Raw genomic sequence first — 111,317 nt, forward strand, 5'->3', positions numbered from 1 at the left:
TCTTTGTTAGAAGGTGGTCTTTTAAAAGAGGTGACCACTAATTGAAATTACCTAAGTACCGTTCCATTCCATTCCACTATTCCATTCCATTCCACCATTCCAGTCCATTCCACCATTCCATTCCACTGAATCCAGACATCCAAGGTTGGGTCTGTGAATCAGATGCCAACGAGAATGGGTGTGTTCTATCTGATTTGTGGTGTGGGGCGACACCCGAGGGCCGCGGGAGTGTATAAACAGTGGAATGGACTACTGGAATGGTGGAATACTGGAATGGTGGAATGGAATTTTTTAAAGTTCAATATCAGTTTTTACATCCAAATAAGTACAACTCCTCCCCTTATGTAAGCAAATAAATAGGATTTCCCTTGAAGTCAGCTCTTTTAGCATAATTCACCTCACCATAGGCAAAGTTTACCAATGTAATGTACTGTAAAGTCAGTTATGAACATGCACAATAGCAGTTTATTGGGAATACCAAGAAGACCCCTTGTTCTCAAATGATAAAAAGTTAGCTAGCCAGCTGATTAGTACATGTATGCATTGTAAAAGTACACTCAATGTATAATGAAGTATTCATTTATTTATTATCAACTTTACCAGTTAGGCACTGGAAAGCGAAAACAAAACAGAAGGCAGAGCCTGTGCAAGGTGTTTACCACTAACCTAGGAACCTAAGCGAAAATCTTTGGGTAAAGTAAACGGGACTATCTTGTAAACGTTTACAATGAGCCTTTCCCACTATTGTGTCAGAAAACAAAATTTAAGCCAAATTAAAGTTCATTGTGACAGTGCCATGCTGCACACTGAACTGAACCCCCATTAAGACAGTTAGTTTCAGACAAGTAGTAAAGTATTGAGTTATAAGTCATACAAGTGTTGCACATTTTGTAACATTTAGTCTAAGCTGCCATATTTTGACCCAATGTGAGATTTGATCTAGGTCTTGTTGGAGAATGATGGTGTCTTCTGGAGAGTTAATAACTCTGTACAAAAGACAGTCGTCTGCAAATATTCGTAAAGGCGACTTTATGTTGGTGGTGATGTCATTTATGTACAACAGGAACATAAGAGGACCGAGGACTGTGCCCTGAGGGACACCAGATGTCACAGCTACTGAGCTAGATGTTATACCATCAAGAAGGATTTGCTGGGTGCGGTTGGAAAGCCATGCCTTAATCCAGTTATAAGTGTCATTCTGAATTCCATAAAAATGAAGTTTGGTAAGGAGTCGTTGATGGGTAACAGTATCGAAAGCTTTAGCAAAGTCGAGAAGGATTACATCAACTTGCTTCCGGTGATCGAGGGCATATGATATGTCTTCTGTTAGTGTTAGTAACTGGGTGACACAGGAATGATTTGCTCGGAACCCATGTTGATTCTCTATGAGAATATTGTTGTTTAAGTGATTCATGATGTTGTGATATATGATGTGCTCAAGGACTTTGGAGCAAATAGATGTCAGAGAGATGGGCCTATAGTTAGAAGCATCATCACGTCTTCCTTTTTTGTGAACTGGACATATGTTAGCTGTAAGCCAGTCTTTAGGTAAAATACCTGTTGTGAATGATTTGGTGAATATCACTTTTAGCACTGGAGAGATTTCTTCAGCACAGTTTTTAAGAATATAGGGAGGAATACGATCAGGACCACTTGCTTTATTTACTTGAAGATTACAGAGTGCTTGCTGTATTCCATTTAAGGAGAATGTGATATCAGACATGATGGGAAATGAATTTCCAGTATCAGAAGATGTGGCCATTGTTGGAATATTGTCGATATCTTCATGAGTAAAAACTGACTTAAACTGTTTGTTGAGTGCTTCAGCCTTGCTTAAGGTATCTGTGTGGGGAGACCCATCAATCATGATTGTGGAGATTGCATTAGTGTCTTTTCTTTTTGCTTTTATATACTTCCAGAATTGTCTTTTGTTCCCACCAAAGGAGTTGTCAAATAGTCTTCTATAGTAATTATTGTGGGCATCTTTTAACTTTACATTAATCAAATTCTTCATTCTTTTATAAACATTGGTAGCGCATTTGTTATGCACAAGCGCGAGGTGCCATCACAGTCGATGCCAATCACTCCTACCATTGTACAGCTTCCGCACCATTTAGATGGGTGTAGCTGAAGTGTCTGATATTCATTGTTGAGTGGTGCAGCGCTGTAATAGCCTCGGTTAGCATAATTTATTGGCGAACGAGTGTGTGGTAGATTACCGGGCTCAGCCCAGCGGTTGTATACTGCTTCCCATTCATTCAGACGAGTGCAGTGTTGTGTGTTTATTCGTCCCAGAGCGATTTACCTCCTTGTCAGTCCTTGACATTATTAGCCTTGCATTGTGACTTCCTGTGTTGGTCTGGTGTACTCGCTGGTGTATGGTTTCGTTTGAAGTCTTTGAACTATTATATCTAAAGAGTGTGAGTGCACAACACAAGTTACAATGATGCAGTGCATGGTGAGTGCAAAAATACAAAAGTGTGGTGTGTGATTACTTAAAATACAATTACAGTGCATGATTATGTAGTGTAATCTTAAACTGTTGTAAGGAAGATTTATTAACTAATTCATGATCTAAGCTGTTCCAAAGTCGAATTGTTGATGGAAAAAATGAGCACAGATGGCTGTTTATTCTGAAGTAGGGTAGTTGGTAGGTGAAATTGTGATGTCGTGTATTTGAGTTACTTGGGACGAGGTAATGGCTGGGAATAGATACTAAGTTATGAATTATTCAACTAATTAGTGGCCAGACTGTGTGGCCAAAAGGAGGTACTTAGCTATGCTACAATTATTTGTAAACCGGTTTACAACTGATTTGTAACAGTGGCGGCAGCCTTTTATCTGCCCACACACCATACTACAACATGTATTTGTCATTGTGCGTAATATGATCATTGAATTTTAATATTCTGTTTTGGATTGAATTGATTGTATACAAAGTTTGTTAACATTATGGGTGAGGTCTATTCTATGGAACGGAATGATGGACTAAACTACGGAACGGAATGCTTTCTCAAAGTGAAGCTCGCAGCTTACCATTGCTGTACAAGTTATCGGTGGCACTTCCAGCAGGTAATCAAATGCACCCCAAGAAAGATAAAACGAATTTAAGGATCGATTGTGGGTTCTTGTTGGTTGTCATTAGTAATGAGGTACTAATTGTGGGAATAGCTGACTCAATGTGTTCATCTTCGGATGTATCAAGTAGGAACTTAATGCATGACTTGTTTTTACTAGTATGTGAGTTGTTTTTGCTTACTTTGACTTTAGAATGTACAATCTGGGGTCCAGCCTTTCTAATCGGCATAAATCAGTATGTAGCTACACTAGTACAAAGGAAACAAGTATAGTGACAAGCTGAACCAACTCAGTCTAAGCAGAATCTAAAGGAATTTTGTGCAGTGTGTGAGGAGCAAACATTTAGATACCTCAAGGAGGCTATATTGCGTGAACATCAATGATCCATTAACAGAGTAGTGGACTAAATGCCAGATATCTCAGCCTGAGTAGTGAGTTGAATACAGGATGGAGTCTATTTTACAGAATGGAATGCTTTCTAAATCAAAACTTGCAGCTTGGCTAGCCGCTATCATTGCTGAAATTGCATTTTATCAGTGGAGTCTCCAGGAAATGGAATAGGATAATAATAAAATATTAATAGCTGTCTCATGCAGTGATTGTTCTACTACCTGATATATCAAGCAGGTCTCTTCAATTCATTTATTACATGACCAAGGCAAGTTTTGTTACTACAATACAGTAGCCGATTGGATGTCAGTTGTTTCTGCTGATCTTGACAAGATAGTTTAGAAGACCACTCAATTTCTTCAGTTTCAGAGCATAATATCCACAGAGAAATTAACTAGAAAGTTACTGGTGACAGGAAAAGGCTAGGTGATCATGACTTTATTCAGTCTAATAAACAGAATATATGGTTGATTGAGTGAGGTATCACTTTCAGAATGTTCAGACGACCAGCAATGAGATGCATGGATTCATCGAATTTTTGTTGCAGTTGGAGACATTAAATATCCAAAAGCAAACTGACTGTATAATATTAATTCACTTTCTTTATATTTTCTCAATTTGAGCCTGTATACAAATAATTACTAGTAAGTTTTTCTTAGTCAATAGAAATCCTAGAATAAGATGGGAGAGAAAATTTATCTTTGTTTACCTATACTGTACAACTCAGTTCAAAGGAAAATGAAGAAAACATACAGACAAATCAATAAAATTAGTACAACTACAATAACTTGAATTACAGATTTAAATACTTTATGAATTAGAGCTTTTAGATAATTATTGTTCCAAAGCAAAATTGTAGACGGAACAAAGATTGGTGAGTTCTTGGTTAATTAACGACAGTGGTTGGAGATTAAAAGGGTGGTAACTTCTTGTTCTTGAATATGTTGCAAAGTGGAGGTACAAATCAAAATAAGATAACAATTTCATTATGAAAAATTTGTATACATAAATAATCTAGCATTACTGTATTCATTTGTCCTCCACTTAAATATGCTACAACAGTGTCGGTACATTGGCAGTCTACCTTGAAATCTCAACTCTAGAGTAGATCCAACACAGAGGAACCCATCACTGTAACAAAAACATGTGATCCCACTGTAGTTTCATTGACCAGCTGGACTGGGAATCACTTGAAATTAGACAAACAAATTTAGCCTATTTTGTTTGAAGTGAAGCATGTGAAATGTTACACTTAAGAAATCCTAGGATTCATAGGTGGTATGTAATTAATGTAGTGTTCCATTTCAGGCTAGGTCTGACTAGATACATTGAAATAACACACACATCTTGGTCCAAATCATGCATGTTTGCCTGGTGGCTATGGACATAGTTTCACATGCATAGAAGGCTTATAATTGAGATTTGGTTGATCTTGGAGTTTTGGCATTTAGCCTGATTCAAGGCTAACAGTCAGACACATCCTTGAATTTGTGCAACAGAAAAAATCAGCTCACTATTGAACACAGCATTAGTCCACTGCACCGGCTGTTAATAACTCCATGCATACACTTCAGTGATGTTTGCAGAATATAGCCTCCTTGTGGTCTGCTAAAATATTTGCTCTTCACACACTGCACAAAATCCTTCAAGTTTTAATTCAGCTGGCTCTTTCTGTTACCAGTGTCTTCCTGCTTGCTTTATTTGTACACTGACTTATGACTTGAAAAGCCTGCCCAGACTGTTTTTTAAGGTCAAAATAAGCAAAACAGCCCACATAAAGTGCCCTTCTTGATATATCCATAGATGAACCATGGATGAACATCACTGATACAGCTCATCCCACAATTAATACTTCGTTACTAATGACAACCAACAAGAAACCACAATCGATCCTTTAATTATTAAACCAGGCGCACGCCCTGCGCCTGGTTTACTGAAATTGTTTTCGTAAAAGTGTGTGTACACAGCTTCTAATAGTTCTTGCGCGACAACAAAAACAAGCGAAATCACGTGCATAGAATTTCGACCAATCAAATCGATTTATTTTTGAACTTCAAACTATAATTACCACACGTGACTTCCGCTTTAAATTTGTCGACGCGCAAGAACTATTAGAACCTGTGTACCTATCTACCTACAGAAAATTGCATTGTCTTTGCAACTACCGGCCATGCGCGGTTTGAACATGCGCGTGTTTTGAATAATAAAATGCGTACAATACAGGGTTTTGGTATTTGCTAACTAGTGATGATCCTACCATTCCTGGTATACTTGCCGTAAAGGTGTGTATAATTCTGTTTGTGCAATGATTTAACTGACGCGGAATTGAACGGCTTCGATACCTGCGTACTGTTATACCCGGTATTGCGCGCGTTTTATTATTCAAAACACGCGCATGCTCAAATCGCGCATGGCCGGTTGTTGCAAAGACAATGCAATTTTCTGTATCTATGTTTGTCCGTACGCACCCACGTGAGCAAAATCGTTTAATAACGGTAAAAGCAGCTTTTACGTAAGAAGTAAAAGTGAAATGAAGTCTGTATTAAACTTCTGCTTGAACTTCTGCACAGGTGAACTTTGCTCTGAGGTGGTTTCTTTTCGGCGGACTGAAATATGGGTGTGGTGACTTTCCTCAGACTACCTTCCCCTTGAGGTTTTCAGGCATTTAGCAACTGAAAAACAACGGTGCAGGCCTCGTACACTACTAGGAATAGCTTATCGCTTCGAGTTGAAAGGGGGCGTATCCCTTACGTACGCGAACGAAAATGAAGAGCAGCTTTGAGGCTTTGTCGAGAAAATTTGTGGGAAAAAACACGTTAGTCACACTATAAAACAGTTTAGAAGATAGTTTTGTACGTAATATGTTGGTAAAAGCGGTTTGTGTAACAAACGCTTCCTTAGCAGTGCATAGCAACGTAATTGAACGAATTACGAATATTTCATGAATTACGAAATACAATAATTAGCTAATAATATTATTGCACAACCCAAAACTACCGTATTGTAAAGTAGTAATACATAGTTGGTTAATTCATAGTAGTATATACTGTCAAGACTGTCTATAGTTAATTCCAGGTGAGTTAGCTAGCTGCATGGCGCCTGGTTTTTAGAAGTAGCACAACATCAACTTGTTTTTACTGATCTTATGTTTAATGACCTACTGGAGGTGCCACTGATAACTTGTAAGGGCAGTTTCAGCAATGGTAAGTTGCAAGCTTCAATTTGAGAAAGCGTTCCTTTCCGTGGTTTAGTCCATCATTCCGTTCCGTTCCGTTCCGTTCCGTTCCGTAGAATAGACCCCACCAACATTATGAGAGAAAACCATCCGGCAGTTCTATTGATGAAATACACAGTAGCTAACAGTATAATTATATCGTCGGACACATGCTACTACAAATAGGGCAATATAAGCTCCACAAGTGGGAATGGCAAGGGTAACAAAAAAAACAGCATAACATATACACTCAATTAAAAAGAAAAATTAATTATATTATACAAATACAACGTTCACACACCATTCTTGACAGTCTTTTGCCATATTTACTTACTTGTTACAAGATAAAGAGCAGCCTTCTGGATCGTCCTTACACTCAGAAAACCTTCCATCTCACCTTCTACAGTATTATTGAGCTTTTTACAGCTAGTTTCGTAGCTAGCTGTAGCTGGATATCTGGATTCCGGAATTTTGCTTGGAATCTTGGGTTGGAATCCGGAATCTTGCCTGAAATTTCGTGGGATTCGGAATCTCGTACAGGGTTCTAGGGTCGTGACGGACCCCTCGTTATGAACCAACCTTTCTCTTATTGCCATCATGTACTTGACGAAGTACTTAATGTGAACTAATTAGTTATTTTTTCTTGCCATGCCTGCATTGGCTTTTGCCTTATGTAGCTACAAGAGTCGCATATAATAATATAATAATATAGATTTAGGCCACTACAATGAGATTACTTGTTTCTCATCAACCGCCCGCACCAAAATTTTCTTTTGCCCATGCGCACTCATTATTGCACGAGATGGCAGCATGGCTTTTTTGAGTGTTGTGGTAGTGGGTTTATCACGTAGAAAAGTACTATTTCCATGAAAAACTGCAATCCCATTGAGATACAGACACCATTTATGAGTGTTTTTTACTTCTGTGTTGATTAGAGAGCTTTCTGGAGCATCAACAACCACCAAGGCATCAACAGTGAGTGCTACAGTGTACATTAGACCCTACACTAGCATTGGTTTCGTGACCTGCATGCCCTATGTGCAGGGCCATCATATCTAAGAGACATAGTAGCTTTAGTCTTGCTACTTCTGCCACAAGCTTACACAGCCCCTCCCCCTAATAAGACTGACCAGCCTACATGTGCTAAGACTGCTGCTGTCTGCTGCTGCATGGTACATGACTCCAAGACTGTTGGAACTTTCGCAAAGGACTTGAATGCTATGTTACTGAAGTTGAAGTTTGTGTGCACTTGGAATTTTACCCTCAGTGTGCACCAGTGCTTGGTGTGCATCCTGCCAATAGCCTAAAAATAAAGGATTATTATACTGGTTTTGTACAAATATGCTATGGCTTGTGTAATAATGAGATAATGAGATAACCCGCCCGCCCGCATGTGTTACTCTATGAGAAGTTGATGAGAAACAAGTTATCTCATTGTAGTGGCCTTAATGTACATACCTCCATAAGTGGAGTATAATCGTACATATCTGAATCACAATTATGATTGTGTGTGAATGTATATTAACATTATTTGTTGTCAGTTAATTACAAGTGTGTGCATGTGTGTGTGTGCAAGTTGGCTTGAAAATTTTCCACTGAGTTTTGATTGATAACATCTCCTGGCAAAGTATTCCAAAGTTTAATCAATGATGGCATATATGAATATTTGTATGTGTCCACTCTTGTGTACGGCTGCATGAGGTGACCACGTGTATAGTGACATGTTACTGGTACTAGTATATTGTCATCAATATCAACATCAACAATATCGTTAATTATTTTGTAAAACATTATCAGTTTTGCATTTGTTCTTCTGCTTTGCAAACTAGGCCATCCCAAAGATTCCATCATTTTAGTCACACTAGCATATCTGTCTTTCTTATTTAAAACAAATCTTGCTGATCGTCTTTGCACCATCTCTAGTCTGTCGATGTCTGTCTGGTAATGTGGAGACCATACCACTGATGCATACTCTAAAACTGGTCGTAGATAAGTTTGATAGCATGATGATTTTACAGCGATTGGACAGTTTGTTAAGTTACGTCGCAAAAAACCAAGCACAGAATTTCCCTTCTTGACAACGTTGTTGTGTTCATGCCAGTTCAGTTTTTGGTCTATGGTGACTCCAAGGTATTTAGCGTGTTCAATTTGTTGGATATTAGTATAGTCTATGTGATATGTAAGGTTAGGTAAGTTAGACTTGTTTGATATTCTTAAACACTCGCATTTACTTGGATTAAAGTTCATTTGCCATTTCTTGGCCCACTGAGATAATGAATTTAGATCTTGTTGTAAAATAGTAATGTCTTCCTCTGAATTAATATTCCTGTATAATAAAGCATCATCAGCATATAACTTGATCTTAGATTAACTACTGTTGGGATATCATTAATGTAACACAAAAAGAGTAGCGGTCCCAGGACAGAACCCTGTGGGACTCCTGATATTACTGATTGTGGTTGACTGGTTTCTCCATTTAGTACAACTTGCTGCTTTCTATCAGTTAGAAAGGCATTGATCCAATTTAACAATTGGCCACGTATACCATATGAGGACATGTGACCGAGGTCACTATAAAAAAAAAAAAAACAGTTTTGACGACGAAAGTAATGACAAACTGATAATGAAAGGATTGCTACACCATAATCATCATGAATGGTTACAGGTACTCTGGTACACAACTATCCAACGTTTTGGGGAACCGCGACTTTAACTGTGTTTTAATTTAACGCGCAGTGTTTAAAATATGACTGGAAGGGCGTGGTAAGCTACTGCATATGGTGGAGCACTCGGACATTTGTACTCATAATATACGTAGTCTACGTGCAGTGAACTACTAAAGATGACTCGTAAGTTATTTCATGACATCAATGTGAGTAGCCATTGTGTAGCCTATCAGTGCCGGGCCGTGTTGTAGCTACTGACATGGTATAAATCGGAATCGGAATGCCATGATTTTTGTGGCTCCCTGCATCGTGTCAGTGTATATATCGACACTGGCTGTGAGGCGTAATTACCTCGGTAATTGCGTACAGACGCGCTGTTTCATGAAGCTAATTCGCAAAGCAAACTGGTGGCAAGATCGGATCATAGTTACAGATATTATATCTATGCTCTAATGGAGCAATCAACTATAATTATATTGTAATTAAACAGTCACTAACTGCTATGTAGTTAAACAAGTGTGTTGAAGATGTCATACAGCAACTGTCTGCCTGACTGCCAATGTAATCAGGCACATCTTCCATTACTGAGATTACATGCATGGTTGTTGTGCTGTAGCTATAATTATGTGTAATTTGCGTGTGTGTGTGTGTGTGTGTGTGTGTGTGTGTGTGTGTGTGTGTGTGTGTGTGTGTGTGTGTGTGTGTGTGTGTGTGTGTGTGTGTGTGTGTGTGTGTGTGTGTGTGTGTGTGTGTGTGTGTGTGTGTGTGTGTGTGTGTGTGTGTGTGTGCACGGGTGTGTGTGTGTGTGCACGGGTGTGTGTGTGTGTGCACGGGTGTGTGTGTGTGTGCACGGGTGTGTGTGTGTGTGTGCACGGGTGTGTGTGTGTGTGCACGGGTGTGTGTGTGTGTGCACGGGTGTGTGTGTGTGTGTGTGTGTGTGAGAGAGAGAGAGAGCATAGTCAAGTGATTAGAGCATCGGTCTGGTAATCAAAAGGTTCCAGGTTCGATGCCCGGTTATGCCAGTTTGGTGCTGTTGAGAATGAAACTTTACTCACATTGCTCCAGTCTGCCCAGCTATATAATAGGAACCTGGTGGTCTGGGGAAGCAGCTCACCAGCTGTAACATCAATGCGTACCTGATGTTTACTGGGTAAGCAAATGCCCAACTGTCCTTACCTGCATGGCTTACCAGAATTGGAACTGTTGTGAAACTTTGGGTTCCGCGACCCCTCTCTGTGAGACCTGAACAGTCCTCCTGAAGCTTACTAGTCCTGCCCCAAGAGGATTAGCCTGCACAAGACTTAAGTGCCTGAGTGCCCCTGCATGAACATCCCAGTGCTTGTTTGCTGAGTGGCAATAGCTGTGTTTCACATGGCTGCCATAGGCTTTGCTTACTTGCTTTGTATGTGTGTGCATTGCTGTTGTTGTTTCCTCATGCAAGAAGCATTGCTCCATGGCAGTCTACCCAGCTGTTTAAATGAGGGCCTGTAATTAACTGGAGAATCAATCCACCCAGCTGTGCCATTATGGCAGGAGAAAGTAAATGCCAATTGTCGTGTAATGGGAGAGGTTCAGGTGGGTCTCACCTTTACCCTGTGAGACATATATTTACTACCACTGACTCTTAGTCTTTACACTCTTAGGCACCTAAAGAGTACAGGGATTACCTAGTCAACTGAGTGGGTGTGACTGTTTGTATGGCAGCCCGAGGTTTAGGCTTGTGTGTGTGCATGTGTGCATGCGTGTGCGTGTACACTTGACCATTCATATTTCTATAGCTGTTATTACTGTCTACCTTCTGGCACTGTTATTGTCAGCTGATTATGTTGAATTGCAGCCAGTAACAGGTTAGCACATGACTAGACACTACATATAACCATACGTATTCACCATAATGCTGATATGATACCTATTACCTAGAAGGTATATACTGTATCTTGAAAATGAATTATGTCGTGTCTGTGACACTCACCAAGTAATTCAGCATTTAGTTACTATTTAGTATGAGTACAAATCATTGTAGTTATGAAACTTTACCCTTAGAGTTATTTGCAAAAAAATTCTGGACTGCTTGCAGCTTGACTGCTCTATTAGAGTATTTTGAGTATTTGTAGTGGAATGATTCAACAATGCAGCAAATAAGTATTTGGTCTAAAATCGCGTACATTGACATGATGGCCTGTATAAGGAACATTCCTGTTCTGCCCATCTCCACTAGACTTCTGCTTACCCTATATACATAATTCTAATGCCTTGGTTAGTATTACATGTATACTTATACTAGAAAAGCAACAAACTACAATAAGCTTTGTCCTTTGGTTAAAGACTGTTGCTATTATACTTAGTAGATATTGGAAGAGTCTGACGTTTCCAAGTATGTTAAATTTAGTGAAGGCAAACATTAAACTGTAAGATTCAACAGCTCATTGAGAATGAAACAGTCAAACAATGATTTCATATTATCTCATCCTACAACTAACTAATCTTCAAAAACTATGAAAGTGCAGTATTTTTTCATATAGACCAGAATTTGTGAAAGGGGTCTTCCACACATACCCAATTATATAAATTTGAAAGACAACAACTTTGTTTCAATGTAACAAACAAATTTTAAAGTTTTCTGCATCCATTAAGCAGCTTGTACTCACAGTTTCAAGTCAATAGCCTAAATTAAATCTAATCAAAAACAGCCAAGCTGTAAAAAAAAGGAGTGCAGCCCTTGAAAAGACTATGGTGAAAAAAGATGTGAAATCCAAGGTGGCGGCCAAGAAATGGCTGTGATGGTAGGTTAATGGTAAAAATTTTAATAACAACAATCCAGGTGAATTTGGTGCCGCTTGGTCAATTGGCACAAAATTCACCTGAATTGTCGTTATTAAAATTTTTACCATTAACCTACCATCACAGCCATTTCTTGGATGCCACCTTGGATTTCACATCTTTTTTCACCATAGCCTTTTCAAGGGCCGCACTCCTTTTTTTACAGCTTGGCTGTTTTTGATTAGATTTCACTTCTTTTTGTATTTGTATACCCCAAAGCCGGCCTATGGCCAGCTTTGGGGCTTTTTAACCTATATATTTTTCTTTACCACAGGAAAAAGAAAAAAAATGAAGCAGATTTTATAAATACTTTAACTCATTCTGATTTTATCAGTAAATGTACAAATTATATATATAATGCATATATCAAGAGTTCATAATATAAAAAGAGAGCATATCAAGACACACGGTAGTGTGTCGTGCGGCCCAAGAAGCCGGCGCGCCACACCATGAGTATATTGACAGGAAGAACGAAAACGTCATTTTCACACCTTTGTATCTCGGTGATCACTTATCTGATTGGAACCAAATTTGCTACACAGTTGCCCGCCAGCCAAGGGAGTCTACATTCCAAATGTGAAGGAAATCGCTCCAGCCATTTCCGAGATACGAGCTGCCAAAGTTTCGTTTTTTTTTCTTCGTTTTTTTTTTCTTCGTCTTTTCGCACACTTACAAAAATTGCTGTAACAAGCAAACGCGTACTCCGATCGCCTTGAAATTTGGCACACAGAAAGGGAGTCCAAAGGCGAATCCTAGCATCAAATTTGGTACAAATCCGATGAATGGTTCAGGAGTTATGACCGATTATTCGCGTAAAACAAGATCGATTTGTTGTCACGCCTACAGGGTAAACCGCTTCATGGAATGAGTTGAAAATTTTTTTAAGGCTTCTAAACACTAAATCAATAGTCTCAAATCAAAAAAAACAAACTACAACATACTACTACTTATTACCTAACTGTATACTTATTACTACCTATACGTACTTAACTTAACCAATGTCAAAGTCAGGAAATTCGTCCTCAGCAGTAAGCGAATACTGGCGGAGTATCATTTTTGCATTGTACCTCCACAAAGTCACAGACAGTTGCTGGAGAAGTTGGCGCCTAGCAAACTTTCGTGGTAAACCGTTTCTAACAGTTGTTCTGTCAGCTATGGAAGAACAACTGAGTTGAAATTTGCTATGTAGTTGAAATTTGCTATGTAGATGGAGTAACCATCGTAGGAGTGCCTTTTGGTGGTTTGAAAGGAATCGAGATAAAGACCACGGAAATATGACACAAAACCCAACCTGTGTCACAATTACGCGATCGATTTTTATGAATAAAAAAGTATTACTTTTCACGCCTACTAGGCAAACCGCTTAGAGCAATGAGCTGAAAATCGGTGTATAGCTGGAATAATCTTCATTGAAAGTCCTTGCAGTAGTACAGAAGAATCGGATTACAAACCACTGAGTTCTGATTCGAAAGCCAACTCCGTGTAGCAAATGCGAGATCGAGATACTCTAATAGAACAGTCACCCTAATAGAGCATTCGGCTAATTTATTTATTCCATTATAGAATTTTATTACATCAAAAGTTATTCTGTAGGGAGTTCAGCTGCAAACAGTTAATCTTATAGACAGTTCAGCAAGAAGACAGTCACCATGTGGAGAGTTAAGCAAATATATCACTATAGAGATTCAGAACATTATAAGTCACACTGAAGAAAGTTCAGCTATAAACAAGTCATGCACTGTGTAAAGAATTCAGCTACAATTAAGTCACTCTCTAGAGAATTCAGTTACACAGAATTCAGCTACACACAAGTCACTGTGGAGAGAGTTCAGCTACAAACAAATTACCCTTTAGAGTGATCAGCTACAAACAAAACACTTTGCAGGGTGTTCAGCTGCAACAAATCAACCTTTAGAGCGATCAGCAATGAACAAATCAACACAAATCTACCTGTAGAGAGATAAGCTAGAAACAAATCACCCTGTAGAGAGTTCAGCTGCAAACAAATCACCTTATAGAGAGTTCAGCTACAAACAAATCACCCTGTAGAGAGATCAGCTAGAAACTAGACACAAAGTAAGGAGTTCAGCTACAAGCAAGTTACCCTGTAGAGAGTTCATCTACAAGCAAATCAACCTACAGAGCAATCAGCTAGAAACAAATCACCCTGAAGAGAGGTCAGCTACAAAAAATCACCCTGTAGAGAGATCAGCTAGAAACAAATCACCCTGAAGAGAGGTCAGCTACAAACAAAACACTTTGCAGAGAATTCAGCTACAAACAAATCAGCTTGTAGAGAGATCAGTTACACACAAATCAACCTGTAGAGAGATAAGCTAGAAACAAATCACCCTGTAGAGAGTTCAGCTACAAGCAAAACACCCTGTAGAGAGTTCAGCAACAAAGAAACCACCATGTAGAGAGTTCAGCTGCAAACAAATCACCTTATAGAGAGTTCAGCTACAAACAAATCACCCTGTAGAGAGATCAGCTAGAAACTAGACACAATGTAAGGAGTTCAGCTACAAGCAAATCACCCTTTAGTGAGTTCAGCTACAAACAAATCAACCTGCAGTGAGATCACCTACAAAAAAGCACCTTATACAGAGTTCAGCTACAAACAAATTACCCTGTAGAGAGATCGGCTACAAACAAATCAACCTGTAGAAAGATCAGCTACACACAAATCAACTTGTAGCAAGATCAGCTACAAACAAATCACCCTGTAGAGAGATCAGCTAGAAACTAGACACAATGTAAGGAATTCAGCTACAAGTAAATCACCCTGTAGAGAGTTCAGCTAAAACAAATCAACCTGCAGAGAGATCAGCTACAAATAAATCACTTTATAGACAGTTCAGCTACAAACAAATTACCTTGTAGAGAGATCGGCTGCAAATTAATCAACCTGCAGAGAGATCAGCTACACACAAATCAACTTGTAGAGAGATCAGCTACAAACAAATCACCCTGTAGAGAGATCAGCTAGAAACTAGATACAATGCAAGGAGTTCAGCTACAAGCAAAATCACCCTTTAGTGAGTTCAGCTACAAACAAATTACCCTGTAGAGAGATCAGGTAGAAGAATTCACCTTGTAGAGAGTTCAGCAACTAGGGACCCGCCGATTATGCTCATAATTTTACCTATTATGCTATGCTGCACTGCTCAAAAATTTACCTATTATGCTTAAATTTATGCTCAATACTTACCCATTATACTCAAATTATGCCCAATTATTTATGCCTCAGTTCTCATGCTCTGCTAATAATTTCCAATTTATGGATAAATAATAAGTGGCTGAAGCACACACTTACTTGTCAAAATGCATATCACAGAAAAGATCGATATACTCTAATAGAACAGTCAGTTATGTGATTGTTCTATTAGAGTTACTGACTGTTCTATTAGAGTATATCGATCTTTCTGTGATAGCTATTTTGATAAGCAAGAATTCATACTATTACACAAATATTCTACCTATTATGCTAGCATTATGCTCAATGCTTTCAGACACCTATTATGCTCATAATTATGCCAGCATAATCGGCGGATCCCTATCAGCAACAAAGAAACCACCATGTAGAGAGTTCAGCTGCAAACAAATCACCCAGTAGAAAGATCAGCTAGAAGAAGTTACCTTGTAGAGAGATCAGTTACAAAGAAACCATCATATAGAGAGTTCAGCTACAAAGAAATTACCCCGTAGAGAGTTCAGCTAGAAGAAGTCACCTTGTAAAGAGTTTAGCTACAAAGAAACCATCATGTACAGAGTTCAGCTACAAAGAAACCACCTGTACAGAATTCAACTACAAACAAATCACCCTGTATAGAGATCAGCTAGAAGAAGTTACCTTGTAGATAGTTCAGCTACAACAATTCACCCTGTAGAAAGATCAGCTAGAAGAAGTCACCTTGTAGAGTGTTCAGTTACAAAGAAACCATCATGTAGAGAGTTCAGCTGCAAACAAATCACTCTGTAGAGAATTCAGCTACAATGAAACCGCCATGTAGAGAGTTCAGCCTCATACAAACCACCTTGTAGAGAATTCAACTACAACAAATCACCCTGTAGAGAAGAAGTTACCTTGTAGAGAGTTCAGCTACAAAGAAACCATCATGTAGGGAGTTCAGCTACAAAGAAATCACCATGTAGAGAGTTTAGCTGCAAACAAATCACCTGTAGAGAGTTCAGCTAGAAACAAATCACCCCGTAGAGAGATCAGCTGGACGAAGTCACCTTGTAGAGAGTTCAGCTACAAAGAAACCATCATGTAGACAGTTCAGCTGCAAACAAATCACCCTGCAGAGAGTTCAGCTACAAAAAAATCACCCTGTAGAGAGTTCAGCTAGACGAAGTCACCTTATAGAAAGTTCAGCTACAAAGAAACCATCATGTAGAGAGTTCGGCTACAAAGACACCACCATGTAGAGAGTTTAGCTGCAAACAAATCACCTGTAGAGAGTTCAGCTAGAAACAAAATACCCTGTAGAGAGACCAGCTAGAAGAGGTTACCTTGTAGAGAGTTCAGCTACAAAGAAACCATCCTGTATATAGTTCAGCTACATTTCAAGTCACCCAGTAGAGAGATCAGCTGCAAAAAAATATCCTGTGGGGCATAATGGGCATGTAATAAATATATGTATATAATTTGTATAATTACTAATAAAATCAAAAATAATTGAAGTACTAAAATTCTTTTTTAAGTTCTTTTCTTCTTCCTGTAGTAAAGAAAAAAACACATGGGTTAAAAAAGCCCCAAAGCCAGCCATAGGCCGGCTTTGCAGTATACAAATACAAAAAGAAGTGATATCTAATCAAAAACAGCCAAGCTGTAAAAAAAGGTGCGGCCCCCAAAAAGGCCATGGTGAAAAAAGATGTGAAATCCAAGGTGGCGGCCAAGAAATGGCTGTGATGGTAGGTTAATGGTTACATTTTAATAACGACAATCCAGGTGAATTTTGTGCCGCTTGGTCTTGGCACCAAATTCACCTGAATTGTTGTTATTAAAATGTAACCATTAACCTACCATCACAGCCATTTCTTGGCCGCCACCTTGGATTTCACATCTTTTTTCACCATGGCCTTTTTGGGGGTCGCACCTTTTTTTACAGCTTGGCTGTTTTTGATTAGATATTTATTACATGTCAATTAATCCCCACAGGATAATTTGCAGCTGATCTCTCTACTGGGTGACTTGAAATGTAGCTGAACTCTCTACAGGGTGATCTGCTTGTACGTAGATGAACTCTTTACAGGATTCTCTCTACAGGGTGACTTGACTCTAGCTGAACTCTCTGCAGGGTTATCTGTTTGTAGTTGAATTCTCTACAGGGTGATTTGTTTGCAGCTGAACTCTCTACATGGTGGTTTCTTTGTAGCTGAACTCTCTACAAGGTAACTTCTTCTAGCTGATCTTTCTACAGGGTGATTTGTTTGTAGCTGAATTCTCTACAGGGTGATTTATTTGCAGCTGAACTCTCTACAAGGTGACTTTTTCTAGCTGAACTCTCTACAGAGTGATTGATTTTTTTGCTGCTGAACTCTCTACATTGTGGTTTCTTTGTAGCTGAACTCTCTACAGGTTGATCTGTTCGTAGCTGAACTCCCTTCAAGGTAACTTCTTCTAGCTGATCTTTCTACAGGGCGATTTGTTTGTAGCTGAGTTCTCTACAGTGTGATTTGTTTGCAGCTGAACTCTCTACATGGTAGTTTCTTTGTAGCTGAACTCTCTACAATGTGACTTCTTCTAGCTGAACTCTCTAAAGGGTGACTTGTTTCTAGCTGATCTCTCTACAGGGTGACTTGTTTCTAGCTGAATTCTCTACAGGGTGATTTATTTGCAGCTGAACTCACTACATTGTGGTTTCTTTGTAACTGAACTCTCTACAGTGTGATTTGTTTGTAGCTGAACTCTCTACAGGGTGATCTGTTCGTAGCTGAACTCCCTACAAGGTAACTTCTTCTAGCTGATCTTTCTACAGGGCGATTTGTTTGTAGCTGAGTTCTCTACAGGGTGATTTGTTTGCAGCTGAACTCTCTACATGGTAGTTTCTTTGTAGCTGAACTCTCTACAATGTGACTTCTTCTAGCTGAACTCTCTACAGGGTGACTTGTTTCTAGCTGATCTCTCTACAGGGTGACTTGTTTGTAGCTGAATTCTCTACAGGGTGATTTATTTGCAGCTGAACTCACTACATTGTGGTTTCTTTGTAACTGAACTCTCTACAGTGTGATTTGTTTGTAGCTGAACTCTCTACAGGGTGATCTGTTCGTATCTGAACTCCCTACAAGGTAACTTCTTCTAGCTGATCTTTCTACAGGGCGATTTGTTTGTAGCTGAGTTCTCTACAGGGTGATTTGTTTGCAGCTGAACTCTCTACATGGTAGTTTCTTTGTAGCTGAACTCTCTACAATGTGACTTCTTCTAGCTGAACTCTCTACAGGGTGACTTGTTTCTAGCTGATCTCTCTACAGGGTGACTTGTTTCTAGCTGAACTCTCTACAGGGGATTTGTTTGCAGCTGAACTCTCTACAAGGTAACTTCTTCTACCTGATCTTTCTACAGGGTGATTTGTTTGTAGCTGAATTCTCTATAGGGTGACTTGTTTCTAGCTGATCTCTGTACAGGGTGACTTGTTCCTGCTGAACTCTCTACAGGTGATTTGTTTGCAGCTGAACTCTCTTACATGGTGGTTTCTTTGTAGCTGAACTCTCTACAAGGTTACTTGATCTCTCTACAACATGACTTGTTTCTAACTGAACTCTCTACAGTGTGATCTGTTCATAGCGGAACTTTCTACTGGGTGATTTGTTTGTAGCTGAATACTTTGCATGATTGTTTCTTTGTAACTGAACTCTCTACAAGGTAACTTCTTCTAGCTGATCTCTCTACAGGGCAATTTGTTTGAGCTGAACTCTCTACATGATGGTTTCTTTGTAGCTAAACTCTCTATTAGATACCTTCTTCTGGCTGATCTGACTACAGGGTGACTTGTTTGTAACTGAATTCCCTACAGAATAATTGCAATGTAATATAATTGAGTAAATTATAAATGCAGCTGAATGCTTTATTAGGGTGACTGTTCTATTAGAGTATCTCGATCTCGCATTTGCTACACGTAGTTGTCTTTCGAATCATAACTCAGTGGTTTGTAATCCAATTCTTCTGTACTACTGCAAGGACTTTCTATGATGATTATTCCAGCTACATACTGATTTTCAGCTCATTGCTCTAAGCGGTTTGCCTGATAGACACGAAAACTAATAGATTTTTATTCATAAAAATCGATCGCGTAATTTTGACACAGGTCGGGTTTTGTGTCATATCTCCGTGGTCTTTATCCCGATTCCTTTCAAACCACAAAAAGGCACTCCTACGATGGTTGCTCCATCTACATTGCAATTTTCAACTGATTCCTCAAAGGAGTTTACCCTGTAGGCGTGACAGACCTTCGACCTTATTTTACGCAAATTATCGGTCATAACTCCGTGAATGTTCATCGGATTCCTACCAAAGTTGGTACACAGATCCGCCTTAATGAGCCCTTTAAGTGTGCCAAATTTCAGTCCGATCCGAGCACGCATTCGTGTTTTATGGCGGATTTTGCGAAGTGTGCGTAATGAAGAAGTAGAAGAAGAAAAAAACGAAGAAATTAAAACGAAATTTTGTTCACTCGTATCTCAGAAATGGCTGGAGCGATTTTCTTCAAATTTAGTGTGTAGACTCCCCTTACTGGCCGGCACCTCTCTAGCAAATTTGGTTCCAATCGGGTAAGGGATCACAGAGCTACATAGGTGTGAATATTGCGTTTTCTTTCTTCCTGTTAATATACTCACGGGTGGCACGCCGGCTTCTTGGGTCGCACGACACACTACTGTGTGTCTTGATATGAATCATCAAAGTTGGACCATTTTCACAAATCTGGTCAAGTAATTATAGTTTACGTATACCCATTTTGTATGTATTTGTTCTTGTTTTGCAATTGTATACTGTAATTGTTTTTTTTCTTTTTTTTTCACCTATAATGTTGGATTTGTTATCTTCATGTACTGGTAACTATCAAAATTCTGCTGTACCATTCCAATATTGTCAGTATTGCATACAGGTTATTGTTGTAGGAGAGACTACTCTGGGATTCTTTACTATCAGTAACTCATCTCGGCAGTATTTAGATAATGAATTGGATGCTGTGTCGGATCCTGTCTACATCCCATATGGATTTCCATTTGGAAATGAAACACATACAAAAGCTTATGTGAGTAACATACATATAGTATATACAAGTTTAAGGAAAAATTAAAATTTTTAAGTTCGATTAGGGATCATAGAAAAAAAGTATGGGAATAGACTGAATTAGGGATTAAATGTTCACTATTATATCTGCAGGTGTGGGCTTGTTTCCCTACTTTTTTTTTCTATGATCCCTAATCGAACTTAAAATTTCTAATGTTTCCTTAAACTTGTTTGTTAACTTTTTTTGTAACATTATTATGACTGGTGAACCCACGCATACCACATCAAAAGAAAGGATGGTGCCAGAATTAACTTTTTCATCTGAACGCATACCCCAGCTATCAAATACTGCTTTGAAAGTGCAGTGGCCATTATGCTTCGCTTTCAACTCTGTTCAGCCCGTTACACAGCGCTACAGATGAAAAACAGTAGAAGTAGTGCCTCTGCAACAATCCAGTCACCACGAAAATATGACGATTCGCGTGCCCCCAACTATCAATTACTGCCTCGAAAGTGCAGCGGCCATTACACTTTGCTTTCAGCTATGTTCAGCCCGTTACACAGCATTACAAACGAAGAGCAGTGTTAGAATCGTCTCTGAAATCAGTCCAGTCATCATGGAAAATACAGACGATTCCCATTTACAAATTTGCCAAAAGGCACATCTCGGGACGAAGCAATGTCAAACAGTGAAAAAATCAAGCCCATAGCCTTAGCCGTTATCGAGTTACGCTTGCCTGAAAGGATCAGGCAGGCAGGCAGGCAGGCAGGCAGGCAGGCAGGCAGGCAGGCAGGCAGGCAGGCAGGCAGGCAGGCAGGCAGGCAGGCAGGCAGGCAGGCAGGCAGGCAGGCAGGCAGGCAGGCAGGCAGGCAGGCAGGCAGGCAGGCAGGCAGGCAGGCAGGCAGGCAGGCAGGCAGGCAGGCAGGCAGGCAGGCAGGCAGGCAGGCAGGCAGGCAGGCAGGCAGGCAGGCAGGCAGGCAGGCAGGCAGGCAGGCAGGCAGGCAGGCAGGCAGGCAGGCAGGCAGGCAGGCAGGCAGGCAGGCAGGCAGGCAGGCAGGCAGGCAGGCAGGCAGGCAGGCAGGCAGGCAGGCAGGCAGGCAGGCAGGCAGGCAGGCAGGCAGGCAGGCAGTAGAAAATTCCATTGAATAATTTTTTTTTTAATTTTGTAACAATTCATTGGAAGTCTTTAGGATCATACTGAAGGCACTTTTGGGCTTGGTTATACCTAACCAATACTGCCAAGGTGCCAGGATGGAGTTGTGAAGCTGGTTTTTGGGTGAATTGTTTTGCTAGGAAAACCCAAATCTCCATGATCCCTAATATACAGTACTACCGAACTGTATGATGAGCTGAGCCCTCAAGCATTTTTTTCAATAACTCAAGGATGGAGTTGCATGAAATTTGGCTACTCTTTGTCCCACTGCAAAATTGCAAATTCGACAGTCTGACATACAAATCAAAATTTTCTTAATGCTTAATTGGAAGCCATAAAGTGCACAGCCTGTTATGGTCCTTTCTTGAACTTGTAATGGAGCCAAACCACACATGTCTGTTCTGAACACTTTTACTGTCACCATTACTCATCAGGTAGCTAGGCAGCCTAGGCTGAAATGTTAATTTTCTTGAAAAACGTACTTTTCATTTTTAACTGCTTTCTCAATGCTCAGCTCAACTTGTACGTACTATAGTTATATGCACATTACACCAAAGTTTATTAAAATACCTTATGTACAACCTTGTATTCAATTGTCACAAGCAATATATGTAACATTGTGTAAATGTGAAATACTCCAAATACCTTTAACAAAAGCAATTCTAGGAAAGATTTTAGAACCCAGGCAACATTAAAGACAAACTAATTAATTCCAATGGAACAGGATACTAGTGTCAATGGCAGATCCTGGATGGGGCATTTGTCCCAAATGCCCCCTGCCCCCTCTCTGCCTTTTCCTTTTTGGACAAATTATAACTAATTACTTTGATATGCCAGTTAGGCCAATATCAGGTGAAGGAAAATAAATACTTTTAGCTTGAAAGGCAGACATATCACCTCTCTTTACCATACATTTAACCTGAAATCAAACTCAAACTGTCACCCAGCACCTTCTAAACGCCTCTATGAATAATTATTGTATGGCAGGTGTTTAAGCCATTGTGTATAGATCCTTTTAAGACCTTACAATGACCCAATTCAACAATGAAACACTACTGAGAGGTAATTATTTGCTGCTATGTGTAGCTATACATATTTCAACTACAACAGATTGCAGCTAGCTATATAGCTAGCAACTAGGGGCTCAGTATGGATTCCCCTTTTTAATGGTGTGAATCTGAACTTTAGTATAGCAGCACAATGCAACAATGTTATAAGTGGGCCGGATCATCCGGATTATCCGGGTCATTTGGGTCACATTTTGTCCAGGTCAAGTGGGTCTTATCCACTTCACTAAATATCTGGGTCTGACCCGGATGAGATCACGTGTGACTATAAGTTAGCAAGCTCGATTGTATTGATGGAAATGCATTTGCAAACACTCAGGAAACTTACTTGGAGCCACACCCACCATTCAGGAATATGCTTTGCTGTCTGTGTGGGGTATGTAGAGCCATGCCCACTTATCGGAGTTGTACCAGCTGTGCTCTGTGGGCATGCATGCATGCATCACCAGGTCCATTTTGCTACTTGAAATGTAGGTAACTAGCTTCTGGAAATTCTGTAGCTGCATGTAAACTTACGTGGAGCCACCCCACTTGATAATACTTATGTGGAGCCACACCCACTTGATAATACATAGCTACTCGATTCTTGCAGACAATTTTTTATAGTGTAAAAAAATGTAGGGCTGACTAGTGGAACTTGTGGACTTTTAATCTAGCTCTTGGAGCATGCCTCTATTTTAATTAAACTGGGTCACATGCGGGTCAGATCCGGGTCCCATCCGGATTACTATTCGGGTCAGTGGGTAAAACAGGTCAACAGTACTGACCCACTTACAACGCTGCAATGCAAAATCATGCACTTTTTCATAAAAGCGTGAAAACAAGCAAGTTATGATCATTTATATTACCCATGAATTTTGAGATATTTTATCTCTCCGTATGTAATTTACACCCCAAGGGTAGGTAAACTCAGAGAATTTTGCAGCTAACTTTAAAACAGAATTACCGATTAACTTCAAATCAAAACCAAATTGTTTCATTCAACAAGATCTTTGCTTTGGTACCATGTTTTAACATGTCAATTGATGCCTCAGGGAGATAATGACAGAAACGATAAAATTTCAGGAAAAAATGGCTGTAAATGTCACCAAATTAAAGGTGAAACTGTGATGGCACTATACCATAAACAAATGTCATGAGGAATACTATTTATGTGGAAGTTTCATGCTTTTATGAAAAAGTGCATGATTTGGCTAATTTTGCTAATGCTGCTAAACTACTTGTTTGCCAGTTCCTGGATCATGGATCTGCCCCTGACTGTGACATGTACATACAAGCACACAGCAAGATAATAAATCACAAACTAAAACAGCTATTTAGCATTACTCTTGTAAATTTCATATTACAATTTTTTTAAATATTAACAGACCACTATTGTGTTGAACTGTTTTCTAATAAGAGACCAATCCTGCAAAAACTACTGTACTAAATTTCCCAAATAGAAATAGCATAGCCTTAGTATTAACCATAATTCTTTATAAGAATATGTACCACTCTGCGTGGGCAGTTCAAAGGCACCGCCAGTGCCATAATTTGTATATTGCACAGCTGCAGACCGCAGCGAGTGCATTATAACTTATAGCGCACTGATTGCGGTTTTGTAGACCACAATGAGTGCATTATAAGTTATAATGCGCCGACCGCAGTGCAATATACAGATATTGCACTGGCTGCGGTTTTGTGCAGCATAGCACAAGTGCCGGTGGCAAAGACCACTACGACACCTCACCTAATAGGTGGAAAGACAATTCACAGATCACTCGAATTCTTTTATAGCCTGACATGTAAAGGTCGATTGTGGGCCATTACGTCACCAATACGTACAATGTTTACAAGCAGCCAATGGCAATCGAAAAAGCCAACGCGGGTGGCCACAACTCTAGTCTACATATATATAAACGTACTTATACACCTTACTAGTCTGGTGCCATCTTAGCCCAGATTAAACTGTAGTCCACTTCGACAATGACTCAATAAAACAAATATATTCTAAATAATACTAACCTTTACGTTCGATTGTGGTAACCAGTTTTGTCATGCCACCAGATTCGAGTTTAGCCAGTGTGAATAGTAAGAATTAGACTAGTATCGTTAAGTAGTTAGGTATTGTTTACTTAAACGTATATTTAGCTGCTTTTTTTCGCTCGAGAGAATCACTATGGCGATTAGTCTGGTGCTTAGTCTGTATGGCATGCTGAGCACTACATGATGAGAGTCGAACAGCGAATGCAGGTTAGTGATATAACCCATAGCGCACTAGCTTTCAATATCTCAGGTGGCTGCAGTACTGCAGGGGGAACGTCACTGCAACGTCCGGCTTGGTTACCCACTATCGATGTTAGAAACCTGGCCTTTATAAGTGTTACAGCTGTCTTGTGAGACTCTCCCCACCTATTAGGTGAGTGGTACATAACAGTTATACAACGTGCACTCATGCTCTGCCTGTATAAACGCACTTGCCTTTGGGCCTGACGGCCCTCAGGCTCATGCGTTTATATCAGGCAGAGCACTCGTGGCCGTTGTATAACTATATAATAAATCATAGAGAAAAGCAACTAAGTGATCCACAACCTTCAGGATTATGCATATAATTACCGTCTTGTTGAATTAAACTTGCCATCACTAAAATACTGGAGGTGTTGTGGGGATATGATAATGATTTATCATTTTCTACATAATAATCTTAACATAGATCCATCAGAATTACTAACCAGCAATATTTCATCAATAACTAAGGTGTCATAAATTTAAGCCACAATCATCTACAAAAGTGAGATCTTCATTTTTTACTGTGAGAGCCATTAATGATTGGAATAACCTACCTCATCACGTAGTTAGCACACCCTTGTTGAATGACTTTTAAAATTTACTTGACTGTACTTTTTTGTATGATTACTAATTAGTTAATTCTTGTTGTATAACCTGTACGTTGTAATTATTAATAGACAATAATTTTTGTAAAGATCAGGCTTTACAGGCTCCTTGAGCCTTCTTACCTGTACACTTAATACTAATACTAATATGAGCATTCGTAAGTGTGAAATTTCCTACATCACCAAATAATTATCTAGTCAAGTTTTTATTTGATACATAAGAGATGTTGTGTAGACTTGACATAATTATGTCATAATGCAATTATCTAGGTTGAAGCCAATGGAGTGATTTCATTTGGTAGACAATTTCGTCTCTGTTATCCACACCAATTTCCTTCAGATGATCCAGCCATCAGTTCTGCTAATGTGCTTGCACCTTATTGGAGTAACAATGACATCAGGAACACTGGTGAAGTTGCGTATGCATCATTTCAGTATGGAGATACCACTGAAGGCAATGTCTTGCTGGACATTTATAGAGATTACATCAGAACAAATTATCCCAATGCAACACAGTTTCAAGGCAACTTCATAATACTAGCTGAATGGAAACAGGTGCATTCGTTTCCTCATGGCTCCCCTAATTTATCTAGTGTACTGAATTATAATCCGTCGGTTGCTGACTTCATTGTTAAGGTATCCATGCATAAGTACTATTATTATTATTAATCTGCATACACAAGTACATACAGTGCAAGAAGCCTCTTTTATAAAGAGCTAATAATTATAATGTATGTGATGAAAACCAATGGTGATAAATGCTTTGCAACAGTAAAGTGAAGTGCATTTATGTGTACATACCAGTAGATATAATAAGAAATAGTTACAAAACTAGACTAACATTGATACCAGGGCCCAGTGCTAGACTCTCTAGTTTGGTAAACTGAAGAGCAAATAGAAAGGGTCACTACCTGCTGGCAATGGCTGCCCCCTATTTATTGCTGATAATCAAAATCCTTATTTTTATAACTACATAGTTGGCCACACACTGCTTCTCTGAATACTGTGACTGCTTTATTAGAATCATTGACTGCTCTATTAGAGTATCTCAATCTTTTTAGTAATATAGTACAGTGTGCTGACACCTGGGCCCAGGCCTGGGTAAGCATGGGCAGTGGCAGGGAGCTGAAACCCCCTTGGTCTGATGAGGGGGGCTTATACCCCCTCGGAATGATATCTCACCTAAATTTATATCCTTCAGGGAGTGGAGCTGAAAACCGTGAAAAGTCTTCAAATACCCTAATAGAGCAGTCAAAACACTTCATTAAAACTTGTTCCTAAAAGTAGTAAATTTCTTTGCCTAATACAGGAATTGAACCACTGACCTCTTACTTGAGAGATTTGGTGTACTACTACTGTCCAAGTGTTTCCTGGTGTCTAAAGGCTATTTTGTACTGCTTGTAAATCCTGTATGTTTATTAACCCTAGTCAACATTGCCAAAGGGTTTTTATAAACTGCAAATAGTATAGCCTGTTTAAATACTTTTGACTTATAAAGTTTTTTTTTTTTTAAGTTGATATGCTTCAAACTGTACCTATAAATTAATTCTGGTAAACTTTGGGACATTGTAAAACCTAAAATGGCTACAGCTTGACACCAGAGATTCTATACTCTGGTCATCCCCCCCTCACATCATCTATTTCCTCCACCACTGTGGGTAAGCCTGGGTTTAGTTATTAAGGAGAATGCTATTGCAGGAATGTTAGAATCACATTTTGAATACTTATATTTGTGCTTGCACACAGGAGAACAGTTATCAGGCAGTTGCAATCACAGATGGGGCAGACTCTTACGCAATTTTTACCTACAATTGTAACATGTTGCAATGGACTGGTTTATGGAGATATCCTGTTGTCGGATTTAATGCAGCAGGTCACATGTATTCTAATCATCCCTATTCCTTCAGTAGTGATGCTAGTGACATAGCTTGTTTGTCTGCTGATCAGTCCAATTATACCCATATCATTTTTAAAATAAGCTCTGAACCAAGTTTGGCTCAACTAAGCCGGCGAGCCTGCTGGAGGTGGTATTTAAGTGATGTAAGCTTCTATGGATCAATTAAAGTGAATTTTCAACAATCACCATCATGCCCATGTACAAGATTTCAGGCTCTATATGATCCACGGTGGATATTTTATTATCTTTGGTCTACTAATACCACTGATTGTTTTCTTAACCGTATTCCAGCTCCAGTTGGTCAGTTATGTTGCTATTATATAAACAGTGGTGCAGCAATACTGCAAGGAAGTGATAGTGGGGGATTTTTGTTGCTTTATCCATACAGTTATGCACGATTTCACTATGAATTTATGCCTAAGCAAGATTGTTGTTCAGGTTCTGTTGGGTTGTGTCACTTATTTAAACAAAGAAGGCCTCTACAAACTTGTGGAAACTATGAAACCCAAACATCTGGTAAGTACATATTTGTCATGCTGGCAAATATCATCTTTATCACATAGGTTGGGCTTGGGGTGATCCACATTTTGCCACACTTGATGGACAAGTTTACACTTTCAATGGCTTGGGAGAATATGTGTTGTTGAGAATCTACAATTTTGATATACAAGGAAGAGCAGCCAAAGTAGTGGACCATACAGATGCCACATTTTTTACTTCATTTGCATTGGGCATTGCAAATACCAGTGATATTGTACAGGTATGCATGCATATTCGGACATGTTAAAACGGAGTCTTTACAGATTAGTGTACTGAATGAAACTGCTATTGATGTTGTGGTACGGAATGAATCAGTTGCACCAAACTTTAGAATAATACACTCAGTACCATATTTTGCCCAAGTGTTGCTTGGAAATGGTATTGCAGTAGAGGTGCTGTTAAATTCAACATTACAATACCAGTATTTGAATATCAAAGTGTTTCTTCCATCACCTCTTGTTGGGTTAACTTCAGGCCTGCTTGGAAATTTTAACAGCAATACATCTGATGAGTTTATCTTCAGGAATGGAACATTGTTAGATGATCAAGCTTCAGATTCAGACATTCATGAATTCTCTCAATCTTGTAAGTATTGTGTAGTTAGCGTGATATCTCAACAGCATATCTGGGGAGAGAAACTTATTATTGAAACTTATCGAAATATATTATAGGTTTTTCAGTATTGCACAGCCCTGCTTGCATGTTATCTGTTTACAAGGTATATATACATGTTAACTTGTCATATTTATTAGGGCAAGTCACTGATCAAGAGAGCCTTTTCTTTTATGAAGATAATGAAAACTCTTCTACATATTCAGTTGTAGACCATGATCCTCCTTTCCTGAATGAGATAGTTGATGAGTTGCTTGCCAATCCCCAGCTAACGTCTGTGTGTGGAGATGATTTATTGTGCCTATTTGACTATAATCAAACTGGAGATCCTGCTGTTGGAACAGATACTACCAATTTTCACTGGCTATCCACATTTCAAAAGGAATTAAATTGTAAGTATATATACCCAAAAGTTGGCTTTAGGCTTTAACTTTAATGATGAATATGGAAGTTAGAAGTTACAATTTTGAATTGTATTGCATAATTTATTTGACTATGATATTTTTGCATTAGAGTGCACTTTTTAAGGATTTCTAGTACATCACACATGGAACTCTCTAGATTTTCAACCGGTAGATCATTATTAGAAGTTGTATATATCACATTGAAAGTTGGTAGAAGCCAATTGTTTGGTCGCTTAATTCATAATTGAAAGTTGGTTGTAATAGACTGAAGCTAGCAGATTATTAGCCTATATTCGGCTACAGTACTGTCAGAGAGCTGGTGTCAAAGTCTGTGGGCCATGGCATGTACTTAGTTTTATTTTTAGTGCATTATGCATATTGTAGAGATATCAGTAAAATGAGTTAACAAAATATTGGCTAAGCCTTAAAAAGTGGGAATTCATACAATTCTAATCTAAATATTATTAGTTTAGGGATCCAAGTTATAAAAAGTAGTAAAACAAAAGGTGAATGATGATATTACAGCATAGCTCTGTGAGAAAATCCCTACATTGGAATGTTATAACAATTATTTTGTTCAGTGCCAAAGTAGAAATTTCCTATTGAGCTATACTGTAATACTATCATTCATCTCTAGTTTCACTACTGTTTATCACTTGGATCCCTACTTCATTTAAAAATTAATCTTTAAATTAATATACTAGTTTTTGTTATAGCATACAGCTATGCACGTGTGACTATTCTATTAGGGTGACTCCTGTAACAGAGTATTCAAGTCAGCCTCAAGAGCACAGTGGCGAATGCAGGGGGGTTGCAATGGTTTCAGCTGAAACCCCCTCTGAGAATAGCGCGCGCCTCAAATTTATTGACGACTTGTCATGCGGCTGATAAAATCACCACAAGTTATACATAGTGTGTTATAGTAGGACTTTCTACTGGCAAAACTTCATACTTTTGCCTTTAATATCACAATTACAGTGTTCAGCAGCAGGATGTGACCTTTTTTTTTGGTTTCGACTTACAGCTAGGCTGAAGTTGAGTGGAATCTGAAATCTGAAATCCCCTCTGAAAATTTCTAGATCTGCCACTGGGTCACTATTCCTTTTTTATATTGTGCTATCATTACTGTAGGTTCATCACAATTTTTATTTGATTGTTGTGTTATAGGTGACTGCTCTATTAGGGTATCTCGATCTGATACCTCGGACTTTGAAGTTTATATAGTGTACAATTGTTGATGTACCAGGGTTTCCAGCTACCCTCCTGCTGAACTATTTTGTATAGCCTGTACAGCAGCTCTGCACAGTACACACCTATGTGCACTTAAATAGTTAGGATCTTCTCAACCTTGAAAATGCTGACATCAAACTCTGAATGTTGGTGTGTACAGCTATGTGGCTATTTAGATGACAATCAAAGGAACGTTACTGTTTGTGTTAAAAATTTTTGTTTGACATGCACTATATACGCAGAGCTAGCTGTGTACTTTCATACAACACTGAAATATATTTAATTGTGGGTTTTAATTAGCATGTTGGCTGGCTGTGGGGAGTCTTGGGAGTACAACATTTATATGATAGATACTGGCCAGGTGGTAGCTATTTGCAGCTAAAAGAAAGATAAAACTCCACTGGATGAGATTTTCATGACATATAGCACAATTGACATGTATACTAAAAAATTTTGAGGGGGGCCAATAGTCTCCCTTGACCCACCCCTAAATCCTCCACTGCCTGAAACTATACTCCTGGCTATTGTGCATGTAATCATCATACTATGACATTATTGGGCATGGTCTTGAACCTATCACGAAGTTACATGTATCTACCGGGTGTCCAGTACCTTTTACAGTAGCGTAAGCACTTTAAATAATTTATTTTCATCTTAATATTATGCTGCTCAAGGAATGTGTTAATGTGAACAAGGATGTGGTTTTGTTGCATGAAGAAGAAGGTGACAACAGGATAAAAGGAAAGACAAGGCACAGAAGGCACATACTTGTCAGAACCCCAAAAGGCACATGCCACTGGTGAGTTTGTTGTTGTTGCATAAAATGGTGACCATGTGCTGTTTCTCCAGCCTTGTAACTGTGATCAGGCTGGCAAACAGGCAGGGAGACTAATTTGAGTTTCGGCAGTTTTCTTTAAAATTCTATATCCGGCTGCCTGTAAATGTTTTCTTGTTTTTAATTAAAATACCACCATTAAAAAAGTCCTAGAGACTTCTTTTCTTACATGGCAAAAATCACCATTATGGAATAAAATTAGTCCATCTAACATCAAATACAGTATGCAGCACATGTAATTTTAGGGGCAAGACCTACTTAACCAGTGCCATACCATACTGTTTGATATCATGACAAGTATACATTTAAAGTAGAAGTTTTGTAAATTAAATGACATGAAAAACTGGCAGCAGTGGTTAAATGTTTAAAGGTGTTAGATCGGTTCAAAGCCTGAACAACTTTGTTTGATATTTTTATGCACTTCTTACTCCATAGCAACTGCTTTGGCCCTCAGGGGCCTTGTAACTTTGTTGCTGCAACTCTAATTTCTTACATAAAGCACTGTTATTTTAACCCATAGCAAGCTAGCTATTGATATAACCATGATTTCGAGCACATTTTTCATGAAGGTATCTGTAATGCAAGCATATGTCGTGATGAGTGATGGTGGGGGTGATGGGCAGGCAATTGGTATATAAACAGAAAATGGCCAAGTAGGTCAGAAGGTGTCTCCAGCCATAATATTATGCTCTCAAAACCACCTGTTCCACTGAAAATGAAAGAAATTTACATAGAAAACATCTGGGCAACTATCCATGTCTCTAGCCTTGTGTTTCAGCAAGCCAGTGGCAGTTCAAGGTGCCAGAGTGCTCACAGTGGCTGGCACATGTCTCTAGAAATCCACTCATGAAAAGATAGTAGGTGTATTTTTATTTGCAAAAACTTAATTGCACAATTGTTACACACTTTTGGTTTTGCTTTATATGTGCATGGTCTTTTTCTCGATTTCTTTCAAACCACCAAAATGCACTCCTACTATGGTTAATCTATATTCAAACCAAATTTTCAGCTTATTCCATGAAGTGGTTCACCATGTAGACGAGACAACAAATCATTTTATCTTTACAAGAATAATCAGTCATCATATTTGCATCAAACTTGATACTAGAATTTGCTTTAGGATCCCCTTTAGGTATGCCAAATTTCATAGCCAGTGACATGGCTGTGGTGTAAATGTGTAGTGTATTGGTGTGGCTATCCATTCATGTTGAAAAGTGAACTGGCTTCACAAGTGTCTGTGTAGATCGATTATTATCAAAATTTTTGTCACATACTTATTTATTAGGTTTGCAGTGAACTTAGTAAATGAATTCACCTTTATGTGCATATATTCCTTGTCTTGTGCAAATTTTATGGCAATCAAGTGAAGGATTATAGCTTTTTCTGTGAAATGCAGTAAATTAATGTCTGAAGTATTTACCACATGATATCTATATCTAGCGTATTGTTATTGTAGCCATTTTTCCACCCATAATTTCTGCTCCTGAAGTTTTTGTTGCCACTGTGGGCACTGAATCAAATTATACTGTTTCAATCATTAGCCAAACTGGGTTTGTTGATTTATTTGTTAATGGAAATTTATCACTTCCAAACAATGTGAGAAAAATACAAGTTGATCCCTCTACTGTTTCACTCTTGTGGACACCACTGAATGATGAAATGTTTCTGTTAGATGTGTATGGGTTCATGTTGTACAGAGATCAGCCAACTGCCTGGTCTGTGTTCAGACCACAAATTCAGTTGTGTAACTGTCAAAATGGTGGAACATGTACAACTGATGGTGTACTACAGTATGATTCATCATTTGTACTACTCCAGTGCTTGTGTTCACCAGGTAAATATTCACAATTAAAAGACTAGTGACCAGCCATTTGTTTGCTTTCCTGTACTTATTTAGGCTATGGTGGTGATTTCTGTGAAGATGAAATTGATGACTGCTTATTTATGTCTTGTCTTGATGGAGCAGAATGCATTAAAGATGAGACAACAATGTCTGTGGGATGTCCTTGTCCTAGTGGCTATGTTGAAGTTGACTCAAAATGTGTTGATATTGACGAGTGTACTAATACTTATCATGGCTGTCATCATCAATGTCAGAATGCACCAGGGTCTTATATGTGTACATGTAATGAAGGATTTGAACTTGTAGAAGATGAAAGATCCTGTGAAGGTTAAGTGATGATGCATGCCTTATTTATGAATGTAGATAAAATGTATTATACTGTATAATATGTATGCATGTATGAACTCTCCCTAGTTGCATTAATGATAACCTAGAGTTAACTGTCCGTGTCTCTCCAAGTCTTAGCCGTGTACACTTTCATTCAGAAGATCTGGCCCATTGTAACAATTATATATAGCTACTTATGCATGCATGTGTGTCAAGTATACCGAAGTTTGTGTGTTTGTGTGCAGTTTCAGGAAATTATTCATGTGGACCTAGTGAGTGCGATCAAATCTGTGTCAATATAACTTCAGAATTAAGTTGCAGTTGCTTTCCAGGATTTGAACTTGAGCCTAATGAGCTAAACTGCACAGGTAAGCTACACACTACATATTAAATATGCTTCTAGACTGCTGTTTACTTTTCCAAGATATTGATGAGTGTAATAGTCAACCACCTCCATGCAACCAAGAATGCAACAATACAATTGGATCATTTGAATGTGGTTGTAGGGTTGGCTACTCCTTGGGTGATGATATGCTAGCTTGTTATGGTAAGACATATTTACTGCTACAGTCATAGTGGTATAACTAAAAATTAGAATCAAATTTCCACTATTCTATGTACTTACATTCTCAAGCACACAAAAAAACCTCTAGAAGATATGGCATTATGGCTGAAAGAGTTGGTTTATGCCTAGCACAGCTGGATATACTATAGCTGTACTGGGATGGCCCTTAATAGGCCTAAGACAAAAATACAAAGATTATCTAAAATTGACCTTATGATGTGTTCAAATTTAACTTTTCAGTATTACATACAAAATCAAGGCACACGTAATGATGTGTTGTGTGGCTGAGAAAAGCTGATGTGGTGCATGACAGACAACTCTGTATTGCACAGAAGCATTTTGTATAACTTAGTCATAAACAGTTGCATGGGCAGTAACTCGGTATTATCATAATGTATAATTATGACCACACAATAACAGCCAAGCTGTGAAAAGTGGTGCGGCCTTAAAAAGCCTGGGTGAAAAAGTTGTGAAATCAAAAGTGGTGGCCACGAAATGGCTGCAATGATGTTAATGCTCATAAACATTAACAATGCACACAGCCATTGCTAAAATTTTTATCATAACATCATTGCAGCCATTTCTTGGCCGCCACCTTCGATTTCACAACTTTTTCACCCAGGCTTTTAAGGCTGCATCATTTTTTCACAGCTTAGCTGTTTTTGTGTGGATTTCACTTCTTTTTGTACAGGCCCTGAAACCAGCCTATGGCTGACTTTGAGGTTTGTTTTTACTCACATTTCTTCTTTTCTATATACAGATACAATAATGATTATTTAAGACAGACTTATAAATGTATTTCACTACATGATTTAATTCAATATTTGATAATACTCTAATAGAGTGCACATTTTTTGAGGATTTCTAATAGAACATACATAGAATGTTCTAGAACAATCTAGTACTTCTATTGGTAGATCTAGAAATTGCAAACGTTTGATTATAAGCAGATTTCACCTAGAAATTTCATTTATAAAGGTGAGGTGATCAGCCAAGGTAGCAGTGGTTCAGTGGTTAAGGATGCGGGTGTTAGGTATGGAGGTCCCTGGTTCGAACTCTGGCAAAGTTTGTTTTGACATTTTTTGTACACCTTTTTTACCCCATGGTGGCAGCTCTATTAGAGTATCTCGATCCTGAGATTTTATGTTTGTTCGATTTTTGCTTTATACCTTTGTCGCTGTAACTCTTTTGCTGTCAAAAGGCACTGCTACGATGATCAGTATATCTACACACCAATTCTCTATGCTCAGTTCACCCTGTAGCTGTGACAGAAGTTTGATTTTTTTGTACATGAATAAACACTCATAACTCCTTGGATATTCCTCAGATTCACAGCAAACTTGGTAATTGAAGCCTCATACAGCATAGGAAGAAGAAAACATGAAGAAATCTCCCAAAAGCTGTTGCAAATTAATCAAATTTGCTGTGTGGCCTACCCTACCTGGTGGACAGCTATAATGCAAAAATGGTGTGCTTTGGAAAAGGGGCCATGAAGCTATGCACGCGTGAAAAAACTGTTTTCTTTCTTCCTGTCTATATACTCACAGTATGGTGTGCCAACTTTCTTGGCTGCACAACACACTACTGTGTGTCTTGAACTCACAGTGTGGTGCGCTGGCTTTCTTGGCCGAACAACACTACCATGTGTCTTGAACTTTTATTATCATAGTATATATATTTTCGTAGATATTGATGAATGCAGCACCCTACTAGCTCCATGTAGTCAAGAGTGCAACAATACAATTGGATCATTTGTGTGTTACTGTACAGAGGGATACTATTTGGGTGATGATATGAGGACATGTCATGGTAAAGTATTGTATACATATAATGTACACATGTGCTATTAGAAAATTATTAACTGGTTAGTCTATACAGTTGTTGATAAGTATACATACATAATAAGTACCTAATGCATATTGCTAGAATAATAGGTAGAATAATTGTGCCATGCTATAAATCCTTGCCTGCATGTGATAATGTACATAGGGTTGACAAACTGACAATGTCATTGGACAGTCAGTAACTCTAACAGAGCAGTCAAGTAGCTACTTGATACTTGACTTGGCTGTTTTATTTATTAATCAGATATTTCACAAAGCAGCAAAATTGAATAGTTGAGGTTATGTCTTAAATTACAAGCTAAAAGTTAATAATTATTATCTATTCAAAGTGCAAATTTATTAGCAAAACATGAAGCATATTATGTGTAGTTACAAACATAACAAGCGAGCATTACAGTATAGCATAATAGGTAAATTAAAAATTGGGGCCTATATGGTGTCCACTAACTCCACTCATATAATGATACATAGCTTGAAGATAGCAAAACAGTTTTATAAATGATCAATGGAGTACTGTATATGCACCAATTCAAAACCCACACTTTAAACAATTGTTTTATGTGACACATAATGTTTGTTAAGCTCTATGCTTAGATAACAAAAGTTGCATATATATGATGCTGACCAGCAACAGTTCCTGCCTTACTATGTGAGTTATGTAGCTTCATTTTCTACTTAAATTTGGTAGCAACCATCTTCCTATTGAAAGAATGATTATACCTTCTCCCCATCATCCTGCATACAACCACCACTGTAAAAACAATAACGCCTACAAGGTTTGCACATATTCATGTTCATGCCAAACAGATAGCTCATTGTAGGAAGTTTTAGCACAGTGAACACCAATATAGTTACAGTACAGTATTTCAGTGGTATATATTGTTGGTTTTTGCAAGTCCAATCCACATATTGAACTATCATGCAGTTTTGGGTTTGGCCAACAATGTTGCCCCAAAACCAGCCTCACAATACCTTCATCTGGCAGTACTGGTGAGGTTTTATAAACAAGCCCAAAAAGTGTCTACAGAGCAGCCAAAAACACTTCCAATAAGTTGCTATGGAATTTAATTATTTTTATTTAGCAAAATTTTCTACTGATTGACTAACTAACTAACTGGCCTGCCTGATGCGTTCAGACAAGCAAAACTCAACAACTGCTAAGGCTACGGAGTTGATTTTTTTACTGTTAGATGTCACTTCAGCTACTGGTGCCATTTGGCATATCGCAGTACATACAATGCATGCTTCATGGGCTTACCTGTGTCCTCCTCTGTGCCTAATTGATCGTTGCTGACAGTGCAAGGTGTTGATTCATGGTAGCACAATGTGATGGATTTCCTATGTTTGTAATGGGAATCATCCGGGTTTTCCATTGTGACTGGATTGATTGCAGAGATCCTTCTTGTGGTGTTCTTCGTTAGTAACACTGCATATATAATGGGCTGAAAATAACTGAAAACAAAGTGTAATGGCACTTCACTTTTCAGTAATAATTGATAGTTATGGCATGCATCCAGATGCAAAATTAATTTACTGCATGCTTGACATCATTCTTCCTTTTGATGCGGTATGCACAAGTTCTTTAGTCATAATTATATTCTTAAAAATAAACAAACAAGTATAAGGAAAAATTAGAGATCAAAGCAAAAAAAGTAGTGATACAAGGGAATAGCTAAAAGTAGTGAGGTTACCTACATCTGATGCAGATACGAAATTTAATCTCTAATACAGTTATGGTTATAGCCAGAGTAAAGTGTAAGGATTAAATGTCCACTAGTATATCTGCAGGTATAGAACAACCTCTCTTATTTCACTACTTTTTTCTTTGATCCCTAATCCACCTTAAAATTCCTAATTTTTCCTTCTACTGTACAAGCTGTGAACATTTTTGAAGAAACAACTGTAAGAATTTATGTTGAATATATATGTCCATGGACCATGCAAGATTCTCTCCTTGAATGTGGTGACAATTGTTTCATATAGATATTGATGAGTGCAGCACCCTACCAGCTCCATGTAGTCAAGAATGCAACAATACAAATGGATCATTTGTGTGTTATTGTACAGAGGGATACTATTTGGGTGATGGCATGAGGACCTGTCATGGTAAAGATTAGTGTGTATGTTCTATTAGAATATTTTACTTTTTACTATTTGAAATTTCTGTAAGAGGCTACTCATTCACCGTAATAACCTGGCAAATTATTTTAAATTGTGGGGTTGCATTCATTGAGTTTCTTCACTGATCATGTGTGGTTGACTTATTGACATGTGTAGGATTCAAAATGGACATGTCGGTAATTTTATTTAAAATGCTAAAGGTATTGAAGCTCAACAACTAACTATAAATTTTCTACATAAAAGTTTAATGCACATGCACATAAGATATTATGGCAGGCGCTACATATGTATAAAGTCTTAACTGGTGATGCTATTTTCATGAAATAGTAGCATATGTAAAACAGGCAGTGTGAGCATACAAAATTTGTATATAGTATAGTATTCAAACTTTCATTTTATACCATGATCATACAATTATATCACTTTTCAGAAGGTACAGAATACAGAAATTCTTATTCCGGTGACAATGTGAATAGGTAGCTATATGGACATGTGTCCAGTTTTCACAGATCTGGCCTCCCATATTGTGATGGGCAAGTTACTAGACTATATAAAAGAACTTCAGCAAAAGTATAGTGGATAGAATTTTGCTTATATTAGTCTCACTCAAGTAGTAAACTGGTAGCTAATGTCAACCCAATAGTATGCTTCACTTGAGTTATAATTACTAAATATAGCTTTGTGATGTGCTCTTTGTGATGTGCTCTATGGAATGTTACTTTTGGGAGTAAGAGGTGGTCAATATTACACTGATATGTGTTAGATACATCATCCAATGTAAGAAGAGACATAACAGATAAAATTATCTTCCATTCATACCTTATTACATCATTGGGAGGTGTAAGAGGCTTAACAAAAATCACTTAATATGTTATTATAACATTTCCTGTCAAAACTAAACGTATTCTCCCACGATATCCTTAAATGTTTACTTTGAACATGAGTAATGTACACTGTCTGCAAGAGTTGTATAGCATTACATTGTTACTGCCAATGAGAGTAGGTAGCATTTGTATTTGTGCTACTACTACTAAATTAAAAATAGTTTGACTATGTGGTGATAGTTTGATACATTGAACCTTGCCATTTAAATTTTTATGAGTGCATGGCACCACTAGAGTATTCCTGTATGGAAGGAAGAGTGTGTAGGAATGTTGATGGGAGCTAGTATGAATGTGATTGTCCACTTGGTACAGCTATGAATAACTTAACTGAATGTGTTGGTGAGTTATATTGCTAGCATTCATTGTCTCATAATCATACGGAGAGTCTATAATTTAAACTGGAGTTTCCTTAGTACATGCTCCTTAGGAAATCTATATCACAATACCAAAATATTGGGTTAGTTACACCTCTGTGCACGTGTATGTAGATCAGGGTCAAAACCGGGTAAAGTCGTCTGCATGGATTATGATTATTTGGGTCATCTGAGTCACATTTTGTCCACGTCAATTATGTCTTGTTCACTCTCTTGGTCCAACTCACACTAGTGTGATAATGAATAAATTATCCTTCATCATACAATAACCACTTGCAGTGATACACTTACAGTTATATCTAACTTAATTTTGTAATGTGTTGATTGCTTCTCTGTGTTGATGTGCAGCTCCTGGACAAATTACCCTACTGCAGTGTACTCCACTAGTATATCCCACACATAAAATGCTGTATCATTTAGTCATAGTTTCCATTGTTGTTCAGATATGTTTTGTTTCCTCATTGCTTTAAAATCATCAATGCCACATCTTTAAATGCTGAACTGAATTTTAGAGACACTCCACAGTCACATGATTACACAAATTGTACACTAATACTATGAATTTTAAATTTTCAGCTTATTTGATTTTGAGATAATCTAAATATCAGTAAATAGTTGCTGTACTAAAAAATACACTGCTTGGATCTTATCCACATTATTTGATGAAATCTCATGTCATAATATTATTGACAAAATAGCTGTAATAGTGTGGAGGCTTCATCATGGCATCACACTGTAATCAAACTGAACTATTGTTTGCAGCTTTAATGACCTGGAACGTATTGTGGCAATGCAAAATAGGCCAACCTTGTAAAAGCAGACCGATACCTAACTTCTGAGAATTGATTGCATTTGTATTGGAGAATAATATATATGTCTCACCTAAGTCACCTTCACCTTCATGTCTTTTGTTTGAATATATAAACGTTATCATAGTGAAACACCAGTCCCAATACCTCTCTATATGTATATTCATTTCTATAAATGTTGTGATGTAATTGCAGATAAGGTTGATTAAGCTCTTATTTTTCAAAAGTTTCACGTTATAACCATGTCTGCATGCATGACATTTGTTTATGCCTTTCATTGGTAAATTTATAATCAAAATAGCTTCAGATTTAATATAAAAGGAATTAACTTGAACTAATCAGCTACTAACGATATCACAAAATTCTCAGAATGTATTCTTGATGCTACCTAAAAGCAGAAAGAGACTTTGTATGCAAAATAGCCATCAGATCTAGATGCAACTACAGGGTATTAGTTTTCCTGGGGAAGCATGCCCCCGCTTTGCGTGTGAGGATACTATTAACAGCCTATATATATGAAAATCCTACGTATATATTCTTCCAAATTTGGCCTACCAATTTCTAGCACTAATGTCATATGCTTCCTCCTGATTACAAGGTGAATTTACTTACTGCATATATAACTGACTATTTTTGTAAACATCTAATTATTGGCATTAGTAGAAGTATATACGAATCTTACAATAACTTTTAGGAATAAAGCTAAGTAGAAATATAAGATAAACAGTGAATAATGCTTATTAAATAACCAGCTCATGGTGCTTTCACAAAATAATACCCCACATAAATGGGTGGCTATATATGGCAGTTGCTACTTATATGACATCAGTCACCATTTTTATGTGTAGATATTGATGAATGCAGCACCCTACCAGCTCCATGTAGTCAAGAATGCAACAATACAATTGGATCATTTGTGTGTTACTGTACAGAGGGATACTATTTGGGTGATGATATGAGGACCTGTCATGGTAAGGATCAGTGTGTATGTTCTATTAGGCTATTCTGTGACTCACATGAGTTCTATTAGTGGTTCTTCATCAGTCTGTAAATGTCTTGCATTGAGAATCAGTCATAATGGTCATGCTGGGAATTTAACTATTGAACTAATAACTACAGCCTAAAACTTTTTTGTACATTGTAGCCTGTAAAATTTAATGTCACATCTATATTACAAGTGCTAGCTACATAATATTATGTAATGTAGCTAACTGGTAATACTTTTTGTGACCGGATTACAAAAAGGTATACCATTTTTGCACTAAATACAAAAATTAATGTATCTTATGTCACAAACAGTTAGCCAGGTTATTACACTAATGGTTTCCACTGTTATCCTTCTGCCACTCTGCTGGGTATGCTTCTGTGGCCTTGTCTCTGGAGCTCTGTGAAACCACGGAGATGATCTGACACCCTGATATCACTCTGGCTTTGCTGGAGCAGCTCTCGTAGATTTGATCAGATAGCATCAATAGGCTGGATCGCTTTTGGGACTGCCGTAACAAGTGCTCTCAGTGGATACACAGCCTCCTCTGGGCCTGGTAGCTTCAGTCATTCCTTTCCTCCATTTCTTGCTCCTGTAATTTTCCCACCCACCTCTCCCCACCCAACTACTGCCTACACCAGATTGAAAAGACCTTCAAAAATGCCCCCCAAGTGTTAGGTATCATTGTACTTTATTATTACAATGAATAGCTCCACTTGTGGTAAATGTTTGGTGGTTACAACTTTATAGCCATTGGCAAGCTATGATCAATTGAATACTTCAAACTTCTCCATTTGCATGTTGTACAATGTGCAAAAAAGGCCGGGTACCTTATCACAAATCGGGACATATCGTGAAAGACACTCACTCAAGTAAACCAGTAAACTTCAATCTACTCAATATTCTTCACTTGAATTCTATGTAGCATTGTGATGTGATCTAAGTGTTGGGAGTCAGAGGTGGTCAATATTACATTAGATACATCATTCAATATAAGAAGATACATCATTCAATATAAGAAGATACATAACAAATAAAATATCTTCTATAAGTTCTATCACTTCATGTTATTCCATCATATCCTGTCACCGTACCACTAAAGCAATTTGCCCACCATCTGTATATCCTAAATGTTTGGCTTTGATCAAACTTCTATAGCATTATTGTCAGTAAGAGTTATCTGTTTTCACCTGTAATAATTTTGTGTTTATACAACAATAAAATAATACTTAACATAATTAATTTTAGATGTTGAGGAGTGCATGCCACAACTAGAGTACTGTAGGTTGGGGAAAGCTTCATGAATGACCCTCTTCTTTGCATACCAGTCTTGTGATGTTGGCTCTGTGTAGTATAGTGGGGTAGGTAGTTTTGTGATTGCCAAAACATTTCCCACACGTAATTTTCCCTCCTACTGTATTCTTGTATAGACAGAAGAGTGTTTAGGAATTAATGTTTAGAAAAGCCATTCATTGTCATAACTTCAATTTAACCATTAGTGGGTAGCTAAGGGTTCCTACATGCTTAAACTATTTAAGGATGAAGGATGGTTTACAGAGACAATCAGTCATGAATAATGTTAGTACCACAGTTTGAACAATGCAGAGAGGCTATAACGTAACTGGAATTTCCAAAACAAAGAAACAGGATGTTCTAGGTATATTGTATCCACCAAAGTTTTGCCTCAGTCTGAATTATTTGTTACTACACACTGGACTACTCTGTACCATCACCTTTATGTGGTGATTATGAACTCATACATTATATGCATCTATACCATGCAACACCAAGGATATTGTATGGCATTCAATTACCCCCCACATGGTGAACCTTATATAATTGTAGGTGTTTAGAAACTACTTATGGACTCAACTGTTTTGTAACTGTTTTAAATGTGTTATAATTTATAAGAGTCCAAACATCTGCTTTTTTGCAGTTCATAGTAACTTGACTTATAGAGGCGAATCGTATAGGGAGGAAGGTTATAAATCTAATGGCATTCATTTATTTATTCTGGACAAACAGCACTGCTGAGGCTATCAATACCCCCAAAACATTGTACATATGCAGCTAAAGTAAGGGTATCACAGTGAACCTCATGCATTGTTAATGTGTAAATTTGTTGTCTGGACTTTCAGCTTATTGGGTGACATAATGTTGTGTGTTGGTCCAATAGTTACGTAATTGTTACTATCACTTCAGTTCTTCTGGCTTCATTGCTCTTGGCTACAGCTCTATTGACTGTTGATATTCAAATGCTATTAGAAGTATGTACTGATATGGTACAGTGTAAAGGTGCCAAGCTGAAGCCGAATAAGCAGGACTACCTAAGTAGTTGATTGTAGTGCTATTCATGCAGCGTTCGAGTTAGAGTATTTCTAAGTAGGAATAGATTTTTTAAGCTATACAAAAACTCTGAATTTTGGCTTCATGTGTGCATGATGTGTGTGTAGTTGTGTTCATACAGTAGCTTGTGCTATAGACAGCATACTGAATTATCTGATATGATATGTTAATACAGTTATCATACCTTGACACAGAACATGAATCTGAAAGTGGTGAATCAAACAAGATTTCTACTGGAGCTATTGTAGGCATAAGTGTTGGTATTGTTCTAGTTGCTGCAGCTACACTAATAATTTTTCTTGGGTAAGTCAGTTATTGTATGCATGTATAATGAGGTATGTTAGTATGGTGTATCATATTACATAGACTGCATCATCATAGCCATGATTGTCATATAGCCATAATTGTCATATTCATTTACAGTGGGCTGATCCTTTACTACAAGTCAAGTTATTGTGGATCAGTCAAAGTAAATCCTGAGAAGCCATGTTCAAATTAACTTTTATCATTGTAACCTTGTATATAACTACACTCAGTTAAATTGTGGTGTTATTATATCAACATGTTTTATCATACTGTGTATGTTTTGTTTAGTGTATTAATTCTGTGTATATGCCTAAAACACAACAACGCCGGCCTGCATTACAATCTGAATGTATTGGGAAAGTGTATGATATATATAGGTATGGCTGAGAGAAACACACTTACCTTAACAATGACTCAGTCATCCCACATCATTTTATCATAATTGCGGGGCTTGTGAGAAGACTAAAGCAGAGAGTCATGTAGAATTCTGACCCATGTGGGAGGAAGAACTCAATTAGATACTTATTAAATTTGGGTATTAAATCAGTAATGTCATGTGATACCATGGTATTCCTTAACTATGTTATGTTCTCTGAAATATAGTTGAAAATTAATCTACATTCAACTCTCTCAGATATCTGCATGGCTCTGTTTAGTCATTACTTACACTCTGTGTAGATAGTGTACAAGTACACAGTATGCTAGAAGTAACAGCATCATGAAACAGAAGTATCTAGCTATGTGCAATAAAAGAAAAGGCTCTTAAGTGTTTATCTTAGTTCAGTAGCTAGTGAAGAAACCATCATGATTGATGAAACAAAAGTGTGAGCATGTAAATCCTCAGGCAACATGCGACCACAATCAGGACCACGAATGGAACAAATGTGGGCATGGCAAGGAAGAACAAAATACAAAAATAAATTATAAGCTACAATATATACATAAGTACTTAACCTAATTTATAGTGTGCCACTCTTGCTAGAAAAATTCTGCTTGCTATATTGCTAGTCTATTAGAAACTAACAATTTTGTGGTGAGGAAATGAGATGACACAAATAGCTAGCTAGCTATGTTGAAAACAATGTGGTTACCCAAACCATACATCCACCATGACCTGTGATAAACATAGATATATATGAATTCACTTGTGGTCGAGACTATTTCCAGGTGCATGGTCATCACCGATCAACAAATCTTTCATCTGACACACGTGCTTGCAACTCACGATTAGTTCATAGCTATATCGCATCAGAGAAGCTGCTACGTATTAAAAGGAAGTCAACTCGAATAGAAATCACGGGATCACGTGTCGTATCAATCTATTATTTCTATAATTATAGCAGATTTGAAGTGGAACGCTAAGAAAAGGAGAAAGTTATGAAGACTGTAGTCGGTTTACGGATAGTATTATGTAAGTAGTGTATGTTGTATCGGCTGTATATGATGCTAACTGCGTAGCTACGTGAGAAATTTCCCGGCTTGCAACTGTTAAAGTGACTCGTATCACCACATTGCTTTGTTTTCGTGAAGTCTTTCAGGCAGTTAGTCAGACTTTTTACCCTTTCCATGACAATGTAACGAACCCAATGTTGTGGACCGTCAAGTTTTGTCAGCTTTTATGGTCCGTATAGTTGACAAGGGCCAGTACGCGCATGCAATTCAGTAGTGACTCGCCCAGGTTCCTCAGTTGTATGACTGGGTAGCTACATGTATGTTAAAAAGTTATTACTATAATTATACTCTTGCATTGAGGCCGGATTGAGGTTGTATATACGTGCAAGAGGTCACCTTCCATTCATTTTCTAGTTGGCTACATATTAATAACAAGATGCTACTGATACAGTAATCTAGTTGCTATTTTTTGAATTGAGAACTTTGTATCATTGTACAGTTTAGCAACATTTAGCATGAGCCATCTGGGTTCACCCCGTGATATATTAGGCCCCTATTTGGTGATTATTAGTTTCTCATCCAGTCTTTCTAATTATTATGATGCAGGCGGGAGGGCATTACCATTAGGCCATTATAATATTAATACACTGATGTACAGACCTCGGCAAATTTTCGTTCTTCCTTCCACAAATTAACATTGGATTTTAGTTGCAATCGTGCTCTATCAACTTCATCATAGCAGAATTTCAGTTGACTGCTGAAAAACAGTCGAAAATAGAATCTAAAACAACAGTTCTCCTGGCGATGTGTAGTGCACTGTAGCGTTAATTTTAAGAATGACATCGTGTTTCAATACCAATTATGACGGTCTGGTATCACGTGTTCTTCTAAGCATGCACAGAGTAAATAATGGCTTACCATGCTGTAGCCTAAGAAGGGATGCGGGCAGTGGATGAGAAACTAATAATCACTGGCCTTATTGGTGAACCTTCCAGCATATGACGTAGCTGTGTTATTTAAATCCCACTTGATTTTGATGACTATATGTTATAGTTGCATAGCTACCCATGGAATGACATAGTTACTTACACAAAACACAGGACTATAAATAGAGCTGTCACAATTTGTAATTGCTGGTTCTATTGATAATTTACAATGTAACAATGGTAACCATGTGCTTACATTTTGTGAACTGAGTTCATTCATCATAGCTGTGCTGTCAGCTACATGTCAGAGCTATATAGATTGAAGCTAAAACCTAAGATAACAATAATTGGGTATATTTCTTGATATGAAATTGTAGTGCACTGTATTTATAGAAATGACTCATGTGATAAGCTATCGACTGTGACAAGATTATTATGTGCAGCGTAACTATTATAGTAGTAGTAGTACAGAGATGATCAATTCTGTTACAATAGTACAGTCGTGATCAATAAAAAATATCTCAGCCAAGTCCTGATGTACTGGAAGCCTTACATATGTGTTAATGAGAGTGCTGAGATCAAAGTAAGGGGGTGCAAAACAACAGCTTTGGGTTCAGCAGATAACAGAGCTTAGGTTTCTTAGCAACTGTCAATATTCATATCATGCACCTAAATAAGTTAATCTTTTGTTATAAAAACTTTAGACCTCTAAATTAGATTTACAGGAATGTCTAAAAATAACTGCAGTTACAACAGAGAGTAATTGAGAGAGATGTATAACAAATATTATGTACATTTATATAATGTTTAGTGCCTCTTGTAAGGAGCTATACCTTCAATACTATGGTTTCACTGCTAAATGGCAGCATAGACTAAGCGTACTATTCTGTTATTGTTTCTCCATATCAGGTACACTGACTGTCACAGTACTATTACTACTATTACAGGGAACTGCTGGTAAGTCATGATACACATTTATAGCACATGACTGATATTCAAGCTGTTTGTTTTTATCGTATTTCAAAATAGTGAATAATGGTTGTACATTTGATGGTCAAATAAATAGTCTTGTAGTAACAGTTTTTGACTGAATAGCTCCATTATGCTAAACACATGATAATTTGTTATTTTATCTTTAGCCATTGACATTACTGGGAGCGGACAACCTGGTAAGTGGAATATACACATTCATGGGGATTCACAATGGTGACAGCACTCCCATAGGAACAAATAGCTTTATGTATAGGCAATCCTTGTTGCGGGTCCAGACTTTGAGTGGTCATATGTCTTGCTTTCTCTACATTGTTTCTTCGTCAATTTTGCTAAACAGTCTCCTTTTCACTGTTACATTGGGTCAGTGCACCAGTATTATGCTAGTTTGTGTTGAACTGCATGGCACCAATAATATTTGTGGCGATATTACTAAGGTATTACTAAGAACCACAGACAAGGATAATGGGTTCTTTGATAATGGGTTCTTTGTAGTGATGTCACCAATATAAATCCCTTTTTACTAACAATTATCTATGATGCATATCTGTGTTGGCTGTGATGCTTAAGTGCATCCCTTTACATCAGTTTAATTATGAGATATACAAGGGCTTCAGTGTTGGCAAACATGAAATGAGCTGCTTTATTAGCAAGTCCATAACATTGACTTGGGGTACTTCCATTGAGACAGGATGACATTATCTGTACCTTACAGTGTATTTGTATGATTTTATCCTTAGGCAATGACAATACTGGGAGTGGACAATCTGGTGAGTGGAATATATGCATTACTGTAGACTATGTGTGTGTGTGGTCACTATGTGCATTCCTTTACATAAAATGAGGTCACGAAGTAAGCCTACAAGGGCTTCAGTGTGGGTGAAAAGGAATGAATTACCTTGTTGAAGTGTGAATTTCACTTGAACCATTTTAGATTGCCAATAACTCACCACACACCAGAGTTATGACACACCAAAACTGTGAATTTCACATTTGCACCATTAGGAAGCCTATGACGTATGTACAAATAGTGTAACAGGGCAAAAAGTTATAAAGCTATAAAAGTTCTCCTGTACATTGCTATTGGACATCCGGTTTGTCTTCGTGGTGCTGTGAAGAGAGAGAAACCATCATTATTTTGAAAATGAAAAACAAGTAATTTGTGGTAAACCCAAAGAAGTCTGATCATGTTCAACCATTACAAAGTCTTTTATTTCTTTTCAGCTATAGGAACTCCAAGTAAACACGTACATACAATAGCTAGGGTAATGTCATAATGGAAAAAGATTGACTAGACAAGATGACATTATCTGTACCGTACAGTAAAAATTACTGAGTTAGTGTGTGGTTGAGCATGGAATGAAATGCTAAATGTGTTTTGTAGTGTAAGCCATATACATGTTAAAATATTTGCTTCTGCAAAAAAAAATCTTTGCTAGTATTGAGAAATGATGGTATTAAGTGTTCAGACTGTTATAGCTTGCCCATGATTGAAGCTATGGGCATCAAATTTTTGCACTGCTACAACAATTTTCAGAGCATCTATTATACAAGTAGTCAATAGCCAAAACTCCATCAAGGAATCAGACCACTAATAAAGCTCACAACTGGCACTTTTAAAAGTCAAGCAGACTACCTGACTCTGACAGTGAAATTTAATAGCGTACTCAGGTAGCATTAAATTGCCAAATATTGACCCTTTTGTGCTTTTTTGTAATTTGCCAAAGAAATAATCTATTGACTTCAGGTCTTTGTGATTCTGTTTGCCAATCCTTGGTCCTCTTCTGTAAATTGGGAGTCCCCTACAGTCATTCATTTACCAACAGTGGCAATGTAATTGAGTAGGTATAACATCAATTGTCAGATGTCGTACACTTGTACATTTTTGATATCATTTGTTAACCACCACCACCATTCTTTTGGATGGGCATGTTATCTGTGTCACCATCTGAAGTATTCCATATGACACCTCTGATACTTAATAAAGTGCTCATGTGTTAAAATTCATTTAATTTGTGTGCATAGTGTTAGTTGGATAAACAATGAAAAAACTTAAATTTAACCAGGTGGTGCTAATACAATGCCTTGATACTACAGTCCAGTATTTTCACCAGATGGTTTTCTGTGTATTTTATTTTGGCATACAAGGGTACGGTACGTGTGATGGTTTCCAGCTTTGTCATTTGCACACAAGACTGAACTGGAATTCTTTATTTCAAATATTCTAATGCTTTTCATTACCACTTTAAATACAAGTGCAAGTTTGTGGCTGTAAAGTGTCTTCTTTACTTTCATCCTTTATGTTTAGCTATCATGGCATATGTACAGACACCTGAGGCTGTATGAACTGTTTAATATCACATGGGAATTATTTAGAATTGTTCTTTGATAAGTTTCGTTCATGTGTCACAGTGTTTTTGAGTGTAATAGAGCTTGAATAAGCAATGAAAATACTCTGGATATGATATCATAATTGATTCGGTTTAATACAGAAAATTTTTACTGATCAAAATTAGGTGCTCATCAGCAATTAATAACTTAAGTTAGCTTTACGTGTGTGGTGAAAATTAAACCTGCCATTATGGACAATAGGACTGGTTTTCCAGAGCTACGTTTGAGGACAATATTTTCTTGCAGTAGACATTTCCAACCATGAACCTGGTTGAAGTCTACTGCAAGAAGTCCTCGTGGATAAGGCCATAATTGGTACTATACATCTCATTAATCAGGTGGCTCTGTTACTGTGGCCCTGTTGTTGTATCCCATAGTCACTAAGTCAAGGTAGCTGGCTATAAGAGTATATAACTGAGTTTCCTAGAAAAGCACTTTCCACGTGTTATTTGTAAGGTGAAAAGTAAAGACTTTATGACTTTATCAAATAAAATGCCACCGGTATGTTTGTTAGTGCCTTGGGTAGTGAAATGGATTTACTAGACATTGTTTTACTAGAGCTGGAATATTAAGTAGCTTTAGTTTGTAGTTAATTGTTTACTAACAGCCAGTATCAACAGTTGTAATTGGTATGTTTATAAAAATTGGTCGTTTTAAAATGTTGTGTGGCAACAAGTGTTTGTTTCACCATCATATAATCATAATGAACCATTATCAGATTCTATCCTAGACAATTCCAGCTTGCTCAAAAGATCCCCAACTGCTATTACACAATGTTCCATATCGTTGATAGCAAAGCCATGCATACCACTTAATTCAATTGTTTTGCTTTGCTACATTTTGATTTAGAAAGACAATGCAACTGCATTCATGATAGGTAATGCACAATTCATTTAGTAAATGGTTTGTCTAGTTGCTATTCAGTACAAGTTCTTATGGGTGCTATTATTGTTATGTTTCGTTTAGTGGGGTTTAATTTTATTCAAAGGTACTCCAGTCTCCAAACTTGTGATTCTCTACAATGTTTTGTTCCTAAAAATATTTTTAATCCCTTGAGATAAGCTGTATAATTTTGAGGGAAAATACATAGGTTTTCATTTACTGTATAATAAAATATACATTCTATTTAAGAATGGATATTAATTTTATTTTCTTGCAGGTGCCTTGCAGTTTCTAGAATTTGGTGAAAATAGAAGATTTGTCATAAATCGTGTCAGTTCAGATGCAGCATCAGAACCAATTTCTATACCATTTGGATTTCCATTTGGTTCAGTAATTCATACTTTAGCATATGTAAGTAAATTAGCATTAAAGGGACAGTGCGTTGATATTGTTTACATGGCAAAGTTGTTTAAGTTTAATATCCAACATTACTTAATTGCATGACGTGGAATAATAAAGTAGTGGGCAAAGTTTGTAAAATGTGCTTTAATCTTGTACTCCTACTGCTATGAAAGCATAGCGAGACACAGCTGTATGAAATTAATGCTGCACAACCAATGGCGGATCCAGGATGGGGCATTTGGGGCAAATGCCCCCCCCCTTAAAGAAATTGCATACAAGATCGAGATACTCTAATAGAGCAGTCGATTACTCTAATAAAGCAGTTACAATGTTCATGAGGCAGTGTAGCTTACCTATGAAGCTATAAATAGGATTTTATTTTACATAACAGGCACGATATATTTGGTAAAGGATAACTAGCTATTATTGTTGTGACCTTTTTTTTTTTTTTTGGTCTTCAACTGTTTTTCAGCAAGGTGCCCCCCTTCTTTCCAAACTCTGGATCCGCCCCTGACAACAACCTATGTTTGTGTATACACACGTATCACAACCAGGCAAATGTTGTTGTTTTTTTTAAGAATAGATGAACTGACCCTAATGGCATTTCATCCACCACACTGTAACTCTGAGCTAAGACGTTCTATTTAAAAGGTTTTCCCTATACCTACAATAGTTGGACTGTTACTATCGTCATTGTTGAAGTGCTGCACAGTGATTGTCACGAGATGCCTGTTTATCATCTGTTACAGTTTTGTGTAGCTATAAAAACATATCATATTTCACTTGGCTAACTAGTGGTGTACAAGCATGGATCCTACCATTCCTGGTATACTTTCTGTAAAAGTGTGTATAATTACGGTTATTTAATGATTTCACTGGCAGTGAAATAACGTGGATCGAACTGTTTTGATACCAACGCACTGTCCCTTTAAGTCATACGCGTATCTTGAGGAAGTTTGTTCAGCAACAGAAATTAATTGAAATTATCTCTTATGATTAGGTTGGGACTAATGGAATTATCTCATTTAGCCGACCATTTTTACTATGGAATCCTGAGTCTTTTCCTGGTGGTGTATTCAGTAGTGTGAGAGATTTTCATGTGGTTGCCCCTTATTGGTCTGATAATGACATTCGCAGAGAAGGCACTGTTTCCTATGAAGTGTTTCAGCTACAAGCTACTGGTGAATATGGGGACAGATTGTTAGATGAAGTCAGCAGCTATATTAGAGCATGCACCAACACGTCTTCAAATTTCAAGGGAAGTTTTATGATATTGGCAGAGTGGAGAGGTGTACACCCGTATCCTCATGGTGCTGCTGGTGCACCTGAGAATGATCCATTTCTTACTCAGGTGTGTGTATATCCTTAATATAGTCTTGAATATTCATGCATACCTTTACAGACCAACACTTACCAAGCAGTCGTGATTACTAACTTGGTGGAATCCTACGTGATTTTTATATATGAATGTGGTTCAATTGAATGGGCCGGTGAATTTACATTTCCTACAATTGGGTTTAACTCACCTTCTACTGCCGATTTTTTTAACCATCCTTTTACTGGACAAAGTTTTGCCAACGAGATAGCATGTAGAGAGAGCAACCTGCTGTATCAAATCAGTGTTTCCCAAAGTTTTGTAGAAGAACAGAAGCAAATGTGCCTGGAGTGGTATTCTTCAGATATTGATCGGTTTAGAACAGCTTCATTATCGATAAGTGCTCTTGACTCTTTAACAGAGTCTTGTCCTTGCAGTCTATTCCAAGCTTTTTTTGACTTTAGATATTTTTTGTTTTCAATCACAGAAAATACATGGTGCTTTCTTTTAAGATTTCGTAGCTTTCAGTTTGGCACTGACAGGGAATGTTGTTACAGTTCAGATTTTGGAGCATTAATTGTTGGTCCTACAAATGGAGGTTCTCTACTAATAGTAGATGGTACATTTGAATCATATGAGCAGGACAATTTCTTGCCCAAGTCAAACTGCTGTTCTGACCTAGTTGGATTATGTGACTTATATTTTGAGCGACGCCCATCAGATACTTGTGCCAGATACAGACCACTAAGACGGAGTGAGTGAGCTTAATGGAATTAATAATACGTGTGCTATGTGTGCATAATTTCAATAGCATGGATGTGGGGAGACCCCCACTTTACCACCCTTGATGATTTCACATACACGTTCAATGGAGTTGGGGAATATGTGCTATTGAGATCTATGGGTGAATTCAATGTAGAGTTTCAGGGTAGAACTGCTGTAGTACCAGACTCTAATGCCACTGTGTTTTCTGCTTTTGGTATACAGCATGAAGATGATACAGTTCAGGTAAACCATACTGTAACTATTTGCTTATATGAATATACTTATAATTGAGTATGGCACTGTGGAAAATGTGTCAGAGCTTGCTGTCTTGTCACTTCATGACATGTTTTGTATATATGGTGTTATTATGTATGTATGTGTTGTGTCTTTTGTGTACTCCAGTACGGAAGAGCAGCTTTGCCTTTTAAATAAATAAATAATCAATCAATCAATGTTGCTATGTAGCTGCTCCTTGTTTGTGGTATGTTCTTCTGACAATACTACTCAATAGAACAGTCAGTCAACATTCACTAAAAAGGAATTATTTATATCGAACAATGTATTATTGGAATGCTTAGTTGAAAAAATCGCAAATTATTTTGCTTTACCACAAAATCACCTCTCCAGCCTTCAAGTATGTTACTGTAAGTGTCAAGTGCCTCTAAAAATAGGTAATTTGTTAGGCGTGGAATGGTAAGATTCAACTGTGAAACAATGCCATAGGACTCTAGACTGTATTTAGGTTATAGCTATTACCATGTCTCAGAATAGCATCAGAAATTTTACAGAACTGCTTGTGAAAAATCTAAAATTTTAAGGTGCAGCACAAATTAATATTTATAGATGGCTGATCAAAATGCTATTGATTATATTGGGTAATTGGTTTTTAAAAGTATCATGACATCATTGTTTTTGTTTCTTGTTTAGTTGAGTGTTATGGATGGAGACTTTGTTGCTTTATTAAATGGAAGTGATATTTCAAGTCAACTGGCTACAACTGGTGCCAACATTTCTAATACCACATATTACTTTGAGAGAAGTGCAAACAATTCCATGATGGTGCAATTTCCATCAGGATTAGGACTCACTGCAAACTACTCGAATGGAATACTCAGTTTTGTTCTAAATCTACCTCCAACATTTAACATCACTTCACAAGGATTACTTGGAACATTGAATGGTAACATTTCTGACGATCTGATCTTCCGAAATGGAACTGTGCTACCAACTAATTCCACTGATAGAGAAAAGCATTCATTTGGACAATCATGTATGGCAATTATATTACATTTTATAATAGTTGCAATAACTTTCTTTCAGGGCAAATCACTGCAGATGAAAGTATTTTTACATACGCTTCTGGTCAGAATGTGGACACATTTTCTGATCCTAATCATGAGCCACCATTCTTGGATGAGATTAGAGCCAATCTAGAAGGAAACAACACCCTTTTTCAAGTGTGTGGTGATAATCTTCAGTGTCTGTTTGATGTGGGACAAACTGGTGATGAAAATGTGGGAATGGATACCTTACAGTTTGAGGAACAAGTAGAAGAACAAGTCATTATGTCAGGTATGATATACTCAGACTATTATCTAGTAAACCTGTATATATGATACTCTCTGTAGACACCTTTCCACCAAATGTAACGGCTCCAGAAGTGTTTATGGCCACTGTTAACACCAGCTCTGTGTACCTATTCATGGTTACTGGAAGTACAAGTGTCAACGTTAGTGTCAATGGGCAGTTTGTCTTACCTTCAAACATAGACCTCACTAATACATCTGATGTTGATTATATGCTTACTTGGAATCCACAAGATGTGGAAGAAGAAGTTAACATCACAATTGTGGCTAGTGTAGGAAATGTATCATCAGTGTCCAATCCTCGTGTGCGGTTGTGTGGTTGTATGAATAATGGAAACTGCACTGAAGCTGGTGTCCTAAATCTTGAACAACCTTTCACAGTACTGAACTGTGAATGTCCTCCAGGTATACTATTATTGTATGAATACTTTTGTGTGTTATATTGCTGTGTATTTGTGTAGCGTATGATGGAAACTTTTGTGTGTTATATTGCTGTGTATTTGTGTAGCGTATGATGGAAACTTTTGTGAAGGTGATGCTAATGGTTGTGCTGAAACATCTTGCTTTGAAGGACAGATGTGTGTGGACAATACTGCACCACTGTCTGGTGCTGAATGTACTTGTCCCATTGGATATATGGCTGTTGACTCCAAATGTGCTGGTATGTGTAGTGTATTTGTATAGGTTGAAGGATGGGTGTATAAAAATCAGTATTATCTTTACAACACATAATAACAGCATACAGTATACATGTGTACTCTTCGTTTCCCATAAAAATAACATGATAAAACAAGGCAAATCTTTGTATGTATGTTGTGTACTTATAAATAACTCAGTACTCCATTTAGTCAACCTACCATTTACATACACACAGATATCAATGAGTGCAACACTCAGAATCACAGCTGCACTGAACTACAAATGTGCGAAAATACAGCTGGTAGCTTCACCTGTCCTTGTATGGCTGGTTATCGTCCATCATCTCCATTACTCTGTGAAGGTAAACACATACTGGCTATTAGTATAATATGTTTAAATTTGTGTGCTTTGTGTCTCTGTAGATATAAATGAATGTGCTGAGTTCAGTGATAACTGCCATCAACTGTGTAACAATAATAATGGATCCTTTAGCTGTAGCTGTAGGCCAGGATTTGAATTAAATCCTGATAATGTCACTTGCAATGGTAATTATAAAGTTTATAATAATCTGTTAGCCACTGAGCAATTATATTACAGTTACAAATGAATGTCCTACGAACCATAGCTGTAGCCAGTTGTGTAGTGTTGATCCTGATAGTGGAATGGAATTGTGTAGCTGTGAACGAGGGTATGTACTAGACAGTGACAACACAACTTGCAGTGGTAAATAGTTGTATTGTAATTTCTTCACATGTTAATGGTGTTGATTCTGTACAGATGTTGATGAGTGTGATATTGATGGGAGCTGCAGTCAAAATTGTAGCAATACTATTGGCAGCTTTACATGTTCCTGTAATAGTGGTTATACATTAAACATTGATAACAGAAATTGCGATGGTAAACATATTATAAATCCTACCATATTTTATTGACATGTACAACTATTGTTTTATTGCAGTACGTACCTTGTCTTGTCTTTTGTTTAGATATTAATGAATGTTCAAGCTTCCCATGTATGACAGGCTTGATGTGTCTCAATACTCTTGGTAGTTTTGAGTGTCAGTGTCCTAGTGGTACTGTAATGATGAACAACATGTGTAGAAGTAAGTTACAGTATAACAGTGCAAAATGTCACTGACATTTATAGCTAACATTTTGATAGTAACATAATTGATTATTGTGGAAATGAAAAGTCTTCACCTACTCTAATAAACTGTAAATTGGGTTGATATATTGTAAATGTCTGACTGCTTTATTAGAGTAATTTTATGCCTCAGGAATATACAATGTTGATGCAACCATCATAGAGTGAAGCCATCGAGTGACAGTCATCCTGTGACCAGGTTTTGCTCCATCCCATTGTAGATTCCTAGTTTTCAAGGCCTTAAATCCAAACTTCTCAACATACAATTGTTATTTTATTATTAATGCTTTATAGGACAAGTACTGAAGGTCTGTAGGACACCTGGTCCTACACCCTGTTTAAATATGTGTATAAAATTCTAAAAGGGGATTTCTGAAAACTCTCCCCACAGGGGTACAATATTGGCCACACGTGTGTCTTGATCCCTTAGACTTTGTATTACCTGTTATTTTATTGTAGTTGTGATCACTATGCCACCATCTCCATCAACCAGTTCAATTAGTATGACAAGTTCAACTGTGACAAGTTCAACTATGACAAGTTCAACTATGACAAGTTCAACTATGACAACCTCCACTGCAACACCAACGCCAACTAGAACTGTTGGTAACCAAGATGATGATGATGATGATGGATTATCTGGTGGAGCCATTGCTGGCATAGTAATCGGTTGTACAGTGGGTTTAGTACTGATAGTGATAGTAGTCATTGTTGTTGTAGTATGGTAAGTATGTTGATGATAATGTACAATACAAACAATGCATCTGACATCTTTTATAGCTTGGACCGACATCGTACTAAGACAGTGACAATCACACCGAGCCTTGTGTACAAAAATGTGAGAACTTCACCTGAAGTAACCGGCAATGTCTATACTGAGATGTCACAAACAACAACACACTCGCAAGAGAATGGTGGCGGGGAAGAAGAATTTTCTCATTTATAAAAAACATTTTGTTTCCGCGTATAATATAATATATATCGTAACATTAATTTTAGTAGTGAAATCATATTGCCATAGTCTGCTGGACTCTGCATTAATGGTGTTTAGGAAGTAATTGTGAGATGCTGTATATAATTTTGTACATAGTTTTACCATCATTCTATTGTTTATACTGTGATTTCCTGTGAACATACTAATTCCATGTACAGTATAATTATGTAAACTTAGAATCTGTGTAGTCCAGCTTGCGTAGACAACTGTGGGGCTTATGTAAACATGTAGTATATATTGTTTGGAGAATAATGGTATATAGCTATATGTTCAATTCTAATTGCAGTTGCATAGGGAATTACCAATAAAGTATATAGTGGCGCATAAACCATGTAACTTCCCACATTGGTAGTACTCATGACTAGATCCTTTACCTTTGGTGACCTTTTTGGCTATTTTTGCACAGAAATTTGATAATTAAATTTTTTATCTCCTTGAAGCATTAATTAAAGTAAAGGTCTTGTTGAACGAAGCAACTTGGTCTATATGGGCATTCTCATGTGACCATTTATAATTTTTGAGATAATTTACGTCCCAGCAGATAATTTACACCCCATGAGCAGGTACACTCAATGAATTTTGCAGCTAATAAAAGTGATTATAACTTCAAAATGGAATTACCAATAAACTTCAAGTTATTTCATTAAACAAGACCTTTACTTTGTACAAGTTATATGCTTCAGGGAGATAAAGACAGAAATGATCAAATTTCAGTACAATCACCAAAGGTCAAATCTACGATGGCACTATATTAAAAAAATACATGTCAAGAGCAGAAGAAGACCTAGGATTCCCAAAGAGGGAGGGGGGGGGGCTAAGCTTAGGGCATGATCTATATAAGGAAAGTGGCAACTGGTTGATACAACTAGTAGCACAGTGTGCAAAGCATACTCAGCATGTAATATCTAGGGACTAGGGAGGTTTGGCAGTCTGGGAGTATGTCCCTTCAGGAAATTTTTTGCAAATTTAGCTTTCTGATTGAGATCACAATTTTTAATAAACCTTATAAACTAAACATTGTGTGCTGTTAAAGTAAAATCATTATTTTCTAGCAGTGCATGCATGCATGGTAACTAGCTTTCATAATTTATACTGGACACAGTATAAATGCTGCATGCAGTATGATATTTTGAGTTTAAAGTTGAAGTTCAAGGGGTCTAGGGGTTGGTCTTTGATCTTATGATGGATGTTTTATTAGTGTAGTTGACTGTTCTATTAGAGTATTTCGATGTTTAGCAGTTTTTAAAAATCAGCCGGACCCCCTCTTGTTGATTCCTATTTCAGCCTCACTCTTTCCATCTTTTCATTGTTTTAGATGCAATTACACCTGTACTGTAGCTTCTACTACCTTTCTAGCTGGCACATAGTAAAATTTTGGATGGGGTACTTCGGCCCCATGCACCCCCACCTTAGGACAAAGATAGAGCCTACGGAAACGTAGGCTCTATAATATCTATGATGAGGAGTACTATTATGTGAAAAGTTTCATGGTTTTATGAAGAAGTGCACGATTACACCGCCTCTGTACAACCACAGATAATAGTGTACTCTAATATCTATGATACAACGAATACACTGTGACGGATTATAATATAGCGGCGCGCGCACAAAATTATGCTCGAATATTTTTAAATGCGCGAAACTCTGTAAGCACCTAGACAACCGGCCGGCTGTGGGGGTAACGAAGCAAGTCTGAACACTCAGTTAAAGGATTTAGAATGAATTTGAAATGACAAGTGACAGGTAAGTAGTTTTAATCTCGTACTTGTAGGGCGGGTGAGCTGGCTCGTGGTTTGTGAGGGGTAGAGGAACTCCCAATTAATTTCGCTGTGCTCAAGTAAACCTGTGTTTTCGCTAGTGATGTTTTCATCGAAGCCTTTTCGCGGTGCAAGAAAGTCAGAACATACGCTAAGCAGAGACCAGTTCGGATGAAAAAGGACTACATTGCCAAAGAAGCTGAATATGAAGATTTCTTTGGCAAAGGTGCATCAAGCAAGCTGTACTTGTGTGTTAAAACTGGTCTTGAATTTTTCAGATACCGAGCTCTCTACAAAGGTCACCAACAAAGAAACAGTTTTGTAAGTTCTTCTATGCCTTGCAGTTTGTAAACTTACAAATAAATGAACTGCATGGTTAGCCAATGCGTATGAAAAAATTTGCTTCCCTAAACCATAGATACAGTATACTTTCCAAAGGGATTGGAAAAGGAAGTCGTGCATGAAAACATTCGTGTTTCAGTTTGCATCATCATGCGGTTGCTAAGGACAAAATAGCGAGCAGGTGTGTCCATAGCTTATCTGTTTATGGCTAACCTCACTTCAGGATGAAGGAGTTAATTAAGTCTCCCAGGAGAGTAACAAAAGTTTGCAGTGTTTGCAAGAGCCATGTTTTGACAAATTTGTGGTAGTGACACATTGGACGCTGGCAATTTCTCCAGATTTATTAATGTTTGTTTACTGACTGATTTTCAGCTACATGTGGCCTTGTAGCTGTAGAAATGGAACTTAGATCTATTCCATACTGTACTGCAAGTGTGTCTGCAACTATTGAACACTTGGTCACCAGGCCACGTTCAATTCCAGGGTTATATGATTACATTTGAAGGAGGCATGTATGGAAGCCTTGCATTCCATCAGACTATGAAGTGGATAAACATATGATTGATTGGTCCCAGTTATGACTTATATCAGTGGTCACAATAAAGCAGAAAGCATTGTTACAGAGTTGGCTAAAGCTACAGGCAGTGTTGGGAGTAACGCGCTGCTTATGTAACGCGTTACGTAATATTATTACTTTTGTGGTAACAAAGTAATATAACGAAATACGCTATAAAAACAGGTAATATAACTCAAGTTACTTTACTTGCAAATGTAACGCGTTACCTAAGTAATATAGTTACTGTAACGAATCTAATATTACGTAATATTATTACTAAAAGTAACGAAGTTACTAATCTCGTTAGTAACCCACTGAGTAACGCCTAGCCACAATGAAGTAATGAAGCCTACTAAGTGAGGCGTATTCACCAGCTACTTACTTATATCAAGACTTGCACATCGTCCAACAATGCAATCGTGTCACGTGATAAGGTGGTAGTTTCACACGTGACAACTTAAGGCTGTGGACACAAAGTAATATAATATGTAATATTATTACAGTTACTTTATTTTATGGGTAATATGTAACTGTAACTAAATAGTTCAGCTGCAAGTAATATGTAATATGTAACTAGTTACTTTTAAAAAGTAACTTGCCCAACACTGGCTACAGGTACTGGGGTAGCCCCACCAGTACAAAATGCGTTAAGTCAGTGGTTTATTGACAATCTCTCACACCGTAACTAATGACGAAACCATACACTTTAAATATTTCAACTGTACAGTGCGAATTTGTGTACACTGATTATGAATTACACGTGTGCAGTGTAGCCATGTGTTTTACATCAGTTCTTTTGAAAAAAACACTGACTGTTTAAACGTATAATTTGGTAGTGCATCTTGAGCTCTTGCTTGTCGGTCATCAGTACACTGTCATTAGATGAATGTCTAATCATGTGGATTGGATAAATTTTGTGTCTTATCAGAACATTCTGTCTTTCATTCCCATACCATACAGCTTTGGTTTCAGAGCAATCCAACACACTCATTACACCCCCCTAGTGTGGTAGCAGTTAATGATATGGTAAATTGATATCTAGCATTGGTCATGAGTGTACTAAAAGTTCACAAGTGTAAGTAGTGAATTTATACAATATGACAATCAATACAATAAATTGAAGTTGCCTATTACACTACACACTTGGTGTAGATTTCAAAACAAAACTGCTTCCCATCACAGAGAATTTGTGGGACGTTCACAAAAATGAGAGGGTGTGGCCATAGCATAATTCACTTACCTCTTAACATACTGGTGGCTTGTTTATTACAAAGCGCAGTCTCTTGTGGTTGCACACACATTCCTGTTATTGCATACAAGGCTAGGTTAATCAATTTGTCATGTTAAAAGCTGACAAATTGCTACTAGTTGACAAATAAAACCATATCTCGTGCTTGTAACTATGCATAGTATCTATGACAACTAGCTAGCGAAAGCAAAACACATGTTTTTTGAGCTTATGTCACATTGGGAATTTGTACAGAGACGTCACATGAGTTACTTCCATTTCCAATCCCTTTGGTATACTGTACCTATGCTTAAACAACTGCCAACATTATGTTAGTAATTGGAAGTATTACTAAATGTTGCCTTTTATTACCACATAATTAACCTGAATACCGTAAGGCAAGAAAATTATGTGGTATTGATTTTCGTGGACTTAAATTTCATGAATAAGACATCCACAAAATTCATGAAAATCTTTTGTATCTGACAAAATTCCTTACCTTACGGTATGCATTATTTGGCAGTGTTGTGAAGAAGCATCTGCTCTGGAGTTTTTATTGATCAAGAGAAATTGGTTCTACGATTGGCACATTCTTTTCACTACAGTGGAGAGTCAATTATCTAAACTAATATGGGGTAGAGTATTTGTATAAATGAAAAGTGTGATATACCAAACAGCTGTTTGTTTCAATACAGAGCTTTGTCCAAATATTTGAATAGAGTATACACCTATCAACAAAGTACTCTGACTAAACAGTTGTTTTGGCATTCAGTTCACTCTAGTCACTAGACTAATGGATTGAAACCTGTCTAAATAGGTAGCTGGTAATCCTCTAATGTGTCATTTGTATACAAAGTGACCTGCCTAATGTAACCATCTACTTATCAAGGTCAGAAAATTACAGCCCAAAGGTGACTGGCTTCGTGATTAATCCTTTGTATATGACCAAGGTGTGACCACCTGAAGTCATGCTCCTGCTCACATGAGTACTGTTCTTCAGAGGCACAAATGTCATGGAATTTGTGTGTAATGTATTATGACTACAAAATCGGCAACTGTATGATGATAGTTCAGGCACTGTTTATGATTCTTTATGAAAATAACAGAATGTGTCTTGTATTCTATTTTTTTTTTCATGTGCAGAAAGAGACCAGTACTGAAAGAAATTACCAATGTTAAGAAGAAAGAAGACAAAGGTACAATGGGTCACTGGTGGTTGTATTAGATGCATAATATATATGTGTTCTTATCAGTTACAGTTAATCACCGCAAAAGGACAGCTAAGAGGTGAGCCTTTATTTGTATGCTACTAATGTATATGTGGTGTGTGCGTGTGCGTGTGTGCTTGCATGCATATGTTAGTGCTGGGCAGTATGCCAGGATACCGTGGTGTTGTCATCAAACCAGTATTCACTTTCAAATCTATACTGGTGATATTGGCATGAATGCCATTATGTGTATTATGTTACAAGGGAAGCCAGACATCAGGTCTTTGGCATGGTGTGGTACATTTATTGACGGTTCAGTGGTGACCACAAGTCATAAACTGTGAGGTTTCAGGTTACAGCTAGCCTACTTGTATCAACTGTATATATGCCAGTTAGCAAAATGCATTTATAACCTGTTAGCCATGAATACCTTTTACTTGTGGTATATATCCAACTTTGGAGATTAACAATTGACAAGTGTTTTTCTAGTATACTAGAACTAGAATTAAAAGTAGTTTTAGTACAGCCTTTTCTTTTTAGTTCTAGGAACTAGGTATAATTCCATTACAATCTATTTACAAAACTGGTCTAGGAAAGTGATGTTTTTAAGGTTTTGAACAAGAACTAAACTAAAATTAATAGCTTTATAGTACCAATACTAGAACTAAACTAAAAATGCAACTACTACTACAACTGTTGTTTGAGATTTAGCTGGAGCCTGGTTGGTAAACTGACTATCCGGCACATTAAAGCCTGACTTTGAAGTACATATTAACATATGTAGCAGCTGGCTAGAAGCCATCAGCCAATACATCATGACGAAGCCATGCTACATCATGAAGTGACAATAGACTATTAATTGCACACACCTTTTCTTGCCATAGGTAGTAAACAACACCTGTTCATTGTCTTCGCTTTTGTATAAATGCTTTACATGTTCACATTGTCATCAGTGGTTGTCAAAGTCATCATTAGAACACGCAACCTCAACCTGCAGCCGATCCTTCAAGGCCTCGACGCTTGTTACCTACACATATAAGATGCATGATTTAACCTTTTTAAGAACAAAGGCAACTTTCCATTACTATCTCAGTGGCTTGTGACATTGTAGCAACCACTGCTCTGGTGGAAAGAATAATTTCTTCTGGTGGAGAGGTGACAAGGAAGAGACAAAATTGTGCGACAGACAAAAACTAGATCTTCTTATGTAGAAACAAGAAGTATATTGTTTAGGTAGGATGTTTTTTAAATCTTTGATTAGGTTCTACTTCTCAAAGTGGTATAGGATGATAATTCTATTACACCTAGTTAGTAATCAATTTTTTGTAAAAGTAATGAATAAGTATGACAAAGTATATTTTCTTAGCATCAGTGCTGTACTATAACTAATACTTACTAAATGGTAGGTACTATAATACTAACTAAACTTGTTTCAGCCATGGATACTAGAACTAATACAAAATATTACTGTTTCTAACAAGGAACACTAGAACTAAAATTGTTTTTAAACAATGAATACTAGAACTAATACTAACTTCTGGCAACTGCTAGAACTGTACTAGAGCATTATACCTGTATTAGAAAAACACTCACTGAGTTGACTATTTTTAAACAAATAAACTTGATTAAAAATGTGTATTAGTTGATTTCCAGGATACCATGAAATACCAGATACTGGGGTATTTTCCCAATACCAGATACCAGAGCAAAAATGCAATACTGCCCAGCACTAGTGTATGTGTGTAAAAGAGTGAGTGAGTGTGTGTATTAGTGTGCACAATGTACACATGCGCGTGTGTGCATATATTTGTGTAGTATGTATAGCATGCGTGTGCATGATGATCTTATCATAAACACAGTACCGAAAACTATTCTAATACAACATTCACTATTCTAATAGAACAGTCACCAAGTGAACCAGCACTGGGATACCTGTGCACTACTCAGGTGCTAGGAGTCAGCACAGACAAATCTTCCTGGGGGTATGGGTACCATAGGTCCCGCCTGGACCCTAAACCGCTGTTAATACATGGACAGCTAGCATTCATTTGCTTCCCCAGTTAACACCAAGTATCTGTTGATGTTACAGCTGGATAGGCTGCTTCCCCAGTTGACACCAGGTCCTGCTGGGTATACTGGAGCAATGTGAGTAAAGTTTCTTGTTCAAGGAAACAAAACAATAGCAACTGGGTATAACTGGACATCAAACCTGAAACCTTTAAATTATCAGGCCAAATGCTCTAGCCACTTGACTATGCTGCCCACACACACACGCACGCACGCACGCACGCATGCACGCACGCACGCACGCACGCACGCACACACACACACACACACACACCCACCCACACACACCCACCCACACACACACACACACACACACACACACACACACACACACACACAGCTCGCAGATTGGTTTTGATCTCTCATCCAAGCATTTATGTTACTTCAAATTACAAGGTCTGCTGAAAGTTCTGTTACAAACAGCACACAAAATAGGTGGACTGGTAACTGCATTAATGGCCTGTGTGGGTCACTCAGTCACACTGCATTTGTGCAAAGCTAAGCCTCTTTTACTGTGAAACCAGCACTCACACCTCTGACACACGCACTTATCCTGAAGTATACCAATTTTATTATTAACAAAACAACATCACTTTATTACCCCAGTGATTGGCTTTTAATCACTTGAAATGACTTGTATGTGTGTCTTTGTTTGTGCAGGCGAAAAGCTGAGAAGAAACCAACATCAAAGAAAATCATGGTAAGCTATGTACGGTGATCAATGTGGTAAAATGAGACATGTTATATGCACTAAGGTTTTCATTATAGATATGATTATTTACTGTAGGTGCAAGTTCCAGAATGTAAAGTCACCACTCCAAAGTTCAAGAGTATTCCTCTGCAAGAAACCACAGAACTTCAAGACTTTCTTACTCGTAAACAAATTCCACCAGGAGATAGTGTCACCACACAAGAAAACTCACAAACTGAACATCAACAATTACCAAAGACTGCAGACCAGGATGATATATTCAAAAATTTATCAGACATACCACAAAGTTAGTTAACTACACTGTCCAGCTTATTCAGAAACCTGGGGTTATTTTTTTAATTCATAATTCCATGAGTTAAACATGCTTATGTTGCTTTCTTTACTACTCAGTTACTCAAGAAGATGTTTCTATGAAGGAGTCCCCTTCAGTGTTACATGACAAACAACAGAATATTGTTACACTTGAAGAAGTTAGTTGTGTGTATTGCATGTTTGTGTATATAGCGTGTATGACATAAGGTGTATGTCCACTTGTGTTAATAAGGACCTGGTGTCAACCAGGGAAGCAATTACTCATTGTCCCATGTCCCTCACAACATGTGAGGTTCAGGTGGGACTTTATGTATGTGTACATTTACATGTGAGACATGACACAGCCTCCTGTGATGTAGTCGTGCACTAGCTTTTTTGAACTAGATCAAGAGTAGTGCCATGACTATGTGATAGTCAGCTGAAAGCTTTGTGTTGTGGTTTAGTGCATGCGTGTGGTGTTTGTGTGTAGTGTGAGCATGCATGCCTGCCTGCCTGCATGTGTGTTTGTTTGTTTGTTTGTTTGTTTGTTTGTGCATGCATTTCACTTTGATTGTGCACATATTATGGATCTTGGAAAAACAGGTCTATATGTCTAATATGACTATTTGGCTTTTCAGTAGCACTGAAAATCTACATTAAAGAGCAATCGTTCTGCAATTAAGATACCACCTGAAAGCAATGTCTGTATGTAGTAAGGTATACTATGTAATGCTTTCCTAGGATATGTCTTCTCCACTTCCAAGTATTAATTTCACCTTGCCAGCAACAAGTACTCCAATACACGGGATAGCAAAGAGCAGAAAAACAATTAATTTTGACTTAGATTGTGTAAGTTTAGAATTTGAAAAAGTGAACAAAAATTATTTTATTTGTGTGACAACAGACTCCAATTAAATTCAAAACTGCAGTAGAGGATTCTTATCAAGGTATTACTGGAAATGGTCCTCATCCAAGTTCAAAGGTATTTTTTGATAGTCACACTGTATGTATTGCTTCAGCAATCATAAATACGTATGATTTGTAATACAGTAGTGTCTGTTTGACCAAAATTGTGTTTCTAAAATAGTTACTCTAGTATAGTATTTGTATGTTTTACTTTGGTTAGATGAGTAAAAAGTATCATATTTCCTTTTTGCAGTATTTAACACCTATTCGGGTGGTTCAAATGTTCAAATAATGGAGTTTTTGTTGTGGTTTTATGCCATTTGTAATATTTTTGAATATTGAGACTGCTGTAATAACAGAGGATTTGAAGCAAAGACTACCAATATGTTGTAACTCAGATAATATGTAATAGACACTGAACTACTCTAATAGAGCAATCGATTGATGTTAGTTAAAAGTAGAGGTGTACCGATATGGATTTTTGGCATGTACCGATATCCGATATTGATGCCACCAAAGAAGCCGATAACCGATAGTCGATCCGATAGTCGATCCGATATTTGCATTATAGTTAAAAGTGTACATTTACCTACCCTACAACAATATGTACGTATTCATTGCTATACTCTGCCTGTGGTTGTATACAGCTTGGGTTTCTATGCAATCCAGACAATTAGGTACCCACAAACATTTTTATGTATACTCCCATGAAGCCTTAAATGGATATTTCTATAGTACTCTGCATTCTAATGCTTGTGGGAAAGCTGGTACAGCAAGTTTCCTTGGTTATCCTGTGACCCTTCTTTTATTACAAGGTACTCCATAACTGCTTCATTTGTAAAGACTGTGATAAGCTTTGTAACAGCAAACACAAGAATCGTGTGTATTTATGTGGCTTCTCGTGGTGTAGCGCTTGTTTCAGAGTGAACAATAGGCTAAAGAGCCACATGAATAACATAGAAAACCAATGCATAATCCATATATGTACAAACTATTGCTACTGTATAAATATCGGTAGCAATATCGGTCCTGCTGTTCTGTACCGATACCGATATTGGTAAAAATTACCATATCGGTGGCCAATATTTTAGCTAATCCAATTATTGGTACACCTCTAGTTAAAAGAACCTCATGCTTGTATGACTGAGATTCTACTTTAACTATTGGGATTAACATAAGGATTTCACTTCATGCAGGTACAAATACAAACTATATCCAAGGAAGACTCTCATGTTTGTCCATTACTGGTCAATGTTTGTTCAGTGCCAGTGGCTAAACCAAATGTGATCTCACACATATTGAGAATAAAGAAATCACCTGGTGTTCCTGTTGATGTGCTAATATTGTAAAGTGAAATTTATTTTATTGTATAAATTATTAATGCAGCTCTAAGCTCATTTATTCACTATATTTTTAAAATTATATTGCAATGTATGGACTTGAAAATTTATGTTTAACAATATACACAAAACATGACAATTAATGTTAAAAGTGATTGTTGAAAGTGGAGGAAGCTCCTGATTCCAGCTGTCATTGTGCATGCATGACTACACTGCATGTTGCTAGAGGCATATAAACTCACCACTTTGTCTTCTGAATTTAGCATTTTTAGCTATCAAGATTCCCTGCTTTAGATTTCTCATGGTTACCTAGTAAGATACCAATTCCAGTAACATAAACATAGTGATCAGTAGCTGTTAACTGTAGACAGAGACTGACCCATTATAACCATGGTTTGTAAAATTGTGGAGAATGTACAAACAAAGAATAATATAACAACCATGAAACATGACCATGAAACATGCATATTGTCTCTACAAGAGGATGTGTTAAACTATGTGTATATCATCAACTCCAAAAGGATCATAGCATATTAAGGTAATGATGCAACTGTTAGTCTAGCATTTAAAATTAAGTAATAAAGTTGTATGTTTACATGCATAACTACTGAACAGTTTGGTTTGATGCTAATAAACACAGGCATAAACTTGGGAAATTGCTGTAATAGTGATTGTTGTATTAGAGTAGTTTGCAGTTGACAAATATCTGCAATCAGTTAGCTAGTGTATAGTAGTGTTTGCACGTTTCTGCCAAAAAATCTCTGCCTCATTTTCCTTTCACGACAGCATGACAGTATTGGTTTGGCATGATCAAGCCCAAACATGCCTTCAGAGCGACCCAACAAGAACGGAATTTTCTACTAACTGACTGATGCCTTTAGCCTAACCAAGAGTTCATGGTATAAAGAGGGAGGCCTGTTTCTCTATATTATGAACTCTTGGCCTAACATAACTTGACTATGGATAATGCTATGGGCTTGATTCTTCATTGTTTGACATTGCTAGCTACAGGTTGAATGTTATAATAACATTAAAGGATTTATACTGTTTAGGCCGGATCAAGATGTTCCTGGTACAATGCATCATTGTGGACTTCCTTTGTGTCTTATTTCTTTCACTTCTTCCATGTAAGCATTGATTTGCAGATTGCATGTCAATGGCTCCTTTTTCTAACTATTACATGTAATTTTTGTAGTGACCGGATTGATTGCAGAGGCACTTCTCATACTGTTCTTTGCTCGTATTGTTGTGAAATGCCCACTTCACTTCAGTCAAGGCACACTTTCAGACAAAATTATATTTTTAGTTTTGTTCAATGCGGTATGTGCATTTTCTCTAGTCATAATTATGTTGCAAAAAAAAGCACATGAATTGAAATTCAAGTAGGAATCATAGGAAAAGCAATGAAACAAGGGAGGTTACCCGTACCAACTTGCATCTATAGCTACTAGCGCACATTTAATTGCTACTTCATGTTATCAAGAGCCTCCACTATTATTAACTCTTAGCTAAAATGACTGAAATATGCTCACTAGTATATCTTTGGGTGTAGGTGACCTCCCTTGCTTCAATACATAGTTTATTTCTATGACCCCTAATTGAATTCCTAGCTTTTACTGTAATTTGCAATGCTGGTTGTGGCATTAAAATTAATTTAACTTGTGAGAGTTAGTCTAACAATATTATTTTGTGTTTGCTACCAAAGCCTACACTGGAGCTTGTCCATGAGTGCAATGTGCGTTCATAGCTAACTCTCTTTACTTTGAAATATACAGAGTTACATACATCCAGGTCCATATCCTAAACACGGCCTCCTTGAAGTAGCCATGTTCCTAGGAAGCTATTATCTCAAGTCAAGTCCACACCAACAACTGGACATGGTACCAGCACCACCACACTTTAATTTCATGTTACATATGGCCTGTATATCACAGTACAACTGCATACTTACAGGATTAGCATAATATTTGCAAGCAACAGATATTAAAGGAAAAGTTAATATAACCATTTACGATTAGGTCATTAATCTACACCTTTTACATAGTTGTCAGAGTACAAACACAAAATGTAAATTTGTGAACAGTGCAATTGTATATAACTTTGTGTACAATACTAAGTATATGTTGCAGTTAGAGTAGTTATGGGTGTCTACCATTTGACATATGTGTCATCTGGACAGCAGGCTGGACAACCAGGGGTCTTTTATCAGGAACTATTTTTGATACTTTTACTGTTCTACTAGTTTTCTTATGGTACCACCTGCAAGGAGAAAATAATGTCATGTGGTGATATTATTTAATGTTGTGAGGGAATGAGCAGTGTTTTCTGAAGTCGAAATACTCAAAACTTTCCAAATCTATGTAGCTATTTCAGCTAAAACTTTATCTACATCACAAATTCACAAAGGTTTATCCCACACCATTGCATTCCTTGCAATGCATGCACACATGCTTGTATATACATACATGTAGCAACTGGGTATATAACTGAGCATCAAACCTGGAACCTTTCGATTAACAGGTTGACGCTCTAACCACTTGTCTATATGCTGCCTCGCTCACTCACTCACTCACTCACTCACTCACTCACTCACTCACTCACTCACTCACTCACTCACTCACTCACTCACTCACTCACTCACTCACACACACACACTTACTCACAAACACACTTACTCACAAACACACGCACAAAACAAACCTTACCAAAGCAAAACCTCTAGAAAACACAACTATTGCCATGCAGTGAACCAGCACTGGGATGCATGTTCACCACTCAGGTACTTGTCTACTTGAGTCTAGAGCAGGACTACCAACCTGCAGAATGATTGCCCAGGTATCATGGAGAAAGGCTGAGGAGCCCAATGTTCCACAACTCCCCTGGACAGTTTGCATTTGCTTCCTCATTGATGTCACAGCTTTCCCCAGTTGATACTAGGCCATCACACATACACACACACAGCACACGCAGCACACACACAAAGCAAAGCCTTATATATGAAACACAACTATTGCTACCAGCACTGATATGCCTGTGCACTACTCAGACACTTAAGAGCCTTGTGCAGACAATGCAGGAGGACTGCCCAGGTATCACAGAGAGAGGTTGTGAAACATGAAGTTCCACAATGACCCCAACACCACTATAAATGATACTAGGACACATTTGCTTGGTACCCATTGATGTTACAGCTTGGTGGACCGTTATCAATATACAGCTGGGTAGACTGGAGCAATGTGATTAAAATTTCTTGCTCAAGCTAAGGAAACAGCAATGGCATACCCAGGCATTAAACCTGGAACCTTTAGATTATCAGGCTGATGTTCTAGCCACTTGGAAATACTACCTCACACAAACAACACACATGCACAATTTATACGATACACTTACCATAGTGACATACCACCAGCAAGTACTCCTGCCACTATCACAAAAAAGACAAGTATCCCAATTAAAATACCAGCTATTGCTCCCGCAGAAAGTTCATCATCATCTTTAGAGTTCCCCCCTGTCCCAACAGGTGGGGTGGTCATACTTGTGGTTGAGGTGGGTATATTCATACTCGTCGTTGAGGTGGGCATATTCATACTCGTCGTTGAGGTGGGCATATTCATACTCGTCGTTGAGGTGGGCATATTCATACTCGTCGTTGAGGTGGGCATACTCGTACTCGTGGTTGAGGTGGGCATATTCATTCTCGTCGTTGAGGTGGGCGTACTCGTACTTGTGGTTGAGGTGGGCATACTTGTACTCGTGGTTGAGGTGGGCATATTCATATCCATTGTTGAAATGAACATATTTATCATGGTCTGTTCAGAAGTTGTCAATGTTGCTGTTACAGCTGCAATGAATGAGTGAATAATTATTGCTACATGTACATAAAAGAAAACATAGCTAGTAACCACAATAACAATATTATGATGTGTAAACAAAACTCCTACACCACATAATCTGCAACTAGAATACCAACTAGTAACATTTCACTAGCGAAAATTTCATGAGCAGAACACATCAATTGCAATGATCATGAAAATTTTCCTTCTTAAAAATAACCCGTAATAATTATGGTAGTACATGGTATTATTACTAAGCAAGGCTTAGTTTATAATACATATAGCTACATAATATTATATGTATATATACGCTGGATTTCTCCCTCACCATTATTTACTGTTCCTCCCACCTGTCTTTTAGCAACAGTTGCACCTATGAATGTATGTACATAAACCTATTATGTAAGAAATTTATAACACTACATTCATTGTGACCCACTATGACTATAGCTATATAGACCTAGAGACTTTGGGGTCCACAGACTGAATATAAAGGTGATATAAAGGTGGGCGGCTTACAGTGTAGATAAAATACACTGACTGGGGAGCTCAGGACAAATTACTCCAATCACCCCCTCCCCTATGGGTGGCCCTGAGTGTGAGCATAGAACCAACAGTGACAAGATAAACAGTTTCTTGCAGAAAACTACCTTTGTATAAGTATTATATACATACCTTCCAAAATGGGACCAGTATACAATCCAATCCAAAATGTTGAATTATCTTTGACAACTGTGTACCTGCAATATATAGCAACTATTGAACATGAGTGTGCACATATTTATAGTTAAGTATATCATTATTACACATACATGAAATAGGTGACCATCTCTGTATAAGAAATTCATAAAGTCCTCCTGAATTTCCAAGTGGTAACAACTCACTATGAGTTCTTACAAGTATATGACCATCAATCTCAATCATAATGATTTGTGATGGCCATAACAACACCAAATGCAACTCTAATAACTACGTTACTCAGAAATCAAGTTATGAGTTGTCATATGTATGCAATTGGAAAGGCTGTAAAACTGGTTTTGTAGAGATGATCACATTATGAAGCTCATTGTGTAATAAACAATGCATTTGACATAGGACAAAGCAAGCGGTACCGCATAAAGATATGATATATACCCTTAAAAACCAATGCACTGTATGAACCTGTATCACATTAGATATTGTGTCACATATAGTCTTTCACTATATAGCTACTTCAACTCATAAAAATGATGATAGATTCAGTCAATAATGCTGTTTATTACCTAAATCTGACCGCACCAGTTCCAGGAGGTGGTGGTTCCCACATTAAACTAACTGACTTCTTCTCTTTGTCATTGTAATGAGTAGCTGCTGACTATATGGAGGTAGTTTATCATATTATCAAAGTGACTGCTTACGTGATCTTCACAATGTAGCTGATAATCAATGGGACTAGAGATAAATGTTCCTACAGGTTGATCATCAGCTAGTGATCTTCCTTGTATTCTAAATCCACTAAATTCAGCCATGTTGCTTGCATTTGAATACAGTTTGACTGCAAATATCACTAAGCAATGTAAACATGTATAGTTATTGTACTTACTAGTATAAACACTGCTGGGAATGTAAATTGCTGTACTATCATCAGTAAATGTAGAAATATCCACAACAAATGGACAGTCAATGCTTAGAGAATTATGAGACTGTTTTTGTAGTACAACATCAGGTACTTGTCCACATTCTAGAACACCAGGTGGGAGCTCAAGGCCGTGTACCACATATCCCAAGAAGCAAAAAAGCAATACTAACATCTTGAGACTGACCTGTATGTGTAATGCAAAAAGGGATCTTCCACACGCATCCAATTTACCAATAAGATTTGAAAAAGCTATTGACTTGAATTTTTTCAGTGGTGCGTATCAACATAACTTAATGGATGGAGAAAATTTCAGGTTTATATGTTAGCTGAACACTAAGTAAGTTATGGACTTCAAGTTTATAGTGTGTGGAAGACCCCTTTCGCAAATCCAGTCACATATACGACAACATAGCATGTGAACACTATAGAAATAACAATAGTATACATGCAAGCAGTGTCAATTAGTGTCTAATACATCTATGCGATACCATAAAGTACACGTAGTGAAGACCATGCAGTACACAGCAAAGCATCGGTCGCAGAAAGGTAAAGAGATTCATGGAACTCAACTGAGGAAGGCACAGTAAACTTACTTGGCCTTCCATTTACACGTGGCTCATCACCACATCATTGTTATTTTTGTATGACTTGATGCATCACCGAACTTCGATTAATTTTGATGATCACTTCAAATTTAATTGTAACAACACAAGATCTCATTCTAGGACACTTATGACTAAATCATCAGTGAAGAATGCATATTGTTACTCGTACATATAGCTTTCTTGTGGAATAAATTACCAGCTTCTGTGTTGTAATGTAAATTCAAATAAGGTTTCTTGTTCTGCTGTAGTTAATCATTTTGCATGCATATAACTTCTTGTTTGTTTTTGTTTTTTGCGTTATGTTAATATTTTTGTAGTTTGTGTTGTGTATCGTTATTATTTGTTTGGGGGTATTCTTATAGGCTCTTTAGCCTTTTACTCTCCCCTGTGAATTTTCACAAATAATTATTAATAAAAATCAAATCAATCAATCAGTGATTGTGGGTGTTATATTCAGAGAATAATAATATGGGGGCCACACTAATCATGTTTACATAGCTACAATGTAGCGCGGGCTGTGCAGCTAAAGTCTGCTCTCCCAGCAGCTACCAAACCTCTACATATGTAAAGACGTAAGGTAAAGTATGCTACCCAATAGACCAACAGGTTCGGTGTCTTCCGCTGCCACGCCCATAAATTTTAAACATAACAAAATTAATAACGCTTACCATCATAATCACGATGTGACGAAGACAAACTTGAATATTACTAAGTGGTGCACTGATCAGGCTTCTGTATTTCAGCTGACAGTCCACGTAGCCATGTCCTCTCAGGATGTTTACATCGCGCACTAATTCGATGGTTTTCCTGTTTGTATTTGTTGCTATGGAGATTGTTTAGATGAATCTTTAAAAATTGCGTGACGCATGCGTGCATGTATGCGTACACAAGAACTAAAATGTTTTGTTCTCTTCTCTTAATGCTGCTGTTATCAGGTCTGCTGCTTTGCGAACATCTGGTGCGGCTGGACCCTCTGGGATCGACGCTCGTGGTTGGCGTCGACTTTGTACCTCATTTCATTCTGCTTCAGGTGAATTGTGTTGCAATGTCCTCATTTGCTCGTCGTTTATGTACTGTTTTCCTCTCCCCAGATTTGCTTTCGCCTTTTTTGGTGTGTCGCCTCATTGCTTTGGATAAAAATCCTGGGGTGCGGCCTATTGGTGTGTGCGAGGTTATGAGACGTATTGTTGCTAAGGCTGTGCTGGTCATCCTGCGGGATGACATTCAGGAGGCAGCTGGTTCACACCAACTTTGTGCGGGGCAACTTTCTGGGGCGGAGGCTGCAGTTCATGCTGTCCGAAAGGTTTTTGAGGAAGGAAGCACTGAGGCTGTGTTGCTGGTGGACGCCTCCAATGCCTTTAACTCGCTGAACCGTTTGGTGGCTCTACACAACATCAGATAACTGTGCCCGCCACTTTCCACTATTCTGATCAATATTTATAGGTCTCCAGCCTCTTTGCTTGTTTTTGGGGAGGCTATTTTATCAGAGGAGGGTACTACACAAGGAGACCCACTAGCTATGCCTATGTATGCCCTTGCTACAGTGCCTTTAATCAATCAACTTCATGGGACAGTGGACCAGGTCTGGTATGCTGATGATGCTTGTGCTTGTGGCAGTATACAGGACTTGCTCATCTGGTGGAACCAGCTCTGTATTAAGGGACCTGCTTTTGGCTATTTTGTGAATGCTCCTAAAACTTGGTTAGTTTCTAAGGAAAGGTTCCATTCAATTGCTACTACTCTGTTCTGAGATACTGATGTTCAAATTACTTCTGCGGGCCGTTCCTACCTTGGGGCTGCCATTGGCTTATGTCCAGGAATTTGTGAGGGACAAGGTTGTTGGTTGGTCAGCAGAGATTACATGGCTTGCCAAGTTCGCACAAGTTCAGCCGCATGCTGCTTATTCCGCTCTCACTCATGGCTTGTCAAGCCATTGGCTCTACCTTTGTCGCACTACTCCAAACATATCAGAGGTTTTACAACCCCTTGAGGACAACATTCGGCTGGTACTTATCTCTACTTTGACGGGATGCTCTCCACCAAATGATACAATCCGTAAATTATTTGCCCTTCCACCTCGATATGGTGGTTTGGGTATCATTAACCCAACTCTTATTGCAGCTGAGGAGTATTCAGCCTCGTGTCACATTACTGAGCCTCTTTCACAATTCATTCTGGACCGGGGTACCAATTCGGCTATTGTTAAAACAGAACAGTTATCTCGCAAGTCCGCAATCCGCAATTCCAAATCTTTTAACTATTCGGATAGATCTTCCAGTTTGCGTACCCACTTGGATCCCTCCTCTCAACGCGCTTTAGATCTAGCCTCAGCCAAAGGGGCCTCCAACTGGCTTACCACCCGGCCCCTACAGGAACATGGCATTGCACTGCATAAGTCCGCGTTTCACGATGCCGTGGCACTACGTTATGGGTGGTCTCCTCAGCGGACTCCTGCTCACTGTGCATGTGGCCGGGACTTCCTTTTCAGTGGAGCATGCTTTATCCTGTCCCAAGGGTGGCTTGCCTTCTATCCGACACAGTGAGATCAGAGATCTAACTGCTACCCTGTTGACTGAAGTATGCTCTCAGGTAGCTGTTGAACCAGAGCTCCAGCCGGTTTCACAGCAGGACTACCCTGCTTCTGCCAATATCCAAGATGGTGCCCGTCTTGACATCGCCATGAATGGTTTTTGGGGTGGAAGAAGTGAAAGATGTTTTGTGGATGTGCGGGTGTTCAACCCTCTGGCTGCTTCTAATGCGTCCTCATCACTGGCCTCCTGTTATCGGAGGCACGAGAACATTAAGAAACGCGCGTATGCTCAGAGAATTCGTGAGGAGGAGCATGCCTCTTTTACCCCCCTGGTAATGTCTGCCTCTGGTGGTCTGGCTCATGAGGCTTCTGTTTTTTATCAACGCTTGGCTCGTCAACTTTCAAATAAGTGGGGTGATGATTACTCTGTTGTCATGGGGTGGTTAAGGTGCTGTCTATCTTTTTCTCTCTTGGGGTCCTCCATACAATGCATCCGCGGAGCCCGCTCATCCATCGGTCACTATGTTAAGACTCCCCCAATTGTGGAGCTGATTCGGGCAGAGTCTCAGTTTGCCGTGGACTAAGAAAGTCCCGGTTTGTCCAGCACAGGCCATTTATGTGCTGGGGGTGGTAGGCAAGGGCAGTCCATCAAGCCCGGAAAAAAATGTTTTGTTTCGCTTACGTTAGGAATCTCGACATAATGCAACCGGCAACCTATTCCGTGAAACAAAATGTTTTAAAATCTTGTGTGCGCACAAACGCATGCGTCATGCAATTTTTAAAGATTCGTGCAATCAGCATGCAGTAATAAATTTGATGCGTGTGACGGACGTTGCGGCTTGCTGAGAGCGCCGGTCAGCGCTCTCTATTATACAGACGCAGCTGAGTCCACAGTGCAGAATCAGGTTTCAAATTTCTGTAAGATCATGTAGCTAGTACATCTCTCGGAATGGGTGAAGTAGCCACAAGCGTTAAAATTAAAAGTTTGTAACTAGCCACACCCTTTTTGCAAAAGCTATTAGCTATGACTGGCATTTTTAAAAGGATTATGTAGCTAGTAGTTTAGCTACTTGTGAATTGGATCTATTAGTTGCACCGGTTCTCTGCACATGCGCCCACCTATGGCTACTCACAGTGCCCCTCCCTCACACACACACACACACACACACACACACACACACACACACACACACACACACACACACACACACACACACACTGAGCAAGTAAAACTACGCATGTGTCAAATGCTGTCATGTGCAATGGTAAGTAATTATAAGCAACTCTGTATTTGGCTGGTTTCCTTAGGACAAATTAGCTAGTTAATTGTCTAGAAGTCACTAATGCTTGTCAACAGCCCATTCTCACAAGAGAGAATACCAATTGGGTAGCTGTACAAATGAGCCATTTTAACATGCCTCATATTTGTTTGGTGTACATTTGCTGTTTGCCAGTACATACAAATATATCTATGTTGCTATCAGCAGCAGCACAGTTGTGTTGCTACCAGCAGAAACATGGTTTTAAACACAGAAACATCAATTTTTATTATTATAATGATTTCTCCATGCAGACGTTATTGCACAGTAATCATCTTTCATGAGAAATGACATAATGTTATAACACTAGCCCAATCACTAGATCATGATAGACCCCAGACACTAATACATAAGAGGTACATATATCTCAACAACATGTTAATACTCCTTAAGTTTTAAGAGCCTACAGCATGCATGTGCATCTGATAAAAATTCTTGTTTGTCCTGGATTAATGACTCTTTTCTATAATTGTAATAATAAAGTGCCACTGGGTTGGTATCAGAGGCTATCCGTGTTGAACCGTAAGTACTTTTTTCTGTAGGAAAAATATATATAGCTAGCAAACATATAAATTTCACAGAGTGCATTTGATGAATAGTAGTGTTTTGCAAGCAAAAAACAAAACTGAACCCATATATACACTCAAACTCTTCTTTCCTGTACAAGCCTATTGAAAATTTTTCAAAACATTTTTTTTAAACTGTAGAGACTTGCAAAAGTGTATTGCTGATGCCAACAATGTCAGATAACTGGTTATTATAAGAAAAGTATATACACCTTCAACCACACTTTGGTTACAAGTTAGAGAAATTAATTATTAACTAAGCTAAAAGAGTATTTGCTGTATGTACACAGATAAAGTTATGGAAGCATTAGCTACAAAACTAGTGAACACTGACATTATTATTTTACGGTAGCTACAGCAAATCATTTTCAACCTATATATATATACAATATTAATAAATGCATTACTGTAAGGCAATAAGATTTCCAAAATGTGGTATATAATTTTCTGTGGATTTTTTTTGTGGTTTTGGTTTATGAATTCGGCTTGTTCCATACAAATTTTAATTTTGTGGATAAGACACCTGCATGCAAAATCCACAAAAATCTTTATCCCATGAAAATTTTTTGCCTTACGGTAGCACAACAGATGTTAAATGGTCTAAAGGTTGACAGTTATAGAATGATATGGGAATTATATCCCAGTGAAGCCAAAGATTTACTTGGACAATATGGTAGTTGCTGGCCAGGCAATCAAAATCCAGTGTCAGCATAACTTGTTTGTGCAAACTGAATATGAAGCATAGTGCCCATCATCTTTTACTTGGATATAAGCCAGTTATATCACAGCAGTTGTAAAATGTCATAAATCATAGGCAGCGAAAAAGGAAGGGGGGAGGGGAATAGGGGGCAGAAGCTGAGGGGGTCTAGCCCCACTCAGAGTAATATCTCACCTAAACAATCCTTCTTAGAGTGAGGCTGAAAACTGTGAAATAGATCGGTATACTCTAATAGAATGCTCAAATACCCTAATAGAGAAGTCAAAGCGTATAAAACTTGTTCTTAAAAGTAGTCTGAAAATGGAAAAAAATTATACCTCCAGTGAGAAACAAATGACTGATTTCTTACTTTATGTCTTACCACTGTACCAAGTGTTTTCAGGCATCTAAAAACTGTTTTGTACTGCTTATAAATGCTGTATGTTTTATTTACCCTGTAGTCAGCAGCTAAAAACTTAGTTTTGATGGCTGCAAATAGCCTGTTTTAAATAGTTTTAAAGCTAATGTTGTTGAAATGCTTCAAACTGTGCCTATAATAATTATGGCGAACTTTGAAATATGTATCATGAAAACTAAAATGGCTACAGCTTCTGGCAGCCCCCCAGACCCCCTGCTGTCAGAGATTGTATATATACTCTGGTCAGCTCCCCTCACATCAACTACTTCCTCCACCACTGTCTTACATGTAGTTATTAACACTTGTCCTCGGATTTGCCTCAGACTCATGCCAGTAACTAAGATATTCTACTCCTGCTGTGATGTATATTACTTGTAGCAACAACGCATATATAGTATTGTATAGCTAGCACATAAATGCACACACACACACACACACAAACACACACACACACAAACACACACACACACAAACACACACACACACACAAAAGCCTTAAGCTGCCGCTACGTGGTCATGCTACCCAGTGGCCAGCACTGGCCATGGGGCACCTGTGCGCTACTCAGGTGCTATGAATCAGCACAGGCATGCCCTCCTGAGGCAGGACTAGTAACCCACAGGAGGCTGTACCATGTGTCACAGGTGAAGGTGTGGGCACCCGAAGTCCCACCTGGACCTTCAACTGCTGTATGAGACATGGACAATTGAGCATTTTCTTCCCCAGTTTACATCAGATATCCATTGATTTTACAGCTGAGTGAGCTGCTTTCCCAGTTGGCACCAGGCCACCAGGTACCCAGCTGGGTAGACTGGAGCAATGTGAGTAAAGAACAACACCACCAAAGTGGTCCAGCTGGGACTGGAACCTTTCGATTAACAGGCCAATGCCCTAACCGCTTGGCTATGCTGCCCCCCTCCCCACACACACACACACACATACATACACGCACAAACAAACAAAGTAGATGACACTCTCACTACAGTGAAGCACCAACAGCTAGCTAGTGCTCCTGAAACTTATCACTAAAACTGTGAATAGTCCAATAATAACACCAGCTAGGGCTCCACCAGAAAGTTCGTTGTCAGCCAATGTCAGGGTCAGAACTTTCATTAGACACAACTGTAGGAGGTTCAGAAGTGCTTGTAGGAAACATTGTCATTAATGAAGAAATAATATTTTCTACCAAGAATATAGTTGGTAAAGAGCAATTAGGACAACTACAGTATTAGTCAATGATTAATAAAATAAAGGAGTTTTATTATTGTTGTAGTTATGTTATATACATACAACTAGCATAAGAAATTATTTGACTAAACTACAAAAACAGAATTTTGTTTACCGTCACCTGATCCTTCAGATGAACCAGGTAACTGTCTCTTAATAACAGACCCACTTGCATGTTCATAATTGCATACAACCTTCACATTATATACATGGATGACAATAAGGAATTCGAAACAATATTATAGAATATTAAAACCTTCGCAATTACCGACCCACCTTCCAGCATGGACTGGTATACAATCCAGCCCAGAATGTTGAATTGTCCTTCACAAATATATACCTGTATGCAGAAATGGTGATGAATAGGTCAAATCAAAAGTATGCATAATTGCATACATACTACAAGAATTGTTAGTATGTATACAGTGGTTGAGTCGCATATGGATGTCAAAGCTATAGCCAAAATCTCAATAAGTGAGATGCACATGCATGACTGGTTTAATAGGGTCAACAGCAGTTTGGCTGCTCTATTAGAATAAGATCAAAGCTATCAAAATTTCATAATCAAATAAATCTTTGGTACTGCGTTTACATATACTTGCTCATGCACTTTATATGATCAAAGTATTAGACCAACATTTATTAATTCTTTGCTTCCTATCACTCACCTTCCTACCACTTTGCCTATCACATTGGTTATTATTGTTGTAATTACGATTTAAATTTTTGTATTGAAGGTCAAAATATTCTAATAGAGCAGTCTGCCACTCCAATATAACACTCAGTTATTCTACTGCAGCAATTAAAACCATTATTTATTTATTGGGATTTTATAGATACAAACTTAATTAACTACCCTCCTTCATTCTCTTAAGGTGACAGAAAACAAGAATCTAATTATTATTGGCCTTAAGGCAGTTGCCTCAGTTGTGCTTCAACAATAATGATGTTTAAAACTGTATAATGTACAGCAGAGAAATTTTAATGGAAGGGAACTTTGTGGTGAATTAGGGTTTGGTAAGAAAAGGTTTGGTGTAGCTAGTACAGATATACATTGGACAAATGATTTGGCAGATTTTTAGTTTGGTAAAACACCACTCACTTGCTAACTTTCCTCCTGCCATGTGTATGCATAATGTGTTGTGCATGTGGAATATCATATCAGTATTGCATGGTACTATCTACAGTAACACCTAAATCTGATAGTACCAGTTCCAGGGGGTGCACATTAGACTAACTGACTTCTTCCCTTTGCCATTGTAATGAGTAGCTGTTGACTCAGGGGCGGATCCGGGGGGGGGGGGGGGGGGGCTTTGGGGCTGAAGCCCCCCCCCCCCCCCTCCCCCCTTCATATTTAGGCTTCACTTGATAAATATGCTGAGTATTATATTGAAATTTTGTCTTAGCATAATTATATGATCACCAATAATACAAATACTCATAAAACCACCTTATAAACATCTTTCCAAGGCATTATTAGTGGATTTATGCTAAAGTTTATGCAACAAGGACCCGGATCAGCATTGGAGGTGTACAAGATCGAGATACTCTAATAGAGCAGTCAGCTAACTACTCTAATAGAACATTTACTGGAAACATGTAGTTGGTTCTGTTATGGAATTTTTCCAAATCTGCCCATACAATGAAGTGCATGGTCTGTTTAAAGGGCTATATTCATCTACTTGTGTAGTTAATATGTGTGGCAATACTTAATTCAGGTACACAATTTCCATTGAAAATGCTCTCAGATTTAATCTTGTATTGTTCAAATTTCAAAATTTTCCACTTTCAACATTATTATTCTAACATGCACCTATTCAGTGTTGTGCAATTGTGAGAGGGGACTTGGTTGTCTGTACCTACCCAAACTTTTCCATTAGTAAAATGCTTCAGCGAGCCATACCTATAATCTAAAGGCAGTATATAAAATATCTACATGCAGAAAATATTATGGATTTTATGTGGAAATGTCTCCAAATTGCAGTATTTTAGCATCTATTTTTCAAATTTTTCCTGGGGGGGCATGCCCCCAGACCCCCCTAGTTCCAGTATGCTTCGCACACCTCTACCCAAGAGATTAGTACCTTGAGTTAGCCCCCCCCCTTTTATAAATCCTAGATCCGCCCCTGTGACTATAGGGGTATGTTCACTCTACCATATTTTAATATCTGCTTACATGGTCTTTACACTTTAAGCGATAATCAGGACTAGAAGTAAATGCTCCTGCAGGTTGACCATCAGCTACTGATCTTCCTTGTACTATAAATTCACTAAATCCAGCTATGCTGGTTGCATTTATGTACAGTTTTACTGCAAAATAAATTTCCAACTGCAAGTATGTTCAGCTAGTTATTTACACAAAAACCAGACTTGTATAATGCTGTGCTGCCATCCATAAATGTGGAAATATCCACAACATATGGACAGTTATTGTTTGAGAGAGTATAGGACCCTTTCAGTAGTACAATTGAAAAGTTGAAGGGATATGGAATAGGTGACAGTCTATTGTTATGGTTGAAGAGTTTCCTACTTGGTAGATTCCAGAGGGTAGTACTGAATGGAAGTGTGTCTCAATGGTCTGGGGTAACTAGCGGAGTTCCTCAAGGATCAGTACTGGGGGTCACTGCTTTTTGTGTTATATATAAATGACATTGCCAAAGCTATCCAGTCTGAATTAGGTATTTTGCAGATGACACAAAGATATTTTCAATAATTAGAAGCATATGTGATGTGACGAAACTCCAAAGAGACTTGAATAACATGCAAGAATGGAATGGAATCTAGTTACTGAACCTTAACTTAGAGAAGTGTAAAGTGATGCATATAGGTAAAAGCACAGGTGCAAATTATACAATGGAAATTTTGGGGTCTACTGAGGAGTTGACAAAAACAGATTTTGAGAAAGATCTAGGTATATGGATAACATCTTCTCTTAAACCTTTCCTGCACTGTGACAAAGCTGCAGCTGCTGCAACCAGGATCCTGGGAATGCTTAAAAGAACATTTACAAAATTCTCTAAAGAATTTTTTTATCTTCCTGAAACTTATGTTAGACCACAGCTAGAATATTGCATCCAGCTTTGGTGTCCATATCTAGCCCGGGACATTGATACTCTAGAAAATGTACAAAGGCAAGCCACTAAACTTGTGAATGGACTAGTCAAACTACCGTATGAGTCAAGGTTAAGAGAACTTGAACTCTATTCTCTTTATTGTCGATGGCAACGAGGGGATCTCATTGCAGCTTACAGGCTTTTACATGGGTACTATGATGTTGACTAGTCAAGGTACTTTACTGTAAGCTCTGTGCATCACACAAGAGGATACCACATGAAACTTTTCAAAAAACTATCACGTCCACTTTTAAGGTCGAACTTTTTCACCCAGAGAGTGATAAATACATGGAACTCCCTGCCAGCAGAAGTTGTTTCCGCACCAACAATCTCTACTTTTAAAGCAAGTCTTGATAATTATTGGAATGACATAGGATATGGATATGAACAAAGGCCTAGAGACTAAACTTTATTTTTGATCCATCCATTAATAATAATAATAATAACTTGTCCAGCAGAATTCCAGATGGGAAAGCCCATTTACCAGATATTTCAAATAGCATAAAAGTAATAGCAATGTCTTGAGACTGCATTTGAAGTTCTTTGTAAACAGATGGACTGGTTCCGCTGCATAGAGGTGTTCCCTCTGTAGTCCATGGTGACTCCTCAATTCTGGGTTCTTAATTGAATCCATGGTAAGGAGTACTGAGCTAGCTAACTCTCCTGGATGCTTCAGTAAAGTATCTCTGTGACATGCATAGGACTTCAAAGGTTGTGTCTTTAATTACACATGTATATACCATATAGGCAGAAAATTTGGCAAGAGGAAACTTTAGTAGAGGAAACTTTTGTTACGATAGGATTTTGGCAAGAAAAGTTTGGTTAGTAGCTAATGCCGATTTGTATTGGACCAATGGTTTGGTGGATTTTAGTTTGGTGGATTTTAGTTTGGTGAAACACTGCTCACTCACAAAATTCACCATACTACCCTCCAGCCAAGCTTTCTGGCTATATGGTACCATATACTATATGCAGGTATCTCAATAATATATGTATTAATATATTGTGACAAAGACCGCAAATTGCAATTGGGCTTGAGCCAATTATGCTTTGAAAATAGCCTATTATGCTTTTGAGCAGTGCTCAACAATGTAGCCTATTATGCCCCTTTCAAAATCAAGATTATGCTCTACAGTTGGCTGTTTTATTAGAGTATATCAGCCTTTCCTGAATACTGTGTTAGAGTAAGTGACTGCTCTATTAGAGTATCTTGGTACTATTTCCACACAGTGTGAATAATCAGTACATTGCACATATGAGATACAGTATTAAGGTGTGGTGTGTTCATGTTTTGCTATATTTTGGTACACACATTGCACATTTAATTCAAAATTTTAAAAAGTGTCCTATTGTGCTGGCATAATGCTTGATGCCTTTGCTACCATTATTTCATCTGCTTAACCAAATATTGAGAATGTGCAATTCAGTTTTCAAGGTTGCTGCACTCATAAGTGAAAGATCAAGGCAATTAGTAAAAGTTGATCCTTAAGTGGACTGATCATGTGACAAAGGACCACTATATGTAGCTACATCTGAAGAGGATAGTTGCCAAACTAATTATGTTTTATTAGCTAATTTAGTAAAATTCCTGTTATGCAGAGAGTATCAGGTCCTGGAGAAGTATGAAAATAGCTATAGAGATATGAAAATAGCTATATTGTGGCAAGTACTAAGGATAATGGATAATGGTAATGACCTGCCCGCCCGCACTCTATGTTTGAAATTTTCTGATGGAAAACAGAAAACCACCAAATAGTGACCTAAACTATAGCTGATAAAGTGAAACAAAAAATGGGCCCAAAGCTATAAGCAAGGAAAAAACCCTCCAACACCAGGATTCGAACTGCAGGCCACCCAATGTCTAGTCAGGCACCACACTCAGTCTCCTCCAAAAGGGATGGATTTTCTGCCTTTTACCTCAAGTATTTATTATTATTATTATTATTATTATTATTATTTTACAGTGGCCAGCACTGAAGGCAACTTGCCAATTGGATTACCTGAAGTACTGACTTGGAAGTATGGACAATTACCTTTGTTGTATGACCGAGTCTGACAAAGCCAGTCTTACAGCCCAAATAATATTGTGTATCTCCTTTTCTGTAAGCTACAATGATTCTGTGAAAATCTACAAGGATTTTATAAAGTGCATGGCAACAGACCTTCAGTGGCACTTTGTGCTGTAAAGCTTTAATAAATAAACTAATGTCCATTAGGTTACACATGGGGTACTTTGCAGTGGCATAGCTAGACTTTTAGTTATGGTAGGGCCAAGGTGGGGCACACCTCCACATAAGTCTGTCCATTCAATTATAAAATTAATACACAAGTTACAAGTCCATCTCACTTTGTACATTATATAGAAAGCTTATTAAAGTGCATGGTTGTGCCTAGCTAGCTAAATATACTGCTACACTGCTGTTTCTGCAGCCTAATTGACACTACAAGCTACGTTATTGCATGATCAGCATGCAATCTTACCCGATTTCCACAGCTCTTATGGATTAATTTTGAACCAAACCTTTAATCAGCTAGCATCTTGTAATATCAGCTCAGCGCTATTTATTCGCTAAACCATAGCGGGCATTAAAAGGAATGTGTAGTGTGCACGTGCCTCATCATGTCGACAATCTCCTTTACTCCTTGCTATCATTGATCCAATCTCTGATCATCAGCAACTTTTTATTCGTAACATTAGTATCACCAGTTATCAGCTCACTATTTACAATCTTATTCACAGCGGGCATGAAAAGGAATACTTCACTTAACCACTTGCACATCTTCTATCAGGAATGCCTCACTCAACACCTCAGTTATACAGTAGTGTGTTATCACCTTGACCTTGACTTGAGAGTGGATAGTAGTATAAAACAGTACGTCATCAGCATATAATTTTATGTCTGTTAGGCAGGTCATTGATAAAGCAGAGAAAGAGTAGGGGCAGAGAAAGAGTAGGGGCAGGGACTGTCCCCTGAGGAACACCAGAAGAAACTCTAAATGTGTCACTTTACTGACCGTCAATTATTACCTGTTGAGATCTATGCAAAGTAAAGTTCTTTATCCAATCTAGTATATCTCCACAGATACCATGATAGTGATGAAGCTGCTTATGAACTAGGTGATGATGGTAGCTATACTCTTTTGAATGCTTTGGAAAAATCCAAAAATACCACATCAGACTGATCTCCTTTATTAAGTGTTTCAGCAAAGTTATTAACAGTTAGTATGAGCTGGGACTCACATGATCTTGATTGTTGAAATCCGTGTTGTTGATCACATAAAATTCTATGGTGAGATAGATGGGTGAATATGTGTGGATCACTATACTATGTGTTCAAGAATTTAACAAGTTAAGGACACAGGCCTGTAATTGCATATATGGCTATCCGCATGTAGTGCATAGCTACAGTCAGGGGCGGATCCAGACTTATGGAAAGGGGGGGTCAAAAATGAACTAAGGCACTACATTGTTTCTGATTTGATAAGGTGAGACAAAAAAAAAGGTCACAACCAGCTGACAATAGCTGCCCACCTCACCAATCACGAATTTATAGCTGATAAAGTACATAAAAATCCTTAAATAGCTCACTACATACTGTTCTAATACTGTGACTGCTTTATTAAAGTGACTGTTCTATTAGAGTATCTCGATCTTGGTATACTAAAAAAATTTGGAGGGGGGTCAAGGCCCCCTTTGACCCTCCTGTATCCGCCCCTGGCTACAGTTTTTTAATTGGCACTACTGAATCAAAACGTGAACAGTATCAGTCAAATCTTGTTCTCATTGACTCATTTCACGTTGACAACGGATGTGCAATTCACGATACTGTAGCTACATGATATACAATGGATTTGGTTATAAGCTTACGCTGTGCCTATAGAGTCACGGCACCGTGACTGCTGCTAAGGTCACGGCGCAGTCACCCAAAATTCACGCACTAGTTGTATGCAGGTAAGATTTTGTTGATTTTGAGGCGAGCTAGGGTTGGCACGCGTCTAGTATGCCCCAAGTATTCCGACTTTAGGGCACGCGCCTAGTAATATGCCCCGAGCATTCCACTTTTTTAGGGGACGCGTCTATATTAATATCAAGACACACGATAGTGTGTCGTGCGGCCCAAGAAGCCGGCGCGCCACACCGTGAGTATATTAACAGGAAGAAAGAAAACGCAATTTTCACACCTATGTAGCTCTGTGATTCCTTATCCGATTGGAACCATATTTGCTAGAGACGTGCCGCCCAGTTAGGGGAGTCTACATACAAAATTTGAAGAAAATCGCTCGAGCCATTTCCGAGATACGAGCGAACAAAATTTCACTTTAATTTCTTCGTTTTTTTTTTCTTCATCTTCATATCGCACACTTCGCAAAATTCGCCATAAAACACGAATGCGTGCTCGGATAGGGCTGAAAGTTGGCACACTTACAGGGCTCATTAGCCTCATTAAGGCGGATCTCCGTACCAACTTTGGTAGGAATCCGATGAACATTCACGGAGTTATGACCGAGTATTTGCGTAAAATAAGGTCGAAGGTCTGTCACGCCTACAGGGTAAACCCCTTGGAGGAACCAGTTGAAAATTGATATGTAGATGGAGCAACCATCGCAGGAGTGCCTTTTTGTAGTTTGAAAGGAATCGGGATAAAGACCATGGAGATATGACACAAAACCCAACCTGTGTCAAAATTACGTACGCGATCGATTTTGGTGAATAAAAGAACTATTAGTTTTCGTGTCTACCAGGCAAACCGCTTAGAGCAACGAGCTGAAAATCAGTATGTAGCTGAAATACTCATCATAGAAAGTTCTTGCAGTAATACAGAAGAATCGGAATACAAATCACTAAGTTATGATTCGAAAGGCAACTACGTGCAGCAAATGCGAGATCGAGATACTCTAATAGAACAGTCACCCTAATAAAGCATTCAGTTGCATGTATAATTTACTCAGTTATATTACATTGCAAGTTATTCTGTAGGGAATTCAGCTACAAACAAGTCACCCTGTAGTCAGATCAGCTAGAAGAAGGTACCTAATAGAGAGTTCAGCTACAAAGAAGCCATCATGTAGAGAGTTCAGCTCAAATAAATCACCCTGTAGAGAATTCAGCTACAAACAAATTGCCCTGTAGAGAGATCAGCTAGAAGAAGTTACCTTGTAGAGAGTTCAGTTACAAAGAAACAATCATGCAAAGAGTTTAGCTGCAAACAAATCACCCAGTAGAAAGTTCCGCTATGAACAAATCGCCCTGTAGAGAATTCAACTACAAACAAATCACCCTGTAGAAAGATCAGCTAGAAGAAGTTACCTTGTAGAGAGTTCAGCTACAAACAAATCACCCTGTAGAGAGTTCAGCTAGAAACAAGTCACCCTGTAGAGAGATCAGCTAGAAACAAGTCACCTTGTAGAAAGATCAGCTAGAAGAAGTTACCTTGTAGAGAGTTCAGCTACAAACAAATCACCCTGTAGAGGGTTCAGCTACAAACAAGTCACCCTGTAGAGAGTTCAGCTAGAAGAAGTTACATTGTAGAGAGATCAGCTAGAAACAAGTCACCCTGTAGAGAGTTCAGCTAGAAGAAGTTACATTGTAGAGAGTTCAGCTACAAAGAAACTACCATGTATAGAGAGTTCAGCTGCAAACAAATTGCCCTGTAGAGACAAACAAATCACCCTGTAGAAAGATCAGCTAGAAGAAGTACAGTTTTTATGTTGTAATTATTAATAGGCTATAATTTTTGTACAGATCAGGCTTTACAGGCTCCTTGAGCCTCCTTACCTGTACACCTAATACTAATACTGTTTAGTAAGACACAGTAAAAAGAGATCATTATTCCCCCCAAAAGTCCTTGGGGCATCCCCTATCATACTAGTACCAAAGAAAGATGGATCTGTACATTTTTGCATTGAATGCCATAAGGTAAACAATGTTACACACAAGGATGCATAGTTGCATACCCCATACCAAAAATTGATGCCACTCTTGACACACTAGCAGGTTCCTATGCTATCATATCTTGTCTATTGGCTCGCAATCGATTATTAGAGTAAAAGTCATATTAGCACATCTCTACCCACATACTGGTACCTGGTTATCACTAGACTGCATGATTAAAATTATTGAACTTGATGAATTTTCAAAACCAACTTCTCTTAGACAATAAATATAACCAATACATTATTTCAAAACATAACTAGACATGTTCTACACAAGCTACAACTACAGCATATACCATTACAACAAATTGCCTAAAGCAATGCACACTCAATACCTAAAGAAATGCCTAAAGAAATATGCACTCAATGCCTACATCAAATGTTTGCAGATAGAATTTCACACCTTAAGTTAATACTTTTATTTCTGATGGTTTTCCATTCCAAACAACTTAAAGCAGAGAGACACAACCTTTGGTATTGGTAACTCCAAAAACACAAAAGTCACACCAGACCAAGCAAAACTTGTCACCACAACAAACACACACAATATAGCATAGATGTATTAAGATCAGAGCGGACTGAAATGTGCTGAACATCATGGATATGATGATTATGTGACACAGATATTAATACACCAAATATCATTTTGGCCAGTGGTTCCCATACAGACCATGAGAGGTAACTATTAACTACTCCACCATATCCCGTGTTACAGATGTAAATTATAATGGATAGTCCAATACTCCAAGCTGGTCCATTGAGCATCAGATACATGACAGTCTGAAATTTACTAAACTCATCATCATTGTAAGCACCAAACATCGTAGTTGTACACAAAACTATTGCTGCTACCCACAAGAAAATATATATCAGAAACTTTAACCACTTGTTGATGGACAGGTTATAGTTATCCAGTACTTTTTGTAAAAAATGTATCCCAAAAGTATACCAATTAGGTACGTGTTAACTCTGTAGTGAGGCTTCATATACAAATCTGTGGTCTGGTCTATATTTTCTGGATGAGCAACCATGTTAGCATAGTAGTCATCACTCACCCCAGCTTGTACTCCGATAGCAGTAGTAGCTCCTATCATAGCAAGTGATATGACCATCAATCCTATATACCAATAGTGGTATAGCAGTAGTATTATAATAGGAGATAAGATGTACAACTGCATATCAACAAATAGGTACCAGCTAACTCCAAAACAGATGTCATTAGCATCATTAACATTACCAAGATAAAGTAGGTTATACCACCAGTTGTCTTTGCAGGGTACAAGAAAAGAAAAGCTCCACAATGGTCCTTGTGCAAAGAGATAAACTGTAATGTAATAAGCTGAGTTTATGCTAATAATTGTGTAGAGATAGAGGAGTGGCGAAATACAGAAATATCGATGTAAATAAAAGTACAAATATCGGAACTTTTTATTTTTTTCTATATCCTTGAATGTCAAATATGATGATAAAAATGCACCCAGTAAAAAGAAACTCTCTACAGCTATTGAAATATTTGAAACTGGTTGAAGTAGAAATCTGGTTAACAATTCATTGAGATACTGGGGATTTTGAATAAGCTAGGCCATGGTAAATAGGAAAGAAAGCTGAAACATGTTCCATAAGACCATAACAATTAAAGTTATTGCATGAAATCTAATTCCACCCAATGCTTTAATAGCCGATGGTGACTGTTTCATGGATACAAGGACAGGAACGGTATTGTACAGGGAAAATGCTAAAATGAAGTCCTTCACAGTTGGTCTATCACTTTTTTATTCCTGTTTGGGTATCAACGGATCTTTTTCATTTATGGGACCATTTTCATTACCACTTGTTTGTATGCTTCCATTTTGTATATTTCAATTATATTTCCTGAGTATTTGAGGTGATTTCAACAAATCTGTTGACAGCAGCCACAAAATGATATCTACCATAGTTCCCACCATCACCATGACAACTATTATTCCACATGGTATGAAAACTAAAATGGTACTCACATCATAATCTTCATCAGCTTGAGGACAGAAAGTTGCTGACTTGTCATTACTGCTAATACTTACAGAGTAATACAGACATGGTATTGTTCCCTGTGCTAAATGGATAACCAGTCACTGTTATTACACTAGCGATATACATCTCCGATAAGACTGTTGCAAATTCTTGTGAGGAACAAGCTGAGGGAAAGCATACTCCAACTTGAATGGGAATTGGTGCTTATATTGTAGAAATGTTCATTTGCATTACATAAATGCAATAATCAGTTTCACCATAATCAGTACCCTTTAGGTTAATACACTCATCATAGTATCCAAGATAAGATGTGTGGCCCTCTAATATACCATGACTTGGTTTACCCCATGAATCCCAGTAACGTAACATCAATGGGGAATGAGCTCGAGTTGATTCCAACATGAACAACTTGTGAAGTGCTTTACTACAACTGGTACTGATATTGATATCATCATACGACAAATCAAACTGGTAGGAAGATTCAGCAATATCATACGATGCAGTAACATATGGGAGAATAACAAGTATGAATAGCAGTGATGTGGTCATCTTGTTCTATCATCAGTAAATAAAACCACCCCAAAAACATCTTCGCTGTAAAAAAAAGGGGCGTCCAAGAAACTACAAGTACCTGTAATCCAATGTAATTAAAAACAGCTCAGTTGTAGGGAAAGACTAAAAATAACTGGTAACTTAAAGAGATGATATCTGGAGCGGCCAAGAATCAATCTTAATCCAACTACTTATACTATTTTTTTTTAATCCGTGCAAAAACACCTAGCATTGGCTGTAAAAAAAAGTGCACCCATGAAAGTAACTGGCAATTGAAATAGCTGATATCTGAAGTGGCCAAGAATGAATACTGATGTACAACTAATTGGAATTAACAAAAAGTTTAACATTGAACCTTTGTCTTTCAGCTGTGTTCTACATTCACTCTTGCTGCATCATAAATTGATTTCTTTTAACTCTAATTGGCTGGTAATTTGGCCGCCTTTTTTTAATATTCAGTGTATAGAGGAAAAAAAAGGCGGCCAAATTACCAGCCAATTAGAGTTAAAAGAAATCAATTTATGATGCAGCAAGAGTGAATGTAGAACACAGCTGAAAGACAAAGGTTCAATGTTAAACTTTTTGTTAATTCCAATTAGTTGTACATCAGTATTCATTCTTGGCCACTTCAGATATCAGCTATTTCAATTGCCAGTTACTTTCATGGGTGCACTTTTTTTTACAGCCAATGCTAAGTGTTTTTGCACGGATTAAAAAAAATAGTATAAGTAGTTGGATTAAGATTGATTCTTGGCCGCTCCAGATATCAGCTCTTTAAGTTACCAGTTATTTTTAGTCTTTCCCTACAACTGAGCTGTTTTTAATTACATTGGATTACAGGTACTTGTAGTTTCTTGGACGCCCCTTTTTTTACAGCGAAGATGTTTTTGGGGTGGATATCACTCATTTTTGTTATAGTAATAGTCTCACTGGTGGAACAACAAAATTGTTAAAATGGTAACATTTAGATGACTGATATTTGGAAATTAGCAATAATATTATTATCTAGGAGAGTCAAACATGTGCACCTGTCATCGTGTTGACAAAGGCATGCACATTACAGACACTGTTCACACTGTAAATTTGGAAGTCTGAATTTACAGTGTAGAATAGACAGACTGTTCTATTAGAGTATAGATCTATGTTTACTGTGGCATTCATTTACTATTAACAAAATTTTACAATATCTCATCTGTGGTAAATGCTTTAGATTATGCTCATAATTAGCAAGTGCCTAATTAGTTCACAATTACTACACAGCTGGCTATTGACTGTTCTATTTATCTTTTTTTATAATATTATTTACAAAATATATCTGTGGTAAATACTTCAGGCATCTTATGCTTAAATTTAAGCACTAACTGGGTGCCTAATAAATTACTACACAGCTAGCTATGCATAATTTTGACTGAATTCATAATACAGACAATTTATTACACAAGCACTGATGGATGGTAATACGACGTAATGCTTACCAGCAGTTATAGTGATCTTACTTAGTTCACTGCAGCTATATACATGTAAGTCTCAGATTACATTTCAAGTGTGTGTGTTGTGGCACTGTAGGGAAATACTATGCATCTCTTCATCTCAATAACTGCATCATCATCATAATTAAGATCAACTGTTGTAACTGGATTGACAAGGTGTACAGATTTTCTAGTCATATAGAATCAATAAAGAGGGATCAGTAAAGAGGATGGAGGGAAACCAACAAGACATCCGATAACTGAACAATAATTATAGGAGGAACAGTCAAAATGCACTTAAATAAAACATCTCAATTAATATTCAAAACTCTTTGCTGATACTATAACCATGAACTCTGTTCTGGAAATTATCTTATCATTGTGTAGAACATTATATAATTTGATTCTTAGTGTGTAGCTATAAAGCCTTAGGCCTCATAGTGCATGGAATAGTAATTTATACCGGCAGATGAAAGAATACCTTGTATACGCAACCTGAAGGCTAAATACATAATTATAGTCATTATTATCAAGAGTCCATGCAAGCATATGACAAGAGTTCATTTTAATATGGCACTCTAACCATCTTTTGGACATAGGGCATCAGAGCCAGTACAGTAGATACAACCAGTGCATTGAGATCCGAGCCTTTTTGACTGGAATTAAACTTTCAAACTTGATGAAGCGAATTTGGTCACTGAAGGACTAAAAGTTGCAGTATACTTAACTAAAATTTCTGAGGGAGTATGCCCCAATAATTTTTTAATTGAAATGTATTGGACATGCCTGTTCCAGCTGGAATTTTTTCCATGAACAAAAATATAGCAAATGTCTACAAACTTATTGATATGCCTGCCTATTCAGGTCTCTGTGTAACAATGTCAACTATTTAAACGAATAAAATCCCCAAATGTTTATTTTGTGTAAAAAGTGACAAATTTAAGTGTATTGCATTTAATACTCACCTATCTGTTTTTACAGGCAATATAGTCATAGTGATTCACCTGCCAACAGTGGATGTGGTTATGATACTTAACTCTGGACCAGGTAGGACCCTTATTAGTATTGTGAATTTCAGATCAGTTTACATACAGAACTCGAGGAATTATATTGTGCTTTCTTTTTGTAGTGCTCAATATTGTGACGTCAAAAGGTGTCATGAATTTCTACATAATTAGTTGATATTGTACTATCTCATATGATGGTAACAAACTAATACCCAGGTCAGTTTACATGTTGTGCGTATAGTATTAATGTTTTCCTAGTACCCAGAATTTTTGGTATATTGTACGTATTATATTAATGACACCATTGGTTTTGCAGGCGCCATCTGGTCATAGCAGTTCACGTACTAGCAGTTGGATGTAGTCATGGTAAGTCATGTTTGACCAGGCAAAAATGCTTGCTTGTTGTTTTACAGGACTGGTCTTGTGTTGTCAGAATATCAAGCAAGTTGTATTTTGTGGTGACCACAAGCCCAGCCCTAGTGATAATTGGCCAGTTGTCTGATTAGCAGTTTTGACTTAAGGTATGTGCACAAGCTCACAGCAATTGCTTTATAAGTTGTACTTTTATGCACTAGTGTAACTTAAGATCAGGTATTGGTTGTAAAATGGGTTAAACAATATATATCAGATATTCGCTTACCTTAAAAGTGGGAATTGCAACAATTGCAATCCTGAATTTCCTGTTGTATAGCTAAGAAATATATTTAACATGTTGTACATTCTGTTTGGTGGCCACTTGTTGTTTGACAGGTCTCCTCGTGTTCATGTTTACATACTTAGGCACCAAAACACATTTACGTTACCTCTGGTACACCAGATTCACTTATAGCCTTGAATATAATTTTTAATGTTTAATTCAGTGCCGGCATGCTAGTTCTTTTACAGGGCTCACTTAATCTTGTGTCATCATGAAGACATCTAAGAAATAATCACTTGGTGTTAAACTGATGTTTATTAAATTTTTGTTATGTGTTGTAATAGCACTGTTACATGTTTACTCTACTGCAAGAAATTTTCATGAATTCTGCAGCCATCTTATCCACAATTAGAATTGCCTTATTAGTAGCTGTCACGGCAGTTCACACTTCCACAAAGCTCCATCAGTGTAAGGTGGAGCTTGTGTTGTGGCTTTCATTATGTACGTAATGTAGAGCAACAAAGTTTTTTCTGGAATGTGGTTCGTGGTTTGTGACTGTACATGAGTTTTGATCATTCCACACAACTTGCAAAATATTTCTTGTATCATAAGTGGTGCATGGCACTAAATGGAGTATTGAATAACGATTTATACACCTTCCCTAGTGTCTGTACGTTCTTCACGCTTTCACACCTTGTTTATAAGACATCTGCCAATTATAAACGCTCGCATGGGGCGTGACACTAAATGGACTCTAAAAGATTTCTGCTCAAAATGCCTTCCCTAGGGAACTTACGGGTCTGCACGCTTTCACAACTTGTTTGTCAGACATTAGGGCTTGTGTCCACATCGTGTCTTTAAAAGTTATTGTAGGGATTACAGGTTTGAATGGAGAAAATATGCATAGGGCCAACCAGAATTAGATAATGTCAGGCCTAGGTGACCAGTACAAACACGGGTAAGATGACTGGTATAATGTGACGATACGTGTAATACAAGGTAGAGAAATAAAGTGAAATATGTCTAAATACGGCTATATTTTTTATTTTAGCAAGGTCGCAAGAAAACGACGACTAAAGATTTTTTTTATTACGTAACCCAATACAAATCCATTGAGAGATGTTGCGTAACCCAGGGCTAATATTGCGAAACCGACCCTACACGTAAATAACTCACAGTAGTGGCCGCGTCTTTTAATTGGGCATGCGCTTTGTAGTTTCTTGGCCGCGCACCTCACTACCGTGAGTCTTGATCATCATATTATACAGTATGATAACACTGTATAGTAGGGATCATGAAGATTTGTGCTACCCACAAAAATATATTGACCAGTATCCAGCTCACATTATCATCACAGTATTGGTTAGATACATAATTATAACCAAGCCCTTCAGTGCTACTTTTCATGAACTGCTACATGCAATTTTTTTTGTAAAAAATATTTAATGGGATTTTCTACTAATTGACAATTTACTGATGCTTTAGACAAGTGTAATGGCTATGACTACAGGCTTAACTTTTGTGCTATTAGATGTTGCTTCAACCTGACAGGCATTGATGCCGCATGGTTTGGCATACCACAGTATGTACAATGGACACATCATGGGCTTAGGGTTGGAGGGAGCAAAGTGTGACTGTCCTGGCAAAGCCGGCTTACCTCAAACTCACCAAAAAGTTATCTTCATACAGACAGTGAAAGACATCATTTTGCTTAACAAGCAAACTTCAGTGTTAGCATTAGGGTTAGAGTACTATATGAGTGTGTGGATCACATGATAGTAGATACTATAGATCACCTGTTCTCTGGTCAACAGCTTAAAACAGATGTATATCAAAATCATCAGATATTAAAATAACATCATATGCATATCCATGCACATAATCCTTTACTGAATACTCTGTAGAGTCAATGGAGGGTTTCCAATTGACCTTACATAGCATATATATGTAGCTGCTGCATCGCTTTTCATTTAGAGGTACAAACTTTCCAACTGTTCTTGAACATGGTTTCCATTCCACTGTACTAAGACTCAATTACACTTTGCAATCGTTATCTCTACTATACACACAAACTTGCAAGATCCACGTCTGCCGGCATTTCAGTTTTGTATCATCCTGGCAACTCATCACCATCCTCAGTCCATTGCATGTATAAAAAGGTATTCACAAGAGAGAGAATTTCAATTATATCTTGTAATTACTACAATAGTGACTTTGATAATTTTAACAGTGGATTAAATACTATAGGCGTCTCTCTGATCAGCACCTCGTCAAAATGGTATTGCAACAGTCCCCTAAGACTAGTACTTGCTTGTGACAATAAGAGGTAGCTGGGAATACTGAAATGAGTGAATATGGTTGATTAAAAAGACTGCATGCTTTCAGATTAACTGATGCAGCATATACAGAGCCAAAGCAATTTAAACCGAGAAAAGTATTTTTTTCTACTTGACACAACATCCTGCATAATAACTTAGTAAAAGAGACCGGTATCTATTATACCGTTCAGTTTCTCTTAATACATACATGATTGATTGATTGATTGTCTATTCCCTCTAAACAGTCAGACAGAGCCACTCTTCCCTGCCAGAAGGGCACACATACATACAACAATATAAAGTACAACAAACATATATAGAGGTACTACAAAGACAATAAACACAGACAACAGTTAGCAGTTAACTACAACACATAATTATTACAAACCAAACTAAAAATTAAAATTTAGTAAATCAATCATTTTCCAAAAGATGCTATAACATTCGCTTCTTAAACCCATAATAACTATTTGGCTGCATAAAGATAAAAGACGGTAAATTGTTCCACCAGTAGGTCCGGTCCCTTTTGAATGAAAAATTTTCTGTGTAAATGAAAGTCTAAATTGACATGGGACAGCAAAATGAGGGCGGTTGTGGTGTCATAGTGTGATTGTTTTCCAAATTGAATTGGTGTACTCAATATTATAGTATTTTCTGTGTCACTGTAATGGCGGTATAACATAAGCAAACAATGGTACTGGATCAGTGATTGGACAGAAAGCCACCCAAGGTTCCTCCACATCTCAATAATATAGTATTTTCCGTGTCACTATAGTAATGGCGGTATAACATAAGCAAACGTATGGTATTGGTTCACAGAAAACCACCCAAGGCTCCTCCACCCTGACTGTTACATCTCGAGGTTATGGCTTGAAATCTGTGGAAGTTCAAGTAGATCGGAAATTGGAAGGTTTTCAGCTTTATAAATGAACCTGATCATGAGGGGTAGTCTCACTACCTAGAAATTTAACACAACAGTCATAAAATGATGGTTAGATGGAAGGTGGCAGAGATGATGATTCCATACCAATGGCGGATCCAGGATGGGGCATTTGGGGCAAATGCCCCCACCCCTCCACCTTGTGGAGGAGCCAGCCATGCTTCTGATTAAAACAGCTAGTAAATTTTGTCAGGCCAACCCAGATCAGTTTAAAACTTATGAAAATATGCACATTTTACTAGCATTTATTACAAATTTACCTGAGACCAAAGCGAACCGAAGTCAAACTAACTGTAAAATAGTCACCCAGCACCTTCGTGCGTATTAAGCGCCTCTAAAAATAATTATCGTGTTGCTGTTATTTAAGACATTCAGAGCCTTTTAAACAGTTTTAAGACTTCACAGCCATCTGAAAAGGCCAAAATGGCAAATATCAACAGTGAGACACCACTAAGAAGTGATCAACTATAGAGAATATGGTTCTCCCCAAGCATGCAACCACCTACAACTTACCCTGTTTGTGCCCCTCCCCTAGCCAGCTCCTGGATCCGCCCCTGCATACCCAGAGCTGACTGTATATGGAGCAGTGCTTCACTGTACACTTCACTTGACCAAGCGTATATTCTCCATATTGGGGATCACAATCAGGTTTATATTCACTGGCCAAATCTGACAAATGAATCACACATTACTGCATGTGCCATCTAAATAAGTTTTCGTGAAGTAACTGGTAGCAGTGTTGCAAGTAAATTATGGATCAGGGTTATCAGAAGGCTGGAGTCTCTTGTTTATGAATTTTCCAAAGTACTTGTTTGTGTCTGCACATTTCCCTGCATGGTATTCATTTAATGACAATAGCACTTTAACACTTTGTTGCACCCCGTGCTTTTTTGATAACAAAAAGAGTGACAAAAAGAGACTTTTTAGTGACAAAATTTAGGGTCTTTTTCGGGGTACTAGGGTCGTCTGCACCAGACTACTTATCAACATGACATGGTGCTACACCTTTTAGCAACCAGATTTGTTGATATTTTCACTGACCTGCCATTTGATATGTTGACTTGCAAAAGTTATGGGCCAGTAAGTCTCCTCCAGCAATTATGGTGACTACATATTGACCTGACATTGTTGTTATCTACAACACTCCATTGCTGTTACGCTACTCGAGTTGACATGCTCTTCAGATTCTGACCATCATCTCCAGTTCCACTAGCAGAGTAAAGGACATTCACAACTGTTAGTAGAGCTTGTTCATTTAGACATTAATGAGACACTGGAAGTAAGTGTGCTTGCATGGGCTTTATCAACATGCATGAGAGTCTGTCCATTTTCCACTGCCAAAGGCCTCTGTGCAACAAATACTGGACACCGCTGAAAACTGCATTTCATGCAGTCTCTCAGAGGACGTTTACGCTGAGGAAATGTGTTATCTAACCAAACTACTGTATAAATTAGTTAGCATATTTTTGTAATTCATTCCTTGCCATGCCTATCTACTACATGGGTGTTTACTTAACACTGCTCTGTGGTTGCACGTAGCCAAGGATCACATCCACCTTTATGTATTGTTTCAATGATGGTTTCCATCTAGTGACATACAAAGCTAACACACAAGCATTAACGAAAGACACAACAACATTATAATTAAATGTACCATTCACAATCACTCATTCCAATAAAATTTAATTAAAGGAGTGGTGAAATTTTTCGCCACTGCTGTAGCTATCATATCTACCTTCATGATTAATAATGCATAACTATATACAAGCACTTTGTCTTTTAGTGTATCTACTATATATTATACTGACATGAAATTGAAGCTTAGTTTCAGAGTTGAGTCATGATCAACTATTGGGTCTCACTATAGACTATAATTAGGTGCCATTAGCTAGCTTGACAATAGTATTAGAACCTATATATTACTTTCTTATTATTCTAGAATATTCCAGTTGAGGTTAGTTGATTTACTGACTCAGCATGATTATTCTACAGCAATACGATGACTTCTGCTATAGTATCATAAAACTATATAGTAATGATCCCAACTGTTGGACTCCAGATGTCACAGATTGTGGTTGCCAGAATGCCACTGATGTCACAATTTAAAATATTTAGTCTAATAATTAATTAGCAATTGACCATCAGAAAATTATGCTGGGAACAGTCTCAAAAGCTTTACAGTGAAAGAACTACTTGCTTGTCCACCATCCACTAAAGTAGTTGCAAAGTCATGTATGGTGGATAGGTTTCACTCCACAGAAGTGCATATGAGTTGTCTGTATATAATGCGATTATATCTAATTAGCTTCTAGTTGTTGGTACGTAGCATTGAAAGTTTTGTGTTCAAGCCATGCCATGTACAGTTTAATGACCTATTTTTACCTAAGGAATTTTATCAATCATGCAGGAGGACACTCTGTGATGGGGCAACTTGTCTTATCATTAGTCTTAAGAAATTACCTATATCTGGTGACTCTGGTCTACAAGAGGTTCTATCAGTGGTCCCTCTATTATCCAATGCATTGGGCCCTAGGTGTGTTTGGATTATGGAAAAGTTTGGATAAATGAAGCCTATGCATTTATAGAACTCAGTTAGAATACTCTAATAGAACATACACTTTAGGGAAATACTCTAATAGAACAGTCACTTCCACAGTTCGGATAACAGAATGTTCAGATAATCAATAGCCGGATAATGGAGGGACCACTGTATTTTGAACTTTAGAGGAAATCAACAGAGTGTGGTGGACAGTTGCTGTCTTCACAGTATATACCGTGCATATCACAAAATTTGATATGGGAAAATTTCAATGAAATGCTTTAGCAAACTGTAATGCAAATCATAATCAGAATTTTCTGCGCTATTTAAACTTTTGGACCATGTGTAAGGTACATTGAGTCATGATAATAAGAAAACATGCATTGTAAAACTAGAAAAATATGCTATGATATGTGACCAGATTTTACACCAAATCACACATCAGGCAAAATCAAACTAACACCACCAATGGATAGCTACACTATTATAGTTTTTACCCTCAGTACTACTCTAACTTCTCAAGGCTGGTTTTAACAGATGCCTTTTCTGGGCAGTGTGGAGAGCTCGAATGGCGGTTTCTGGCCTTGTAAAGGGTCTGGCTTCAGTGGTTTACTGGTGGTTGGCCTAATAATGTTGGCCAGAACTTTTTTTGGTTGATTTTGCTACACATCAGCCACTAAGAAGCCAGCACAGCCCTATAATGTCGTGCCTGGACTCCAATCATGGTCTGCCTCCATTTTGAAGTCTATCTTGTACCCACCCTGCCACCCGCCACCTGCTACCCCCACCACTACCAACACCTGGTTATCACTAGCCTAATCAAAATTTTAAAAGTATTTATATAAAAATTAACTATATAGACCGATTTATAAAACCAACTTCTCTAATAGACAATAAATATAACCAACACATTATTTCAAAACATACGTAAATACTATACAAGCTACAGCTACAGCATATAATATTACAAGAAACTGCCTAAAGAAATATGCACACAATGCCTACATCAAATGTTTGTGGAAATAATTTCACACCCTAAGTTATCGTTATTATTTCTGACGGTTTTCCATTCCAAACAACTTAAAGCAGAGAGACACAACCTTTGATACCGGTAACTCTAAAAACACAAAAGTCACACCAGACCAAGCAAAACTTGTCACCACAACAAACACACACAATATAGCTAAGATGTAGTCAGTTAAGATCAGAGTGGACTGAAATGTGCTGAACATCATGGATATAATGATTATGTGACACAGATATACACCAAATGTCATTTTGGCTAATGGTTCCCATACAGACCATGATAGGTAACTATTAACTACTCCACCATATCCCGTGTTACAGATGTAAATTATAATGGATAGTCCAATACTCCAAGCTGGTCCATTGAACATCAAGTACATTATGGTCTGAAATTTACTGAACTCATCGTCATTGTAAGCACCAAACATCGTAGTTGTACACAAAATTATTGCTGCTACCCACAGGAGAACGTATATAAGTAACTTTAACCACTTGTTGATGGACAGGTTAGTTATCCAGTACTTTTTGTAAAAGATGTATCCCAAAAGTATACCAATTAGGTACGTGTTAACTCTGTAGTGAGGCTTCATATACAAATCTGTGGCCTGGTCTATATTTTCTGGATGAACAGCAACATTGGCATGGTAGTCATCATTCACTCCAGCTTGTACTCCTACAGCAGTAGTAGCTCCTATCATTACAAGTGATATGACCATCAATCCTATATACTGATAATGGTTGAGCAGTAGTATTATAATAGGAGATAAGATGTACAACTGCATATCAACAAATAGGTACCAGGTAACTCCAGTGCAGGTCTCAAGTGGATCTTTAACATTACCAAGATAAAGTAGGTTATACCACCAGTTGCCATTGCAGGGTGTAAGAAAAGGAAAGCTCCACAATGGTCCTTGACCAAAGTGATAAACCAAGTTTATGCTGATAATTGTGTAGAGGTAGAGGAGTGGTGAAATACGAAAATATCGATGTAAATAAAAGTACAAGTATCTGAACCTGCCATATTTTTCTATATCCTTGAATGTCAAATATGATGATAAAAATGCACCCAGTAGAAAAAAACTTTCTACAGCTATTGATATATTCGAAACTGGTTGAAGCAGAAATCTGGTTAACAATTCATTGGCATACTGAGGATTTTGAATAAGGTCATGGTAAAGATGAAAATGATCTGCAACATGAACCATTATAATTAAAATTATTGCATGAAACCTAATCCCACTTAATGCTTTAATAGCCGATGGTGACTGTTTCATGGATACAAGGACAGGAATAGTGTTGTACAGGGAAAATGCTAAAATGAAGTCCTTCACAGTTGGTCTATCACTTTTTTGTTCCTGTTTGGGTATCAATGGATCTTTTTCATTTATGAGACCATTGCCGTTATCGCATGCTTGTATATTTCCATTATATATACTGAGTATTTGATGTGATTTCAACAAATCTGTTGATGGCAGCCACAAAATGATGTCTACTGTAGTTCCCACCATCACCATGACAACTATTACTCCACATGCTATGAGAACTAAAATGGTACTCACATCATAATCTTCATCAGTTTGAGGACAAAAAGTTGCTGACTTGTCATTACTATTAATACTTACAGACATGGTATTGTTCCCTGTGCTAAATGGATTACCGATCACTGTTATTACACTAGTAATGTCCATCTCTGATAAGATTCTAGCAAATTCTTGTGAGGAACAAGCTGAGGGAAAACATACTCCAACTTGAATAGGAATTGGTGTTTGTATTGTAGAAATGTTCATTTGCATTGCATAAATACAATAATCAGTTTCACCAAATTCAGTATCCTTTAGGTTAATACACTCATCATAGTACCCAAGATAAGATGTGTGGCCCTCTAATATACCATGACTTGGTTTACCCCATGAATCCCAGTAACGTAACATCAATGAGGAATGAGTTGATTCTAACATGAACAACTTGTGAAGTGCTTTACTACAACTGGTACTGATATTGATATCATTATATGACAAATCAAACTGGTAGGAAGTTTCAGTTGGTTCTTCACCACCATACAATGCAGTAACGTATGGGAGAATAACAAGTATGAATAGCAGTGATGTGGTCATCTTGTTCTATCATCAGTAAATAAAATCATCATATTATACAGTACGTTAGCACTGTATAGTAGGGATCATGAAGGTTTGCACTTTTTCCCAAAAAAATATACTGACAAGTATCCAGCTCACAATATCATTGATTTAAACCCAAAATTGCCTTCAGTGTAACCAGAAATGCTTTTAATAACATTATTTAGTGTAAATTTCTACCGACAGACCGACTTACTGACTCCTTCAGACAAGCGTACCTAACTCAGTTATGGCTACCGCTACAAGTTTAATTTTTTGCTGTTAGACGTCCCTTCAGCCTGGTAGACATCTTTCAGTATACTGCAAATAACCGCAGTATGTATATAGTGAACAAACTATGGGCTTAATTTAGTTAGTTCTCTGATCCAGTGTGTCCCTTTTTTGCTAACAGCACAAAGTGTTAATTCACAGTAGCACATCATGGTTTCATGTGTCTTATCATGTTAGAATAACATGAATATCATTTGTAATATTTGTACCACGCTCCAATTCTGTGCTGCGTAATGGGCAGAATATATAGTCAAAACTGTGCATAATGGCCACATTACCTTTAGTACCTACTTAGCATATTTTGTTGCATAATATTATAGTTTCATACGTCTGGCATCATTTGAATAATATTATGGTGTCACTAATGATGAAATTAATATGCTATAAACAATGTCAACAAACAAGTGAAAAGGAAAACTTATAAGTTAGTAAATTCTTTGCTAGTAAGGACTCTAGCTGTCGTGATAGCATGAGATGCACTTTGTCCTTGTGATTTAGATTTGGGATGGAGTATAAATTTTTGTAGAATTGTTTCGTATGTATTTGAAAGAAAAGATCTTTGTACAGTACAGTAGTATGGGATCATAGCACCCAACTCAATGAACTCATGAAAACTACGGGAAAGATTTGGTAGGCAACTGATCTCTCTTTATACAATTCACAACTATGGAGTGCATCACACTCAATAAATAAAAAGATCGAGATACTCTAATAGAGAAACATATGCCTTTAGATGTTCTGGCTTAGTTGGTAGCATCAAGGGTGGGGGTGTAAGGTGTGGGGATGTCTTTCCATACATTTTGTATTGGGTGATTCAGGCCAGGGCCATGTAATAAATGGCATAATAACCTGCAACATGTGATAGATACCTCAGACTCTGGAAAGAGCAGTGAATAGTGATTTAAATAAGCTGTATAGCAAAAGCAAATCTGATGAATTTGAGTTGAAAATTGCTTTCTTGTTCTATGGCGAATATTTATAAAGGAATACTCTACCAAGCATTCCAACCCCTTGACCCCACTACATTAGTGTTACACTAAAACAAAGCATTGTGAATTGCAAATTTACGTGAAAAGTTCTGTGATTAAGCAGATGGTGTCAGTTTTTTTATAGACTTCTTCATATGTTTGCAAAATAGTGCAAACCATTATTATACCACTATATTGTGTGAAAATGTTAGAGATTATGTAAGTCACAGACGATTATTACTCGTGGTTGTACTTGTTTATAGTAGTCAGACTTGATAACTAAATAATCTAAAAGGCTGGTAATGGCTATTCAGCTGTAGAATACCTATAGGGTTGTAGTTACTTTAGCATGTTTGAATTACTAATGTTTTATAGTTTACATTATCGAAAGCCAGAGTACAGCAACTAGGTATGCAACATATTATAGTAGCTAGAATGTTGAGTGGATTTGTTAGAGAAAAGATGGAGCAGTTTCTGGTGCAGGTTTGCAAAGCAGGTGAATGCTCCAGATTTTAGGAGCACTGAGATGACTACATTCACTGCGCTTTTACTAATAAATTAAGTAGCTACTTAAAAATTTTAAGAGATATTAGCATGACTGTTTTATTAGAGTTGGATAAGGGCAGGAGCCAATAGCAGGTTACACAGCTCATAGAGATAACCACCAAAGATAAATGTCTGTTGCCACCAGACAAAAAAAAAAATCAACTGGCTGGTACTCTCAATTTACGGAAAGACACCCAACGCTTGGACTTCACAAAGGAGACCCAATTGCGTACATGGACAAGGACACAATGGACAAATTTCATAATAATGAAAAAATCGACCGTTGCCCCTAGCAACATAAATTTTACATTATTTGTAGGTGTCAATGTCTTAAGTCACCTCTCCAAGTTTTAAAAGGACAGCATATATAAGTCATGAGATATGACATTTTGAAGTTGCAATTTTCCCAAAACATTGTCAATGAGAGGGGTAACAGTTTTCCCTTCTCGCTAATCACACAAATCATGGGATTCAAAGAATGTCATATCTTATGACCTATATACACTATTCATTTATAACTTGGAGAGGTACTCAGAGATTATTGTTGACATTCACACCTACAAATTATGTAAAATTGATATATATGTACTTTTGAATTTTTGGTTTTTGCATACATTGAAATACCTCATTTTTGTGATTACCCAGAAGGGGCAACTGTAGCCCTCTCACATAGATATGTATGGGAAAACCACAAATTTCAAAATGTCATATCTTATGACATATATATGCTATCCTTTCAAAATTTGGAGAAGTTACTTTCTAAAAATAATGGGAAATTCAGGTTGCTAGGGGCAACGGTTATTTCTATATGCTATAAAGTCTTATTATGGAATTTGTCTATTGCTTAATACTTTGACCTTCCTAAACTACACTTGCTGAGAATGGCCTGTTAGACAAGCCACATCATATGCACAATGTTGATGAGACAGGTATGCCTTTCAACTATCATTCTTCCAAGGTTGTCAACAGAAATAGTACACAGTCGTATATCAGGAAGTACCTGGTACAAGGTATGGGCTAAGTAACATGGGATGGGTGGATACACACTACTTTAAAAAGTGGCTCAAGGAACATCTACTGGAGAGTAGGCAAAGAGCTGAAAAGAAGGCTAATAAGGATGCTGAACTAGCTGTCAGCTATCAAATGCACCACGAGATAAAAAGTACCAGGAAATGCAATATTAAAAAGTTGAGTAGCAATCATCATGTACAGATCAAAGCATTCCTATCCAATGAAGATCCAGAACAGTTTGCTGAAGATATACAATGTAGCATGTGCTTTGAAATGTATGAACCAGATAGTACAGAGAGTGGTTCCAATGTGTAGGAGAAGTTATTGTAGATAAATGTGGCAGGAAACTATATAATTATTGTGCCCATTGTGCGTGCCATTATTTTATTTAGCATGTTTCTGTGTATGCAACTATTTCACTTTAAAAATCACACTGTCCTGGTATTTAGTGTTAGCTAATACTATAAATTTACGGATGCATGGTTTAGAATACATATTGAATACATTATACAATAATATTCACTAGCTACTGTAGCCAAGTTTAAAGGCACTGAAGTGGTAATTCAAGCATTACATTGATTGTGGTGACAACCATACGTTACCATACTTTTGATGATGTATAATTGTTAAATTTTGGTTTGCAATCAAACTCCTCTGGTTTCTATGGTGCATAGGTGCCAACAAAACTATACATAACAGGATGAGCCTCTAAGTTTATTTATGGTCAAAATATGAAACCCATGTGACATTTCAGTTTTTCCAAAGTTACTGCATGGGTTTAATTATCTACATGGTTGCTTATCCTATTACTTTTTTTGTTGAGCTATGCAAAAAGTAACAATATGTTGTAACATGTTACTTATGTAATGCATTATCCCAACACTACCTATAGTTTATAGAATACAAAACAGGATTACAACATTTTAGAAATATGGATGGACATTAATCAGAATTTGGAGCTTCTTGGATCTCCTATTTGGGGACCTCCACAGTTTTACGATGCCTTTTTATCTGTTCAATTTGATAAAATAGTTGCAATGCAGGATAAATTGGTTGACCTCGAGGACCCTCAAGTAGAGTTGCATCTGCTTAGGAGCTGTCTTAGCGTTTGCAAGGTCACTCACCTTTTACGTTGTGTGCCATCTTCCTCTTTGGGTTCCTTTCCCTCACATTTTGACCTTAGGTTGCGAGAATGCCTTAGTAGAATCTTGTGTTGTAGAATTTCTGATAGTAGTTGGACACAAGCCACCTTGCCATTTAGGTTAGGAGGCTTGGGCCTACGTGAATCTGAGCGTTCTGCTGCTCCTGCATTTGTGGAGTCCTGTAATTCTTCCCATATTTTAGTGTCGTGTTTAGTGGAAACTTTTGATGTTTTTATGCCATTTCCCGGGGAGGATTGTTCCCTCGCTTTCTTCGAAGGTATGTCTGTTTCTGTGTTGCAAAACTCCTCTCAAACTGACCTTCAAGCCATTTTAGATGATTCACTTTTTAAACAGCTTGTAAGCAGTTCCACCATTCGTGATCAAGCACGTCTGCATGCTTTATCACATTCTTCTGGCACCAGCAGTGGTTGGCTTAAAGCACTTCCACAGCCTGCTTTGGGTCTAGCTATTCCTCCTCACGATTTTACTATAGCTTTACGTTTGTAGCTTGGCATTCCTTTGTTCCCTTCTTTACCACTCTGTACTTGTCTATCGGTCATTGACCAGTTTGGTGGTCATCTGCTGGGGTGCTCTCATGGTCCCTTGAGGATCCAGCATCATAATGCTTTAGTGTCTGTTGTACACCATGCCTTGCTCCAAGATCACCCTGGTGTTCTTAGGGAGCAAGGCATTCCATCTGATCGATCTCGTCCTGGTGACATATACCACCCTGACTTTCATCTTGGTCGTCCTGCCTATTTTGATCTCTCCGTCAGGAGTACCACTCAGTCTGCTGTCATATCTTCTGCTTCTTCTCAGGCTGGGGTGGCCGCTGCTGTTGGTGAGATAGCTAAGGACAACCAATACCAGGACATTGTGAATGATAATGGAGGAGTTTTTATCCCTCTTGTATGTGAGACCTTTGGTGTTTGGTCACCATATGCCCTATCAATTTTAGGATCCATAGCTGACAGAACAACTGTTAGAAACGGTTTACCTCGAAAGTTTGCTAGGCGCCAACTTCTCCAGCAACTGTCTGTGACTTTGTGGAGGTACAATGCAAAAATGATACTCCGCCAGTATTCGCTTACTGCTGAGGACGAATTTCCTGACTTTGACATTGGTTAAGTAAGTACGTATAGGTAGTAATAAGTATATAGTTAGGTAATAAGTAGTACATGTAGTATGTTGTAGTTTTCAGTATGTACGTGTGTTATGATCAACAACGAATTTAGTGATATGTCTGGACTTGTCCATTCATTATAACAAATGTAGCTCACAATGTTAGACTCTACCTAATCAAGGCATGCATATAAAATGAATGGAGTGGTTGAACTTGCAATTGGGTGACTGCTCTTGGGTGACTGGTCACCTGCAACAGCCTGCAACTATATGCTTGGGAGGATTATGCATAACAAATCAGCAATGCTTGAGGTCTTTCTACTAGCAGTCCACACCATTTTAAAAACCTGCTAGCAGGTCTCCAGAGTGGCAGGTCTCTTTATGAGTTTTGAAAACCTCATTACCTTCCAAAGATCAAAGCATATTATGCATACCATTATCCAATACCTCCACTGGCAACAGGAAACTGTTGAATGGTGCTAGACTTGATAAAGACCTCATTACCTCCCAAATATTATGCATACCACTGTCCAATACCTCCACTGGTGATAAAAAAAACTGTTGATTAGTGCTGAATGGTGCTAGATTTCATTCTTTGAACAGAAGCAGGTGTTACTTGACTCTGTGCCTTCCTTGGAAGTATTCCAAGTAGACACTCTCTCTTACTTAGATAATGGCATGCATAGTATGTTTTGATCTTTGAAAGACAAAATAAGGTTTTTAAAATCCATTAAGAGAACTGCTAGCAAAAAGACAGCTACTGCAACTGCTAGCAAAACACAGCTACAACTTGTAACTGTCTTTTTACTAGCAGTTCTCTTAATGGATTTTAAAACCTCATTTTGTCTTTTAGCCAGGGTGCACGTGGTAAACCCTACAGCTAAGCTACAATCCAAATTCATGCATGTACTATCCTACAGTCTATACTGTAGAAACATGCTTCACTTTAATTGTGTTCCATGCTGCACATAAAAGTGTTCTAGAAATGTAAATGCCTAGCATTCTAAATAAATACTGGGTAAATACCATATATAGTTTATTTGAATACCATAATGTTTTTTATTCAAGCCTTTTCTAGATTGCATATAAAACACATGATCCACACATATATGGCTTAACCTTTCTTAGTTTTGCTTTACCTTTTGTTTCTACCTGTCTTAACTTTGTTTAATGTTTACATGTCCCTTAAGCTTATTTCATATGTGAGCAGGTATAAAATGAGATATACACTCCTTCATTATGACAAAACCATTTAAAACTTGTAGCTGACAGTAAAGTGCACAACATCATTTTTGCACCTATTCTTTCATGTTCCAAACTTTTGTAACCTAGTAACAGCTGTATTCAGTTACATCATCAATTTTCACAACTTTATCATACCTCATATTGAGCCATATCTAAGTTACAAGGAATTTGAAAGGAATTGGGAGTGTAGTCTAACATGATGTTAGACTCTATATCTCCCATAATCAAATTTCTTTGGGCATACTTTAAAATGACTAAAGTGGCTGAACTCATGTTGGCTTGGATGACTGGTCATCTGCTGCAGGCTATTAGCCTGCAATATGCTTAAGAGAGCACAGCAAATCAATGATCAAAAATGAGATTTGTATAATGCTTATGATTGTTAAGGTGAACAGACAAGTCCAGAGATATCACAAGGAAAATTCTGTTTAGCACCCATCTGTTTACTAGAATATTTTAAGCCTGTTGTGCCTTCAACTATATAGATGGGTAATTAAGCTTCGTTGTAGGATGGTTATTTTTCATTATCTGTAATAATTATGTGGGTGTGGTCCATATTCAAAGTTGTGCCTGGTCTTCATATTGATACAACAATTTGTGACATCTTGTTTCCATCGTAATTTCTGTGTTCAAACTGTTTTTGCACACTTGTTAAGTCATACGCACTGCAGGCAACAACTTGTCAATTGAGGTAGCAGCATAAGGTGCCAGCATTGATTTCTTCAGCTCTTCAACAAAAGCATATTTAATCTTCTTCAACATTGTGTGACAATGACATATAATCTAATCCCTGTTTACACCCATATAAAATTCCCACATCATTTGGCACAAAATCCATGAAATTCTTCATGCTATTTAACATTGTGAACTATTGGTCACATGTTTTATATGCAATCTAGAAAAAGCTTGAGTAAAAAATACTATATGCTATCCCAACAACCCATAATATAATATTCTGCTATTTACCTGGTATTAATTTGCTACCCAGTATTAATTTGCATAGAGTGCTGGGCATTTTTTCTTAAGGTGAGTTTAGCACTTTTACTTGCAGCAATGGAATACAATTAAAGTGAACCATTAGACTGTAGCATGCTACATGAATGAATCTGGATTGTAGCTTAGCATCCTGTCATTTAAAAGGAGTGGATGTGTATTTTATGAACTTTAGACCCAGTATACGGAGCCCATGCATATACATTTGAGCCCAGCTTAAATACAATATATTTCAGGTGATTAATAAATACATTACAACACTCACATTTAACCAAG

The 111,317-nt window shown here is 37.7% G+C and overlaps 6 protein-coding genes and 1 long non-coding RNA gene across 7 annotated transcripts; 5 read left to right on the forward strand and 2 right to left on the reverse strand.

Moving 5' to 3' along the window:
• The first annotated feature begins 9,432 nt into the window (after positions 1-9,432).
• LOC136238630 (mucin-like protein) lies at positions 9,433-43,725 on the forward strand. Its single transcript, XM_066029194.1, has 17 exons — positions 9,433-9,531; positions 11,127-11,195; positions 20,290-20,426; positions 25,769-26,134; positions 27,245-27,911; positions 27,959-28,155; positions 28,199-28,520; positions 28,688-28,939; positions 32,473-32,850; positions 32,914-33,186; positions 33,432-33,554; positions 33,611-33,733; positions 35,438-35,560; positions 37,579-37,701; positions 40,632-40,754; positions 43,309-43,417; positions 43,538-43,725. Exons 1-17 carry the CDS (start codon positions 9,525-9,527, stop codon positions 43,611-43,613), a joined length of 3,468 nt encoding a protein of 1,155 aa, XP_065885266.1. The 5' UTR covers positions 9,433-9,524; the 3' UTR covers positions 43,614-43,725.
• Positions 43,726-44,623: 898 nt separating this feature from the next.
• On the forward strand, positions 44,624-56,984 carry LOC136238414 (mucin-like protein). The gene is made up of 19 exons (XM_066028867.1): positions 44,624-44,831; positions 46,648-46,695; positions 46,878-46,907; positions 47,469-47,498; positions 50,279-50,412; positions 51,404-51,754; positions 51,806-52,472; positions 52,530-52,726; positions 53,411-53,753; positions 53,804-54,055; positions 54,112-54,474; positions 54,578-54,730; positions 54,944-55,069; positions 55,131-55,253; positions 55,306-55,431; positions 55,486-55,605; positions 55,695-55,811; positions 56,312-56,576; positions 56,633-56,984. The coding sequence occupies exons 1-19, from the start codon at positions 44,798-44,800 to the stop codon at positions 56,796-56,798; spliced, it is 3,645 nt and encodes a 1,214-aa protein (XP_065884939.1). The 5' UTR covers positions 44,624-44,797; the 3' UTR covers positions 56,799-56,984.
• A 1,501-nt stretch (positions 56,985-58,485) lies between these two features.
• On the forward strand, positions 58,486-67,375 carry LOC136239168 (uncharacterized). Its single transcript, XM_066029901.1, has 11 exons — positions 58,486-58,589; positions 58,705-58,829; positions 58,882-58,924; positions 61,873-61,925; positions 61,983-62,016; positions 64,665-64,704; positions 64,792-65,002; positions 65,107-65,186; positions 65,749-65,856; positions 65,912-65,989; positions 67,110-67,375. The coding sequence occupies exons 1-11, from the start codon at positions 58,576-58,578 to the stop codon at positions 67,260-67,262; spliced, it is 939 nt and encodes a 312-aa protein (XP_065885973.1). The 5' UTR covers positions 58,486-58,575; the 3' UTR covers positions 67,263-67,375.
• Positions 67,376-69,260: 1,885 nt separating this feature from the next.
• LOC136238739 (uncharacterized) lies at positions 69,261-74,125 on the reverse strand. Its single transcript, XM_066029312.1, has 8 exons — positions 73,978-74,125; positions 72,669-72,888; positions 72,484-72,620; positions 72,349-72,440; positions 71,762-71,826; positions 71,415-71,459; positions 70,644-71,094; positions 69,261-69,512 (listed from the first exon to the last, which is right to left on the reverse strand). Exons 1-8 carry the CDS (start codon positions 73,981-73,983, stop codon positions 69,392-69,394), a joined length of 1,137 nt encoding a protein of 378 aa, XP_065885384.1. The 5' UTR covers positions 73,984-74,125; the 3' UTR covers positions 69,261-69,391.
• Positions 74,126-82,917: 8,792 nt separating this feature from the next.
• Positions 82,918-83,346, forward strand: LOC136237626 (uncharacterized). The gene has a single exon (XM_066027843.1). It carries the CDS (start codon positions 82,918-82,920, stop codon positions 83,344-83,346), a length of 429 nt encoding a protein of 142 aa, XP_065883915.1.
• Positions 83,347-94,555: 11,209 nt separating this feature from the next.
• Positions 94,556-95,187, forward strand: LOC136239369 (uncharacterized). The gene is made up of 2 exons (XR_010693432.1): positions 94,556-94,670; positions 95,035-95,187. It is a non-coding gene; the product is annotated as an uncharacterized lncRNA (long non-coding RNA).
• Positions 95,188-101,632: 6,445 nt separating this feature from the next.
• Positions 101,633-103,723, reverse strand: LOC136237627 (nose resistant to fluoxetine protein 6-like). Its single transcript, XM_066027844.1, has one exon. The coding sequence runs from the start codon at positions 103,721-103,723 to the stop codon at positions 101,633-101,635; it is 2,091 nt and encodes a 696-aa protein (XP_065883916.1).
• Between the last annotated feature and the right edge of the window lie 7,594 nt (positions 103,724-111,317).

This window comes from Dysidea avara, chromosome 11 (genome assembly GCF_963678975.1).
Source record: "Dysidea avara chromosome 11, odDysAvar1.4, whole genome shotgun sequence".
NCBI classification, from domain to species: Eukaryota; Metazoa; Porifera; class Demospongiae; order Dictyoceratida; family Dysideidae; genus Dysidea; species Dysidea avara.

Excerpts from the sequence above, each read along its gene's own strand:
- LOC136238630 (XM_066029194.1), top strand. Across the intron at positions 27,912-27,958 it reads CTATGAAACCCAAACATCTG|GTTGGGCTTGGGGTGATCCA; the intron begins GTAAGTACATAT and ends TTTATCACATAG. Across the intron at positions 35,561-37,578 it reads TGATATGAGGACATGTCATG|ATATTGATGAGTGCAGCACC; the intron begins GTAAAGTATTGT and ends TGTTTCATATAG.
- LOC136238414 (XM_066028867.1), top strand. The coding sequence starts at position 44,798 with ATGAAGACTGTAGTCGGTTTACGGATAGTATTAT. Across the intron at positions 51,755-51,805 it reads ATGATCCATTTCTTACTCAG|ACCAACACTTACCAAGCAGT; the intron begins GTGTGTGTATAT and ends ATACCTTTACAG. Across the intron at positions 52,473-52,529 it reads ATACAGACCACTAAGACGGA|CATGGATGTGGGGAGACCCC; the intron begins GTGAGTGAGCTT and ends TAATTTCAATAG.
- LOC136239168 (XM_066029901.1), top strand. Across the intron at positions 58,830-58,881 it reads TGAAGATTTCTTTGGCAAAG|ATACCGAGCTCTCTACAAAG; the intron begins GTGCATCAAGCA and ends TGAATTTTTCAG. Across the intron at positions 65,990-67,109 it reads GTCCTCATCCAAGTTCAAAG|GTACAAATACAAACTATATC; the intron begins GTATTTTTTGAT and ends CACTTCATGCAG.
- LOC136238739 (XM_066029312.1), bottom strand. Across the intron at positions 72,441-72,483 it reads AGCTACATTGTGAAGATCAC|TCAGCAGCTACTCATTACAA; the intron begins GTAAGCAGTCAC and ends ACCTCCATATAG. Across the intron at positions 71,095-71,414 it reads GGGAGGAACAGTAAATAATG|CTGTAACAGCAACATTGACA; the intron begins GTGAGGGAGAAA and ends CATTCATTGCAG.
- LOC136237626 (XM_066027843.1), top strand. The coding sequence starts at position 82,918 with ATGGAAATTTTGGGGTCTACTGAGGAGTTGACAAAAACAGATTTTGAG.
- LOC136237627 (XM_066027844.1), bottom strand. The coding sequence starts at position 103,723 with ATGACCACATCACTGCTATTCATACTTGTTATTCTCCCATACGTTACT.